Source organism: Pteronotus mesoamericanus, unplaced genomic scaffold, assembly GCF_021234165.1.
Source record: "Pteronotus mesoamericanus isolate MK-2021 breed Mesoamerican mustached bat unplaced genomic scaffold, CSHL_Meso_final scaffold_174, whole genome shotgun sequence".
Classification (NCBI taxonomy): domain Eukaryota; kingdom Metazoa; phylum Chordata; class Mammalia; order Chiroptera; family Mormoopidae; genus Pteronotus; species Pteronotus mesoamericanus.
The window spans coordinates 12,327,384-12,437,500 of NW_026555309.1; the positions used below are offsets into that span (position 1 = coordinate 12,327,384).

The 110,117-nt window shown below is 36.5% G+C and overlaps 1 protein-coding gene across 1 annotated transcript; it reads left to right on the forward strand.

Annotated features, from left to right (window-relative positions):
• The first annotated feature begins 23,517 nt into the window (after positions 1 to 23,517).
• SLC26A7 (solute carrier family 26 member 7) lies at positions 23,518 to 100,815 on the forward strand. The gene is made up of 19 exons (XM_054590052.1): positions 23,518 to 23,574; positions 23,709 to 24,012; positions 30,009 to 30,119; positions 32,459 to 32,631; positions 45,413 to 45,577; positions 50,899 to 51,051; positions 55,335 to 55,417; positions 57,726 to 57,873; positions 60,567 to 60,680; positions 63,102 to 63,179; positions 64,205 to 64,300; positions 70,822 to 70,928; positions 76,248 to 76,314; positions 79,574 to 79,711; positions 81,372 to 81,420; positions 93,451 to 93,551; positions 99,598 to 99,652; positions 99,750 to 99,853; positions 100,780 to 100,815. Exons 2-19 carry the CDS (start codon positions 23,820 to 23,822, stop codon positions 100,813 to 100,815), a joined length of 1,971 nt encoding a protein of 656 aa, XP_054446027.1. The 5' UTR covers positions 23,518 to 23,574; positions 23,709 to 23,819.
• The last annotated feature ends 9,302 nt before the right edge of the window (positions 100,816 to 110,117 follow it).

Consider the following 110,117-nt stretch of genomic DNA (forward strand, 5'->3'; position numbering starts at 1 on the left):
GCTGCTGGACACTGTTCTCTCTTCTTGTGATATAACAATGAACAAAACTGACAGGTCCCTTGCTCTTCAACAACTTACAGTTCTAAGGGGGCAAACACTAAAAAATAGACAAATAATATGCTGATAGGTACTTTGAAGAGAAATACAATATGGTTGGAGAGATAGGGAATAATGGGAATACTTTTTATATAGGGCGGTCTGAGTCTGAGAAGGTAATATTTGATCAGAAATCTGAAGACTGTGAGGAGGGGATGAGTTCTGTGCGTATAGTAAATAGAAACCAGTTGAGTATTTGAAAGAAGGAAAGCCCAGGGTAATGCGAGGAAACACCTGTGTTGCGACCTTTCAAGGCCTGACAGCTTCATGAGATTTAGGCAAAGGTAAGAACATTCATGGAGCTGTTGGGACACTTGATATGCCTTTATTTACAGATGGGCAAGCCACACACGTTGCAAGCTGCGTGCCCCCCTGCATGTCTCTGCATGTCTCTGCATGTCACTTGTCCCCCAGCATGGTACCCAGCAGGGAGTCCCTAACCCCTTAAACACTAGAACAGACAGAGCCAGCAGGGTGCCAACAGATCTTATGCAACAGAGCTTCACACTACAGCATGTGAGACACTCAAGGCTCTGGGAACAGTTTAGCAGACCCAGTCTCAAGGCTATGAGAACACTGGTTATTGGGCCCATTCTCAGGGTTATGGGAAACTGCTTACCTTAGTTGCCCATACATCTGGGTGAGGAAGCCAGACTGCCTCCGTTTACCCTACAATCTACCCCTTCTGGGTTCCTCAACACACAATCTATGCAATAACTTCCCCAAAGGTCCCTTGGTGACCTTTGGTGCAGGGCTCTGACCTCTGCACCCATAAACCACAACAGCAGTATAGGCTATAGCAACAAGCAACCAAAACATAGGTACTGCCACAGCAGCCATACAGACTACAGCAGTACAGAGCCAAAACACAGGCAATAAGAGCACACCTAGGTACATGGGCCAGTCCAATTCCCAGGCAGGTAAGGCCACCGATATGAGCCACACACCCAGAGGGCTCCAGTAGGAACAGCAGCCTACGCACCATTCCTCGCCTCCCAGCAATGTTCGAGAGTATGTCTCTGAGGCAGACGCACAAAAGTTCAGTTCCCTTGGGCTTGTCCTTGAGGCTTTTAATACAGGGAGGGGAGGGGCTGGCCCAGCCAACCCCATGGTCCCAGCTGTGAGCCAACCCCGAGCCACCCCATATGGAGTGGGGCCGGTCACAGTGCTGCTTTGTACCAGCACAGATTCCAGTCCAGGCTGCATTCCAAACTGGGTGTCCACTGTTTTCTCTATAGACAGAAGCTGGAGAGCTGTGTCATGGGAGGTATCAGATGTGCTCAGGAGGATTTCAGTACAGACCCAGCACATCGATTTGTCAGCCACTGAGGCACAGGCATGGACCCAGTCCACTACACTCCAGGGGCGAAAAGACAGACAGTTACAGGTACCAAAAATGCCAATCACTACCCTCAGGCAATATCCAGGCACATTTCTGGTCCACTGGCAAGATGGTAGCTATCAGAAAGGGCTGCCCCGGGCATGAATACTGCACTTTTCATACCTTAACTGGAAGTTCAGCATCTACTTATAACAGCAATGGAGAACTCATAATGGGCCGTAGAGAAATCACATAGGTGCCACGAATAAGCATTTCATAGTCTGCTGGCTCTGGATAAGTCACCTATAAGACTGGGGGCCAGGTCCCAAACACCCAGGGCACTATTTGCAAGTTTCTCTCCACCTCTTGTCTCCAAGGGGCAACAAGAGCCACCCAATGCATGTAGGGGGATTTTATTTCCCAAGGCCAGGTCCAAGTGGCTGTTTACCCTCACTCCAGGACCTGAAGAAAATATTTCCCTGGTTCTCCGTGCTGGTTTCAACAGAGCATCCTTAGTCTGCACCTGAATGGGAGCTTCAGTCCGGGGAGCAGGGCTTCCACTGGAGCTGCCCCCCACCGACTCCTCTCATTTAGAGTCCAGGGGACAGTCCATAAGCATTTCATCCAACCCCTCAGCGTGGGGATGGCAGCCGCAGTTCAGAGGCCCTGCTTTAAGAGACCATTTTATCGTTCAATCATTCTGGCAGCTTGGAGATGATAGGCCACATGGAATTTCCAATCAATCTGCAAGTCTCAAGCCTATTTTTGTACCAAGACCCCAGTAAAATGTGTCTCCTGATCACTTTCAGTGATTAAGGACCACCCATAAGCAGCACATAACAGCTCCAGTGCAGCATTACTTCTTTCTGATCCGGGTGCTGTGCAGTATACGCAGCTAAAAGTCCTGCCATGTCCACACCTGCAATCGCATACCTATATCCCTCTGAACTAGGTAGGGACCCAATTACATCCACCTGCCACCGGGTCAGCAGTACCCATCCCCTACCACCCGTCCAGTAGTTCCCACAGGCCTCCGGGGATGCTCCCGTGAGCAGAAAACACAGGTCTCACAAGCTTCTTGTACCTCTGTTAAGGTGGCAAGTAATCCCAAATCTTTCTAGTGGCCCACATAGTCTTTTGTCCAGCATGTGAGAGGCAGTGGTATAGCCACTGAGCTATTGCCCTTCCTGAGGGACTGGTAGGTAGCGTTTCTAGCCCCTACACCTTGGCTAGAGTGTGAGCCTCCTCATTCCCATTAGGAACAAGAGGTGCATGTCTAGTAACAGGATATGTGCCTCCTAGAGCACCGCAGGCACCTGGCTCGGCGTGCACGGACTTGACCCGCAGGCACAGCAGTGCACCTACTTGCCCGCGAGCTCCCGGCCTCTTCTCATCAGGGCTCTCAGAGCAGAGCTTTCCAGTGCCTGCGCTGCCTCTGCCGCCTGCGTGGCCAGAGCACCCAGCCTGGCCGAAGTCTTCTAGGCGTCATTTTTGGCAAGTGTGTTCCGTGTCTGTGTGGGGCGAGGGAGGGAAAGGGGACTCTGGGCCACCCAGATTCAGACTCCCCCCAGGCCTGCAGGGACCTCAGTTCTGACCTCAGTTCTGTTTCCTCCACCCTCCCTCCCCTCCCCGAACTGCCCACTATGAGTAGGGAGGGGGATTGCTGCAGCTCAGCCGCTCGGAGGCTTTTCACCAGGGCACACAGTCAAGCCTTCAAGGCTTTTTTTCAGCCTCAGTGTTTGTGGAACTTTGCCACGCTGGGAAGTGCAGTCTCCTTCAGAATTCAGGGCTTCCGCTTCCTCTCCGGGCTCTTGGAACTTCGCTGCATCGTGAAGCTCAGCCTTCATCTCAGCTCACAAAGCTGAAAGAAATACCCAGCCCACGGCCCCCTGGCCCGCACGGGCACTCGTCTTCCCTAGGGCCTTCCCCACCGCCCACAGGGCTTTCTCCACGGTGCCTGTGCACCACTGACATCGGGACAGTCCTGGGGGGGAAGGCCAAGCCGCCAGGAGCCTTGCCACGCGTCCATGCCCCTCCTCTGGAAAAACCGCTACTGGCTCCTCCATTTCATACCATACTGCAACGAATCCTGCCAACTACGTTAATTGCCTTGCGACCTTTCAAGGCCTGATAGGTTCACAAGATTTGGGCAGACAGAAGAATATTCACGGAGCCTTTGGGATGCTTGACATGCCTTTATTCCTGTGTGGGCAAGCCATGCACATTAAAAGCTGCGTGTCTGTGTCTGCATGTCACCTGTCCCCCAGTGTGGCACCCAGTGGGGTGTCCCTATCCCCTTAAATACTAGAACACAGACAACGCTGGCAGGGTGCCAACAGATCTTATGCAACAGAGCTTCATACTATGCATGCGAGCCCACTCAAGGCTATGGGAACAGTTTAGCAGACCCAGTCTCAAGGCTATGAGAACACTGGTTAGTTATCAGGCCCATTCTCAGGGTTAAGGGAAACTGCTTCCCTTAGCTACTCAGAAATCTGGGTGAGGAAGCCAGACTGCCTCCGTTTACCCTACCGCCCTGAAGAACTGAATGTGGGCTAAAATATGCCATGACTCTGACACCAAGAAACTTATTGTTGTTAGAATCATGATTATGCATCAAGCGTCACCATGGAAACTAGACTGGGGAAGGATGAATCTGCTTCTGCCCTGCGAGGCCACTCCATGTTCTGAAGCATTGGTTAACTAAACCAAAAATTTAATTTACTCCACCTATATGTGGGGGTGTGTAAGGTGCATGTAAGTAGATGGTCTCCTCCTGCCGATCTGTAATTTATCTCATATGCTATTGTTGATATCTGTAACACTGTAAAATATTTTTTTTTCTCACAATTAGAACCAACTTTATTCAGGTGAAATTGAAGCAACTGGAGCATTAACTTTTGGAAATTATTTAGATTCAATTTTTCTACTTTTTATCTCTTCTGTGAGTGTTATCCAGAATTTTTGTTGTTGTTCACTCACATTTGCCTCAGGACATAGGCAAATAAAAAAAGAAACTCAAGTCTCTTTTACTGTTTGTTATAAGCTCTTATCATCAGTGTTTTGAAGGAGTAGTTTCAAACAGAAGAAATGTGTTATTTTAGGATTATTTAATGAATACTCTTTGTCTCAGTTACTAATTTCTTCCTGGTCATTAATTATAGTAATGGTTTTCTATATGTCCCTAGTTACTATGAATAATTGAAGCATAATCTCTGATTATTTATATTTGTGTGTTTCCTTTGCACAATTCAAGATGGATTTTCTCCATTTAATTATTCTACATTTCTAACAACCTTCAGAATGGTGTTAGTTGAATCCAGTGGGTGAAGAATCAGTAGATTTTGCTAAGAGTACTGATATTTTCTATAATTAAAGCAATAAGTGATTAAGGATGTTTGTTTTCTTTTGACCTATATCATTAAAACTGCTTTCTTCACACTAACATTTATTAATGGATATTACTGAGAAGGTTTTAAGTGAAAATAGGTTTAATTTTTTTCACCTAAGGCTTCTAAAATCTTCCAAATAATATGGGGAACTCTCATTGCCTTTTCTTCATAAAATATCTCTTTGTGTGTTCCTTTTTGTCCAGGTTATTTTCCGACTGCAGTTGTGAGAAAATAATGGCTGGAAGTCACTTGCACTTGCTAAATTTGTTTTGGTTCTTGGTGCAGAGAAAGTTCCAGTGTAGCTTAATCTGCAAACCTGCTGCCAGAAATATGGGCGCCTTCTGCAGGCCACAGAGCTCCAAATCACATGAAGCCTTCTGACCTGTAGTTTGGAAGGGACCGTGAAACTCATTGACCAGCCACAGCCCACCAGGGTTAATGAGAGGACTGCTAATAATTTTGATCTTACTATAGTGAGTGTCCTGATAGGTCACAGATGTTGCCTGAGGTGAAGGAAGGTTCAGGATGTGTGTCCTGTTTCTCGGTCCAAGGTTGATGTGAGTGAAGATGGCTAATAGGGCATCACTCTAAGTAACTGGGGCAGCAGGTCCAATGGTGGGTGAGTGAGCTACAGAAGTTAGAAAAGTAAGGCGGCTTTAAAGGTGGGATGGGGAAAACAAAGGCTCTATAATCTTGAGTCAGGCTGTCCAAGGACAGCTGAGAGGTCTGGCACATTCAAGGACAAGTGCTTGGATCTTTAGAGGAAATGGGTGTGGGGTCGATGCTGACAGGGCCCTCTCACTATCCGTGACAAAGGCTGGCCAGGGGCCCCTGGCCAGAAGGAATGTGTATTGTTTTGAAAATGGATTGTAACTGCCTCCTTATCTCCTTTTAAGAGCAGTTCTTGTCTTGTGACTGCTTCTTGACCTTTTCTTTCTGCACGTACACACTGAGATAATATACGTAGTTTAGAGTCGCGCGTAGGACACGTGCCTCCTTTGTCTGGGACCCCTTAAGCCTGGGACTGGAGGAGGTGCGGTCTCTCTCGCACCGACCGCTGCCATCGGTGCACTCCCCCGTAATGTGAGTAATCAACGGCATGCCCACATCTGCTGGTCCTCTGGGTGGTTTTTCCGGATTATCACGCACACTTAAGCAGCTCCCTGGCTTGGAGCTCCTGCGTTGCAGTGGGGTTAGTAAGCATCACTGCAGACTGTAGGTGAGGGAGCTGGTCATAGTTAATTAACCTTGGACCATGGTTCGATAGCATGGGGCAGGGACTGTGTGGGGCAGGGTTTTCCCACAGGCCATCTTATGGGCAATCTCTACTTTTTATTCTAGTAAGTAAATTGATAAAAAACAGGAGAGAAGAAAAAGGTAGGTGTATTAAAGCATAGGGAAGCTGAATGCAGGGAAAGAGGATCATAGATAATCATTATTCTTCTCGTAAAATTAGAAAACACCTCTGGTCAATTGAATAACCAAGACCTTTGATTTCTTTCTGCCATAAATCAGGGGTTGTGTGTGATGCATTATTTTATGTTTCCAAATAGAAGTCAAAAGCATTTAAGATGTTTTACAACTATTTAAAATGTCTTAGTCAAGTAATATTAGCTTAAAAAAAGTAATTAAAAGTTAAAATATCCATGTTTCACTGAAAGAATCCATTTTATGTTTTTAATTGCTTTTCCAACAAATATTTCTTGATACCTCCAATAGGGAAGGCATTTTCTAAATTTAAGAATGGACAAGACCTCAGAGAGCTCCTATCTGTACCTAACACAAGCAGAGAGGAAGTCCTTTAAAATAAATCAGATCAAGATTTCCTCTCACCAATTTCACTCTCACTCCCACCCCACCCTCTTCCTGGGTCTGATTGCTCTTCCCTCAGATCCTCTTGTTGCTCATTCCCACACAGCCTGCAGGAAGTGCCTCCGTGGCCACGGTATTACAAGTTGTGAGTTCTAGCCCCAGCACTCTAAACTCCTTCCCTTCTGTGTCTCCCATCCCTTATTTCCTTCTACTTCACTCTATAATTTACTTACTAATTTTATGTATTTTCTATCCCTTCCCTCCTCCACTATAATGGGAATTCCATGAGAGTAGGACAAGAATTTTTTTCCCTAACATTTTATTGTAAAAATTCTCAAACATACAGAAATATTGGAAGAATTTTACAATGAATACCCATATGCCCATCACCTAGATTTTACAATTAGTATTTTACTGTATTTGCTTTATTACATATCTGTTCATTCCTCTATTCAGCCATTAATCGATACTGTTTTTGATATATTTTAAAGTTGCATTTCCCTTTAATATTTCAACAAGTATGTCACTAACTAGAGTTCAATACTTGTCTCTCTTTTTCTCTTCGGAGTTAAAGTTTACAAAACTTTGACAAATACATTCACAAATCTTTATCAAGATAGGGAGCTTTACCACCACCCAGAAAGTTCTCTTATATCTTTCTCACAGGGTTGCCAAATTTCACAATTAAAAATACAGAAACCCAGTTAAATTTGAATTTCAGTGAAACAATGAGTACATCTTTAGCATAATGTTTCAAATTTTGCATAGAACATACTTATACTAAAAACAACAACAAAAAACTATGTTATTAATGTAAATTGAATTTAACTGGGAATTTTGTATTTGATCTGGCAACCCTACTTTTTGGTCATTTCTTGCCCTAACTCCCCAGAGGCAACCATTGTTCTGATTTTTTTTTCCACCAGAAATATTTCTTCTTTTAGAACTTATAACGCATATATTTTTTCTGTATGGCTTTTTTTTTCACTCAGCATAATGCTTTTGAGACTTAGCCATACCATTGCATTTATCATGTGTTTGTTTCTTTTTATTTTGGAATAGTATTTTATAATATAGCTGTGGTACTGTTTGTTCATCTGTTCTCCACCTTGGGCCTTCTGTCTGTTATAAATAAGCTGCTACAAACTAAAGCATTCTTGGAACATGCATTGGCTGCCAGTTACAGTAGTCTAGACAAAGTACAAACTGTTAACAACCCTCACTGGCACCGTATAATTTAGTTTCTCTTACTTCTCCCCTGGCCTCACCTCTTGTCACTCTTCTTAAGCTCACTGCTCTCCAGCCATATTTCCCTTAATACCCTCATCTTTGCCTGTAACTCCCACTGGAGTCTTTTATATGCAGTGCCCTACAACTGAAATTCTATGTCTTCTTCTTTTTTTTTAAGATTTTATTTATTTACTCTTTTAGGGAGAGGGGAAGGGAGGGAGAAAGAGGAGGGAAGCATCAATATGGGAAAGATACTTCAATCCGTTGCCTCTCACATACCACGAACTGGGGACCAGGTCCTCAACCGAGGCATGTGCGCTGACTGGGAATCGAACCAGCGACCTTTCAGTACACAGGCAGGTGTTCAATCCACTGAGTCACACCAGCCAGAGCATAACACTATTTCTTCTTACTGGTTGCCTGGCACGTTTTGCTCCTGTTGCTCTACCTGCTACAGTGGGACTCTAGGTAAGGTTCCTAACCTCTCTGTGGCATAGAATAATAATAGTTCCTTTTTTCAGAAGGTTATTAAGAGAATTAAATGAATTAACATTTGAAAAGCACTTAACATGGCACCACAGTAAGACTGCAGTCAATGTTTGTAATTGATCTTGTAGAGAACTTTGAATTTCTAGAAGCTTATGCTTTATGTATATTGCATACCAAAGAACAGGGAAATATTGAAGGCAACAACAGCAGAGTGGGAGATGAATTTCAAGGGGAACCAAGTAAGCAAGAGGGAAGAAGACCAGATCAGAGTTTATAGTTATAATCCACACGAGTGCACTCAATGGGAGTTGAGTTACTGGCAGTAGGAATTGAAAATGAGAGATAGATTCAGAAGATCTTCATGTTAGACACAGAACCAGCTGAGTGAATGTCAACAAGCTTAGGAAAAGGCCTGACATAGCTGTCTCTGAGCTTTCTGTCTTAGGTAGCTCTAAGAACGTTGGTGCCGATTAACCAGGTGAGGAATTCAGGAAGAGGGGGTGGATTTGGTGAAAAATAAGTTTGCTTTTAGACATGATAAATTAAAGATGCTAACTGGACATTGCTAGAAATGTCTCACAGACCATTGAAAAGGAAAACACAAATAAAGGCATGGATTTTGATCAGGAGTGAATTGTATCTTATATCGTAGAGTATGTTTTCAAGGAAACAGAATGGTGACACTTTTATTGCTGTTCTGCAATCCAAGTCCTCTTTTAGACCTGTCTTACATGGGATGCTAATGAGTATACAACTCCGTGTCTTCTACATCACAGTTTTAGATAGCAAAGGCACAGGGGCATGTGAAGAAGACTTTGTTAGTGGGAGAGGGCCAAAAGCATACAGGAGGGACCTGGCTAAAACTTAGAACAAGCACTATTTGAAGGGAACCAGTTAAGGTGTGGCTGTGGCTGCAATGTCTTTCTTTTCTCTCTCTCTCTCTCTCTTTTTATTTCCTTCTCTTTTTTTCCTGAAAGATTAAAACTTTTGGGTTTGAATCACTGTGTTCAAATATGCAGTTCAGGGTAAATTATTTTAAATCTTAAAACTGTGAGGGAAAAAAATGAAGTCAGTAGGCAGCCTGCTTGTAAGGTGGGAAGAGAGTACTATATGAAGCTGGGAAGTGAGTGTGTCTGTTTGGCCTTTCTTTCTTGTTTTGATTTTTTTTTCCTCATTGTTAGGCAGGAGCTGGAGATCAGAGGAGAATTACTGTTATGGATCTTCCTTTGGTCTGATAAAATCTTTTTAGTCATAGTGCTTGGGCTTCATGTCACCTTTTCGAAAATTAGGTATATGCTAATCTTTATTAATTATTCTGCATACTTTCATTAGAGTGTAGTCTATCAAAAATCACTCAAATTAAAAAGTTCTTCTTGGGATAGAATTACTCATTAAGAAAAACAGAAACTGATATGAAGTTAGTTGTTTTCCTCTGGATGTATTTTAAAATTATAATACATGGGCAATAAATAAAATGCTATCTTCCTGATAAAAAATATTAATGAAATTCAATTCTTTCAATCTAAACATTTTCAGAGGTCTTTTATTTCTAACCAAATGAATCTGTTTACAATATATTTTTTTTGTATTTTTGTTTATAAGAAGGTCTGTACATGAACCAGAGTTATGTTTTATGAGTTTATGAGATACATTATGTTTTTAGAGTTATTTAGAGAAACTAAGAGATTCTTTCATATGGTATCTTACTACTGATTCCAAACTTTTCTTTTCATGAAACCATTTATTTATTGTTATAAGAATACTTTTCCACTATACTCTTTTTCTTACACTGTCAAAGATATTCTCTTTCATTTACTATTGATCAATTTTCTAGGGCATTGTATCCCGTAATCAGTCCTTCTGGTTGAAAATATATTGCTGAATTTTAGAAGCATTTAAAAACTCACAGTGGTGGGGCCTGAGGAACACAGAGTGCTAGAATGTTTGAGTAGGTGACAAAAAGGGGAAAATTAATGAAAATGTTGCCATGCTATATTGGCTTATTTTGTGGTGTTGATGTTCGCTAATGGAACATCCATAGGACTCTATTGTATGGGAGAATCAGGTGCTGCCTATGCCTGGGAGGCTTAAAATATGCCTCTATAAAGTTTCAGTCTAAACAAAATGTTTATTTTTATTTTTATTTATTTTTATTTTTAAATCACCTTCCCCTAGCAGTCACCACACTGTTGTCCATGCCCATGAGTTGTTTTCCCTTTTGCTCCATCCCTCCATGTCTTCACCTCTCCCCCTCCCCCCCGCTGTCAGCCTGCTCTCCATCTATGCGTCTGTCCCCATTTTCCTCATTAGTTCAGTTTGTTCATTAGATTCCACATATGAGTGAAATCATGTGATATTTTTCTTTCTCTGACTGGCTTATTTCCCTTAGCATGATGTTCTTCAAGTCTATTCATAATATTGCAAAGGGTAAAATTTTTTCCTTTTTATGGGCCAAGTAGTATTCCATTGTGTAAATGTCCCATAGCTGTTTTATCCGCTCATCTACTGATGGACACGTGGACTGCTTCCATATCTTGGCGATTGTAAATAATGTTATAATGAACGTAAGGGTGCTTATGATCTTTGAAATTAGTGTTTTGGGTTCCTTCAGATATATTCCCAGAAGTGGGATTGCTGGGTCAAAAGGCAGATCCATTTTTAATTTTCTCAGGTAGTAATGTTTGACCATTCTAGCCAAGAGTGCTGCTTAATGCTCACTGGGGAAAACTGAAGAATATTGGGAGTATTTCCAAATTGGTGGAGAATGCCCTAGAATTTCATTACATTTCCAAAGCTTTACCTGGTTGTATTTAAATTGTATGTATCTGGTATCTAATGAAGAAGGAACTGTGAAACAAAGGATGATTTATTTTAGCCTAGTGAAGTTAACCTTTGTAATAATGTAAAGCAGGGGGAGCCTAGAAGCTGAGAAGAGGAAATGTGGAAGAAAAGGAAAGAAGATGTTGGCCACTGAAGAGATAGTTTTCCCCTCAGAAAACGTGGGAGAAGGGAATGTAGCTTGATGTTGTCGTACCTTTCTGACAAATATGTTCCTGAAAGCTGAAAAGGTAAACTAACTTTTTACCTTTACCCTGTCCAAAATCACACGGTGTATCAATGGAAAGGCCTAACCTCTTAGCTCCCTGCTTAACTCAATGTGTTTTACTGCAGCTATGCCTGTGTTGCCCATAGAGTCTTCCAGAAACCCAACCAGAATTCTTACAGTATATCTTTTTAACTTCCTTGTTGCTCCACAAGTACTAGTCTTTAAACACTTAAAAACAGTTATTGCCTTCCAACCCTGTCATTCTCCTCCACTCTGTTCTTTATCTCTCTCTTCTCCAACACCCTTCAGGATAACATTCTAAGTCTGAGTTTTCAGAAACATCTGCATATTCCAGATAGATCAGATGGCAGTTGTAGAAAACTGGGACAGTAAGAAGAAATGACTCAATACTCGTTTGCTGTGAATCTGGAATTCATTTTTATATTTAACTTAATAATTTATTTTTAACTAGTATAACTCTCTTCTCTGAAAGTTTCAGTGTCTGTTTTTTTTTCTTTTCTCCTCAAAGTGCAACCACCATACCTCTGGGTGTGGAATGTTGGTCAGGAACATATTTTGAAGATCACTGGCTTTATAACTTAATCAATCGATTTTAATGAAATTGGTTGGTCATATCACAAACTGTTCTTTTAAATTCTTATTTGAAGTATTAAACCCATTATTTTTCAAACTGCATCCCTCCCAAAGCTTTGTTACTTTGTTTGTATATTAGGAAACTCTTCTAAGTCTCTTAAAAAGTACATTATGAAGTAGAATAGTTGGTTGCTATTAAGTCATTAATAAAACATATATACAACATATACAATACATATATATGTATATATAGATATGTATGTTTGTATATAGTTGACCTTTGAACAACACAGGTCTGAGCTGTGTGAGCCCACATATATGTGCATTTTTTTCAATAAATATACATAGCAGTTTAAATGTTTTCTTTCTTATTATTTTCTTAATAACATTTTATTTTTTCTAGCTTACTTCATTATAAGAATTCAGTATATAACACATACAAAGTATATGTTAATCGACTGTTTGTGTTATCAGTAAAGCTCCTTGTCAACACTTAAGTTTTGAGGGAGTCAAAAGTTAGGCATGGATTTTCAGCTGCATAGGGTGTCAGCATACCTAACCTCTGCCTTGCTCGAGGGTCAATCATATATGTACACACACATGCTATTGTTCTTTCATGGATTAACATTGGGTGGCTTCTATATTATTTATGAAAATGCTGCAGAGACTTAGCAGTGAAGGGCATGTATCTTTCTGTTCTTTCCATCTGTATAAAATACATTACTTGTTCTCAATTCTAATAAGGGAATTGAGAAATCAAATTTTGAAGTATTTGATGTTCTTAAATAGAACAGCCAAACCTGAATGAGACCCCTATATTTTTTCAAATGGTTGAAATATGATTGCAGTCTTCCATTCAGTGAATGGACATGCTATGGCCAAATAGTCTTGGTGCTGCTACTTTCTTTCTCACTGGTATTCAGGTAAGCAGTGCCCTTGAGGGAGAGCATGTCATTCTTTTCGTTAACCAACTCACATGGGTGAGTTCAAAGGGACCGTTCCCTATCTCCTGCTACTTAAAACTCACCTTTTTGTTTAATTGCAGTCATTGACGCCCTGCGCATAGACATGACGTGAAGTAGTGAGCTGGTTTCCAGGTGTGCAGAAGCTGGAGCTCTTTAGAGGATTAAATGAAATGGTCTGGATCCATGGTGATGCCTGGGGATTTCTGAAGGGTGGAACTGTCTCTAAGCTGTCTGCTTCTGGCCACTGAGGGCTTGGTCCCTAAGTCATAAAAATAAGCATTAAGAGGAGAAGGAACAACTAGGAGTGGGACAAATACTACAGGAACTATTTTCTTGCTCCTGTTTAGGACAGACTCTAGGGACTCTGGAATGTACTTTCCAACAAATTATCCACGTGCATAACCTTACTCATTCCTATCAGGAGAAAATACAAAGAAAATCAGGATTTCCACCAGTCTAGAAACATTGTAAAACAGTGTCAGCCATGAAATATTTATGAAATATTTTGGTTGAAGGAGAGTTTAGCGGGGAACAAAGAACTATCAAAGGACTGAAAGCCACAGAAATATTTTGGTAATAGAGAAGCACTGCCTGGGGATTTTAAAAAATATACCACTAAAAAGATTTGTTCTTTAAAAGGAAAGATTCCTGCCTTGGCAGAGTAGCTCAGCTGATTAGAGCATTGTCCAATACGCCAAGGTTGAGGTTTCCATCCCTAGTCAAGGCACACAAAAGAATCAACCACTGAAAGCACAAATAAATGAAACAAGTAAATGTTTCTCTCTCCCGCTTTTTCTCTCTCTCTAAAAATCAATACAAAAATTATAAAAGGAAACATTCCTTATAGATGTTTAAAATATAGATATTTTCTCACAAACTCAAGAAATATTCCTAACAGTTATTGATTAATAACTCTGGAGTCATATCTGAGTTGATATATTACCAATTTTGATGCCAAGCTTATTTAATTGAACTATTTTCTGGGCACTAGGCAATAGGATTCTGGTTTGGGGGTTCTATAACATCCTCATATAAGAAATACATTAAACGAGGTCAGAGCAAAGGCTCTGACTCCCACAGAGGCTACTTGGAATCCTTAATTTCTCTTTATATTTCTGGATATGAAGAAAATCTGCATTGTTCATTACTTTTTAAAATTTTTACTTACTTAAGTCCTTTATTTCTTTGAGAGGCCCTCAGACAGAAGCTATATAGTACATATGTGGTAGACATTGGTCCCTAATTAATACAGACATAAAATTTGTAACAGAATATTTATATTTCAGTTTGAGTTTCAAGAAGATAAATTTATTTTCCCAAAGAAAACATGGGTCTTCTGGGTTACATCAGAAAGAAAACAGAAACCTCTAACCTAGACAGAAGAAAAAAATTGAAGCTGGAAATTGAGTAAGCCTCAAGCTTTCTGTTTCCAGCTGTCTCCACCACCCCTCCCCTTCTTCCAGGGTTTTCAGGGAATAATAGAGTTCAGAGAAGCCATCAGAAGTCCAAAGCCCACTTGAGTAATTTTATAATTAAAACATTCGGTACAACAGAAATTAGTTTCTTTAACAAAGTATGTTTGACTGTCAGGTGAAGGTGGGTGAAAGCAGCAGATAACCAATGCCTTCCTGTGGTTAGAGCATGCATCGTTTTAATGAGACAAAATGAGAATTGATGTAATATATTATTGAAAATATTAATTACCGTCAATAGTCATCACGGATAGAAATTTGATACGTCCTGTGCAAATTCAAACCCTAGCAATTCATACCCAGGTGTTCTTGTTTGTTATGTACCTGATGACCACTAGGTGACAGTGTTGCCTCACAGAGTTGGTATCAGACGCTCCATGAACTATGTAAGTTACATAGGGAGCACTATTTATATTTGTTGTAAGTATATTGTTTATAGTTTAAATATGAATGTCTGATTCACCAGCCTGAAATCAAACTGATACCAATTGTCATTATTTTTAACAAATAGTTCTGATAAAACTCTTTACTATATAAAATTTACAAATGCTTAGAGTAAAGGAAAAAAAAAACAAACAAACCCTGCTGACACTCTTAGTGCCATTTGCCATCATACCAATGGCTATTATTTGTCAACCACCTACTCTGTGAGGATCTGTGCTTATTATCATAAGTAAACTATTTCATTCAGCCCTTCTGTCAACCAAACATGCTAAAGATGACAAAGCTAAGAAGTGGCAGAGCTGGAATTCGAACCCTATTTGAATGCTACTCCTGCCCCTTTGTTGGCAGATGTGGTTTCTGGTCACACAGCAAGCTAGTGGTAGAGGAAAACAGAGGAGTGGGTTTAACATAAACATAGTATGGTTTTCTTTCCATTACTTTTAAAAGGTGTTCTTGAAAATGGATCTTAGTGAAAAAACTCTATTTTATATACCTACTAATATTTTTTTTTTCACAGCAGATAACTTTAATTTAGAATTGCCAGATGAAACCCAGGATGCCCATTCAATTTTGTGTTTCAGATAAATGACGTTTTGCAAATATGTCCTATGCAACAGTCTCAATTTCTGGAAAACAACAAACACATTGATTTTTTTTTTTGTATAAATATGTTCCAAATATTGCATGGAGCATATCTATATTCAAAAATAAAAATTACTCTTTGTTTACCTGAAATTCAAATTTAACTAGGTATCTTCTGTTTTAATTTGCTGAATTTGGCAACATCACCTTCCTATTATTCCATTTCATTTGGGTCAGTTTAACAAAAATTCCATTTTCTTTCTATCCAGGACTCTTTCTCTTCTCTCTCTCTGTCTATCCCTTTGTTCCTACCTAAGGAATATGTAATAGATTTGCCCTTTCAGGGGATGGTCCTGTGATCAGTGCCTTTATCCTCTTCCTTCCTACTTATTTCTGGACTTACTCCGTCTGGCATCAGCATGCTTGTCTCATTTTCACTTTTTCTCTCTACTAATGTCTTTTCCCATCTATAAAAGTGATTAAGGATTTCTTCCTCAAAAAATATCAAGCTTCCTTTGGTTATACTTCTTGAAAGAATAGCCCCTATCTTCTTATTATCCATTGATTCTTTAAACAATTGCAATCTGTATCCATTATTTATTTTCCAAAACTCAACAACTTTCTAATTGCTAAATTCCATACTTTTCTTAGTTCTTCTCTTTCTTTTTTCCCCTCTGTGTTCAACAGCGTTCCTTCTCTAATCCCTTATTTCAGTCTCTCTGTATTATTTCCCTTCTTCTGACAGATCATCACCTTCTGCTGGTCGATTCTGAGATATTCACTCTTTATCTCCATGGTTATAATGGCATTACCATATACCCTGCCACATAAAAATGTTCCTTTTTGACATTCTCGGGCCTCCAGTTCTTTGCCATTTTATGTGGCTTTTACATTCTTGCATCTATGCATTCCTTTTTATTTTCAATCTGATTAAGTTATAAAGAAAAGTGGATTTGTCAAACAATTAAGATTAACAGGAAAGGAATTGTATGCTATCTATCTTTCCCACGTTAATCTCCTTAATTCACGATTATCTTGGAGCTGACAGAAATAAAAGGCATGTTCTTATGGTGGGGTTGCTTGATTTTTCTGGACTTGTGAATAAATTGATACACTCTCTTTTTGTCTGGCCTCTGTTGTTCCATCAGAATGAAAATACTTACACATGAGACGGATCATCAAGATTCAGAAATTGGTTTATTGATGACTGTGATACAGGCACTTTCGTTACAATCAGTTTTGAGCATTGTATGTTCGATATGTGGACTACAATGTGGGAAAGATTATACATAAGATGTGCCTTATTCTTTTTCTAAGTATATTTTATTGATTATGCTATTACAGTTGTCCCTTTTTTTTCTCCCCTTTATTCCCCTTCATCCTGCACCCCTCCTCCCACCAGCACCCCCACCCCTTAGTTCATGTCCATGGGTCGTACATATAAGTTCTTTGGCTTCTCCATTTCCTATACTATTCTTAACCTCCCCTCTCTATTTTGTACCCACTGTTTATGCTTCTTATTCCCTGTACCTTTTCCCCCATTCTCCCCCTCTCCCTCTCTCTTCCAACTGATAATCCTCCATGAGATATCCATTTCTGTGATTCTGTTCCTGTTCTAGTTGTTTGTTGACTTCTTTTTAGGTTCAGTTGTTGATAGTTGTGAGTTTGTTGTCATTTTACCCTTCATCATTTTGATCTTTTTCTTTGATAAGTCCCTTCAACATTTCATATAATAAGGGCTTGGTTATGATGAACTCCTTTAACTTTACCTTATCTGGGAAGCACTTTATCTGCCCTTCCATTCTAAATGATAGCTTTGCTGGGTAGAGTAATCTTGGATGTAGGTCCTTGTCTTTCATGACTTTGAATGCTTCTTTCCAGCCCCTTCTTGCCTGCAAGGTTTCTTTTGAGAAATCAGCTGATAGTCTTCTGGGAACTCCTTTGTAGGTAACTGCCTCCTTTTGCTACTTTTAAGATTTTCTCCTTATCTTTAATCTTTTGTAATTTAATTATGATGTATCTTGGTGTGTTCCTCCTTGGGTCTAATTTCTTTGGACTCTGAGCTTCCTGGGCTTGCAAGTCAATTTCCTTCACCAGAATGGGGAAGTTTTCCTTCATTGTTTTTTCAAATAAGTTTTAATTTCTTGTTCTTCTCTTCCTTCTGGCACCCTGTGATTTGCCTCTTGTTGGATCCTTTAAAGTTGTTCCAGAGGTTCCTAAGCCTCTCCTCATTTTCTTGAGTTCTTGTTTCTTCATTCTGTTCTGGTTGAATGTTTATTTCTTCCTTCTGTTCCAAATCATTGATTTGAGTCCCCCTTTCCTCCCCTTTCCTGTTGTTTCCCTGTATATTTTCCTTTATTTCTCTTTGTATAGACTTCATTTCTTCCTTTATTTTGCAACCATACTCAGTCATTTCTGTGAGCCTCCTGATTACCAGTGTTTTGAACTCTGCATCTCATAGGTTTTCTATCTCCTCATTGCTTAGTTCTTTTTCTGGAGTTTTGATCTGTTCTTTCATTTGAGTCATATTTCTTTGTCATGGAACACCTGTTATGTTGTAAGGGGCGGAGCCTTAGCTTTTTGTCAGGGCGGGGTAACTCATGTGGCTGCATTGTGGCACTGTATGTGGGGGAGGGGTCAGAGAGGGAACAATGCCTCTTGCTGGGCTCTCACCCCATTTTAAGTCACTTCCCCTGCTACCCACAAGCAAATTGGGCCCTTCTGGTATTGATTCCAAGGTGGGTGGACTTGTGTACATTCCAGGACCCCATGGGCCTCTCCAACAATCTCTCCTGTGAGACTGGGAGTTTTTCCTGCACCACAAGCCCCACAGATTTTTAAAGCCCGAGGTTTTGAGGCTTTAGTTTCCTGTTCTGGAATCCTGGGATGCACAGTCTGTCTTCTCCCCATTTGTTCCTCCTGGATTATCTGCATTCAAATGTGGGATCTCCCAGTCCATCAGCCACCGCCTTGCCAGCCCAGCCCACTGCCTTGCAGTACATCCTCTCCACCCCGGCTCGCTGTCTCTCACTCCTACCAGTTTGGATGAATGTTTCTTCTTTAATTCCTTGTTTGTTGGACTTCCATATAGTTCAATTTTCTGGCAGTTCTGGTTGTTTTTTGTTTTTGAATTTGTTGTTTTTCTTTTGGTTGTGTGAGGAAGTAAAGTATATTCACCTATGTCTCCATTTTTTGCTGGGAGTCCCAGGTTTGCCTTATTCTTAATTTCAGAAATCAATTCCAGAAGAGCAGGTGAGACCTTGAACTCTTAAATCTTTTGTCCTTTGTTTTACAATCCTAATTATGCTGTCTTCTAAAATATGATGCTCCCTCATTCTTGGGACTTCCTTGGGGATGGGTTACCCATGAAGATGTCTTAGAAAACAGTCTGATCATCCTGTATAATTTTTAAAAGAGTGGCTTCAGATAATAAGAATATTCATTGCCTTGGAGACTGTTTGAATATTTAATTAATTAGGTGGACATTTTCTTTTAAGTTACAGGTTGGTAGACTGCCTATCAAAAGTAATTGCTTTCCTATAGACAGCTAAAAGAATGGACAGACATAAGTATTGCGTGCTACTAAGCATATTCATCATTTCTTCCTTTATACTAGTTTTTAGTTTCTAGGTACAATAAAACCTGGTTTTTATAAATTGGATTGAGACCCATAGTCAATTTGTTAAAAGCTATTTATAGATGCAAGTCTGAGAAAATATTTCTGCTAGGTTTCATAATTGCCTTAAATATTTCTAGAGCAATAATGTTTATGCTCCTAGCAATGCCCATGGCAGATATCACTAATAGATCTATGCAAACTTGCTGAGTATGTATGCACTTCTTCAGAATTCTCAACTCCTTATTTCAGTAACTCAGCTGAAGAACTAATTCATCCGTATTGGCACAGGATATGGGCGATCTTTATACTGATCAAATTAAAAACATAGAGGATAAATACCAGAAGATAAAGTTAAATCAAGAGTTTAGAAATTTCAGGACCACATAAGGACATGCCAAGCCTTTGAGTTTGAGAAAGGAGAATGGAGTTGACAGGCAGATCTTCAAAACAAACAAGAGTACATGACCAATTTTTTAAGGATGAATAATACTGTAGTGCAAATCAGAATTTCAGGTTCAAAAAAGGGAGATGGAAATAGGTTTGGGTTGTTATTCAATGTGGAGTTTGAGTAAGAAGACCAGCTTGCAAAAAATTAAAAGCTGGTTAAGAATATCCCTCCAGGAGAAGAAGAAAACATTCCATTCAAATTGAACAATAATGGGAAATAAGACATATATCATGTTCTTCCTTTATGCTTTTAATGCACTAAGGTGTATTAAAAGCTCAATTTAAAATTGTTGCCCTGATCAATGTGGCTCATTTGGTTGCACATTGTTCTGCAGAGCTAAGGGTCACTGGTTCGAGTCCTGGTCAGGGGCACATGCCTGAGTTGCGGGTCTGGTCCCTGGCTTGGGCGTATGTGAGAGACAACCAATTGATGTTTCTCTCTCACATCTATGTTTCCCTCCCTCTCTTTGTCCCTCCCTTCCCCTCTGTCTAAAAATAAAATCTTAAAATTGTTGAAATATACACATTATTCAAATCATCTTGAAATTAATGAAAGAAATTTATAGTCACTAGCAACTAATATTTATCAGTGCTTCTCCCATATGCCAGGCATTGCCCTTGCTACCTTACTTATCTAAATCTACTCCTCAAAGACCTTGAAAAGTTGGCAGGAAATTTCAGCTTTGCTTGCCAATATGTTGGGTAGTTATCTGGCTCCATAGTACAACACTTCAAATATTTTTTATTGTTGTTGTTGTTGCTGTTGTTCTCCTTTTGACATGAATAAAAAGCAATGTTCCCTGGGGTTTAATTTATCTGCTTTAGTATATGTATATTTTACTTCCAATAATAATCATGAATATGGTGCAAAATATCATTGACATCTATGTGTAATGTAAACCTTGCAACTTCTGGGGTAAATTTTAGTTATGCCACCAATGAATGGGGAGAAAGAGAACTCTGTATTCCCTGTATGTCACTTCTTAAAGTGAAAGAAATGCTTTATGGACGGCCTAAAAAGTCTCTGAAAATTTTGAATTTTCTATAAACTAAAATTATTTGTCTACAATAAATTGTAAATCTGTAATTATTCACTGTTTATTTTTCTATTCAAGTCCACTGAATTATACTTAGCCATTCAATTTGACTTTCTAAAAGAAATCAGCTTGAGCACTGAGAATTTTTTAATATTGTTACGTGTTTTCTGGTAACAAGACATTAGTGGTAGTCCTTATTTGAATTATGTTGTCAGATATGAAATATAAACCAGCAAGTAAAAACTAGCTCCAAAGAAAATTATGTTCCATGGCTTCAAGGTCCCAGAAAATCCTAAGCATGAGTGCTCTAATTAATCCAGAAAATAGACCTCATCGAGTGTTGTGAAAGTCAACATGTGACAGGTTGAAGAATGCCCTAATGAGACTATTTAAAGGATGAATGTATTTTACATCTGAGCTGGTCTAAGATGTTAACCCAAAAATGCCTCAGTGGAGCATGGGAAAAATATACACTAATGAAAATGACACCATTAGTAATGAGTCTTGGATGGTTAGTTATACCCTATCAATTCTACTTGTAAGGAAATGGTCAGAAAACTGGTTTAAGATTTATGCCCACAGATGTTAATCCCAGTGTTATCTGTAAAACAAAACAAAACAAAAACCTGGAAGAACCAAAGTATTTACTCCTCTGAAAATGGGTATGTAAACTATGGCACATCTTTATGAAGGAATATTATGTAGTCATTTAAAAAAATAAGAATATGAAGGAATACTATGTAGGAGTGGTATGAAGTCATTTAAAAAAATGGTGTCCTCTAAGGTTTTTCATGATATGGCAAAGGCTTATGATATAATGCCCAGTAAAATTGAAAGTTATGTGTCTCAGCTATATAAAGAAAAACATGTCATAGACAAGAAAAACTAGAATATACTGTATCCAAATTTTAATCAATAATGTGGTTATAGAACATATTATTCTTTTTCTAACACTTCTTTATACTTTCTAAAATTTTCTGTTTTATAATAGTAATTTGATTATTTAATAAGCAGAAAAATGAATAGAAAATATTAGGACAAATAAATGGCTTCTGAATTTTTATCCAAGTGCAAGTGTTCTACATTTGCCCTAGTGATCCCTGACACAGAGTATGCAAAGCCAGGAAGATTGACCATGGACTGAGTGAGCATGGATTTGGAGTTGATCTCCTCCAAGATTTATGAGCCTATATTTCCAAATGTAACCTGGTTATAAATCAGTATTTTAGGTGTCCCACTTCCCACAGAGATCATGTTCAAAGAAGCATAATGCCTCAATCAAAAGTAGTATGAGAAGGTATAACAGGTAAAGGGGGTCAAATTTATGGTGATGGAAGATGATTTGACTTTGAGCGACGGGCACCTCATGCAATATCCAGATCGTATATCATAGAAATGTACCCTTGAAACTTAAATAATCTTATTAACCAATGTTACCACAATACATTTACTAAAAAATTAGGAGAATTTCAGTATTAACTAGGATCTCTCAAAAACTATTACAGGTGATCCAATTTATGACCTGAATAATATTTCTTGGGAGACTCTTTCCTCATTCGAGCCTGGCTCAATTACTTCATACTTCATAATTGTTCCAAAGGCTCCTACGTGCTAATCCTCTGAAACTCTCTAAAACACCAAACCATGAGGTTTTCTGTCTCTGTTTTGTCTTCTGCCTTTCTCTTGCATTCATCATCTAGTTTTTCCTCTTTCCCTTATACAAATTCTATAATATAAGAAAAAGGAGTTGTGTTAGAAAGAGACAGACCTTTGCCTAGATTGTAAGAGAATGGAGAGAAGGCCAGCAAGTAAAGATAAAAATCTCTCCTTATTTTCCCCATTACTATCTCTAATATTTTTTCTCCCTACTGATTTTCAGGCTAACAGCATAGCCTGAAACTAGTCTGATATTTCATTATAATTCTTGGGTAATTTCTGGAGTAGGGACATTCAATTCATGTGTTAATAATGAGTGGATTCTATGCCTGCAAAACTTTTATTAGATCCTAGGAAAGTGGCAAAACAAGTTATGTGAATAATCCCTACCCACAAGGAATTTACAATCTCATCAGCCTGACTGGATCAAATCACATGAAATAGATTTCAAGGAAGAAAACCAATAGACAATGAGAATGATTATAGCTATACACCCAAGAATAGTATAAGGGTTACCTGGGTGTTGGGTGTACAGCAATGACGGAGCAGAGGGGAAACCAGAGAACGTTTTATGGAAGAGGCAAGTACTGAGTAAATGTTTAATACAAGAGACCAGGGAACTAAGGAAATTAGAGATATGCTGAAGAGTCAATATGTAGCAGATGGTGAATATAATTATCTAGTGAAACAGAGGGTCTAGGCAAGGTGCGAAGACTTTTTTTTTTCTCAGCGAGACTACAATTGTGATTTCAGTATAGTTTTCAATTATTCTTATTTTGTCAGCATCCATTTGATTTTATGACTGAGATATGTTTTGAAAAAAATTTACTGTGAATTTTGATTATGAAAGTAATTATACTCAGTATATATACATATATAAATATCTATGTAAACTTTTGAAAGGGAGTACATAATGCAAATAATATTGCCGTTTGTGAATGAAAATCTCGTCTCCCAGGGACTAAAAAAGGTAGGACGTTTGGCAAAGCCCTCTTATGTTGCTGAATTTTGTAGAGCTGAAAATGTATACTTCCCAAAGAGGTAAAGTCCAGATTCTCTGATTTTATTTTGCAGGGCCCACCCTTCTGGCAGTTTTATGTTTTTGCATAGCTTATAGGAAGAGTCTAAATTAGAGGAACGCTTCCTGCTTCCTGTGTTCATTAGCATAACCCAGCCCACTCCCAACACACGCCAAGAGCTGTTAGCCATTGGGATCGGAGCCAAAAATTTAAGACTACAGTGAATATAAGGGAATTTACTTGGTGAGAGAGCTCTAGACCAACTTAACACTGAACCTGTTACTTTTCCAAAATTGGGAAAATATTAAAATAACAGGAACCATTTCTCCATATCATTCAGATCAGAATTCAAGGTTTTAATCTATATTTTTATCGAGAATGATTAGCTGCACCACAGTATACATACAGCCCAGCTGCATATATTTAAATTCATCTGTTAATCTCTCTCTCTCTCTCTCTCTCTTTTATTGATTTGTTTTTTGAATAGCTTTGGCGTTATAAACCACAGACGAATTGGAGCTTCACATTGAACGGAGGTGTTCTGCAACGGTTTTTTTTCCCTCCTTAAAGTTTACTTCTGCAAGAAGGAATCTGAAAAATGACAGGGACAAAGAGGAAAAAGAAGAGTGAGCTCTGGAACAGGATGAAGATCCCCCATTGTGAAGACTTTAAACAGTGGTCTAGAAGGAGGCTACCTATTTTGGAATGGGCACTACATTACAATCTGAAAGAAAACTTGCTCCCAGACACTGTGTCTGGGATAATGTTGGCAATTCAACAGGTGACGCAAGGTAATGTACTTCGTTTGTTTTTCCTGTTTTATGCAGAACAGATGTCACTTTGCTTTAATGGAAGAGTATTATGACCTCAGATCTACAATTTAGCTAATGAAATGAATATTGAATTAATTTGGGGGGAATAAACATATTGAATATTTTTATACTGAATATATGTATAAATATATAGAGAATCCTCTGTGTCCTTAGAGCTTATGTTTATTGTGTATGCTGATTAAATGTTGAGTCACATTATGCACTGTATTTATTTCTCAAAAAGAAATTTAAACTGATGAGAAGTCTCATCTTAATTTTCCCGAGGCAGATTCTAAATTATATGCTGGATTTAGATAGGTGTTTATTTTGGTGAAAGCTTTTAGTTAACTAGTGTGCACACAAGAAAGTGTGCATGTGTTTTCCTTAAAGGTACACTCATTGTATTTTTTAACCGATTTAGTTAATAGTTTCCTAACTGAAGCAAGGAAAGGAACTGACTTCTCAGCCTTGAGAATTTGGAACACTTTACTTAGCACGCACTTTGTAGATTTATATTTCCTTGCGGTTTCACTACCTCCCTGTCTCATACCATTAAATTAGATGTACTCTTTTAATTGAATTATTCTGTAGCTGAAAAAAACTTATTTGCGTATTTGTGTTTTTAATGTGATTAGAAACATCTGCACTAGTGACTTTAAGATCCATAATACTATCATATTTTGTGGGTTTAAATTTTTCTGAATAGTCTTGTATTACATTTTTAATGACTATAATGTTAACAGCAAAACAGTAATCTTTCATAAAATAATCAGATTAAATAACAGGTTAGGGCATTTTTAGCCTTGTTTTTATTTAACTTTATTCTAACAAGACTAGGTGATGAATTTACAAGGGCTTTTTCACCAGAGAGTTTGAGTATATTTCTAAAATTTATTTTGCTTTAACTTTATGTGAAATGAAAGACTAATATATATATTTAAAAACAATTTGTTTTTTCACCTTTGTAAAATATCAGGTTAATAAAGAAATTTGGGATATAATAAAATTATCTGTGATATATCATTACTGATATTTATATGTAAGTCAGTAGTTAATTGTATGGCATTCTATTTGTGTATAGATTTTGAGGAATTTTGTTTTATGATTTACGTATTTCGTTAGTTATGAAGAAAAACTGGGCAGCTCCCAACTGATGAGAAGCACAAAGCTTACCTATTCCTAGTGTCTTACAAAGTTATGGATCTTGCTACTGTTTTTCTGGAGGTCTACCAGTGATTGGACAAGACTATATCACTAGAGGAAAGACTTTAAAATTTTTGGTGGTGTATAAAAAGACTCATTCTTCTAAAAGTACCTATTCTTTTAAAAATAATTCTCTCAAACTTTCTCATGCTTACCTACTATGGAGATATAAAACGTGAAATATCATAACATTAATGTAAGGAGCATTGTGCTAAACTCCTTATATACATTATATTCCCTTACCCTGACAAAATCCCAAAAGACAGCAGCCTCTTCTCCATTTTCCACGTAAGAAAATGGAGGCTTTGGAGAGTAAGTAATTTTCCTTGGACTTCATACATAATAAGTGATAGAGTCAGGACTTGATTCCAAAGTCAACACTCTTAATATTTTATACTTTACACTCTGTACAGCCAAAATAACTAGACGTATTCATACTACTGATGTTATTAGTAATAGAAGACATTTCTTTGGAAAGGATCAAATATCCTCTCTTCAAATTACTTTTGCATTTAGCTTTCGCCAGTGCAGGTTTTGGACTCAAAGGTGAAGTTACAGGGAAAATAACTACAGTATAAGGTAGATAGAGTAAGGAAGGCATTTAGATAGTATTACCTCATGTTTGCATGAATACAATACTGGCAATCATTACAAGCTCCATTTCTTTACAAAAATTAGAAGAAAGAAGGGGTAATTGTTGCTCTTGCATCATAGCACAAAACTGGAAACAAATACCTGTTTTTACTCTACTGATCTTTGAAGCAACTATTCAGTTAACTCAGCATAGTTGAATTATATGAAATTGTTGAATTGAATGTTTTTTGACATATAAATATGGAAAATTATATGGTTCAATCCAGTAGTTCTTTTCATTCTTCTTACTCTAAAAAATACATTTAAAATTAGGAAGGATAATGGAAACTAACGTTTGAGTGTTTTATACATATCAAATACCAAGGAACCATTTTAAATTACCTGATTAAAAGTTTCGCAACTGGTAAGTATAGATGCTTGTCGGCCATCATTTGACTCCTCTAACATTTTCTGTCTTGCTAAAACCATTTATTCTCATGGGTTTCAGACAATGCACATTTGTTTTTTCTTCTACTACCTCCCAGCTTTCTCTTTTTATGGATCTGTTTAGATTTTGCCTCCTATTCCATCTGCTCATTAAACGTCAGTATCCTGAGACACAAACCTTAGCCTTCTTTCTCCAGAATGCTGCAGGCTATTTTTAATCTGCATGAATTACAGCCTCTAACCACCATCACTCAGCTAATGAAGCTTTTTCTCAACCACACATTCAACTATGCAAACCTAGAATCTTCTAAAAGAACTTTAAATGAAACATTAGTCTTCTAAAATGAACAAACTGAATGTCACCACCAACCAAACCAGGATTATAATAATTAATAATAAGAGTAGTGTTCAGACACAACCGTAAACACTGTTGTAGGAACATTTGACATTTATACAAAACTGGGGCTCAGAGAGAATAAATAACTTGCTTAAATTCACACAACAAATGACTAGAAGAATTCGGATTTGAACTCTAGGGACTATGTGCTAATTTGTATTCTGACTACCCCTCATAGAGAGCTTCAAGAGTCATTCTCAGCTCTTTCCCTCTCTCTGCCTGTTAGCCACCCATTAGCCACCAGGTTCTATTGTTTTTATTCTTAGATATCTTTCCATCCAAGTAGTTTCATTTCGTGCCCCTTCTGCAGCTGTGGTAGTTTGCTTTTGAAATCATCTTGTGGGTCATTTTCTACTTTGTCTCCTCCTAAAGGCCATATTTTGTACTGCAGCCAAAATGATCATAAAACTCTGAACATGTCACCTCTCTGTGATTGAATTACAATTGAAGAATCATAATTCTTCAATGATACCCTATTTCCTCTGGTATAAAAGTCCAATTCTTCCGAATAGCCTATTAAATCATTAATAATCTGGGACTCTTGATACAAAAGTCTACTCAGAGAGATCTCTGCTCTGAGAACCGCCTCCCCCAATCTCCTGGGAAGATATATGTTTTCTTTCTTTGTACTTTTTACATATCTTTATGGTGGACCTTAACAAAGTATAGTATGCTATAACATCAGTATTATACTTTTTTGATACAACTCTTTCCCCACTTGTCTGTAAGATCTGGAAACAAAGATAGTCTAAATCTTTGTATTGTTATCAACTTGCACATTGCCACCAACTTGCATATTGCCTGGCACATAATATCAGATTTTTAATAAATGTTTGGTGGAAGGATTAAAAACCTTTAGGTTCTTGAAGTCTCTGATTTTCTTTACAAGCATGCTACCAATTAGGAAAGACTCAAATTTAAATTAATTCTTATATTTTCCAAATAAATGTAATAAAGATATCGATAATAGAAATACATTAACATAAAAGTAATTATTTTTTTCTAATTCCTCTTACTTTTCTGAAGTTATGCACTTGTAACCTTTCAGATTAATCCGATAATAGATATGTCCCAAACAGTGTTAATTTTTTTCTTTAGCCAATTTAACAAACATAAATAGTTCATATAAAAATCCAGATGCCGGGCTTCTCTTAGAAAAAGGCACTATATAGACATATGGGGCCCCTACTCCCAAGTGACAAAAATTTGCTGTACCTTACTAGAGGCTACTTCCTTTACACAGGGTACGCACTTTGCATTTTACCACAGTTTCCACCAGTCCCTACCAACCACCCTTCCTGCTAGTATTTCCCATATCTGCCCAGCCGTCTGTCTCTGCCATCATACTTTCTTTTTTAATATTTTTTTTTATTTATTTTTAGAGAGAGGAAGAGAGGGATAAAGAGAGAGAGAGAAACATCAATGTGTGGTTGCACCTCGAGTGCTCATTGCTTGGGACCCTGCCAGCAACCCAGGCATATGCCCTACCTACATTGGGAATCCAACCAGCAACCCTTTGGTACGCAGGCCGGCGCTCAGTCCTCTGAGCCACACCAGCCAGGGCCCAACATACTTTCTAACATGTTTGGTTGAAATGCTTTGATGTCACTTGTGAATGAAACCTTTATAGAGAGATTGCATAAGATTAGTTTCTCCACTTAGATCGACAAGTTTCAGTCCTGTGAACCTACACTGATACATTCCAATACTTTTTTTTTTTTTTAAATAATCCTGTGTATTTTCTGGTCCTTAATTTTAAAAAGGGTTCTGGGGAGGAGTTCATAAACTGTGTCGGACTGATTAAAGGGTGATTGTCCCTCCCCAAAGTAAATAAATATAAACATAGATGTGCTCATTTCAAAGAAAAAAGAGAAATTTAGATTATTTTTTTCACCATACTCAAAAGTTTTATAGAAAACATTTGTATTTTTTAAAAATACCTTAAAAATGTGGGATCTCTCATTTCTAACATGAGGTAATGACCATTATAGTTAGCATCTACCACAATGTTCTTTAACTGACGTCTTCTAAGATCTCCCTACCGAATGTATTTTGAAGATAAACATTCTAGAGAATGCCATTGACTTAAGACATGTCATCAATATGGTTGGCAAGCTAAGTAGTTTAAGACTCTGGTCTGTAGAGTATTTAGTTTACATTCGAGCTTGGATGACGACTTTGGGAGAAATAGTTTCTTTGTTTCTAACTTGAAAACTCAAGCACTGAGACAGGGTGGAGACTTAAAATGCATGACTTGCCATGTAAGAACTTAATCCACTGAGGAGCAATATGAGAATGTTTTGGTTTATAATTCCCAGGGATCACCTAGAATTTTGTTCCTAAACCATGAAAATTTTATGCTGCCACAGCATTCTGGGCTGCAGAGGAAAGATGAATGTTCCTTATAATTATGCAGAATGTGTGTCCTTATTGGCACAAAAATGAACATGTGGAAGCTGAACTTCATGGCACTCGTGAGAGCAGCTTAGTGACACGTGGAACAATAGGTGGAAGCTCCTGCAGTGTACTGCATTGCGAAAATTAAAGGCTGGTCTGGTAATATTCTGCTGCATTGTCTCAGGTTTGAGAATATGAAACCCTAGCCTTAGCTACCTAGCTCTAATTTGACTCCCTGAATCATTGTCTTCCTGCCAGTACTTTTCTCCAGGACAATAGCAGCTCAATATTACTAAATAAGTCTAAGGTATACTTTCCCAGTTCCCATAAAAATATACCCAGGAGCTAGTAACACTCTGCTGGCTTTTCCCTTTGTCTCTATTTCCCCTCACCCCATGACCCATTCTCCACTATAGTTCCAGGCTTCATTCAACACTTCTGATTTCTTTTGGTGATTTGTACATTAAATGGCCATTTATATAATATATATTTCTGCACTTTGAATAATATTTCCTTCAACATGTATACCTATTCACACAGAAGAATCATGACTTTCCTTTTTAGAGCATCAGGAACTTGGTAAGATTTGCAAAAGAATAGATAGGCAATGAGCGTGAAGATAAAGTGTGTGGCGTAGATAGCAGCATACATCTGTTTCTGCTAGCTAGGACCCATCCCTGTATTTTTGTTTGTTTGTTTGCTTTGTATTGTTTTCGTAATTATGCCTTTGTAATCAAGGAAAAAAGCAGTATTCCAAAAATAATTATTTTTAATAATTGAAATATAAACCAATGAGTCAATTATCTGTTATTTAGGACCATGATGCTATTTCTCATTGAGCAGAATAATTACATTATGGTTTATTTTGTCATGAAATAAAACTACCTTCATTCTACTTTGTAATGGACTATATTTTGAGGTTATAAGATGGTCTTAATTATGCCGGTCTTCGTTGCAGGGCTGGCCTTTGCTATTCTCTCATCTGTGCACCCAGTGTTCGGTTTATATGGGTCTTTGTTTCCTGTCATCATTTACGCCATATTTGGAATGGGACGTCATGTTGCCACAGGTAAAAATTTCTGTTTCTGCTTCTCATGTTACTAATGAAAGAGACCTCAGAAGTAATCATTAGTTATTGGTTACATTTCTAACTTTACTACTGAAAACTCAGCAAATATTAGGGCCAAGACATTTAACTTTCTGTGCCTCAGTTACTCAATACATATTGTGATTCATTGCTATATCACTAGGTAACCAGGTTATTGTTAAAGACTCTGAATTTTTAGTTGTCAAAAGCCATAAAAGAAGGACAAATGTTCTGAATTTACAGTGAAATGGAGAAAATAAGCACTTTGAGGGGTAAAGAAAAGAATATATAAAATTTAGTGACTTAAATATTGAAAAATATTTTCCATGTAATTGATCTTTTAGATATCTTCTAAGCTATAATCTATAATGTTCTTTAATTAATATATCTTTTATCATGTTGAGCTCTGCATTACCAAATATAATGTGAACGGTCGCAAGTACAATTGTCTGTTAATAGAGTGGGATGGTTAAAAACATGGGTTTTGGAGTTGTCAGACTTCTTTTCAGCTAGATTTCAGGGAGTTCTGAATGAAAGTTGTTCTGTAGTTATAATTTTGATGTGGTCCTGGGAGGATTCAAGTACCAACTTTAGCAACACTGCCATCTTGACTGGAGCCTCAACATTTTAAAATAGACATTATCTGTGTATTGAGTTTAAAAAGGAAAACCCTGAAAATCAGAAAGTTTTCTGTGAGAACACAGACTAAACTCACAAGTGCATGGGTTACAACCCAGTTGTGGCCAATCTTTTATTTTTTAAAACCATTTGCTCTCAAATGGACTTTCCTTTTGTGTTACTGCAAAAGTAGAAAAGCACAATAGTGAATTAGAAGTTTTTGAAGCCTATTATTTCCAAATTATTTTGCTCTCTAATTTCCTAAAAATTATTTTTATTTTTCAAAATATTTTAAATATGTCATTAGCAAGAGAAAGCAGATTGTTTTAGAGCTGACCCCAAAGCATTTCCTCTGTTAAACAAAAAATAAAAGAAAAAGGCAAAAAGATTTTTCATAAAGTCAAAAACAATCAACTTGATACATACCTAAATGTACATTTACAAAAATCACTTTATTTCTTCAGGAATTGCTATAGACCTTTTATTGGTGGCATGGTTTTGAAATGGCCATTTATATAAGACTGTATTTAACAAAGTCTTTTAGGTAAATTATGTAAATTTCAAAATACATGTAATTTCTATAGTTCAGTAAAGAAACTATTATTCTTTTGCCTCATGGTGGTGTATTTATTTGTTTATATAAGACTGTATTTAATAAATATTAATCTTAATAATATCATTATTTTTGACTTTGCTATAATATTAAACACAGGAACCAAGTGAATCTTATTAAAATTTTTCTGCAGACATTTAATATAGATAACATATTTCTTTTTAAAAATCAATTTATTGTATTTTATTATGGTATATATATGTATGTGGGAATTTCTACTTCCACTTCATCATTAAGAGAGGCATCAGAACTTTTGTCAGGAAGAGAACACACTGGAAATGTTCCCACATTTGTGTGAGGCCAGGACAATTCTTGGGAGATAACATTGCATTTTATCTAATCACAGTAGACAGAAATGGTATAATTAATCACTTTATCGGCTATAGCATGTTGTTATACTATAATAAAGGTCTACTCTAATAAAAGTTTAATCTGCAATGAAAGCACAGAGAGTAGAAAGATTAAACCTGGCTTGTTGAATCTGGGATGGATCCTTATGAATATGGGATTAAAACCAGACCTGGAAAGACAAAAGGGTATGTATAGGGAATGGAAGAGCAAGCACATCAGGCAAAGAGCTTCAGATTCATGCAAAGAACTCATCATATTTAGCCACTGAGCCTGCTGAAGATATTATATTTATCATCTTATTTATATTTCCCAAAACTCTGAAATGTAAATACGTGACTCCCATTTTATAGCTGAGGCAATTTTGCCTGAGGGTGATATGCTTTAAGTCACATTAGGGTTCAATGGAAGAGCTGGATTTATACCCAGTCCACGATCTTAATCCCTACCTGGAGGACATTCTCTATGCAGCTTGGCAGAGAGGTGGGGGCATGAACGGCCTGGGATGGAATAGCAAATGGATGGGTGTGGTTTTATGTTGAAGGAATATGTATATATGTAGGTAATTTTCTGTTTATTCCATGGAGTGGAACAAAGGGTGGAGGAGTCAGGGTGCAGAGGAGAGTGTTTCTAATAGATCTGGGTGGGTCTATGATATGGATTCAACTCTAGTGGTGGACTTCAACAATTTTTATTGAGTCTGTTAATAACAGGAAATTCCCCACTCCATCCCCTTTTGTAGGCACTTTTGCCTTGACATCCTTAATATCAGCCAACGCAGTGGAACGTCTTGTCCCGCTGAGTAGCCAGAACCTCACGACACAGACGAACACAAGCATGCTGGGCTTATCTGACTTTGAGATGCAAAGGATTGGTGTTGCTGCAGCTGTTTCTTTCTTGGGAGGTGTGATTCAGGTAAGCAGTATTGAGATGTAGGCGGGGGGAATATTGAGACAGTAGCAAAGGCAATTGAAGCTTTATTTTTATTCATGTTCATGGGTGTGTCTGTCTAGATGGATAAGGGATGTGTTTTGTCTTCATGAAAATAGTCTGCTACATAAAATAGTTACTCCGTAAGTGCTGGTTGAGTAAGTGAGTTAGAATTAATAAATTGAAGTTACAGAGACACAGTTTTTGACTTTGTAAGAACAAGCTTTCTCAAAAGTGTTTTATGCGATGGAACGGACTTCCTCATGGGGCAGTGAGGCAGACCTTGTGCTCATGCAGTGATTAAAGTCATCCCCGTGGGAGAGCTGTAGGAGGAAGTTTTATAATGGGAAGGAGAGATGGCTGATTTCTAGGATCCTGTCCAGTTTTCACAGTTTATGACAATACTGCCTACATCAATAACAAATGGTGTTTAGTTTGTGCTGTAGACTTGCTGGCGGATGGTGTTGGGAAATTAGTCTTTTTGTACCTGTCTTCGACCCCTTCAGCATCATGCATGTGTGTTTTTGCCAGATTGGCTCTAGCATGTCTTTACAAAACATCAGACTGTATAGTTTACTATTTCTAATCAGTTGTCAAAATTAGATAACTCAGAAATGAATATAAAGTACATGTCGACAAGTATTATTAGCCATGGATTGCCTGTTTTAGAGGTGCTTTGGCTGACTCTTTCATTTTAAACTGAATTATGTGTACATAAAATTTCCTGGGTTGGTAGAGGCTCTGTTTTATAGTATAGCATTATTCACAAGGTCAAAGATGATGTGAACACCAAGGAGAGAGAAAAATTGTTGATGATTGTCTGAAATTGAATAATGGAAAGAAAAGATGTGACCTAGAGGTTAGGAACTTAAACTTCTGAGAATCATATTTGCTTCCAGCTATCTTAGAAGGACAGAAAACTGGATGTGAAATAAGTAAGAACTTAAGTCTTCACAGATCTTTAGAAAACAGACCATATGAGTGGCAGCTTTGCCTACTAGACTAGAAGGCCAAGAGGCATTCTGTAAGTCACATTAGGGTTCAATGTGATGAAAAGAACCCAAGAGGCATTTTCTATGGTTGATGTCTGTCCTTTCATGAAATATAAACTGGTTGCCTAGCTACCCTATAACCTTTGCTATAAATTTTAAACATGGGTGATGTCAGCTTATTCTGAGACTTGCACAGGCAGGAATAGTGGCCTTTTTCCCCTTGATCATCCTGTGTGAGGCCCTCTAATAGATGTGTCATCTCTAGCCATCTCAGAAATAACCACATGAACTGGTAATTCAGACATGGATATGTTGCCACAGATTTTGTATAGGTTTTCCTAATTTCTAATGTATTTAAAATAAAAATCTTTGTATTAACACAATAAAGATAGTATTGCTATGTCTTCTAGTACTATTATTTTTCATTCATATTTCTCTTTAAATTTATTATTTTTACTAGGTTTGAATTTTCTCTTATTCTATTAATATGTATTTTAAAATCTAAGAAAGTATATAATAAGCAATTAGACCCCGCAATTTTCTGCTTAGGCTCATTTTTACCATTTTCTATAAAATTAGAACAATCACTGGCTATTTTGTTATCATCTAGCATATTTGGATTAAAGTTTAAATGATAAAGTAAAAGCTAGAATTTTAACAACATAAAAAAATTAATGTCTCTTTCTGGCTCAAAAAATTAATGTCTTGGGTAGCTCAATTGATGCGTCAACCCACACTCCAGAAGGTTTTGGGTTTGATTTCCAGTCAGGGCACATACCTAGGTCGCAGGTTTGATCCCCAGTCAGGGTGCATATGGGAGGCAACCAATCAATGTTTCTCTCACACATCAATGTCTCTCTCTTTCTCTCCCTCTCTCCCTTCCTCTCTCTCTCTCAAAAAAAAAAAAAAATCAATAAGCATATGCTCCCATGAGGATTAAAAAAAATTTTATCTCATTTCCTAGAATGAAACTCTCTAGAATCACAGAGTAAAACAAGGTGTTATTGAAGATAATAAACATAATTTGGATTTCAATACATTTCATTACATTAAACTCTGATCCAGAGAGTTGCAACTTCGGACATCTCTTTTTCTTTCTTTAGTGCTGATACTGGATATGTGACCTATGTTTTAGCCAATTTTTAAACAGGTGACTGGACTTGATTTGCCTCCAAACTCACCTGTTTGTTGTTACCCAGAACCCTAGAGCTGGTCAGATCTTTTGGATCCAGCTGCCCAATTGCTTTCTCTTTTCTTTGTCAGCTGTGAAATCCACTGCATATGAGGGAAGTGCCAAGGTATCCAGTTTGTACAAGCAAAGAAAGGAGTTTGTTTATTTACCTCATTTTATTTATTTATTTTTGTTTTGTTTTGATTGTATATTATTTTCTGGTTGATATTTTTTCCCCTTTGGAAGTCTAACTAATGGAGTTATTTAGGTTAATGCAATTATATTATTAAGGTGTTTGAAGCAATCACATCTGGTCTGGTTCACAGATTGTGTATCAGTTGCAAGTACTCTTGGCTGTAAGTAACAGAGAATCCTGCTATCAAAGGTTTGCACTATATAGACATTTACCATTTCTTGTATAACAAGTGGTTATGGAAAATTCAAGGAATATGTATAAAGGACCCATGGACAAAGCCAAAGTCGGAAAGGATTGAGGGAGGGAGGGGCGGAGAGGGGGCAGGGGAAAGTGGGGGTGAGAAAATGGAGACAAAGGTATTTGAACAATAAATAAATAAACAAACAAACAACAACAAAACAGGTTCTTAAGGATGTTTGATGTCTGGCAACCCATCTGATTGATGAAATGACCTGCTTTTTAAAATTAGATAATAGAGCATCTGTAACTTACCAGTGCTTTTTTTTTTTTTTTTTTTGCCTTTTTGCCTTTTTTTCTGGTAGTTCACAAATAAGGGTTTTTTTCCCCACTTAAATTGTACCTTTTTATTTGCTTATATTTTTCCCCACACACTTCTTTCTTGAATTCTTTACATGACGTATGTTCCTTAAAAGTTTTAATGATTCTAACGTGTCTTCTCTTTAATTTTAACTTGTCTCTGTTATTGTAGAAGGAAGTATAGCATAAAATAATAAAGAAATTGAAGTTCAATTAATATTCATACAGCATATTCATAGCATAAAATTTCTGATTTTACTTTGCAAATTAGTGTTTTTTTCTTTTCTCTTTTCTTTTCTTTTTTTCTTTTCTTTTTTTGTATTTCTTCTAGCTTTCTGGACATGCAACATATTTTGGTCTTTTTTCATACACAACATTGTTTAGAGCACAGTGTTCTTCAGGTTAATTACAGTATCTTAATCCCCTTTAAAGTCTTCATTAAACTTAGCGTAGAACTCTGCACATGGCAGATTCTCAGAAAAGTTGTTGAATTAAAAAATAAACTGTTAATTAAGGAACCTGAAAACCAAGAAATAACAGACATCATGCCAAGGAATAATTTTGTGTCTTTAAAAAATTAATAGAGTCTAACATTTGTTGATTTTAATTGTTACTATATCAAGAGGGAACTATAAAAAAGGGTGCACTCAGAAAACGGCTGCTCTTCGCACCCCGTCCTCCCCAAGTCTCCCTCCTTTCCACTCTGTTTTCACTCATTTCTGGTTTATGCTTCTTGTTTTTCGCTTTGCAAAAGGAGAAGATACCTGTATATTTTCTTATTTGCTTTTTTTCTTATATGAAAGGTAGTATTCTTTTGTATCTTTCTCTCTTCACTTAACAATATATCCTGGAAATCACTCTGAGGTTCGACATATTTTCATGTAAGACCATTTTGTATCAATTTTGTGAGCTGTCTGTTCATATATCTTTCCCATTTATATATCAGAGTTTTGGTTGTTTTCCCCTCAAATTGTAAGGGTTCTTAATATATTATGGATATTACATCTTTATCTGTGACATATGTTGCAAATCTTTTCTTCTAACTTGGCAGTTTTTCTTTGGCTTTATTCTACAATGCAATTAAAAAGTTATGCACTCAAATTTATGAATTGTTTCTTTTATTGCCCTGAGTTTTGAGTCAGCATTAAAAAACATTTTCCTACACTAAATCTATAGAGGAATTTATCATATTGTTCTAGTTAAAGCTATTAAATTATTATCTATATAATTTTTTTCTTTAGTTTTCAGATCACTGTGTAGTTTATACTTGTATATGATATGAAATAGGAGTCTAGTTTTATTTTCTTCCAAATGGCTACCCAGCTGTGCCAGCAACACTTATCAAAAAGCCCATCTTTGCTTCCATGATTTTAAATGCCAGCTTTATTATTTCTATATTTATTTTCATCTGTTTCAGAACTTTCTTTTCTATTCTACTGGCCTGTAATTTTATTCTCATGGTGGTAGTACCCTACTATAATTATGGGGACTTATAGTGTGCTTTAATATCTGCTAAGACTAGTTTGTCTTTGTAGTTTTTATTTCTTAGTATGTTCCTATTTCTGCATGCTTGTTTTTTTCTTATGAACTTTAGCATCAACTTGTCTAACTTCATTTAAAAAAAGAGTTGTTGATATTTTTAATGTGATGCTGTTAAATTGAGATTTCTTATGATGTGGAGTTGTCCTGTCCAGGAAGAGGGATACCTTTCCTTTTGTTTAAATTGAATTCTATGTCTTGCAGGAATGTTTTCTCTTATAGGTTTTACACATTTTTTGTCAAGTTTATTCCTAAGAATTTAAATGTCATTGTTGTTATTATAAAAGGGGATTTATTTACTGTTATGCCCTCTAGCTGTCTATTGCTTGTGTCTTTGAAAAATATTGATTTTTGTATATGACTTACACCCCTTGATATCTTATTGGCTTCACTATTTAGTTTTACTGTTTATTGAATCACTAGTATGTTCTAGAGATATTTGTACTTTTTATGAACTGATATAGCTCATCATTTCTCTTATCCAATTACATTAGGTGGTAACACTATTGCAATATTAAATCATGGAGGAAACAGTGGGCATTCTTGCCTTTTCTTGAACTTACTGAGGCCTCCATTAAGATATTAATAATGCGTATAGGTGCCGGTCAAGGTGGAGGAGTAGGTGGATGCTGCATGCACCTCCTCACATGACCACATCAAAATTACAATTAAATTATAGCACAATGAACTTGGAGAAATATCTGAAGACTAGCTGAACAGAAGTTTTATAGTTAATGATATATAGAAAAAGCCACATTGAGACTGGTAGCAGGAGCAGAAATGTGAAACAAGCTTGCCCTGCACCTATGTGTGGTGGTTGAGAATCTAGAGGGTTATCTCCACTGACGAGGTCCCCCCTTAGAAGTGAGGGGTAGCATCCCCAGCCTGAAATACCAGTGCTGAAAAGAGGACCTACAAAGCATCTGGCTGTGAAAATCAGCGGGGATTCTGGCAGTCAGAGTGAGAGAGAAGGCTGCTGGGAACCTGGGCATGCTCTTAAAGGGCCAGTGCACAAACTCACATTCACCAGGTCCTCACCTTGGGCTTCAGCTGAGGAACAGTGGCTTGGAAAGTGTCATAAATGTACAGGGAGAAACTGAGTTGTGTGAGCTTTGAGGAGAGGGCTGGAGAGATGGCTGCCACTGTCTGTGTCGAGCCATCCACAAAGGTCCCCAGGCCCCAGGCGTGTGGCAGCGATGGGCACTATCTGTCCTGTGTTGAGCCCATCCCCCACACTGCCAAATCTGAATCAGCACTAGCCTGGTGAACTTCACTAGCTCCACTCTGAGGACTCCCTGAGACCCTGCCCTACCTAACTCCTCCATGTCCCAAGGCTCTCTCAGTGGCCGCCAACCTCAGCCTGCATTCAGCCTTTATTAAAAAGAAACTCTCAAGAAATTCTGGTGAAGCTTGGGGGTTGCCAGAGACATATAGGGAGCAACTGAGTTGTGTGGCTTTAAGGCTAGAGAGACAGCTGCCATTGTCCCTAGGTTGAGCACCCTTCACAAACAACAAAAAATGAATCTACACTGGCCTGGTGAACTTCAATAGCTCCACCCCAAAAAGTCCCTTAGTCCCCTGCGCCACCACAAGGGTTCCCACACCAGTAGTGGCTGGTCTGTGTGTACCCTGAAACTTTCGCTGAGTATTTTCAAGCCCAGCACTGGAGCCAAACTGAAATCTGTGTCAACTTGGTCAACACACCTTGCCCCAACCTGGTGTCTGCCTGAGGCACACAATATACGAACACTTTATACATCAAGCAAATATTGAAGGACATAAAGGGAGAGATCGATAGTAATACAGTCAACAAAGAAACAGTAGCCTCGAATGCCACATAAGACCAGATGGATTTAATTGATATTTCTAGAGCATTTCACCCCAAAGCAACACAATACACATTCTTTTCAAGTGCACAAATGTTAGGCAACAAAACAAGTCTCCATAAATTTGAGAAGATTGAAATTATATCCAGCATCTTCTCTGACCACAATAATTTGAAATTATAAATCAAAAGAAAAAATGGAAAAACACATGAAGTCTGAATAACATGTAACTAAACAATGAATGTGTTAACAATGAGATCAAGGAAGAAATTACAAGATACCTTAAGACAAATGAAAATGTAAACATAAAAACCCAAAATCTATGGGACACAGTGAAAGCATTCCTAAGAAAGAAATTCATAGCAATACAGTACTACTGCAAGAAACAAGAAAAATATCAAATATACTATTTAACTTATACCTAAAGAAGTTAAAAAGTACAACAAACTAAGCTTAAAATGAGTAGAAGAAAGGAAATAATAAAGATCAGAATGAAAATAAGTAAAATATAATATAAAAAAAGAGTTAAAGATAAGTGAAACCAAGAGCTGGTTCTCTGAAAAGATAAACATTGTTGATAAACCTTTAACTAGACTCATCAAAGAAAGAAATATACCCAAATAAACAAAATCAGAATTCAATGAAGACAAGAGACAACTGACACTACAGAAATATAAATGATTATAAGAAAATATTATAAACAACTATATAAAAAATGGACACTCAGGAAGAAGTGAATAAAATTTTAGAAACGTACAATCTTCCAAGATTGGATGAAGAAGAAACAGGTAATCTGAACAGACCCATCACTGTCAACAATATCAAATCAATAATAAAAAACTCATAGCAAAAATTATCTTAGATTGGATATCTTCACAGGTGAATTTTCCCAAACATTCAAAGAAGAATTAACAAAAAATAAAATAAAATAATATATATAAAAAAGAATGAACTGTTCTTTTCAAGCTATTCCAAAAAATTCAAGAAGAGAGAAGGCTCCCAACACATTTTCCAACACCACTCTTACCCTGATTGCAAAATCAGACAAACACACTACTTAAAAGAAAAATTATAGGCCAATATCCCTGATGAACATATATGCAAAAATCCTCACCAAATATTAACCCCACTTCTCAATATCATCATTTCACCTTTCTTTATACAATCTTTTAAACCATAAACCGTACCTTTATTTCTGTACATATCAACAATGCTATGCTTAGCCCCTAGCAGGTATTGTATTTAATAAAAATTCATTAAATGAATAAATAAATAATTTGGTACATTGTAACAGCCATATTGCAAACAAACTGACAAAACCTGAAATGAATGCTATATTCCATTCACTTGGGTATTATAGTTGTTCGCTATGCACACTTTTCTTTATTCACTATTTGAAGTCCACTTATAAAAGCTGGACTGAAATCTGTGATATATTTAATTTATACAGAACACATAGTATTTATAGAGCATTATCAAATAGTATGCTAATGAACCTTCATAATGTGTACCAGGTTTTCAACGTTAGCTCAGAACATCAGCATTGCTGCAAACAGCTAGAGTATATTACATGAAATTTATTTTCTCATAAAATGTTGCATGGCCAAATTTTCAGAGTTGGCTAGCCAGATTAGAGTTATTATCATCTATATCATTAGTAAGAGGAACTAATAACATGAATGTGATTGTTTATTAAATCATTAACTTAAAAAAATCCTTAACATTGGTATACAACAACTTGGGTTCTTTAGTTTCTCCTCCTCCTCTTCACTCTTCTCGTTCTCCTCTTTTTTCTCCTCCTATTTCTCTTTCTTTTTCTCAAAATATCTACATTGTCTTGGGTTATGGAGAGCATTGTCATCTTGAGGAGAGAAATTTCACTTCAGTTAAATCTCACATGTTCACAATCATCTTTCATGTACCCAACAGTTTGTGTCAGAAATGAGGTCTTAGGAAGCTTCTTGGCCTTTCAGAGGTAAGATTTCTCCATTTGTTATGGAGAAATCCCTCCATAAATCAGGGATTTATCCCTTGCTGGGAAGATTTTTTGTAAGTACCAAAACGTGTACAAGTAGAATATTACAAAAATATTTAAGTCTTGGGTAAGTTTTATAGGAGGGCACTTTATCTTGTCTGGCTTCTGTTATAATATAGATACCCATATTTTCAACATTTGAAATGGTTGAAATCCTATTATATCCTGTATTTTTTCTGAATCCTTCCATTCACAACGTTTAGGTTGTGGAAATGAAAAAAGAAGCTCCTACTAGAAGATAGTGGTTAGATGGAAGTGGCTAGTGAATTACTTTAGGGTAGGTGACCTTTGTTTCTTAAGCTTCACAGATCATTAACCCCTGTAAGTAAGTGATGGAATTTTGGAAACAAGTAGGGACAGAAGGTAAAGTGGTGGTCATCTATACAAGGACTCCCAAAAGTTTGCTTCTCAGAATAAAGGAAGGTAAGATTTCTTGGTATGCAGATAAATCTTTCCAAAATTCTAGGTATGCATAAAATTACATATAAGCGAACAGGTTTCACAATTCCAAAGATTTGGATTGTTTGTATGCCATATCAGCTGAAATGAAAAACCCAGCTCTCCGGTGTTCATCTTACTCCAGTAATATTCAAATTTAATCCTCATGGCCTCTGAGAGTTAATGTCATAAATTGGAACTAATTTACTAGCAGAGACAAGCTTAGGAAAAAAAAATTGTTCAAAGTTTTTCTTAACTGGTTTTGCCCTCAAGGTGAAAATCACCAGGCTATGAATCCAGAGTTGCCAAAGGACCAGTGTTTCATTTATTGATCAGGTATTTCCCTCAGGAAATTTCTACTTTGACAAACAAACACAGTTTCAGAAAAAAAGTGTTAGTAATAGAAGCTTTTGCTTTGGCTTTGGCTTCCTATGTTGGTAGGAACAGATTGCCTGATTTCTACATTGGCAATCCATATTATTTTCTTTATTACATATTGAATTAAAGGGGCTGTTACACTGCAAACTATTCAAATACAATTCTCTCTACACTAATAAATTCTTTCAAGTTTTCCAGAGTTGAAAAATGTGGTATGACCCTTGCTACAAGTTCAAAGGTTGTGGCTGTTTTGTTTTTTTTCCTTACAGGGTAAATATTCCTGACTTCTCATGATGTTACTAGTGCATCACATCCAGATTTCAAAACTCTTTCATGTATTACTTCACATTCAATTTACAACAGTTCTGCAAGATAGCACAGACATCACTCTAATGACATAAATGATGAGGGTCAGAAAATTTTGATAGGTTTTCTAGCGCCACAAAGCTAAGACATAGTGGGACCAGGATCAGAACTTAAGTTTTCAGGTTTGAACCCAGAAAACTCCATTCTGATAGGAGTTCAAAGCATTGTTATTTTTGGCCAAGGCACAATGAGTATGATAGAAATGTTATTTTTGCAATTTAGGCTTTTGTGGTACCAGATAGCACTTTATATTTTCATTTTCATCCCTGTGACCTCTTGGTAGAAGATCTCATTGCTCTTCTTTCCTCTGGTTTCCTTAATAATTAATTTTATTTTCTAACAAGGATTTTAAGACTTTGCCTAAAGGTTATAATTAACACACTGAGAGGATATAGCAACATAACCCACTTTGTGTCCTGTTTCCGGTGTGGATGCTCATGGAGGTAATTTAATGTTAATTTCAAAAACAGTAAATTTTATTTTATTTTATTGTTTTGCAGTTTCTATAACTGAGTTTGCACAGTTACATTCAGTCAAAGAGCAGGCCGTCTCCTCAAAGCTTTCTTTCTGCCAAAAGTACTCATCATTGCTGTGTTAATAGTGAGATTCTTCCTGTCATCTTGTGCCTAGCAGAGCTCAATGCTCAGCGTCTACTCAGATTTGATGATTTTGTCTGGTTATGAAATGGTGTTGCCATGAAGTATGATGCTAAGTGTAGCAAGGAAAGATATAAGGAAAATGATTTTTCTATTAATTCTTGGGTTTCTTATGAGATGTCCCTTTAACCCATCTTTGTCTTTTGCTCTTCTCCATATGCAGATAAGTCCAGTATCTTCTTATTAATATTGGCCCTCTAGAGCTACTTGACAGAGTCTCCAGTGAAAACAATATTTTTCTATTTCTTAAAACTTGGGAGAAGCTCAAGAAATGGCCTTTGTCTTTCATGTTTTTTAGGTTTTAAGCCTACTAGGGGTAAAGTAGTCAGTCATGTCCTTTTGATTTTTGTCAATATGTTTCCTTTTATTTTGAAACTGAAACAGTGAAATTAAGTGGTTTGTGGCTGAAACTGTAGTGCTCGTCCAGCAAAAGAACAGTCCCGAAATCTGAGCCAGCTGCCCTCCACCCCCAGATAAAGTCAAGGCCAGGTTAAAGAGTGGAAGAGAGGATACAGCCAAACCTGGTGGTGATAGCTGGCAGATTTTCAGCAAAGTACAGTGTTCAAGGTGGCCGCATTTCACAATCACAAATACATGTCCCTCTCTTCCTCTGCCCTCACTGTGATTCGCCATTCATAATGGAATATTTTTCACTTTCCTGAGTAAGAGACATCTCTTTCATTCCCACTCACTTTGCCTCAGGGGAGGGTTCTCTTTTGACTTATTCTGGTTCTGGGGCCAGGCTCAAGATGCTGGAGACGCAAGAATTCTAATTGTGGTAGATGTTTATTTGTGATGGTAACTCATTATTTGCTGAAATTCATCTTGAACACTTTTCCACTGCAGTGGGTTACATAAAATTTATACAGAAGTGTTACAAGTTGCTCCCCAGCCCTCACAGGGGAAAATAGTGAGTCAAGACTAGAATATCCCAGCCTGGCTGGTGTGGCTCGAGTGTCTTGAGTGCCAGCCTGAGAACCAAAGGGTTGCCAGTTCAATTCCCAGTCAGGGCACGTGCCTGGGTTTTGGTCCAGGTCCCCAGGATGGGGCATGTGAAAGGCAACCACACATTGACGTTTCTCTCCCTCTCTTTCCCCTCTCTCTAAAAATAAAAATCTTTAAAAAAAAAAGACTTAAATACCCCAACCCAAGCCTTGGCTCTTGGTGGGGATGATGAAAGTCACCTGGTTCGGGGAAGGGGGTGGCAACAGGCGAGAAGCAGGGCTCAGGGGCAGAAATGAGTTAGAGGGGATGGGGTAGAAGAGCAGGGGCAAGCCAAAGCCAACTGAAATCTCTACTTGTTAAGAGTAGCACACTATCTTAAATGAAATAGGAGTGAAACATTTATGGGAAAGAAACTTATTTATGGGAAAAAAATTTAGGGAATTAAAATAATACAATAGTATTTTCTGTTCCTTTGGAAAAAGAAATCCATCCCCCAGCAAGTGGAGTTGCTATTACCTAATTTATTTCTATTATCTTGCTAAGAGGTAGATAAGACAAAAGTGAAATGGGGCTTCTAGGAGTAGGTCCATTAGAAGGTGGGACTTGGACAATGGACCAGGGGAGCCCCGGATTACACAAAGACACCTGAGTCACCAGAGGACCTGGCCCTCAGATTCTCAGGACAAAGGATCCTGCTCCACCTTTTCTTCTTCTAGAGCCAACTGTCCCCATGGAGACTGAGATACAGTGGAGGTAGAGCATCTCAAAGAAACCCTGTTGAAGTGGTCTTAGCTCTGGCTTCCCCAAGCTTTCTGGCTTTGGGGCTGAGGGGTGGGTTCCAGGCCAAACCCCAGGTTTCACCTCTGGCCACCCTCTGGTAGAAGAGGAGCCAATTCCTCTCTTTACTCTCTGGTCCAACAAAAATATAGCGGGTGAGAGGGGCAGCTGGAGGGAAAGGGGTGAAACATGGGACCCCAGGACAAGAAAGGCAGAAAAGGGAGAACTAATGGCAAGCCCTTCAGCCCAAATGATATGAACAGGGGATCCTAGCAGGCATGCCTGTCCTACAAGGTCAAACTTTTTGAGGCACAAGTCTCAACTCACTCTTCCTGGCTGGGATTCCTACCCTATGCATGAGTCCCTGCCCTTGGTTCCAATCTTACTGTAAAGATTGAAGGAGTTAATTCATTTAACTACTGTGGTTACTCCAAATACATGTTCCCAAGGAACTGCCTGGTATTTCATTTAAGAAAAAAATTCTTTTCTTTTGTCTTGTCTGTCCAGATTCAACCATATTAAAAAGCACAAGTAATGATGCTGGTTTTGTTTTTTTTTTTTTAATACAGATATGGTAATACAAACTTGATATTTCTCCACAGAACCCCATATATGAACTGATTTGAGTATATTTTAGTAACATGTATGATTTAAAAAACAGAAAACAAGGAAAGTAAATATTCAGGAAAAAAACATGTTAATTTTAATTAAAACACTGTCATTTTTTTTTCTAATAACATTTACAGTGTTTGATCTTGATAATGTTCTCAAGAAAACTCAAGATATTGAATATATAAAGTTGTAGAAACCCATTTTACATCACTCCTTTATGTCTGTGTGAAATGAAAATGTGTTGGATATTAATCTGCGTTGCAACCTGGGAGAATTTTATTTTTTCTTTGGCTCCTAGGTGGCCATGTATGTGCTACAACTGGGCAGCGCAACATTCCTGTTCACGGAGCCTGTGATCAGCGCTATGACAACTGGGGCTGCCACACATGTAGTGACTTCACAAGTAAAGTATTTCTTGGGAATGAAAATACCCTATATATCTGGACCACTTGGATTCTTTTATGTAAGTTTTCCACATTCTTTGTTCATATATTTTGGGTGTATATTTCACAAAGTAGAACTTGATTACTTATAATATTGAGATATTTCTATATTAAAGCAACTTGGGTTTAAATATAATCTTGCAGGATATTTTAAATGTGATTTAGGACAGTAAATTGTTCAGCGAGTAATATTTATTAATTTTGGAAACAACTCTTTATAATAACAATTGAATATGATATAATTTGGGAAGCTGATTAGAAAAGAAATAACAAAAATTTTTTGTGAGTCAGATATGTTGCCAACTTCTAATGGAGGCCATCTACTGGGATTGTGGCCAGGTTTAACAATAATACACTCTACCACATTCTTTCAGAATTGTGAACCCTGGTATGGATCAAATCACAGGCCTGGTCAAAATTGGTGGCTGGAACCCCAATGGCAGACAATCAGTTATTAAAAGCCTCTTGAACCTGGCAGAGGAATGTGTGGCCAGCTTCAACATATGCTCATAATAGTCTATTGTTCTTGGCCTATTGGAAGTCGGCCTAAAATCTATGACTTTTCAAGAAGTCATTTTATTGGAGCTTTAAATGAAAATTAATGTCTTGTTAATAAACTTGAAGGCTACCAAGTTTCATATTATTTAATTTTATGTTGTAAAGGAAGAAAGATATTTTCCTTCCACTCTTCTAGGTTCTCAGCTATGGCCACTCTAGCAGATAAGAGATTAAGAGGAGAAAAACCTAAGTTTATTAACATGTACATCTGATACATACATGGGAGAAACTCAGTGATGAAAAACTCAATAGATATGGCTAGAAATTGGGCTTAAATACTCTTCACCTAAAGCAAAGAAGGGTATGGGGTAGGCTAGTTACTGGAAGGTGACCAGGAAAAGTACAGTCAACAAGGTTAAGGTTGTTGTGCAGATGTATGTTGGTGCCTTCCCTATTGATCAGAGTGTCTTGTGACTTTGAGTCATCTTACTCTTTCTGGTTCAGAGAGGAAAACACCCCACAAATGGAAATTTCTTTTATAAATATAAATATCCCTTAAAATCCTTTTAAAAAGGGTAATTTATACTCTGTTTTCAAAAGTTACTGTCTGCTGTTTTTCAAAATAATGATCTTAAAATAATCCTTTACATCAAAGAGGTGTATTTTAAGGGTGACTTATTCTGATCTTCTACAATGTAATGTTATAGATTGCATTGTATACATATACATTTACAAGTACATACAATGTATATACATACATTAATGTTTCATGATAAAGACAATCCTATTTTTAATTTTTTTATTTCAATGGTTGAAAAGTAGCTTAATATATGGAGGTACAATAATATACTTATTTAATAAAACAAGAACACTGGAACTGGTCCTGGAAGCAACATAATTTCAAGTTCTAGATCAAACAAAAGCAGACCAGATTAAGACTTTTGGTGATGCCACGCCTGCAAAAGAGAACCAAATGAGCACCAGATTGTGCCTTGGCCTTCTAGCTGGTAAGGTGTGCTCACCTGTGCATGTGCAGTATAAGGAAAGATGAGTGGGTTACAAATTGTCCTCTGCAGATATACTCACATGTATGATAACCACACAAAAATGCTCACCCCTCCTTTCACAAGCTGTGCTAAAAGAAGCTGAATAGCCTGATATGGGTCTGACATTTAGTCTTTCAGTTTGTTTTTCTGGTGCATAAAATGCTACATTAAAGTGTTTTGTGTAGGAATTTAAAAAATTTTGGTTATCTTGTGAGGTGAACTGCAAGCTACTTTATGTTTGCCTTGTAGGTCAAACACTGTGTGGTTTTGGGGATCTTTTGTAATTTTTTATTATGAAATGGAATCAGGTTTAAAAATATGTTTAGATAGCTGACTTTAAATTCACGTTATCTAGCTAGTGGAAGTTGCTATGTTTTGTGTTGATGGAAAATGAAGAAGAGTTGCTCTTACTCCTCAGTGTCACAGAACCATTTACTATTAGTTTGGAGTGACAAAGTTTCAAAATAAAGGCTGATATTTCATGGTCAAGAATTGTGATGGTCCTACCATTAGATTTAAGAAATACATTTTGCATTGTGCATAGGCTACACTGGGACATTTGGAATGTGAGCTTTGGCATAGAATCTGGTGATGATCATGTAAACGTGAACTTGCTCTTAAATCATTTGTGAAGAATGTGAATTGGCAGAGCTGACCTCAGCACAAAGGTGTAGAACAGAAGACAGAACAGAGGCTGTGGTCCTGAGTTCAAAGAACCTAAGGGAGAGTGAATTAATACCTTGCGATTTCACACTTTGTGCTTCCTGCTTCTGAGTTTTCACAACTATTACACTTTTTTTTGAAAGCTATTCAGACAAATGAGAAAAAAATAATATTACATAAATTTCTTGGAACATAAATTAATATCGAGAACACGAGACTCTTGCATAATGAGCCAGTCACCACTCCTAATTGTCTCAGCGGGAACACTCATTTTTCTTAAAATAATTCAGATTTGTCCAATCAAAATGTCCATTAATTAATTCCAGTACAAGCAATCTTTGCTATCAACTTTAAGAGAAAACACAGCCTCCTACCTTTATTCTGTTCTTAAGTTACTACAGTTTGGGCTCCCTATCTTCTGTTACTATGATGGTTTCTACAGTGTCTTCTTTCTGGGAGATGCCTGATTCTGTGTTACCAAAATAATCTAATTCTCTAGTTCAAATGGCTAAAATATCCATGTCTTTGGTTGCTCTGAAAAGGCAGGTGTTCTTGCCTCAATGGAACATTTTTAGGGAGCAATCTGAATCAGACACAGGTAGTGGTAAGTTCTCATTTCTGCCTGGTCAGATTATGGAACAGACCTTCCACAGGTCTTAAGAAGTAGATATGGCCAGGTAGTTTCTTTTCTGTTTGTGGCATGAAGACAAGCACCTGCCACCAAAGCCAACTAAGCTTGGATGGTTAGGCCACTTTTTTGCTTCTAACTGAAAATTGTTAACCAGTGTCCTAGGGTGAGGAAGTTCTCTGAGAAGTGTTAAATCCAATTAAAGCTTTTGCTGGTCCTTAGAGTGTTTATCCTAGAATTTCTGGGGTTTTGATGTGCAAAGAAAGCCTATATCCCCAAGAAAAGTAGATATGATCCGGCCTGATTCATTTTTTATAGGGCCTTTCTAAATGTCCTCACATATAATGTTTTATGTTTTCTCTAGTTCTTCACAGGTCACCTCTGAATTTATGTACTTCTAATGAAATAATCTTTCTCTTGAAATTATTTTTCTTAATAAACTTTGAAGTGTTGCATATTCTTTTTCACTTATATATTGGATCAGATAGTGGCTTTTTTTTAATAAGACATACTATATCAAAGATCGATTACTTGAAATTTCCTGCAAAAACAGCTTTCATATTTAGCTTAATGCATTGCACATAACAGAACCTACATAAACATGTTAAGCATATGAATGAATGATAACTACAAATCCCCTTAATATGATATAGCCCATGTATTGATAGAGAGAAAAGAAGAATCTGGTCCTTCCCTTCCTTGTTGTTCTGTGTATTCAGGATGAAATCTACTTCTACTTACAAATGTATTGTTACTATTACTATGTTAGACCAAAGTATTTGTTCATTCAACAATACTTACAGAATACCTACTATTTGCTCAACACTATTTTAGGAGTTGAAAATCTGTCAGTGAAAAAAGTCAAATAAAAACACATTATATAAATAGATTGTATGTATGTATGTGTACATGTGTATATATTCATTAAGTGCTTCAAGAAAGTCTCCTCTCTAAAGAAATTAATAACAATCTATATATATATATATTCATTCTTTGAAATATCTCAAAATGTATTTGTTTATACATATCAAATTTTTCATTTTATGTCATTACAATAAATGGTCAATTTAAAGAACTAGTGTTATAGTCTCAAATTGAGCTAAACTTTAATTTCATTAAACAGATTGGTCATTTCTGATGAAATAGCTTACTAATTGATCCATATGTATATAAACCATCTTTGCTTCTCCGGGATATGGGAAGTGAATGATGATCCTCAACAGAAATTTTTCTCTACTGGAGCTTAGTGTCTGATAGCATGCTCAGATGACTGGATTTATACTAGAAATGAGAAATTTAATGTGTGCTTAGGATTACTAGACCTATATTATAGGAGTGTGTGTGTGTGGGGGGGTATTTTCTTCCCCATCTCTATTTCCAGATGCCACCATCTCCTATTAACCGTGACTCCTCTATGTTAGCCCACTTGACAGTCATGAGGATAACACTCTTTATTAGCTTACTTTTTTCTTGTACCCTTCATGCTGACTGTAACACACTTTGGCCACACCCATATTCTTCTGTAGCATCTCGTACTTTGCTTTACAAATTGTACTTTAATCCTGAAAACCCCTAGGGTTTTTTCACATTTCTTTTCATTCTGGGGTACTTATTTTTATTACTGCAAACATATGTTCTCAAAATGCACATAATAGCCAATTTGGTATGGCTTGGGAGTTTTGCCTATTTATGGAATACTTTTAATGCCATGGATAAAATGAAAGGAATAATCCTCAATTCTTTAAAACATATGAATTTTTGTATGTTTCCTGACAAATCATTTGAACGATACTGTCAACTTTATCTTTGGATCATGATAAACCATCAGAAAACTATTCATTTGAACAGAATTTTCTTGACATCTCTCTAATCCCATCCCACATAGAATATATTTCACTTTTGAATTTTTGTCCTGGGCCTTGATTAAGGAGTAAATATGAGAAATGGAACCTTTCCCTTCACTTTCTATAGGAATTTTGTGAAAAATTTTCACCTACCACACAGAAGAAAAATATTGCCTGCATCTCAAATAACTATAACATCATAGTAATATTTATCTTAGATCAAATATCTTGCATCAGTTAAATATTCAGTACTTAACTTCTTTATGTGTTACTTGTACATGTGTTTGTTCGATTTGAGTTTGGGGAAGAGTGGTGGGGTTCAAGGGAGTCTATGAAATCTCCTCACTGTACTTGACAATAAATCTACATGTAACTGAATTTTAGCATCTCTCCTCACTGAAGTGGCTGGGAAGGAGGAATCATACATAGTGCTCTTACATAGAAAGAGGCACCCTTGGGTTTGATGGAAGCATCAAGGACAAAGCAATTTCGTACATGTAAATGCATTAACGCTTTGCATTGACCACCCATCTCTACCCCACATTTCCATCCTATAACCATTGAGATGTTTTTGTAAAAGGTCACTCAGTTCATTTTGGGACAGATGTTGTGATATTGTGGGTGACCTTAAATTTTCTTTGTATTATTTCTTATCATCATAGATCTACATATATGTCTTTGAAAACATCAAGTCTGTTCGACTGGAAGCACTGCTCTTATCCTTGCTGAGCACTGCAGTGCTTGTTCTGGTTAAAGAGTTGAATGAAAGGTTTAAAAGGAAAATTAAAGTTGTTCTTCCTGTCGATTTAGTTTTGGTAAGTATGAGATCAACATTTAGCTTTCTGCCCTATAAGGTTTGCCCTCTGTTGGGGTAACCTGCAGAGGTCCTGTATATTGTCTACAGTAACCCATAGTTATTCCTGTCTCTCATTAAAATATGTCTAATTTGCATAGTTGTACATTAATGTAAGAACAGGTAAATTTTTGAGTCAGTAATTTGAGGAGACATATTGTCAATTAATAGAGCATTTTCTTTCATTTTTTACATAAATAGAATAAAGTACAGCCTAAGATTTTGAATAAGGAGATATTTCTGAGGGTGAGACACAAAAGATCTCTGTCATGATTCTTCCTAAAGCAAAAAGTGATGCCACATTCTATTGATGTGGCATTTATATATTATACATAGAAATATTATCAATTGACAAATGTCCATTAATGATTGGTAGACTTATTAAAACATTTTTTAACTAACCTAACTTTGCTTTAATGAAAGGCTCCTTATGATTTTCACTGGTAAGGGCTGTTCTCTAAGATATTAGTTGTTGTTGTACCTGGCAAAACAAAATATTAAACTTTGCTTCTAAGGTTTATGACACTAGAAAAAATACACTTTGAAATCTTAAGAGCCTCTACTGGGAACTTTTAACTAATAGCATCAAGTTGAGGAAGAAATAGTAACACAGCCAGAGTTTTGGTTTTAGTTTTTTTTTTACTGGTCTTTGGGTTGGTTATATATGTATTTGACAAGTGGTGTCTATACAATTTCATTTATTGAAATATCCCTTCATACTATTGAAATGGTCTAAGTTTATGTAAATATTAAAGTTAGCATATTAAAAACTGTTTCAAAAGGATATGAAACATTTCTGTAGAACTAAGATGGATGGCCCCTTTCCATAGCTAGACCTTGTCTGATGCTATACTTGGATAATTTGTGGAGATGCATGTAACAGATGTTATCTATATAATGTGTGTGTATGTGTCTATATCAAATAAGCCATAAAAGTGGATGGTACTATGATTATTGGTAGTATTCACAGCAATAACTGTGAAATATTTTATTTTATCCCAAAGTCCTGTGGGTATTAAGAAATACTTATTATATCTTGGGAAGCATTATTACATAAGTTTTATGAATCTAAAAATGGAAATTAACCTTATGTAAGAAGGATCTTGAGATAGTAATAAAACTGTTGTTCCTTCAAAGCAAAGACAGTAAGAATTATCCCTATTAAAAAATAAAAGGAAATCCTCATGCACTCTTGCCCCCAATATTTCCAAGAGCCAAGGCAAATGCGGGCCCAAATACTTAAAAGTTATAGTTCAAAATGTTAAATAAAGCAGGCTCTGCTCTCCTATATTGACTAAAATACTTACGTGATTACCTTGAAAGGCAGGTTAGAATTGAGGATTCTGCTCCTTTGAGTTCTGGCAGAATATGTCACCATGGGGAGAGCTAGGCTCTTGGCCTACCCCTTTCTACTCCAGCTCTATCTCACCTACAAGGGGATACAGCTGGAGATTATAGATAGATAGATAGATAGATAGATAGATAGATAGATAGATAGATGTAGATATAGAGATATATAGCTATAGATATATATATATATAGATAGGTATATAGATATATAAAGAGAGCTTGAAATAAGGGGATCTCTATATCTATTGATAGATATATTTTGATATAGCTATAGATCTCTATAGATAGATAGATGGATAGATAGATAGATAGAAAGACAGATAGATGGTAGACAGATACATATCCCCAAAAGTCCAGCCATTGTTAATATAATGAGAATGGTTTACGCGATATCGATGTAACCTGGCAGCCAAGAAGAGTGGACTAGAGTGCACATGTGTGAACAATGGTGATTTCACTGTAGTAATCAGTGGAGGTGGTAGACGCTGTTGAGTGGGCATGTGTGCTGTGTGGCCAGCACATTCAAAATGACTGAGCGAGTAGAGCAATAAATCTGCGTCAGATTTTGTGTTAAGGTTGAGCATTCCTCTGTGGGAACTATTCAGGTGATTCAGAAGGCTGCAGCTGTGGGCAACTGGTGATTGGCAACCCCATCACAGCAATGTGCCAGCTCACCCCTCACGTCTTGTGTAGAGGTTTTTGGTGAAACATCAAATCACCCAGGTGATTCAGTCCTCCTACAGCTCAGATTTGGTGTCCTGTGATTTTGGGCTTTTCCCAAAATTCAAATCACCTTTGAAAGGGAAGAGATTTTTAGACCGTCAATGAGATTCAGGAAAATATGTTGGGGCAGCTGATGGCAATTGGGAGAACTGTGTAAGGTCCCAAGGTGCCTACTTTGAAGGGGACTGAGATGTCATTATTCTATGTACAATGTTTCTTGTATCTTCTATAAATATCTTTATTTTTCATAGTACATGACTGGATATTTTCTGGACATACCTTCTATATGTATAATTACATGTAATATGTGCTTATATATATATGTATATATATATATATATGCTTCAGTGAATATCCTTGTAACAAAGTATTATCACATGAGTTTAATTATGTTATAGCTTATTTTCCTTGAAGTGGGCTGTTGAGGCAAAAGTAGTACTGTTTGAAAGGCTTTTGATACATTTTATCAGAGCACCAAAAGATTGTATCAAATTTAATCATATATATCCATATGGATTTTCTGTATTCTATATTCCATATTCCATATACTATATTCCATGTGTATCTATATGATTAAATTAGATACAATCAAATTGACACAAGGTCTAAGGACAGTTCTAGCCTTGTACACACATATAATATTGAAATAATATTAAAGACAGACCAGTGAATTGATTGATACGGGGAAGTTTAATTACATTTAAAAATATAGTAAGGAAATAAGACACTGCCTAAAAGTGGTTTATGTTCCTTAATTTTAATATTAACTATGTGTACTGAACATCATCTATGCTTCCATTTTCTTTTTTTTATTTATTGTTTGAAATTTTTCTCCATTTTCCCACCATGATTACATTTTCAATCTTCAATATCTTGTGACTGTAGTATATTTCTTTTACAGCTCACAATATTTTTGGACCTGATGTAAATATTTTGTGATAATTATTAGCAATTAAATTTATTAATTGACTTAGGAATTCTTTATATGTCAATTTTTTAATATATTAATATAATACTAATCTAATAACCTACATTTTTAATAACTACTATTTCATTAGAAAATACTATTATATCACAATATTTATAAATTTTAACAGTATAACCTATAAAGTTTTGTTAGCTTTTAAAAAATTTTCAAAAGTATTTTGGTTTTTAAATCTATTTGATGTTTTAAAAGCCTCTGCAAATTCAGTTAAATATTACCACAGAGAACAGAAAAACAGAAATGATAAAAAACTACATAACAACATTATTGAGCATTAATTATTATATATTCCTTATTTTGTTAATGTCATGTTATTACTATTTTTCTCACCATGAATACAGAAAATTTTTACTTTAAATAATTTAGATAATGTTGCGTTTCTTTTTAATAAAAAGAAGTGGTATATAAACAATTCTAAACTGTTACCAAAGTGATGCCATAACCATGAGAAATTTCTAGTGCCTATTAAAATTATCAGATGGTTGAAAGGTAATTGTGAAAATAGATGCAAAACTTTAGGGTGGCAGGGCTAGTAAAACAAAGGCCAGGCTGGGTTCTGATTATGTATTTAGAGATGATTATAGATACAGGCAGAGAACATGTGAACTCTCTCATCATATCCTATCTCATCTGTCGTATTTCATAAAACAGGGTGTAGACCACCAGAGACTCCAGGAAGCATGTTTTACTTCAAGAAATAGTAAAAACTCACAATCTAAAAATACTCAAAGATATTAGAAATAATTATTGATTATTAATCTATATTAGGAATATCATGCAATATTTCAAACCATGCTATTTTATAAAGGATCCTTTCATGTCTCAAGAGACAAATGTTAACATTGGATTGTTGTATCTGGACACACACACACACACACACACACACATTGCTAGATCCTGTGTTTTGCTCCCCTTACAAATTGTAATTTTTGGGTTGACATGGGGTAGAATATTTAAAAAATATATTGTAATGCCGTTTAATTTTTGAGACTGCAAATTAAGTGCTCTCAAATCTCAGAAGGATTTTTTTAATTTCAAAATTTCCTAATTTTAAAAAGTCTGAAAACTGCTACATTCCTCTTGACAGTTGTGGGACACATGAAAAATGTTTAGTTTTAAAAACAGTTTCCAAAATGTGTTTGAAAGGTTACTAATAATTTTCTTTTTTTTCCAAATGAACCACACAGATTATTGCTGCATCATTTGCTTGTTATTATACCAATATGGAAAACACATATGGATTTGGAGTAGTTGGTCATATTCCAAAAGGGTAAGGTAGTCTCTTTTCTTACTTTTTTGTTTTTATGTTTCTTTGTTTTTGTGGGAGGAAGGGACTGGAGCTAGGTAGTATGGATTTTACTTCTTTCAAAGGACCTGTAAGGGACAGATTTTTAATTAATTTCTATATTTAAGTGATTAAAACAAACAATGTACATATAGAGAAAGTCTAAATTCTTAGACTGTTTACATATAACTAGGAAAGTTGACTCTATTATATAGCATTGCTTCAGGTAAAAGATTTTGAAATCATTTACAAAGATATTATTTTAAAAAATGGAGGGCATTGAATTTCCAAATTAGGGTCATGCTCTGGGATTTGGTCTTCCCCATTCCAATTACATATTCTTATCACTATTTTTATTTCACTTAAAACACAGTAGAAGAACACAAGCATTATCTGAAATAGCAAACCCATAGGCCTGGATGGCGTATAATGGTGAGGGAAAGGGTAGAGTGGAGAAGCAGGCATGGTTTTCTTACTGTCTTAAAGCTTTCCTCTGAACTAGGAGGAAGGTTAACATCAAAAAGTGTTCACCCTAAATGGGCAAAATGTTCTTCCAAATGTCGAGTGAAAAAAACAAAGCCATCTTCAGAAATAAGAATGCATCTTAGGGGTTATTTCTTTTTAATGGGCCATATACACACCAATATTTATAATTTGAGGGCAAAAATAGTTGTTGAGTCCTCTATATTTTTATCTTCCTGTCCCAAATTTTAGTTGCTAAATACATTAAATGGAAGGACAAAAAGAAATATTTCAGAGATTAAAAAGATAATTTTTAAAAATTCTGTCGTTAGCCTTTATGCAGTTACAGGTTAATGTGATTATCTGAGTCAATTTGGTTTTTCTAAAAAGTTATCTACTTTTCCACCTTGAGAAGTCACTTTATTATTTCTTTCTAGGTCAGTTTACTGTTATTAATAATTAGGCAGTCTCAATTTTCACGAAACAGTTCTTATACTTTGAAATGGTAAGACTTTGTGTAGCACATATTTTAGGGCCTGCAATGCTCCAAGTCAATTTATTTTGGGGGCAAACTTTAACAAGGGGGTAAAAAAAATTATCCCTCTTCTTCATCCACTCCAATTCTCCCTTATTCTGAGTGAACTTTCCAGATCCAGCCTTTAAAAGAAATCAGTGAAAGAATGTGGCATTGAAATTAGATGAAACTGAGATCGAATCTCAGCTGTACAGTCACTGTGATTTAGACACATTCCTTAACCTTTCTCAAATGGTTTCTTCTCCATCCAGTTATTATGGAAGGGCTGAGCATGCTACTTACATACTAGATATTAAATCAACATGTGTTCCCTTCCCTTTTTCTTCTTTTGTCCCAGAGGATTTTTTTTAAGGGGAGATAAGTCTCCCAAAGAATCATTGGGAATAAATAAATGATGACGATACTTCACTTGGTGCAAGTGGTTTTCAAAAGACAGTAAGACAATAGTCAGGTATTAGTTGAAGAAATATTCAAATAGTTCTTCAAAACTGAGAGAAAGTTAACTGTGGTCCTGTATTTTGCAACAGTGTCAATGGAACCTTTATACATATTTTTGCTAGCATATGTGATGCATAGTTAAGTGTGTTGTGAAAGGAGCAAGTTAAAAATATAATTAAGACTATGAACACAGTCCTGGCTGGTGTGTCTCAGTGGACTGAGTGCTGGCCTGCCAACCAAAGGGCTGCTGGTTCGATTCCTAGATAGGGCACATGAATTGTGGGCCAGGTCTCCAGTGACGGGTGCATAAGAGGCAACCACACATTGATGTTTCTCTCCATCTTGTTCTCCTCTTTCCCTCTTTCTAAAAATAAATAAATAAAATCTTTTTAGAAAAAAGTATAAAATACGTACAAAGAAAAAGAAGATGAACTCAATGGCAAATTTAAGGACTGACTCAAGAATTGTAGCTTACAGCAGACTAGTGTTCTCATACAGCACTATAGTGTTCAAAGAAGGGAATGCAGTCTCTAATGCCAGTCAAAGAAATATTTGGAAAGGTTCATATGAAAGAATGATCCAGATGTGCTTCTGTTCTGATACAGAACATTTTTGTTGAGTCAGTTCCTGTGGTCAACCTGGGTGCAAACAACAGATGCATGGAGTTGTTCATTGATGTTTCTTGCAATTTTGCTTCTCTGTTAAATAATGTTAAACTTCTAAGGTCAAGGATGCTTGGTTTTCTCATGGTAATTTTACTTATTCTATATAAACTTCAGGGTCATTACCACAGTTGAGTTCATTGCAAGTTGTTACAGAAATTACATGAAGTTGTCACCATCGTGTTTCTTTCCATAGCATTCCTTCACCTCGGGCTCCCTCAATGAGCGTCCTCTCTGCAGTAGTCACCGAAGCGTTCGGAGTGGCACTCGTAGGCTATGCAGCCTCTCTGGCTCTTGCTCAAGGATCTGCCAAAAAGTTCAAATATTCAGTTGACGACAACCAGGTGGAGTATGCCCTGGTCCCTCTCCACAACTATTGTATCATTGTACTGTATGCTCCCAGATCTTGAACATGTTGAACTTATAAAAAATGTAAGTTTCATAAGTGTATGACAAGAATAGGTAAGACAAAAGAAAAAAAATCTCTAAATCATTCATACAGAGATGAAAATCTGTCCATGGGTTGGTTTCTAATTTTATTTTCCTTTTAGAAAGAGGGACATCTTGATTTTCTTTTAAATTTGCTTTTAGGAGAGAATCTAAATGTATTATCATTGAGTGCTTACTTTTAAAAATTATGGATCTTAAAATACAAATAATACTAGTAGTACTCTTCTTAGTAAAAAACTAAAATATGTGAGCCTGTATTTTATGAATGCTGAAGGATGAAGATAATGTTGATCGTACTTTCATATTAGTGAATCTCCTTCTCCAAAGTCTTGTTTTAGCCCCATGGCCCTACATTCTTGCAGGGTGTACAGAGGCAGCTGTGGAATACTGGTTAGAAACGCTAAATTACCTATGTATTACCTATGTCTCATCTCACTCTGACACTATGTAGCCTTAATTATTTCTGAGTCCCAGTTTTGTCATTGGTATAGAAGCATATATGTTCATTCAACAGATGTGTGGACTCCTACTGCTGAACCAGGCACTGGGCTAAGAAGGAGAGGATAACCTGGTGCACAGTACAGACCATGCATTTTCTCATTTCCGAACCTCCCAGGGGCACACCCTCGTACTCAGATTAAAACTCTGTTTACCAGTGTTTACGAGGTGCTGCGTGGCCTGCCACCATCCCTTTTTTCCTCCGATCTCTATCCCTTTTTGCTCTGTTCTAGTCACACTTGGTGGCTTGCTTTTTCTTAGACCCACTAATTATGATTCTGGCTCAGGACCTTTGCACTTGCTCTTCCCTTTTCCAGAAACTGTTCCCCCAGATATCCACGCTACCCTTATTTAAAAGTTCCCTTCTCAGGGAAGCCTTTACTGGTAAGCTAAAACCCTAAACTCCAGATTTTTCCACTCCCCCCTTCTGCTTTACTTGACATATTCATCTTGTTTACTGTCAGCATTCCCTCACTAGGATGTCAGTTCTGTGAGGGCAGGGATATTTGTCTCTGCTGTTTACTGGTAACAGGAAAGGCAGAAAAACATTAGGAGATTTTCACAAAAACCCGGGTGAAATGTGAGGACTTGTACCCGGATGTAGCAATGGAGGAGAAGGGAGGTGGAGAGGTTCTGCATTGATATAGATGCCACCTGGGAAAAAGGAAAGACGTCAAAAATAATGTCATGTGCTACTTAATGATGGGGATGTGTATTGAGAAAGGTGTTGTTAGGCTATTTTGTCATTTTTCAAACATCACAGAGTTCTATGAAACAAACCTAAATGGCATAGCCTACTACACACCTGTAGTATAAGGCGTAGCCCATGGCTCCAATACCACAAATCTGTGCAGCACGTTATTGTACAAAATGACATGAGATTAAATAAAGCACAAGAAGAAATAATGTGATCAAGAGATGCAGTAAACACGAGATATATGAGGCTGCTGCCAGTCTAACAGGGCATGCTGTTTTACAGCAAAATCTTGTTTTTATTAAATGAAAAGAGTATAGTTTAAAATAACAGTAAAAGGTATAATATAGTAAATATATAAACCAGGAACATAGTAATTTATTATTATTCTCAAGTATTACATACCATACATAATTACATGTGTATACTTTATACAGCTGACAGTGCCTTAGGTTTGTTTATACCAGCAACACCACAGACATGTGAGTAATATGTGGCTCTATAATATAATGGCTACAGATGTCACTATGTGATAAGCATTTTTCATCTCTGTTACAATCTTATGGAATCACTATTTATATGTGGCCTGTCATTGACTGGTCTGTCATCATTATGAGGCACGTGACTATATCTGTAAAGCTTTTGGCCCAAGCATTTGCTACTTGAGCTGAAGAAGAACTTGGGGGTCCAGGTTGGGGGAGGTAGAGAGCAATTGCCCGATTACGTTTGGGATACCTGCTAGCCATCCAAGTGGAGATGACCGAGGAACAGGTTGGCTGTAGGAGTCTGAAGTTTAGAAGTGTGATATAAATTTGGGAGATACAAATTTGGGAATTGTAATATGTATTCAGGTAGCTAAGGCTTAGATAGGGAAGTGGTCAAATATTTTTGATTGGCTAGAAGAGAAGGAATCACAAAGGAAATTGAGAGGTAGTAGCCTGGGAAGTAGGAGGAAATCAGGAAGGTGTGAGGTCCTAGAAGGACCTACCATGAGCCTTTAAGGAGAAGAAAGTAAGCAATTGCATTAAATGCTGCTTTTAGGTCAAGTAAGGTAGGAATTACCCATTGGATTTAGCATTGGGAAGGGCATGAAGTGGTGAAAACAAAAGCCTTGTTTACAGTGACTTAAAAGGGGAGAAATTGTCAACAGAGACAAAAATTATCTTATACTTTCCTATAAGGTTGTTATGAGGATTAAATGAGTAAGGCACTTAGAACCGTTTCTGGCTCATCTAATCACTCAGTAATTTTTTTTTCCTACTATGGTTAAATCACAACCAGCGAAGAGAACAGAAAATGAATATAAATAAGACTCGTTTGACAGGTTGTACCAGTGATCTGTAAAAGCTGATTGGTATTAAGAAATGATATATTCTCATATTATTGATCTTATAGGAACTTTTGGCTCATGGCCTCAGCAACGTGATTTCTTCATTTTTCTTCTGCATACCGAGCGCTGCCGCCATGGGACGGACCGCCGGCCTCTACAGCACAGGAGCAAAGACACAGGTAACCTTCCCGTCTTGCAGGGAGAAGGGAACTGCTGGCCTCCCCTCTCCTGGGACAGAGTGATAAAACTGAGCTTCTCTCTAAAGTCCAGAAAATGCTTTTACTTCTTTGATTTTTTTCCTAACTAGTTTCGAGGAATTCTGTCTCCCTTCTCTTTCTTGTTCCAAGCTTTACTGCTGGCAACCTTTGAACTCTTGCGAGTGGAGCTTCTGATTTTGTTTTTTTTCTAAGCTAACCAATTTGAAATTTTTCCACTTTTGTCCCACTCCCTTTAAATAAAATGACATCAATTATATGCAGAATTAGTCACTGACATTGAAACTTCTTTATGAATAGACGGAGAAGTGTATAAATAAGTAAGAAGATGCTTATGCATATTTGAAGTTAAAGAAGCAATATAGATTTTTAGGAACTCAAGTCAACTTGACATTTGAGTGTCTCCTGTATACCAAGTATTTTGCTGGGTGCTGGTTAGACAACAATGATGACAATGTAGATAATCTTTGATGATGATCAATGTGCCAGTGTTGCTGGATTGCATGTATGTATATTGACTTATGGGCCAGGCATTGCAGGCCATTGTTTCTATGTAAAAAAACTCATTTAACCCTTTAGACAACTCTGAACAAAGTATAATTATTATTCTCCATTTCCAAATGAAGAAGTTGAAGAAAAGAAGTTCAAAGTAAATTACGCAGATCACAGAATTAATGATTGGCATGGCTGGGATTTTAACCCTGCTAGATTTACTCCAAATCTTGCACTGTTAACCACTGTTCCAAACAAAATTCATGTATGTGTTAATATGGAAATTAAAGTTATTGGCTAACCTTTATTAAAACAATTCACATTTATTTCAAATTGGAATTGCCTAAGATTTATAAAATATTTTATGTGATACTTCAAAGATTTTTAGGAGACTGCCTTATAGTAAGTATTTTTGGGGGGGAAGGTTAAAAGAATAAGTTTGAAAAAGATATTGTTCTTGATCTTGGAAAGCAAGTGGCAGGAGAAAGGAGGAGAAAGGATATTAAAATATAGCATAAAACTAATAAAATAATTGATGAATAATAATTAATGGAGCAGAGAGGAACCAGCAAAAACATCTGAATGTATAATAATTTGAAAAATAACAGTCACAACTCATCAGCTAAGATGTGAAATCCTTATTCACATTCATTTTACATGATAATTTGATTTTTATGCAGTTAATGATTTCAGGCATAGGTTCATCATATATATTGGCATAAACATTTTTTGAAAACTATATTCTCTAAAATGTTTGTTATCTAAATTTGAATGTTTAATATGCAATGTATTTATTTACTTATTTTTAAAGAATTTATTGTGGTAACATAGTTTAATAGAATTATGTAGGTTTTAGGTACACACTTCTATAATACATCATCTTTATATTGTATCATGAGCATACAATATCTGTCTTAAATAGTCCTGGGATATATGGTAAGTGTATATATAGTTGCATAAGGAACTGCAAAGTGTTTTTTCAGCAGTGTCTGAGAACACTAGTTATTCTGAATCTTTGCCAGCCCTTAATATTGATTGATTACTTGCTTATTTATATATTATTTTTAATGTTAGCCATTCTAATAGGACCTGATTCCCTTTGATTTCTCCATAATGATAGTCTAGGCATCTTAGTGGTCCTGTGAAAGCCCTCTTTTCTCCTGATAGGCGGACAGTTTTGCCAAATGTTTCTATTAAGTCATGAACATTTGTTTATGTGAAATCAGGTTCTTCATTAAGGGCAGCATAGCTAAGAGTCAGGTTATTTGGATTTTCTTTTGTCAGCAGGTTGAGCTAGTTAGAAGATTATACTAATCACTTTTTAGGATTAATAAAGTTAGTCTCTTTCACTGCAGAGACTTCTCCCATAATTCTATGTAACTGCTTCATTCTAGAGCCCTAACAATTCCAAAGAGGAGAGTAAATATTTCAGTGAATATTTATCACCAACTTAGAAAAACCTTAAGCTGCATATATAATTATTACCCAAATATCTCCCTGGGAAGTGAGGAGGGGAGTCAAGCCAAACAACTATAGGCTAACGGGTTTTTAACTGAAATGTTGCTTTCATTATTAAACAGCAACAAAAAAAAGAAGTCATTGCTGTGATGTGCAATAAAAGTTGAAGAGTGTCCCGTTTTTAAATTTTTTTCATGAAATTGCTTTTCTGTCATCACTGACTTAACTATATTACACCAGCTTGTCAGGAGTCACATTTTATTTCTTTCAGCTGCAAAATACAGATAATGATGGTCTATGTAATTTAATAATCATGTGCCAACATATTGTTTTTTTTTCTAATCAAGATGAGCCAAGCATTATACCCCACCCCATACCTTTGGAATAATAAGAAAATTCAAGGTTTTCTTTTTTTATCTCTCTTGTGTTTTACAGGTGGCTTGTCTAATATCTTGCATTTTTGTCCTGATTGTCATTTATGCTCTAGGACCTTTGCTTTACTGGCTGCCAATGGTATAGTAGTGCTTTTTCATGATCTACTTTTTAAGTTTACTTTTGATGATAATAACTGTATATTAAAATTTCTTAAGAGTAATTTCAGGATTCATGAATGATCCATATGCTATTGATGTGATATAAGTAATGGTTGAATGGAGGAGAGGTGGAAAAAGGCCACAGTTGATGGAGGGGGAATAGAAGTTTTCTAATTCTTAGGCTCTTGTATAAAAATGGCATAGTGGAATTAGAATTATTCTGTGTTCATTTGGAGGGTGAAACTAGGTAATCTCTGTTATAAGAAATAGACTTTGGAAGAATTTTATTATAACTTGTACTATTAGACAATGCGTTCTAGGCAAGAAAGTAGGGAACAAGATACATCTTGCCACTTTTGACACATTCTTATAAAAAGTGACTCGGAACACTAGAACCTGTGGTTCACCTTGTCTTTCATAAGCCAGAGGCACCAAAGTTAATGCAAGTAAGATTCTGGTTTTCAGAGAACCAGAGACAGCCTCAGTCCTTTCTTGTTCTAATTCTTCATTCATATAGTGAGATTATGTCATTTCTACTAGAGGATTTTTCAATAATCAAATATTTCAAGAGACTTATATCATTAAGGTGAAGCTGGGTAATTGATACTCAAGTCAATTATAAAGAAATACATGATAGAAATGTAAGTATTTAATTTTGCAACAAACAAATTTCAAACAAATGGTGGTTAATAATTATAAAGTTAAAAGGACAATCAGCATTATAACATCCACCCTTATCATTCATTACTTTTCTTTTTCCTTCTTTCTAATTTTTTAGAGTGTCATAATTTTTACCTCATGATCTTCTAGAATTGATATTATATCTTTGAAGTGCAATAATAAGTTAGTTCTAAACAAAATAAATATTACATTATTCTTCTAAATGGTGATTGCTTTTTCCTAATAAGTACTTTAAAAACAAAGAAGTAAAAATGCTCTTGGTTCCTTTAAATTGTGATTAAAATATTATCTTGCTTTTTTCATCAACCTATTTCTTATTTGTAGTGTGTTCTTGCAAGTATTATTGTTGTAGGACTAAAGGGAATGCTCATACAGTTTCGGGATTTAAAAAAATATTGGAATGTGGATAAAATTGATTGGGTAAGTAGAAATTTAACCTAAATTTTTCTTCTTTGGCTTAACCATATGTAACAAAATACATTTTAACACTTTCATTTGCAGAAAGTAGTTTTAGAATTTGAGACTTGTACACTTTACTAACTATCATTAAGTTTTTCAAAATCTTAATAAATGCATTAAAATGTAAAATGTCTTTATAAGAAACAAGACATGGAATTTTATCAAATTTTGATTGCTGTGTTGTTTGAGAACTTTTAAAGAAATGCTAACTAACTTGAGTGGGCCCTAATTTCTGTAATTAATTAATTTTGGCAGTAAATTCATCAAGGAAGTGCACATTAAGAGAAATATGACCATTTGTAACATGTGTGAAAAAATCAGCATTAATTGCTAAGACATGTATGTCACAGTATCATAAGGTAAAAATCTTAATAGTGGCCATTTTCATGCTAAATATAAAAAGTCTCATGAATTGCGTTCTAAATGGGTTACATTGAGGGGATCATTGATAATAGGGTTTTGCCAGGAACAGATTAAATTATACTAAACAATGATAAAGTGTCGCTTCTACTAACAGAAATATTTAACATACTTATTCCAGAGAAATGTGCTTATGCAAGAGAATCCAGAATTCTTTTTCTCTGCAATATGGGTGAAGTATTTCATGAGTACCCACTATTTACCTCTATTATAACATTCGCCATATTGAACTGCAATTATCTGTGTATTCCGCCTCCTTCAGATTCTTTGAGAGACTTTGGGGATTCTTTATGTTGGTGCCTACTTTCATAAAACTCCTCCTATGGCTCAATATTACTGAGCTTCTACCAAAGTATAATGTTGAGGGCCATTGGTAATGCAATTACTTGTGCAGGAAACAGATACGGAAACACTGACTTCCATAGGGCATACTACAACATGTCCTAGAAGCAAAAGTACAAGCTTAGTGCCAGCGGAAAATAGAGGCTGGGGCATTTAATTTGGACTGGGTTAATCTGAAAGTCTCAGAGCAGAGCTGAAATGTGAACTGAGACTTGAATGAACAGTATTTTGTAGGCAAACCAATAGGCCAAAATTAGCCAGGCTATTGGAGGATTGTGACTTTTTAAAGGTGATAGTATGTGAGGTAGCACAAGGAAATAGAGAAATGAGAAGATACAAACTTAATTATCAAGTGCTTTCATAGTCCTATGATAAAGGTTATTTCTAAGGAACACATTAATCTCTTAAAAGGGAGCACATTACCATATCTGAAGGGGAGAGGAATCAGAAGAGGTTCCTTCCAGGAAATTATGGGTCGAATGTACAGTGAGGGTGGGAGTAAAAACAGATGGAGCTGGAAAATTTATGAATGGGTTGGACTGGGAAAGGCTGCTCATGTCCTACAAAGTAGGCTAAGCTTCATCCTAAAGATAGCGAGTCATCACTGAAAAGGGACATAGAGATAAGATTTATGTATTATAAAGATAACATGAGGAAGATGGATCAGACTGAGGAAGTATGCATCAATTGCAGCATTGTTTTAGTAATTCACGCAAACAAATGCGGAAGGCTTGAACCACAACTGAGACCATGAGGTTCAAGAGGAGGAAACAGATTGGAAAAATGTTAAAAATATTACATTAGTTAGCTCTCACCACCAATTCATCATATAAAGTGCAGCATTTTAGAATGACTTCTAAGTTTCCAGTTAGTAACATCACTGGAGAAAGATGATTTCTTGAGTTATAGAATATAGAATATTGTTTAAGTGCATTTAGTTGATACTGTTAGTCTTTTTTTTTTTTTTTTAAATATGGGTTCTCAACCCTGACTTATTTATTTCCATTCATCTCTTTGTTTTCTGCATGTCATCACTCCGTAGCTTTCCAAGAAGACTCATGTGGTTCACATTCCCTGAGCTATTGCCTGGTGAAAATATTTACCAGTTTGGCTTTTTTTTGTACTGGAAGAAAAAGAGTCTTTTTTAGACTCTTTTGCTGAGTCTAAAATGCTTTCTCTCAGGACTTTTTAGATTTGGTACTATCTTCAGGCCTTAAAAGACAAGGCAGATAAATCACATATCAATATGATTTTTATTTTTTTTGTATTTTATGTTTGTTTTTCTAAAGGGATGCAAAATGAGGTTCTTTCTTGCTCATGAAGTTTGGTCATATTATCAGAATATTTCTTTAAGCTGAATACCCATTATTAAATTTCTATCAAAGTGACACATTCTTTTGATCTCAGAATCAAGATTATATACACACTTTTATCTAATATATCTTTTAATATTTTTGCAAATCTACATGTTCTTTTTTCTTAATAAATTATATATTTTTCAAATTTATTTTGCCCTTCATCATCCATGTACATTTTTCCATGATTATTTTGAGTGTGTGTGTGTGTGCACACATGTGCATGTGGTTTCTTTGGACTGTCATTGTGTCTCTGATTATGTATTTCTAGTTGTGACTATCCTATTTTTTTTAGCTTCAAATGATGCTTTTATCTCCATAATGGTTTTATTTCTATTTAATTTCTTCCCAAAATTCTTCCAGTCTCCTTTTTCATCTCCTGTATATTTTTCCTTCTTTGACTCTTCACATCTATTTCTGAGGGTTTTCTCCCTCAAAATTACATTGCCTATTATGTCTAAACCTACTATACTGTCTCTGTTTTATTATTTTTTCTTTATTTCCCCCATTTCTATGAATAAGTCCTTTTCTGATTCCTTTATGATTATAATGTATTTTTAGTGGACTTAGCTCATTGCTGAAAAATAATGTGGGGAGGACAGGAGGGGAAGTGAGGTGGAGCAGCCCACAGCTCTGATTTAGGTACATAATCTGAAGATTTGTTCCTAGTTATAGCAAAGCCTCCCAAATCACAGGCTCTGTGGTGATCTGACATTGCTGTCTCCTCTCAGTTCTTTACTTTGCTATACTTCCATCAACCTCATTTGGTTAGGATGAGAGGTTGTAAATGATGCCAAGGACATTTTATCTTATTGCTGTTCTTTCTGGGGTATCAAATAGATAACATATGAGTACCTTTCCTTCTTTTCTGATGGCCCACCATCACATAAATCCCTTATCAGAAGATTTATATAGATTTTTCAAAACTGTGACTTTCATGGAAAAATCTAGAATTAATTGAACTTTGATGATAAATTTGTTGGCTTCCAGTGACCTCCTTAATATCTTACAAATTTCATAGTATTTGGCAAGTCTAAAACATATTTGTAGTTAGGGGTTATGACCATATTCTTGTTCCACTGAAGCTGGATTTTCTTCTCTAGGTATTCATTTTTTAAAAAACTGTTTTTGGTGGATTTTTAATAGAGGAGAGTGGAGTAAAAGTGCCTTTAATATACCATCTAAATCTGATACTTAAATCTATACCTTAGAAAGGTAATTTTGTCAGTGGTCTGGCAAATGGCTTATAATGCTGATAATAAAAGCAGATAGTTAAGTAGGGGGCTCTCAGAATAGTCTAGAAAGCAAAGTGCAAAATAGAGTAGCATCAGTGATTTGAGGAGAGGCTGAGGCTGCAGATTTTTTAAATTAAAAATTGATAGAATGTGGGAAATGATGGACAAGTAGATGAAAAATGAGAAATAGTAAGATACGATTGCAAGATTTCTTATTGCAGTATCTTGAAGAATACTTGTGTTATAACTGAAAGAGAACAGTGGAGAAAGGGTAGAATCAGTGCCCAAGTTAATGAGTTTGCATTTGGACATGTTAAGGTTGAAAGTATTTGGTAGACAGTTTGAAAAAATGATTTAATAGCTTGCAAATGTAGTCTCCTATATAGAGGTTAATAGTTGCAAATTTGAAGTAGGCAGTGTGGTTTGGACAAAAAGTAAGATTAAAAAGGTGACATGAATATGTAGCAGATGCACAGATGCATTATGATTAAATGTTACATTGAGTTAAGCTTGACAAGGGTCTCCAATAATTGAAGTGGACAGGTATCTTCTAAGTAATAAGGAACTCAACAGTGAGAACCTGTGGGTTACTGGCATATGATCTGGGTGTAGCTTTTGTAATGAAAACATTGCAGAGACTTTTGTGGATATAGGATATTATTCAGATGTCAGAATATGTCTAGATTCCTCAAATAATAAAATAAATCCAAAGTATGGAAGTAAAATTACCAAAGATATGTGTGTTTGTGTGAAAACTGAAAGTTAAATGTTTAAAAAATCAGGTAAGCAGTTATAACATGAAAAATCAGATATTTTTATATCTTTGATTTTTTTACAGTTTAATAATGATTATACTTTAAGTTATAGATCAAAACTCTTTGAGTTAATGAAAAAATAGGGATCCAAAGTAGAGGCCTGACTCAGGGCACAGAACTGAGTTTGAGTAACTGTACAGCGGGGATAAAGGTCAGACCTTCAGGAATTTAACAGTAATGAGTCAGTCATCAAAACAGATAGGCTAAAGAATGGCTCAGGGAGGGGTGAAGTGATTGAGTAGCTGCTATATTGTGCTTTACACTGATGCATTTTCTTTAAGGAGGAAGGGTTTACGCGTTCCCAATTTGAGGTCAGCTTTGGGGTTAGCTTGTGTTTAGGGCCTGTGAGTAAAAAATAGGAAAAGGATCAAGTATAGAACACATAATGAAAAGAATAAGTGCCCAGGAGCTAACCAATTCCTTATGACTGTGACGACCAGCATTTGGGTCTCTATTAAGAATTGTTACGGAATAGTGCTGGCACTTGTTCTAACCAAATTACTGGTCTATGTTATTAATTTCCATTTGATATTTTTTCAAAGTTATAAATGTAGCCCTGGGAAATAACTAAGCATTATAAGCCTGGCTAACAACAAATGATGTTGTGGGAAAGTACGTATGCTTTAAAAATAGAACCAGATGGTATCAAAATTGTTGGTACTCTGAAGAATCCTGGTCTCCAGGCTCTGTGGTTTTTAGAATGGCAGAGCCCGGGGTCCTCAGTTTCCTGTGCCCTATGAAATTATACAGGTTGGCCAGGAGAGCTTGGACTGATAAAGATCCTGCCACACCCAGGCAGATTAAGTCAGCATTAAGGGATGAGTGAGAAACAGAACAATCATGGCAAGTTGAAAATCAAAAACTTGCAACTTTATTTTGTATGTTACAGATAATGTAATATATTAGGAATGAAAAAACATACTGTGCACACGTAAAAGATTCAAATGACTGTCTATTCACCTGAACAGAGGAAAAACATCTCAGTGTCTAACCTATTATATGACCGGCTAAGACTGATGTAATAATAAGTGCTAATTTAATATTGTAATTCAGGTGATGGATCTTAACATGAGAACACTTAATACATATTTTTTCTTTTACTCCAGAATGTTTGCTTCTTTTATCTCAAAATGAATTTTACAGATAAAAATCTGCTTCCAATGGCTTAGCTGTTTGAAATAGGCCATTATTAAGAAACTGCTCAAGCTCAGTGTGGATACACAACAAAAGAAAAGCATTTCAAGTAAAAAACAGAATGCCTTTTAGAAACATTTGTTTCAAATTTATGTGAAAAAACTTATCCCCTGCCCTGAAAAAAACATTTTCCTATTTTCAGATTAGAGATAAATTTCTAATTCTTTCATTTTCATATGAAACTGAATTATATTTTGGGAGATAATTTGAAGTGATGATACAACTATTGGGATAGAAAGATATCAACCCAGAATTGTATGCATAGGTAAAGTGATGCAGCTAATTTCGGGGAAGAGAGAGATTTTGGAGATTTTGTTGGTTTACTATTTGATAAATGCAGGATTTTGTGTGTAGAAAACATAACCTTGTGGATTCCACAGATTGTTTTGCTTTTAAAAATATTTACCAGAAATAAACTTAGAAATGTCAACTATAATGCGATATATTTTTGCAAATTTTAATTTTAGATGTTGGACAAGACTACAATAATTTTGGAATTCCAACTTAAGGAGAAATAGAATTTTATTGCTATCTTTTGAAATATTCCCAAGAACTAAGTTGGCCCTGATGTTTTAGCTTTCACAATTTCAAAAGAAGTGGCCCCTTGCCAATAAAGTAACAACGCTCTTTGGAGTAGTTGATCTAAAAATGGCTTTGGTCATGTTGTTAGATTTCAGTCTTGTGCAGCAATAAACTACATTAGTTCTTTTTATAGCAATCATAGAAAACAGATTGTTGTTGGGAATGACCAAAAAACTGCACACAATTACTTATAATATTATTGCATTCAATGAGAAAACAATGGGAAATTATGGCATGCTTTTAACCATACACATCAACTAACTATTTACAGATCTTAAATAAAGTGTTGGGGATTGAACTAAGTATTGGCAGTATCTAGAAATAAAAGAATGTGCCTTTTCCTTTCCTTCGCTCCTGAGAGTCTGATGGGGCCAAGATTTGCCTGGGCTTCTGTTTATCACATCTTAAGTAATATTTTTTTTTTTACTGAGAAATTTGGTTATTAGAATGTTGTAGAATAAAATTGTGAGGAATTTAGCGCTCATGAGAATGATGAGAATACCAAAGGACCCATATTTTTTTCTTTGTTTCTCTTTCAGGGCATATGGGTCAGTACCTATGTATTTACAATATGTTTTGCTGCCAATGTGGGACTGCTGTTTGGTGTTGTCTGTACCATAGCTATTGTGATTGGCCGCTTCTCAAGGTAAAATCTTATTTAAATGTTCTGTTTACTATGACATAGCAGCAAAGTATATGCTGTTACCAGTTACTTTTATTTCTGTGGATTATTTGGTACTACAATCACATGTTTTATTTCGTATAAGAGAATTGGAGAAAAAAAGGTTTTATCTACATATGGTATATAATAATGTTACTCTTAATTAAGAGAATTATTTTGTTAGCATTATAAAAGAGAGTGTATAAAATCTATTAAAGTAAAAAGAAATAATCCCATTGCCATACACTACATCACAGATATATTTTTAATTAAGTAAAGAGATATAGTATACAATGAGACACAAACCATACAACAATTTAATCATTGAGAAAATTAAAACATCAGCAAATTTAATTTTCAGAAGCCATATCTGTATACTTTTATCTAATTTACTAAAGAAAACATTCTTTTTTTATCTTTCTACTGAACATCTGTGAGCAGTTTTATTTGTTTTCCAATAACAGTTTTATTCACTCTTTACTCTGCCCTTGAAATTCTTGTGAAATAATATATTTTTTCTAATTTTTTTTGGTTACATCTTTTATTTAATAATATTTGATTTAGTTTCAGGTGTACAGAAGAGTGGTTAGACAATTATATACTTTACAAAGTGCTCCCTCCCAATATTTTCAGTACCCACCTGGCACCATACATAGTCATAATATTATTAATTATATTCCCTATATTGTACTTTATATCTCCATGATTCTTTTTTTAACTTATATTGATTATGCTATTACAGTTATCCCAGTTTTCACCGCTTTTCCCACCTTCACCCGGCACCCCTACTCCCTCAGGCAATCCCCACACCTTTGTTCATGTCCATGGGTCATGCGTATAAGTTCTTTGGCTACTCCATTTCTTATACTGCACTGTACATCCCCATGGCTATTCTGTAACTACTAATTTGTACTTCCTAATCCCCTCAACTCTTCACCTATCCCCCCAAACCATCCTGCCATTTCACAATCATCAAAACACTCTATATCCACAATTCTGTCTCTGTTCCTGTTTGCCTAGTTTGTTTTTTAGGTTGCATTGTTATACACTTATTGCCATTTTATTGTTCATAGTTTTGATCTTCTTTTTATTAAATAAGTCCCTTTAACAGTTCATATAATGGTTTGGTGATGATGAACTTCTTTAGTATTTTTTTTTCTGAAAAGCTCCTTATCTGCCCTTCGATCTAAATGATAGCTTTGCTGGGTAGAGCAATCTTGGCTGTATGTTTCCACTTTTCATGACTTTGAATATTTCTTGCCAGTTCCATCTAGCTTGCAAAGTTTCTTTTGAGAAATCAGCTTACAGTTTAATGGGAATTCTCCTGTAGGTAAACTAACTGCTTTTCTCTTGTTGCTTTTAAGATTCTCTCTTTATCTGTAACCTTTGGCATTTTAATTATGATGCATCTTGGAGTGGGCCTCTTCGCATCCATCTTGTGTGGGACTCTCTGTGCTTCCTGGACTTTCATGTTTATTTCCTTCACCAAATTAGGAAAGTTTTCTTTCACTATTATTTCAAAGAGATTTCTAATTTCTTACTCTTTTTCTTCTCCCTGTGGCACTATTCTGATGCGAATGTTGGAACAGTTGAAGTTGTCCCAGAGGCTCCTTACACTATCCTCACTATCCTCTTCTTTTTGGATTCTTTTTTCTTCTTGTTCTGATTGGTTGTTTTTTGCTTCCTTATGTTCCATATCATTTACTTGATTCTCAGATTCATCCACTTTATTGTTGTTTCACTATAAATTATTCTTTATTCAGTTACTGTATCCTTCATTTCTGAATGGATCTTTTTTATGCTGTTGACATCCACACCAATTTCCTTGAGCCTCCTTTTAACCAGTGTTTTGAACTCAGTATCTGATAAATTGCTTATTTCCATTTGTTTAGTTTTTTTCTGGAGTTGTGATCTGTTCTTTCATTTTTGCCATGTTTCTTTGCCTCCTCATTTTGGCAGCTTCTCTGTGTTTGTTTCTGTATATTAGGTAGAGTTGCTATGACTCCATGTCTTGGTAGTATGGCCTACTGTAGTAGGCATCTTATAGGGTCCGGTAGCACAGCCTGCCCTACCACCCAAGCTGGGTACTTGAGGTGTGCCCTCAGTACTCACTTCTCTTATAGTTGAGACTTGATTGCTGTTGGCAGGTCAATGGGAAAGATTTACCCAGGCCAGTCAGCTACAAGGACTGACTTTGACCACTGACAACCAATCTTTGTTCTCCATGGAGGATCAGCTATGCAGGGGCAGAGTGGTGGTGCTCCGAGGTGGTCTGTAGCTATCCAGTGGGTGGACAGGTGCTGGGGTTTCCCAGGTGGTGCAGGTAAAAATTAGCCCCCAACTATGTTCCGCCTGGAGCCACCCTGCATGAGCTACAAAGCAATATGCAGATGGTTGCTACTTGTGTTGGGCTTGGAGGTTCCTAAGCAAAGCCAAGCTGTGAACCTAAATGGCTATGACTAGCTGGGCCTGGGGCCACTTAGCTAGAATTATGAGGGCTAGGGGCTCACTGAAGCCAGCTGGTGCTTATTTGAGAGGATTTAGGAAGTTATGACACTTGAGCCAAGACAAGTGATTCATATGGAAAAGTTGCTGTTTACAGTTTGGGTGGTCCCATAAGTTGGGTGGTGTGGAGCTGCAGGGGATCTCCAGGGTGGGGCAAACAGTGTTAGCCAGGTTATTGAAGTCTCGGATACGGCACCCACCTGCCAGCTCTGTGGCTATGGTCGGAAGATTCATAAAAGAAACCATGACCTCTTCCCGCCTTTCTTTCTGAGAGAAAGCTCTCCCCCAGCTCTCACCTTGATGCCAGATACTTCAGTTCCTCCCTGTATGCCACTGGTGCTTTTCAAGCTGCTATCTTGGTGCTGGAGCTCAGAGGGAGTGAGTCTGAGCAAGTCCATGTGCAGATTCTTTAAGACTGCTTGGGAATCCAAGTTTTTCCACTGACTTAATCCTCACTAGTTTTTGCAGCCAGAAGTTATGGGGACTTACTTCTCTTTCTGGCATTGGAACCCTGGGCTGGGGAGCCTAGTGTGGAGCTGGAACTCCTCACTCCTGAGATATCCCTGCATGATTTTTATCCACCACACGTGGACCAGCCCATTCAACATTTTCGCATCTCTGCCCCTCCTATCAGTCTGGATGGATATAGTTTCTTTAATTCTGTAGATGTCAGACTTCCATTCAACTCAATTTCTGATGGTTCTATGGGATTGCTTTTCTATAGTTTAGTTGTAATTTTGATATGGTTGTACAAGGAGGCGAGTCATATTTACCTATACCTCCATCTTGACTGGAAGTCCCCATGATTCTTTTTTACTCACAATCTGTCCTTTTTAATCCCTTCACCTTTTTCAGTCAGTCCCCTAGCCTTCCTTCTGGCAACCATTAGTCTGTTCTTTGTATATCACTGCTTATATAATTATGAGCCTGTTTCTTTTTTTTGCTTGCTTATTTTGTTCTTTAGATTACACATGTAAGTGAATAATACAGTGCTTGTCTTTCTTACTGATGTATTTAACTCAGCAGAATACCCTCTAGTGAACATTCTTGTATTGTTCTTGATCTTAAAGAGAATGCTTTTAGTTGTACTCCAATAAGTGTAATGGTAGCTGTGGTGTGCCTTATATGGCCTTCATTATGTTGAGGCATGTTCCCTCTAATCCCACTATGCTGAGAATTTTCATATGTGGGTGTTGGATTTTGCAAATGCTTTTTTCTGCATCTGTTGATATGACCATGATTTTTATCCTTCATTTTTTTAAATGTAGCCTATCACATTGATTTGTGAATCTTGAACCATCCTGGCATTCAGAAAATAAATCACACTTGAACATAGTATATAATCTTTTTAATGCTTTGCTGAATTCAGTTTGCTAATGCTTTTGTTGAAGAGTTTTTGTATCTATGTTTATCAGGCATATTGGCATATATTTTACTTTCTTTGTAGTGTCTTTATCTGATTTTGGAATTAGGATAATGCTGACCTCATAGATGACTTCAGTAGTTTCCCCTAAGTAGAGATGTGATCTGGTCGCAGCCTGGGAGAAGAATCCAGCACAGGAACAATGGCAGCTGTCCCTGTAGCTCTTTCCCCAGAGACAAACCACTCAGCCTTTTCTAGTACAACTCCAGTCCACTGTGAGTTGCCCCTCCTCTGCTGGAGCCCAGAGTGAGTGGCTGAAAAGATTTTTTGTACTGGCCTTTAATAGGGTGCCTGGTTTTCTAGAGGACTCTCATCTCTCCCTGTTGATTTCCGCAGCCAGGTGTTATGTGGCTTTTTCTTCCTGGTTCTGGTGCTCTGGGCTGGGGATTTCGGCATTAGGTTAACACATGACACTCCTAAGGAGGAGCCTTTATAGCTGCGATATCCCTGTGGATTCTCAACCACCACATGTGGTGTGGGACCACTCTTTTCACATCTCCTCCCTCTACCCACCAGTCTCGATGTGGCTTCTGCAAATCCTTGGGTATAATTCTTCTGTTCACCTAGTCTTCAGTTGGTTATTCAGGTTGACTCTTTCTATAATTGATTGGTAACTCCAGTTTGGTCTTAGGAGGAGGTGAGTGTGATTTTCACCTACTCCATCTTCATCTTGGAACCCTGAAATAATATATTCTTTTTATTAATTGTATTTATTTACTTTTAGAGAGAGGAAAGGAGGAAGATAAGGAGAGAAACATCAGTGTGTGAGAGAAATATTGATCAATTGGTTACCCCGCACACATCCCCAACTGGTGACATGGCCTGCAGTCCAGGCATGTGCCCTGACTGGGAACAAAACCAGCAACATTTAGGTTTACAGTACAATGCCCAACCCACTGAGCCATGCCAGTCAGGGATGAAATAATATATGCTTGAATATTTTTAGGTTATATCTCTACAAATTTTATCTTTATAGACTGCATCTATGTAGATTCATCATTGTCTGGTCCTATCTTGCTGTTGATTGCCTCTTTCTTCCTTCTAAAATAAGATTTTTCTCAAATTCTATATACTCTTTAACCTTTCTTACAATTCTTATTTGTCAATTCACCTCTTGTAGCTTGGATACACGGTAGCTAGGAGCCCAGATTAGGTAAATTGCATTTATAAATAACTACTTAGATGTCTCTGTTGTTACCCTTTACTCCTGGTGATCCCAGAGATATACAAATTTATCACTGTTTTCTTAACAAATGTGATACGGGATCTAAACCATTTTAGATATGTTCCTATTGTTAAGACATCATTATTACTTCTTCCTGGTTAATGCAGTAATTATAAAATCATATTTTATTTTCCACTTGTCTTAATTCTAGAGCAAAGACACTGAGTATAAAAAACATGAAAGAAATGGAATTTAAAGTGAAGACAGAAATGGATGGCGTAAGTTTAGTTTCCTTCTCCTTGGTGCAATTATTACCAACTTTTGTGATTCTGAAATCTTAAAGGTAATTTAAGATTTTAGAAGCAGATAAATTATGACATTTAAAAGATTATAAATGTATTTATAATTAGTTTTAGCTTTTCATTGTATATATGTGGCATATATAAGTATATATATATACGCACACAGGGTCTGACAGAAATAAGGCTTGAGTGTGGTTGGTAATGATATGGATGTAATAATTTATAGTTTTAATTTGAACATTTCACCTCAAATGTCATATGGTGTGCTTGAGTGTGATATGTTATAGAATTACATGTTTATGATTTTGTAATAAAAGATTTTGTAATAAAAAGGGACATTATTTGTGCTAGACCCTGTATGTATGTGTGTGTATGTGCATATGCACACACACATATACACATGGCAGTTGACATACAACAAATCAATAGAACAAAACTTATATTAGCATTCAGATAAGACAGTAACACAGTTCATAGAACTACAATCCACATTATAGTCCAGAATCATAGTCCAGATTAATTCAGGCATTTGGAAACTTCTTTTTCATCACTAAGTTCTGTAAAAGAGCCAAACTAAACTAAAGACTATTCCAAAGTATATGATGAAGGAATGAAGAAAGATAGGGAATAGAAAAAGGAATAAGGCAAAGTCAGATCATTTTTTTTTTTTTTTTGGTACACATGGAGACTGTATTATTAGGAGATTCAATTCTATTGGTTATGGAATGACAATGGAACCAGTTTCTTGCACACTGCATACCTTTCCCTTTTAAGAAAACAACTTACTTGTCTTGCCCTGTTCAGTATTACCAGGCCAGTTGTGTCTGTGTTCTCATTTTTTATTCCAAGGGACAGATGGCCAAAACAAGTTTAAAGTAAGAAAAAAATATTGCCTTGGATGGATTTTTTTGCCAACTGCCCTCACTTTGAACTTGTTTTGTAAATGTTTGGCTAACGGTTTTCTTTATTTTTTACATTTCCTCGTTCCAGTACCTCATGATTACCCTCAGAACAGAGAACTGGCCTTCCACCAGCAGGACCAGTGTCAGGGCATTTCTGAGTAGACCCAGACTAAGAAGTAGCACCAACAGTCCTTCTAGGACACCAGAAGCTTGTTTGAATACGTGTGAAAAGATTCGCTTCACAGAGAGTTACTTCCACCAGTGTTGCCTTTCTTACCTTTCCTCTTCGTTTAAATTTTCTTTCTTTAAATTTTATGTGGCAATCTAGTGCTTTTTCGAAGTCCCAGACTGACTCTTGGTGCCCCAAATTCCTTTATGTATCTACCCCACGCATACAGCTATATATCAGTACATTAGCCTTGGCATTCTTAGCTTTGAAACAGAATTGGAGTTTGATCATTTTTCACCTTAGAGGTCACTGGTTAATAAATTCTTTAAAATTTTTACCTTCTCAGACTAAATACCTGGGGAAGTGAACGAAGGTGTTTGTAGGAAGATGACAATTTTTTCATGTCTTTAAACTTCAGTTGGTTACAGTCCAGTTGCACACCTGAGTAACAACTGTCACACAAAAATCTTAATTTTATTAGAATATTATATCTCACTAGTTATTTAATGTTTAAATAAAAAATAAGAGAGAATCAACCTAAGAGAGTGTGATTTAAATACGAATGGTTGGGTCAAACTTAAATTTAGCTTGGTGGCAATCTGTCGTTCCTCTCTTCCATACATGCATTCTTGCACACCTTTTTCATATGCAACAGTCATTCTCAATTTGGGATAGTTCTTCCCACTTGATGAATTCAACTCCATCGAGAATTTATTTTCTGGTGCAATTTGAATCTTTTTCTTTAATAAATACGTATCTTTTTTAAAATTATAGTTTATTGATTATGCTATTACAGTTGTCCCAACGTTTCCCTTTGCCCCACCCCACCCAGCACCCCCCACTCCCTCAGGCAATCCCTTCACCACTGTTCATGGCCATGTGTCATGCATATAAGTTCCTTGGCTACTCCATTTCCTATACTGTATTTTACATCCCCACGGCTCTTCTGTAAAAAAAATGTAATATTAACAGAAAACAATGTATTGGCACAATCATAGTATGATTAGTGGGTAGATATAAGATGGGGAACTTTGTAATAACTAAATATGACAGGCCCAAGAATTGTGGGTTTTTGTTTTTTTTTTGGTTTGTAAGAGATTTACTCTTGATTAGAAATTGGTTTGGTAATTTAAGGCTTTTTATTTTCTTGAGCTATTTGTAGCAAATCTCTTCACTTTCTACTGTGTAATCAGTTGGGTAGCTATAGGAACTTCATGAGATAATCTAGTTTAAATAATTACCTAATTTTAAATATGAGAAAACTGAGAAAGTTTCAATGAATAGTCTAGATTCACATACTTAATATTTCTTTGATCTTTTTTTCCTCTGCTTGGATGCTGCACTGTTTTCTGTGTCTCTTTTATGTAAATACTAAAGCCTGAAAGAGTAATGCTTTGCGTAGTTGGTTTGGAGTTGTCATATCATAGAACATACCCTCCTCTCAATTGCTAGGTCAGACTCCTGCCCGAAAGATCACAGTTTCAGTTGCATACCATCAATTGCTGCCAGGGAGACCTGGGCAAATGGCCAAAGTAGATACTTTTCAAATTGAAACTTTTCCTTCTCTCTTTTGTGTGCCTTACCTACATCCTGGCAATGCAGGGCCAAGGCCAGCCCAAAGTGAAATGAAATTCCTGAAACAACTGCAAGGTTTCTTTCTCTCATTAGGCCTATCACACTTGTAAAGTAAAACACCAGCCAAGGGAAAACTATGTCATCGTGAAGTTAATGATTGCCAGTTTGAACCCTTAGGACATCCTTTTGTTTTTTTTAAATATTCATGGTTAATTAAATAAATTTTTAAATTTTATTTTGAGTGGGAGAGGTAGTTTTGGAAGGATAAAATTTCCCTGTACTCTTTGGGTATTCTTGGCTATTGCATCCCCAAAACCTAGTAAGTTCATATAAGAGCCACTTTCTGAAAAACTTTAGACTTATCTCATGGTTGTTAATGTTTCTTAGTGAAGAGAAAGTACATATTTTCCCTAAGAACATGATAGTGTATTAAGTTCTCCAAATATATTTTAGTAATAAAAATGTTAGCTAAGAGATTGCTTCCATGACTGAACAACATTTGGACTTGTAAGATTGAGATTTATTGGATAGAGTTATCCTTTTTTATTTTATTCAGTTCTCTGAATCTAATATTTTTCTCCTCCTGAAGGAAACCCTGCAACAGGCAAAAATTATCTCAATAAACAAACCACTTGTTTTTCTGAATGCAAAGAAGTTTTATGCTGATCTAATGAATGCAATGCAAAAGGAAAATGCCAGCAATCAGCCACTTGATGATATGAGCAAGGTAGGACCAACACTTTCATGATTACGATGTCATGATACAGGTAACCCTATATCATGATACTAAAATATATCAATTAATTAAAGTTCATGCTTCATTCAGTTTCCTTAGTTTTACCTAATGTCCTCTTTCTGTTTCCGGATTCCATCTAGAATATCACATCACATTTAGTTGTCTTTTCTTAGGTTCCTCTTTGCTGCGACTGTTTCTCAGACTTACTTTTTTTGATGACTTTGACAGTTTTGAGTAGGTCTGGTTAGGTATTTTGTAAAATTTCCCTCTATTGGATTTATCTGGTGTTCTTCTCACTGTAAGACTGGGGATATAAATTTTAGAAGGAAAATTAGGCATGTGAAGTGTCATTTTCATCACATTATATCAAGGGTACATACTACCAACATGATTTATCACTGTTGATATTGACTCACTTTGTCACCTGGATAAGGTAGCATTTGTCAGGCTTCTTCACTGTGCAGTTATACACTACTTCCCCCTTTCCCTACTGTACCCTTTGGAAGCAAGTCTCTTAAGTGCAGCCTGTACTTCAAGAGTGTGCAGTCATTTCGCACCTCCTTATGGTTGGAGTATTTACATAAATTATTCAGAATTCTTCAGCATGGAAGGTTTCAGACCAGCACTTTTAAAACTAGTAAAAGGAAACTCACATTTGTTGACTCTCTTTCAGGAAGTAGTCCCTTTTTGGGGTAACTTAATCATCACCAGCCCCATGATGTAAAATAACCTAGTGGGAATTACTTGGTAACTGTCAGAACCACGCTTAAAATATATAATCTGCACCATCAGGTATGTAGAAAGGAAAGTAGTTGTATGTTCTGTAGTCAGCCTCCAAGATGAAAATTGATTTCAAATAGTGTGACTGAGCAGTTTGGAGCATGAGGCTTGCAAAGTAAATGTATGATCTCAGGTGTTAATCCAGGTTCTTACTAGCTTTGTGACTTTGGTCAAGTTATTTAACCTTTCCAAAATTTAGAAATTTTTAAATTTTCTTCAAAAATGAGATTTGTACCTTCATAGAATTGTTCTGAGGATTAAATGATTAATGTGAATTCCTCAGAATACAGTAAATACTGCAGAAATCAATTGTCATAATTAACAATAATAATAATTAACAATAATACTTTTTTTTGAGAAATGGGTAGCATACTCCATTCAATTTTAAGAAGTTCAATTTTAAGAAGTTTATAGGATATGGAGTCATTTTTATTCTTCAGCATTTCCATAAATCAGGAATGTTTCTCAGACATTTTCATGGATCTTCAGATAAACAGTTAACTTTTGTAGTGATTCTCTATCAAAGAATGCTGTGTTAATCAAGTTAATTTCTGATTGGATATGCTATGTGAAAACACATGAAAAATTTTAATTCTTGATCAAAAATCAAAACAGTTGTGCATAAAATATTTTAAAGGAGATAGTCTGACTTGATAACATACTGTCTTACTGAGAAAATTTATACTTAGAGCTAATGACCATTTTATTCTTTCAGCTTGTTATATTTACCATTCTGAAAAAATAGGCTGTGGAAAATAATTATTGGAGAGTAGTTATTTTTGTTATCTAAGGAGAAAAGAATGTGCTTCTTTTCAGGGACAGAGATGAATTTTTATAATGTTATGATTCTTTATATTTCTTTTTATTTCAGTGTGAACAAAATACATTGCTCAGTTCTCAATCTAATGGCAATTGCAATGGTGAGTCAGTTTTTTTTTTTTTAAATAAAGTGTTCTGACTTGAACATATACCAGAGAAGGATATCTTCTCCTTCTTCTCTGCCTCCTTCCTCTGTCCTTTTTCTCTCTTCCTGACTTTTCTCCTCCCTCTACTCCCTCCCTCTCCTTCCTCCCATTTTTTCCTCCTGTCCGTCTCCGTCTCGTCTCCTCCCTTCCCTGCTCTCGGTCCTTCTTTTCTCCCCTCCTCCCTCTTCTCTTCTCTTTTTTCTCTTTTTCTTCTTTATCTCCCTCCTCCTACTCTTGCCTCCTGCTCTCTTTTAGAAGTAAATCTATGTAAAGATGTACAAACCTACACAGGATGAAGATATAAAACTCAAGGCATTAAAAATAGTCAAAACACTTAAATATATGGTATTTATAAATAAAGGAAGGGGAATATCCATTGTTTAGTATACACAATATAAAAAATATATCAGTTCTTAAATGAATTTATAGGTATAAATTTAATCCCAATAAAATATTTTAATGGCAATTGATAAGCTCATTCTAAATTGTTAATAGAAACTCAAATGGCCAAGAATAGGCAAGAGTCTTAAAATATATGAACAAGAGGGACAATGTGCTTTCTTAGTGGTCAGGATGTGTTATGAAGTTCTAATAATCAGTGCAGTATGGTATTGGTTCATAGATAAATGAACAGATCAACAGGAGAGTAGAACTCAAAGGGGCAAAAAGACAAACAAACAAACTTCCTCACATACATTGGTGTTGATTTGTGACGAAAGTGGCACTGCACAGCAATGGGAAAAAGACAGAGTTGCTAGTACACAATGATGAGACAATCACGCACCCATAATAAATGAAATTACACCTTTCTCTCATACTGTACACCCAAATTAATACCAAGAGAAACAAAGGCCTAAGAGTGGTAGACAGAAATTTAAATTTAGAAGAGAATATATACAAAAACTGTAAAGCATTAAGCATAAAGGCAATGGTCACTAAACTTCGCTAGATTATTTATCAAGAGCACCAAATAAAGCATGAAAGGTAAGCCAGAGTAAAAGAAGATAGATATAACAAAAAAGAATTGCACTCCCCAACAAACCAACAGGTAAAAAGTAGGTGGTCCAATAGAAAAGTAGGCAAAAGGCATGAACAAGCTTTTCTCAAAAGGAGACACTTTCAGTTTTTCTAATAAATATATGAGAATATGCTTCACAATTATTATTCATAATTATTGGAGAAATCTAAATCAAATGCACAATAAATAACACTATATATAACTGGTAAAATCTGACAACATTAAGGGTTGGTGGAGATAGAGGGCAGCAAGAAAACTCTAAATGCTGATAGGAGCGTAAACTGGTACAACCACCTTGGGGAGGAGTTTGGCGATATCATGAAAAGTTGAAGACACACATACCACATGGCCAGCAATTCCACTTCTAGTTATACATTCTAAATAAATGAGAGCTTATGTGCAGCAAGTTACTCAAATAAGACTGTTCACACAGTGCTGTTTGTAACTATCCAAATCTGAAAAGAGCTCTCAGTTCACACAAAAATTAGAAGGTATATATCAACTGCATATATTTATATACTTGAGTTTTTATTTGATATATTTATTATATGGTATAGATATAAAAATGAAAATTGGATAAATCTTATAAACATGATTGGGGAAAAAAACAAGGCAAGAGAAAATATTTTAAAATTCCAATTCCATTTATACAAACTTAAAAAAATGAAAAAGCTGAGCTATATTAACTTTTTTCACTCCTAAAGACAATAAAAAAGGAATCTTTTAATATATGTACCTAGAAATATATAAAGATTGTTCATAGTAACTTTTAAAAATAATTTTCCCAAATCTGGAAACAACTAAAGTATCTAATAACAGTATAAGAATGTATAGAATGTTGGTATGAGAACAAAATACACACTATAATATTTATTACATTACTGTATATATTTTAAACAAATATATGACATGGGATAAAACAATAAAATAAATATTGTATAAGTACATGAATCATTTGCATGACCCTTATCAACATGGGTGTGCTCAGACGTTAGCTTCTCTGGTCTTTTCTGACTTCCTATGGCAAATTTTCTGTTTCTTGCCTTGTGCTATAAAATAATGCTTATATAATACTGTAAGCATTATGTAATATCTAGAAGGTATTCAGCCATGTAATATAAAAATAGAGACATTTATTGAATAAGATACAAGATAAAAGAAACATTGTCCATAGACCATGATGCCTCAGTCCCCTTCAAAGTAGGCACCTTGGGAACTCACACAGTTCTCCCAATCACTGTCAGGTACCCGACGTATTTTCCTGAATCTCATCAACAATCTGAAATCTCTTCTCTTTCAAAGGTGATTTTAGTTTTGGGAAAAACTGCAAGTCTCAAGGCACCAAATATGAGCTATAGGGGGGCTGAGTCACCTGGGAGATTTGATGTTTTGCCAAAAACTCTGCATGAGACGTGATGCATGAGTAGGCACATTGTCCATGAAGCTACCCATCACCAGTTGCCCGTAGCTGTGGCCTTCTGAATCATTGGAATAGTTTTGGTGGAGTCATGTTCAAGCTTAATGCAAAATTTGATGCAGATTGGTTGCTCTACCCATTCAGTCATTTTGAATGTGACAGCCACAGAGTACACGTGCTCACTCAATGGCGTCTACCTTCCCCACGGAATAGCACACTGAAGTCATCACTGTTGATGCATGCTCATTCCAGTCCACCCTCCTTGGCTGCCAGGTTACAATGACATTGCAAACTGTTCTTGTTATATTAACAATGGTTGGACTTTTTCTGGACAAACTATTATATATTATATATAGTATGTATGTGTATACTATATGTAACATAGTACTTATTTAATGTTTTCTTGAGTGTTACACATTTTTTAGAGCATTTTTTACCTCTGCATTTCTAGACCAGGCCCACTTTGCACAAGAAGAGTAGCTGATGGGCACGGTCACTTTGCTGTATTCTTATGAAACCTTAGGTGTCAGCAGCCCTTTTATAGGAGTCAGAACTGGTTGGCCAGAATTTTTCTGGCATCCTCCTTCTCTCCCTTCCTCTGACACTCCAAAGTGTCTGGGGCTTCGCATCTCTCCTTTTTCAGGAACACCACCTTGCTTCCATCTCCCTGTGCTTTAAATGCTAAGGTTACATTTCCTGCTCTTTATTTCCTTTCTCAATTTAACTCCAATTACAATATAATTACCCATAATTTTTGGTTTTACTACCTTCACTTTTTCACTTCTGTTAGTCTTATTCTGTCTTTAACCATTTTCAAAATGAATCTGTATGATTTTCATATTTTTTTTCCTGCTGAGACACTCTTGGTTTTATTCCATGAATATAAAATGCCCAGTGTCTTGCACTTACATTAGACCTAACTAATGGATCAAGGCACTTCCTCCTATGAGACAAAGTAGCCCGAGAATCTTCTAAACAATGAGCTACAAGAAGCCACCACCAATGGTTGATACTGACATACAAGCTGAGATGTAACTGCCATTTCGGCTTTATTCTGTTTTGTGATGTAATGAGATTGATTTTTAAATCATCTTTACTTAAAATTTCTCTTATGCTTAGAAAAATGACAAAGGTTCCCTTCTGAGAATCAAGTGCTCATTCTTGAGCATGGCACCTAAAACTCTTCTTTATCTTCACAAAGTGCTTCCCCTTCTACTAGCGAGTGCACGAGCCCTCCCTCAAGTTAGATCAGTTAATGACCCCTACATCTAAATTATCCCTGGCTCTGAGTTTTTATTTGGATTCTCTCAAGTATAACCATGTCCCTTCTGTGCCAATCTAAATCTTATATTTTTTTCAAGATGTAATAGAGAAGTAAAGTAAATTGAAGGACAGAATCCTTGGCAATCCCATTAAGTACAAAAATAAGTCAAAAAGACCCATGCAGGGAAATGTACAGTGAAGTACAGCCTGGAATCCAGTGTCTTCAGCTATAAAATGGAGATCATAAAAAATAGTGAACCAGAGACTTCCACACACTTCACTCAAATGTATAGCGTTATATAGTTATAGAGTTGTTTTATTTGTGCATATTTTCCTTTTAACTAGATTTTAAGGCAAACGGTGCTTTTATCATTTCCATTGCATTATCTTTTATACTTGGCCAGTAAGTGAAAATTATAATATTTGTATAGCACTTTACAGTTTTCAACAGACATTCTTCTTTTTAACAGTGCTTAAATAGGTAATGAGGAAATACTATGCTTTCATTTTCAATTAAGTAATAGTATACTATTCATTTTACTGATGAAGAAGTTGAGGCCTGTAAGGGATAATGGCTTACTCTGGATCATGCAGTTGGTTAGGAACAGAGGCAGAACTAGAGCTCCCGTCAGAGGCAGACATGCATACAGACAAGAAAGGGCACTTAAAGCTGGGAATCATGAGTATTGATCTTAATGTGGTCTGCAAGGATGCATACAAGAAGGGTGGGCTGGTTGTAATCCAGAGAAGAGAAGGTAATGGCAACATCTTCTGGTTTGGCCACAGGGTTATGAAATTGGAGGAAAAAAAGGATGCACTTCAAAGAGATTTCAGCATGTAATGAACACAGCTCACATTGTTTGGTTGTAGAGAAAGGAAGAGGGCAATACAAGTGATGATTTTGAAGCTTTTAAACTCTTATACTGGGGTAACAGGGAACCTTGGAGGGTAGCTAGGAGAGAAGATATGTTTATATTGGAGCATGGTGAACTTAAGATATGGGAGGTGCCCTGGATGGGTGGCTTAGTTGGTTGGAGCATCATCCCATACACCAAAAGGCTGTGAGTTCAATTCCCTGTCAGGGCTCATACCTAGGTTGCAGGTTCAATCTCCGTTTGGGGCAGGTACTAGAGGCAACTGACTGATGTTTCTCTCTCTCTCTCTCTCTCTCTCTCTCTCTCTCCACTCCTCTTTCTTTAAAATCAATGAACATATCCTTGGGTGAAGATTAAAAAGAAACAAAGATACTGAGAGGTCACACGGGAGACAACCAGTGGGTTTTTGGGACCATCTAATCAACCTGAAAGTAACTAAAGCAAAGGGAGACATTAGCTGAGCAAGGGAGTGGGAAAGAGAAGAGTAAAAATAACTCCTCTTCAACAAACTTTACAGAAGGGGAAGGTTTGTAGTTGAACATATAAATGAATACTCAAAATACATAAAATAAGCTATGTAAATAATAAGATGGAAGCCATCATATTTCTCTGAATGAAAAAAATAAAAAGTGCTCAAATGTGGAGAAATCTTACGTTACCATGTTTAGTAGATTATGTCCCAAAACACATTACTGAAGTTGTGCCATTACCAAGAGGCCCCCTGTCAATGTCTCTCTTAGTGTGATTTTCCAGATTCACTTCTGCCACCTTGTCACCTGTGTAACTTCAAATTCTCTTCCAGGTCTCAGCCCACACATCACCTGTCTTTTAATTTCTGCATTAATTAATGCAAGTCTTGGTTCACTTAGCAAATATTTCTTCTAAGTATTGAACATCTCTTAAGTCCTGGGCACAATGGTCAGTGCTGCATGTTTAAAGCTGAAAAAGGCAGGCATAATTTTTGACATAATGAATGCTGAGGTCAAACATAAGCTCCCTACCCTCACTTACCACCCTGTTACCAAATGCTGGGCTCATTTTCAGGGACCCAGATGCTATTACCGAAACAATGCCCTCTTCCCCAGGGTCCCTCTGTTCTCGGTTCTTTGCCCACTGCCGTTAGAAATTGTTTCTCTCAATGGTAGAGTTTGATGAAAAGGAGCTATTTATTCAAAAGTTATACAGGTTTTGAGTAATGGCTAAATGTCACTGTTAAATCTCAAAATCCCTTTAAAACACCCACCAACACACACAGTCCTGCCTTTTACCTCTTTGCCTGGTCAGGCCAGTCAGGGGTACCGCCCTTCAGAAGAAAAAGAAGTCCAGGCTCAGCTGTGCAGGCCTCTCCCGGTTCCCAGCACCATCACCTGTGTCGCCGCGATCTCCAGTTCTTAATCCAAAACCACATGGCACCTTCTCAAGGCCCACTAAGAATGCTTTCTTCCTTTTCCTTCCTGCATGGTCTTCCCATGGTTCCCTCACGGCGTGGAGCCAACCATCTCCAAGCTCTCATATACTCGTGCTATAACGGGGGGAGCTGCTCTGCATGGTTGCTACATCTTGCTCTCCTGCTTCCTAAGCCACGTGGTCACAAGAGCCCCCACTCTGCTCCCAAAACTGCATGGTCAGAAGCCTGTAGTATGGCTGCTGCACCTGCGTTTAAATCTTGGCACGAATCTTTCCCTGTAACCCCATTTCCAACTCCCTCAGCAGGCACTATAACCCGGACCTGCCCCCAGTTACATCCTGGGTTTAAGTTAGCAAACCATCCTTGTTATCCTTGTTGATATGCAAAATAACCGTATTTGCATATGAGATTTGAAGCTATCCTCCTGTTATTGACATGCAAAATGACTCACAATGGCCCAGCTCCAGGTCTCCATTCTCCCACAGCAGCATGCCTTGGGGGTAGGGGTGGGAGAATGTCCTGTATTTTGCTCTAGGGCACCCCAAATTCTGGACCCTGTTACAAATCTCCCTTTGTGGGACCTGTTGTACCTCGTTACAACCCACCACTCCCCCAAGCTAGCCATCTAGCTGTATTGGTTTCCTATTATTTTTATAACAAGTTTTCATAAACTTGGTAGTTTAAAATGACAAAAATGTATTGTCTTATAGTTTTAGAGGACAGAGGCTGAAATGAATCTTACAGGAGAAAAATCAAGGTGTAACAGGGCTGTTTTTTTTCTGGAGATTTTTTTTCTGAAGGCAAATCTATTTATTTTCTTGCCCTTTACAATTTGTAGAGACCACCTACATTTCTCATCACCCTTCCTTCCTCTTCAAACCTGCAGTTAAACCTCTCTCTGGCCTCTTCTTCCATCACCGCATCTCCTCTGACTGTGACCACCTGCCTCTCTCTCAGAAAGACCTTGTAATTACATTGAACTCTCCTAAATAATACAGGATAATCTCCCCATTTTAATGCCAAATCAAAGCCTTACTTTAATGAAATTGCAAGTCTCTTTCCCATACAAGGCAACTTATACACAGTTTCTGGGGATTCAGATATGGGCATTTTTGAGGGCCTTTGTCTACTACATCAAGTCACACCTGTACCACCTTAGCACGTTCTGCCTAGTTTTTCCAGAGTTCTTATACTTCAAATTATTAATTTAGTTGACTAACTTGGTTATGAGTCTACTGAGGCAGGGACCATCATCTCTCTTGTTCACCAGTCTACTTGCATTTCTTAGGACAGTGCTTATTATAAGCACCCAAAACATCTATATTGATTAAGTGCTTGAGTGAATGAATGAATGATTAAATGAAATGCTCAATAATACATATATTATGTTTTCAAAAGATGGTGTTGTCGTTTGTCCTAAATAGTTTTTATCTTTTTGTTTTCTTGGCAAATTAAAGATGCAAATCTGCTTCTCATTAGTTAATCGATATCAACAGAAAAATGCCTTTTTAAAAAAAATTATGTGTCTTCACAGACTGTCAAGAACTTACTGAAGTTTATGGAACGCACTCCTAAATTATTCAACCATGAACATTTTTTAATTAAAGGTGTTAATGAATATTCAACAGGAAAGAGCTAACTTCTACAGTCTGGAATTAATTGCCCGCCCACAACTGATTGTTTATTTTTTTTCTAAAATGTTGTTTTCTGTAGATAAAGCCCATCATTTACCACATCCTACATGGATATAGATTAGTTGTTTCCTGTGCACATGCTCCAAGCTTACCTCATTTTGCTTAATGCAGGATATTAGCTGTGAACTCACTTTACTCTTTTCTAGGACAATGTGATTTTTATTGTACTGTTTGATTTACTTAAAAGCTTAGAGCACATAGTTATAGCCATAAAATCAGTACAATGGTAGGACTGAGAGGATATTGTATAAAAGAAAATGTCATCTATTTTTGGAATGATTTCAGAAATCTCCATTGTATTTAAAGTTTCATTTGAGTGAAATGGTAACTTTCCCATTAAATGTCTTTTTTTACTTACTGAAGACATCGTGAATTACTTCTGTTAAAATAACTTACTTAAATTATTATCTATAACTACATGGCACAGCTCTTTTACTTTATTTTTTTTGTTTTGGATGGTCTAAAAATATGCACATATTAATTAAAGAAACAGAAAAGAAGAAATTCAGATGTAAAAATGTAATACAAAATAAGTCCACAATGAGACAATGAAAGGGAAATTTTTGGATCACTATTGATAAAACCCAAATATTCTAATAAATTATCAACAAATCAATTATGAAATGATTACACAAAATATAAATGGCAAGTATAAATTACAAGTGAAATAAATGTGATAGGATAAAAAAGGAAACTTGTTTTTTAAAGAATTTTCTGTACCTTTTTTAGCACCATTTTCTAGTCATTTAGATCCAGTAATTAATCTTTCTCTACAATATATACATAGATTAATTTTTCACTGTAGTATTAAGTTCAGATTGACAAATAACTTTCTTATGAACTCACAGTGGCTTCCTAAAGCACTGAGTTGATAGATAAAAATTCTCAGGTCCTCTTTGACCTCAATGGAAAAGGTACTATGATTGATTAGCCATGACTGTCCAGCTAACAAATGGGAATGTTAGAGCTCATGCCATATAGTTATCGTTATGAATGATAATTTATGTAGCTTCTTTTAGGAAAGTAATGCATTGACATCTTCTAAACAAACTAGCTGCTAGTATTTTTTCAGATGATAGTTTATTTTTACTAAGCTTCTCTTGCAGCTAATACAAATGACAATTATGTTTTCTAATAAATAACGAATAAGGTTTAAAGATCTCAGAAAAATTGCCCTGACTGGTGTGGCTCAGTTTGTTGAGCATCATCCCAAAGACCAAAAAGGTTGCCAGTTCGATTCTCGGTGGGTTGTAGTTTGGCTTCCATTCGGGGCACATTGCAGGTTTAGTCCCCAGTTGGGACATATATAAAAGGCAACCAATTGGTGTTTCTCTCTCATACCAATGTTTCTCTCCCTCTCCTGCTCCCTCCATTCCCCCCTTTTAAAAATAAAAAAAAACTCAGAAAAATATATAATTTCTTTAATTTTTAATTTTTGAGGATTAAATATTAATAACTTTATATAAAGTTTTGGGCTATGAATTTTAGATTGTAGCTTATTTTGAAATGTATGCTGTATTATAAAAGACATGTATTTTGTTAAAAACAGAACTGTATAAGTAGATAAAAAAAGGAATTGACTAATTTTGATATCAAATTATGTCATCACTGTCATTTTAAGAACTATTATTAGCGGTGGTAGTATTTTAAGTCATTTATTTAATCAAAGCCATTTGATTGTTAAAAACTACTGACTATTTGCTTTATACTTAACTAGAATATCCACATGATACCAGTAATGTGCTGGTAAATCTTTAAAAAACAACTCTTGGAGTAGAGGATATGGTGTGGAATGGTGGAGAAGCACTGATTTGTAGCATTTGCCGATTTCCATGGTGTAAATATTCTATTATGACTAATTTCAAGTTACCCACATGCCGTAATTAAATATGGAATTGAGAGATATGGACACAATTGACATATTGAAAAGATGTCAGAAAAGCTGGTATGAGTTCACTTTAATTCACTACAACCTTTAAAGGAATAATATACATTTTATTTTCTAAAACAGGTATACTAAAAAGTATGTATATAGGAACCTTTAAATATTGAACTCCATGGTACAATGTCAATATGATTATTAAAACTATTTTTATATCTAACTTGGTAAGAAAACATCTAACCCATTATATATTTTTATATAGGTATATCATGTAAATATTAAACTTTTTAAAGAAAGCCTACTTAATGTTTAATTTTTAGAGATTTTTATGCTCTGAAAATTCAATCAAATATTTCCAAATTATATAAAAATGTACTTATAAATAAAAAAATATGCAAAGAAATGCATGTCACCGATTAAATAATGTGCAACTTATTTAGTATTAATCTAGTAATTCTTTTTCTTTAACTCTAAACAAAGTGCAATAAAGTATTTATAAACCAATTAATGTAGCACCGACCTGTGCGCGAGTGTTATGAGACTAGACGATAAAATTAATAAACATCAGTCAACAGTCCACTGTTTATTCTTTGCTTGGGATACTTATTTTTCTGTTTCCTGTGATCAGAATTCCCTAATATCGCTGATAATAAGCAGGGACACATTATATCTGAGGATTTAAATAAGAGCCCTTGCATAGTAGAAGTAGGTCCTATGTTTAATTAGGCACATAGTGCATGATAATGGTTACTACTGAGTGGTCAGTAAATGAGCTAAATTGTGGTTACTTCCCATTTTGACTGAGGTTCTAATTTGCTATTTTAGGCAAATGATAGCTCAGCCTGAATTTATACTCACTGCTTACCCCTCCTTCCCATGGGGGAAATAGGGAAACAGAAAGCGCACCCGAAGTGCCCGGCACGCGGTAGGTCCTCACTAAGTGTCGGTCGCATGGCGGGAGCAGAAGGAGTTTTACGTCTCCAGCTACCCTCAGTGTTCAGTTACAGCTCTTTCCATGGTGGGAGTCCTCACATCTCCATATCATTTCTACTTTTTGAACGTATGTATATCCTTCAAGTCTAATTTTACGTGTAGCTTTCTTAATCACTTTGAAGACACCCCCCCCTTCTTGTAAATTCCCTTTCTTTTTTTTGTTTTAAATCATCTTATTTACCAATCCTATCTTTGCCACTCCTGGATAAGCTCCTGGAAGACATAGGACCTTCCTCACAGTGGTTCCATTCACTACATTTGAAAAAAATTTTTGAACACAGTATATGTTCTACTTATTTTTCAGTTAATAACTACTCATACAGACCTAAAGGTGAAACTTAGAGGCAAATCCTATACCTGGATAGCAAATTTCAAATACATTAAAATTACTTTGTAGCATTTCTCCTTTTCCTGTTACTATTACACATAAATGTTCAGTATTTATTCTATATTTTCTACTCACCTGTTTTTCTCCTCTAAGTTGTTAAAAATACACAAGTTCCCTTATACTGGCTGTCAGTGCTAATTGAGAAACTACCATATTCCCACTTTGTAATAATACCATAAGAGAAAATCATGGTTATTTTAAGTGGCAAAGTTGTTTCAACTAAGAATTTATTTTTTAGAGAACTTCATAGGAATTAATTGGAATTTATTTGATGGACTTTGTCTTCTGACGGTGACAAAATCTTAGCCTACTAAGTCTGCCCTGACAGCCTCATTTCTCCTTAGAGGGACCTCAGATGTGGCCTGTCATTGCTTCAGAAACACGTCATTTCACATGAGAAAAGTGTGGCCTTTAGAACATCACTGAAAAAGAGGTCATGAACTTCTAAGTAAAAAAATTTATTTTTCCCAATAGGTGTTTTCAGAGGCAGATTTACCATGAACATAATGAAACTTAAATTTCAGGGCCCCTCCCTCAGACCCCTTCCAAGGCCAAGAGACAAGGTTCAGCAATGAGTATTTTCTTTAAAAGTATGACTTCAAAATTGTATAAGCTCCAGGCACCTCAAAACAGGGCCCTACCTCTGGACATACCTGTGAAGGAACCCGTGTGCTATAACTGTGGGAGGAGTACTATGCAGAATGTCATGAGGCCTTGGTTTTCATCTGTTGAGCACTAACTGCCAGGTATTTCTTTCAAAATTATGTAAGCTTGCTGGGGTTCAGTTTGTGCATGTACGAAATGATACTGGTAATCAACCCAGGCCATCTTCATCTCTGAGTTATATAATAATTACCCGAAATGACATCCAAATAATGAAAAATCAGAGTTTAGAAATAATTAGCAATTAATTGAAAATGTAAAGATTCAAAAGTGTACAGAATTAGTCTTGTTAAACGTAAGGCCGCCGTTATAGTTTCACTTTTCAACAACATCAGCAGCAGAACTAAGAATTCTCCTTAACTCAAGTCTGTGTTCCTCCTGCAGAAGAGGCGTCACAGCCCTGCCCAAACGAGAAATGTCCTTTGATCCTGGATTGCAGTGGGGTGACCTTTTTCGACTCTTCTGGAGTCTCCGTGCTTGTTGAGGTATTGACACAGCTTGTGTTTGGACCGATGCCTTCTCTTCTCTTCAGTAGAAGGGCTTTCACCATCTCTCTCAGCTCTGGGATCTTGGCCCTTCTTGTTCCAACACTCATCATACCCATTCTCCCTGAAGGATGTGGGACTTTACGCCTTCCACTACTGTACATTTCTTTTTTTCAGGAGATCCCATCAAGCCTCTAGGTATGTGTATGTGTTGGGACGTTAGGGGGAGATATTCACATGAGATAGAGAGAAATGAAGATAGACTTAGGATGTAGTGGGCATCGCATATGCCAGCCAACTCTGCTCAAAGGGGAGATTGCCGCTTTGCTGCGAAAACTCTGCTGCTAACCGTGGAGCTTCATCCCCCGGGCCCCTCTGAAACCCTGTCTCAGACAGAAAGTCAAGCCACATGGGATCTCCCTGCAATCGCAGGGGAGGGATGGTTCAGGGGTGTTTCAGGAGTGGGGTTGAAACACTCTCAGAGGAGACGAGCAGCGCACAGTGGTCCTTAGACAATATCTCCCCGCCAAGACCCAGGCCAAGGAGGGTACAACTGAAAGCACTTCAGAAAGACGGTGGTTTTTCTCCTCTCACCAGCGTTTGTCCTGATGCCACTGAGCAGCTCCTAAAGTTAGGCGTCACCTGTCACCTGGAGAGGAGATGGCCCGGGGCAAAGGACAACAAATCTCCCTCTTTACCTGGGGAGAGACCCATTGGCCTCCTTCTACATCAAAAAAGGGGGCTGCTGCTGTAGATTGTCCAGGGAGCAGCATTTGGCTTGAGAAACGTTCCAATGAAAGGTGCTAAGATTTATCTACTGAGCTCGCCCCGGGCACATCTGTCGAAGAACCTCACTCACATATCCCACCATCCCAGCCAATTGCCTTCTCATATGCTTTTCTTTCTTTTTCACATTTAGTTTTTAACATACTTGCTCATTAGCAAAGATATTTGGCTTGGAGGAAAGCTGTGCCCCTTTACAGCTCATCTTGTCCTCCTCTTGAGTCCTGCAGTCCCGCGTTTGAATTTGTGATACATATGACCATCATTTCCATAGCAATGGGAACAGCAGCCTTGTAAAAACAGGATTTTCAATTCAATAAAAGAATTGAAAAGAACCTCAGAGAACAGCTGGTCCAGCCTCTGCCACAGACGGGTACACAGCCAAGCAGACCACGGACTGCTTTCAGTCAGCACACCCTAGTAGTAAGAACAGCACACCTCTCCTCACTGTTCTGTAACTAGATGTCTGATCATGTCTCTCCTGTGCAAACTAGTCAAGAGCTTCAGATGGCAAGGACTGCATTTTGTTCATCATTTTCCCTCTAGCATTTTACCCAGTGTCAGAGAATTGTGGATATTCCAAGGACTTTGTTGAATGATGGAGATGCTGTATATTGAGCCTATAATCAGCTTACAGCAAGACTTGTTCTTGATGTGTCTAAGTAAGGTATCTTCTGTTGTAATTTAAAGCTATTGAAACTGAGTTATTTATGTGAAAGCAGTAAATTGTTCAAGGGTAATCATGAAAAAATAATTCATTCTAATGCCCAAGGCAAGTTATTGATTCACCACCTCATTTTGTTTATTGTCCTGCTTGAGAGTCACCATCTTCATCTTTATAACAATTCCTTTTCTGCTAGAACATTTCTGATGGACTGTACTTTTTTCTCTTTTAAGTTTTAAATTCCAGTTGTAACTCAAAGTAGTGAGTGAGGATTCTGAAAGCCTTAATTCTAGTCCTGCTGTCCCTCGCCCCACCTTGGCGAGGGTTATATCAGTTATCCTAAAGCTTCTAGAAAGAAGACGAGAAGTCCTTTTGATGATAAGCAAGTAGCCTTGGCGGTGACAAGATGTTTTCTCGCACGTCATTCCTTGATATAATTTGACCCAATTCCCTTTGTGGTCCCTGAAATAGTGTCCACTGCAGGGTTTTTCTCTGTCCTCTTGGACGATGGTGCTTCCTTCTCTATCCCGTCATCTCCATGGAGCGTCCACACATCCTGGTATGCAAAAAATAAGTTTTATTTCACTAAAATTGACAAAGCTCACAAGCCCCCATTTCTACAGATGAAAGAACACCTAATTTTGCCAATTCAAGGAAAACTCCAGACACTTCTGGATTTTTATTTTCTTTTCTCCTTTGAGTAAATACTAAGTCAACAAGAAATATACCCCTTTTCTTATTCCCATTGGTTCCCTACTTTAATACCTGCATTTAGGGGGAGGGTCTTGAGGAGGAGGCACCACTTGTCTCCCAGCTGTTCTCCGTTCTCCACCAGCTTCAGCTCAGCTCACCTCACCTTCCGGCATTCGCTCCTGCGGGGTCTCTTACCCTGGCCTCAGGCAGTACCCCCTAAGTGCAGATTTGCCTTGAGTCAAAAAGTTAAAACCTGTAAGCATTTCTGGAGCTTGTTCTCTGCACGTCTTCTTCCTTCCCTTTACCCTCATAAATGACACCCACCGATTCTTCCCGAACGCCCGTTCTGTCTGTTTGGCTTAGCGCAGCAGCTTTGTTTTGCTTGGGTCCCCTTTCCCAGCTGCCGTGGCCCCAGAACTGCTTGGCCACAGGAAGCCACGGTGATCCGAGAGCTCACCTCGTTTGTTTTCTCTGTTTTGGGGAACGCAGTCCTGTGCTGCCTGTTCCCACTGTTTGAAAACCTTTGTTTGTATGTTTTTGTCCCACTGTTTCCCTATTTATGGAGGATAGAATAGTCGTGTATGATTTACTTATCATGGTCAGAGTTGGATTTGGACGCGGACTTTTAAACAGTGAAGATCAGTAATCTTTAAAAGTCCTCATGTTGTAGATTTTGACGTTCTTGGGGGGGTTTCATAACCGTGTCTCTGTTATTCGTATTTTAACTTTAAAATGTCCAACCTTCCAAACTCAGGATAGTGCAAAGGTCAACTTTAATATGGCTTTTCTATGAAGACAAGTTGTATTATGTGCAGAGGAAGTTGCTTAGCATGTGACAGTCTGAGAGTGTAGTCTCCACAACATCACACTGGCTGTGAGACGTTGGGGAGATCAGCTAGCCTGTCTGGATCTCAAGTTATTCATTTTGTAAAATGAATATTTTGTTTCAGTGTTAGCAGATATTCAGAAAATAAATTATGCAATACAATATAATTTTAATGGCCCTAGGCTTTAAATCTAGTAGCTATCTTTGGTAAGCTACCCTTTCCCCCTTTATTTTCTTGTTCACTATAAAATCTCTACAATTTGGCATAGGGTTCCACATGAATACCTTTCTTGCATCTAAATTTAGGCTGTAAATAGATAGTCCCTCTTCGCTGGAGGGCTTCTTGTACTCAGAATTTTTATTTTCTCCCTATAGTCAAGATCTAGAGCAGTGTTGTTAAATTTCTGTGCATAAGGATCATATGAAGTGCTCATTTGAAATGCAGTTTTCTGGTTCCTAGTTCTGGCCCAAGAACCTGTATTTTAAACAATCATAGCTAATTTAAGGCATGTGGTCCAAGGATCATATTTTGGGAAACACTAGACTACTATTGTTTTTCTAAAAAAATCCTCACCCAAGGATATGTTTATTGATTTTAGAGAGAGAGGAAGGGAGAGAGAGAGGTAAAAAAAAAGAAATCCACGTGAGAAAGAAACATTAATCAGTTGCCTCCCATATACACCCTACTAGGTGTGGAATCCACAACCTAGGTATGTGCCCTGACCAGGAATTGAACCTGCAACCTTTTGGTGTATGGAACCATGCTCTAACAAGCTGAGCCACCTGGCCAGGGCTAGGATTGTTCTTTTACTGGAAAAAAGCAACTATGTATATTCTTTCTTATATTATAAATTTGTTTCTGAATATGCTCTAATATTTATTAGCTGTCCTCCCTAAGTATTACAGATCACAACAGAATTAGTAAAGAGGAGAAAATGGTTACCTATTCCTACTGAGTTTATGATCTAAGGTTGAAAATTTAAAGGAATTCAAATAATCTATGTATTGGGCATGTTGAAAAAAAGCTTTTTTAAAAATCATCTTCCTGGTTAAAATACTACCCAATGAAATGATGGAATAAATTGACAGATGCATTTTATTTTTAAATTGGAAGAAAATTACATTTGCCCTTGGCCTAGTGTTTTTGTCTGTATTTATAAAACCAGGAGTTTTGTATCAGTTTGCCCTTTTTAATTTCCTTATTATTATTTTATGTATTTCATCATGGTTATAGTATATTATGATGGATATTAAAAACATAGGTTTTAAAGACAGTCAAACCCTGGGTCCAGATGTTAGCTATATAACTAGTTATAAGCTGTGGGCTTATGTGTTCATTTTTCTATAAACTTGAAGTAGAAATACCTACTTCATTAAGCTTTAGTGAAGCTGAACTTAGAAATGATGCGTTCCATACAAAGAACATAAAGTTTGTAGAATTTAGTAAATACTCAATAATGCTACCTTCTATTCTTTGTTCTTATTGTGCAAGTCATTTCTTAAAATGCAAACAATATCATTGCAACTAACATCATAGCTTCGTTGCAACCATCCTGATAGAGGGTCCAGAGTAAAGAGCCACAGACTCTCCTCAGCCGTGCGTGTCTTCCTTTTTAATAACACTGCCTGGATTATTTTCTTAGTCGCTTTAGTATAAGGAACATTCTGCTAGCAATGAGAGGTTGAAGGAAATGGAGTGACTTTTGTTTATTTTTGTACTTAGGACACCGGAGGGGTCAGGGAACTGGAGATTATGTTTATCAGCATCCACAAACTGCCTGTAGCGATGTGTTTGTGCTTTACTGAGCTGAAGAAAAAGTCAAACACTGACAGGTCACCTTGAATCAATCATTGTAACTTACAAAAACAGGAGCCGTTTATTCAAAGGCCAGGTCTCAGCTCATGTATTATTTATTTGTTTGCTTGTTTATTCATTCTCAGAGAGATACATCTCCTGCTCTACAATTCTTCTAACATAGAACTGGCTAATGCTAGAAGGATACAAGGCAAAATTTTAGATGTATTATGCATAATATTAGAATGTGTTTAAATACAGCGTTCTCCATTTCAATGGTAAAATACATCACTATTTTATAACAAAATCTATCTTACAGTTACTGAAACTTCTACATTTACTTTCACCATGTTTTATGGGCTGACTTTGCTCTGGGTTAAGATGAGAACCTTTGATAAATGGTTCTTATTTGAGATTTTCTTGGGCTTAAATGAGGCAAGACCTTACAGTATGGCAAACAAATTATTTAGGATCCCTTGATGGACCTTTAAAAATGGAAGTTGGGTGATCAAACTTGGTTTCAAGTATTGTGAGTTTCTCAAATTACCATTCATGAATGGGATTTCGAGAGTCCATGAATATGCACAAACTGTAAAAATATTGAAGTCAACTGTTTTCATCACTTTCACAAATTGATCCTTGACTTCAAATAAAAGAAAAATTTTATATATTTCTGAGAGGGAAGGAGAGGTAATTCTTTTATTTTTATTAAATGAAGTGGAAAATGTAAGCAGCCAAATAGCAACTAACAAGCAAAATAGTGACAGACTCATAGAGAGCAGGCTGACAGCTGCTGGTGTTGTGTGAGGGGGAGGGTAGAGACTGAGTGAAAATGAAAATCAAACTCCTAGACGCGGACAACCGTGTGCTGATTGCTGGGGGAAGGGGAGGGGGCTGGTGGAGGAGGGTATGGGGGATAAATGATAATGGATGGAGACTTGGCGTGGTGAACCCACAATACAAGTACAGGGTACAGATGACGTGTGCTAGATTGTGTACCGGAAACCTGTATGATTTTGTTAATCAGTTTCTGCCCAATAAATTCAGTAAAAAAGAAAAATCTTATTTGTACAAAAGATAAAATGCCCTGCTGCATTCATCTTTGCAAAGGCACTTCGGAAGCGTGCCCGGATATGCCTGACTATGTAGCAATGCCGCCCTCTGGTGGTCTGATATCATAGACATTGGCAGTTTTTCCTAGAAATTCTTGATTCTGAAGCCCGTTTTATCTTTTCATGTTGGCTATCCTACATTAATTGTGAGTATACTATTTTAATTCTTCCAGGTTTACATGGACTGTAAGAGCAAGAATGTGGATGTTTCGTTATCCCATTGCACAGGTAAGAAAGGAAATGTCCTTGGCTAACGATCCTTGAGTAACTGAACATAGTTTTTCTGCTGCAATGTAGTCCTTATATCACTTGTGCTTTCTTGTAGCTTCCTTGATAAAAGCAATGAAGTACTGTGGAAATCTAGACTCAGAGACACCATTATTTTTTAAATCGGTACCCGCTGCATTAAATAACATCCATTCAAATAAAGTGAGACAAGTAAGTTGGTATGCAACAATTACAAGAAAAATTAGGATGTAAAATTAAGGGCTTTTTAAATATTAACTTATTACCCAACTGGTATCTAAAAATCTATTAAAATGCACCCCCCACCGAGAGTCCTCTACTACATCGTTTAATAATTTGGGTCTTCCAACAGTATCATGGCATAGAGGATTTGGTGACCACCCATTAAGTATAAACTGCTTGCTTATGAAATAAATGCTTCTTCCAGGATTCACTACCCTGGGAAATTGAACCCACCTTTGTCAAATACAAAAACTCTGACTATAGCATTATAGCTTTTTTTCTACTCTAATACCTTTGACTTATGTTGCTATCTTTGGAAATAGTATTTACAAAGCCCAGCAGTCCCACGATCTGAAGTGTCAAAGTTATCTTCCGCATACTGGGCTCTATGATTAGTTTTAGAACTGTTCCCAGGGCCTTGACGTCCTGCAATTTTTCTTTGACTTTAAATTATGTTGCCTTTCCTCATACCCTCATAGAACAGCAGCCTCTCAGAGTTGTCCTATTATATTCGATCAGAACTATATGTATTTACAAAATATTAACACGAATACTATTATTATTATTACATCTTAACATTTATTGAGTGTTTGTTATGTTCTAGGAATATACAAAGAGCTTTACCCATATTAATTCCTAAATGTTGTAGATGCTATTATTTAACCCAGTTTTAGAAATGAGGAAACTGGGGCCCAGAGAAGTTAAATACCATTTGTAAGTGGTAGAGCTGATTTCAAAGTCAGCGCCCTGACCTTGGCCTGGGAGCTTGAAACTGCTCTCCTTGGATGCCTCATAGACTATTTCCTTAGCCTGGCTGGACAGCTTGCTTCAATTACTGCTGCTCTTTGGTCAGCAGCATGTGCTTATTTCTTCTTCTTCTATTTCAGAATTCAAGCAAACTCAGTGACCAGAGTGAAGTCTGAGACCCGTCTTACTGCAGCACAGCTCTAGTCTTTAGCAATTGCCCTGAATAGGCCTTATTCTATTCTGCACAACCTTTTGTGGTTGTTGTTGTTTAGATCCTACATATGACCTCTCCTACAAGTATGATGTGACTTCTTAACCACAGAGTCCTTGGTCAAGAATTGCCAGCAATTTTTGTTAGTAAGCAGATTCACTGAGTAGATTATTTTATAAAAATTGGTATGCATTTAGTTTTAGCGTGCTGAAAGGTAAACATGGATTTATTTCTTTTTCCATAGTACTTTGTGTTATTTTATTTCTTTTTTGTTGTAAGTTAATTTGTAAAACTGAGAAACACTTCGTTGTAAGAAATTTAGAACATTTGCAAACCATTTGTAAAAACCCAGGATCATCTATAACTAATATAAAAAACAACTTAGCAAATTGCCATTTTCATTTATGCAAAAAAAAGCATTAAATATCGATAAGGTTAAACGTTATTTTATGTGCTATGATATGAAATTCACAGAAAATAAGCCAAACAAAAACAAATGACAAACCAGAAACCATTGTTCTCCATACGGTTCGAAGCACGTCAGTCTTCAGGAGTATTTTGAATACAACTGGTATCTTAATGAAAACAAGTTCTTTATATTAGTCTCTTGCTGTGAGTATTGGAAATGCTTAGGAGACCTCAAGACCTGATACTCCTCATTTCCACACCTCCACCTCATAACAGTCTCTGTTTTCAGCTTAATTTTATTGGAGCCCAAGAATGTGGAAGTTGTACAGTTTATATTTTTCACAAATATGAGTTTTAGATGAGAAACACCACCAGTAAATAGGATAGCTTTGTGCTATTCTGATATGATTACAGTTGTTTGAGACTTTCCTATTTCAGAGAAACAGTCAGTATAACATAATACACTTATCTCTGTATATTCATTTATGTATGTTATTCTTTTTCTTTTGTTGGAGGAGAGCTTGGATATGTGATTATTTGTAAACCCACAAAACCAACAGAGTAATTGACAAACACCATAGGCCAGGCTGACCTATACAAGTTATCATTTTCATTCTTGTACATATATTTTTATTTACATGCAATTACATTTGTTCATATTTTTATCTATCAATATAATTTACCTATTAAGAAATCTCATTGTCAAAGATTGGTGTAGCTACATAATTATGCTTAAGTCGTAAGGCATTTTGATGGTTTTAGAAGTTACCAGTATAATAAAAAGCGAAATACTTAAAAGTGAGTTTGAGAAATGAGTTGAAAACAAAATTAAAAGACTGGTAATTTAGGAGTTTTTGTGGACATCTGTAAGAGTAAATTCTAGTGTCTGCAAGTATTTGGTTAACATTCATATGGCCCTTAGTTTTAACATTAAGTCCTAGGTAGGACAAGGCAATAAAATGAAAGGGAAATAATAAACATTTCAAAGTCTCATAACTCATCCAGCCATTTCATCTTCAGATGACGTGAACTATAAAGAATGCTCTCTCTCCCACAGGAATCCCCAATCCCTTTATCAGTAATTTGAATTGGAATGAGTGAGGCCAGCTTTCATTCCCATCAAATAATGTACCAAGAAAATGGGGAGGCAATAATTGAAGGTCAAATTACCTCAGAGAAAGAAATTTTACTCTGTCCAATTAAATTATTCTAGTGGGGGATGGTGGGAACATTCACTCTCACTAATCCATTGGTTATTGGTACATAAATATGAGTCAGGGACAGTTAAAAAATTAAAATATGTATTAATTGATATTTTTCTATGCTACTTTGGTCTATAATTAAATTCCTACTCTGCAGGCATTTTCTAATTTGTTAGAGATTATGGCATTAAAATCATTATATTTAATCAATAGATGGATTTTTCTATTTTATTGTTGAAGCTAACACAGGATTGTTGGAGCAGATATATTTGAATGCATTTCAGTGTTTATAGAAGTTTAATGGATAAAACTTAAATCCAGTAACTTTGGTATCAAATATTAATATAATTTTCAAAGTAAAGAAACAACAAAACATGCACAGTATGTATGTAGAACCTTTGTTCTAAGACCTGTTCTGCACACCAAGGTAATGATGAATGCTGACCTTGAGAAACTCGTTGGAAATGAGTTCCAAGAGCCCAGTAGCTGAATATGTTTTAGGCACACAAGATCCTAAACCATAAATATTTACTCCAAAGCAGGCATTAACAACACAGTATGGACTGGATGCTAGAATGTTTCTAGTCACACTGAATGATTTTTATGAAATCACCTTATGTTTTTTACATGATTGAATACTTTCATAATATTTATTATGGCAAAATAAATTGCAAAATTAAAACTAACCTATAAGAATGTTAAGGACCTAATAAACTGACATATATAAATTAACAATAAAATATGTAACCAAGAAATGACTGTTAACATTACATTTATGCAAAATAAATGCCTTTTTAATTTTACCATTTGTCTTTCATTTTAAAGGATACTTGCCCTCAGTTATGATGCAAGTATTATGAGGTCTAGCTTGAACTACTTTTAGTAATTTCATTTGACAGATCTCTATTCTATAAATGCATAATATAATGAAGAAAAGGATCTTTTAAATAAAAACATAAATGTGTTAATATCCACATATGTTTGACATTCAGTGGTTTCTAAAATATATAGTATGTTATTGAACATATGTATGCCTTAGAGATGTAAGTTCTGTATTCTCTGGGATGATGATCTAATTCAATGTGGAATATGCTCAAACCAGCATTGCAAAATATGCTAAAGGGACTGCTTTAAGAAGATGAAGTAAAAGAGTCTACGAATACCCAGTTCCTTTCACAGTCACCAATACTTAATATTACCAATATTTTTAATATTGATTAATCTGATTTTGACAATGATGTGTTATTTTAAGTGTTACTTCATTGTTGAAACTAAACCTGTTCTTGTATATTTCTTGCCTATTTCAATTATTTTTAGAAAGCTTTAAATGTCTTTTTGGTATTCTTTATCCATTTTTTGACTAAACTTTGTAGAATTTTTCCATAAAAGAAACTATTAACCCTTTTTTTAGATGTGTTGCAAATACTTTCCTATTCTATTACTTCTCCTTTAACTTTTTAAATGTGTATGTTACTATATAATTTTAAATGTTTAATATAGTCATATTGTCAATGTTTTACTTTATAGCTTCTGGGTTTGAATATTTTACTTCAGGGTAAGAAAAATACTATTTTGTATTTTCTCCTCAAACTCCTTAGATTTTACATACTGATTTTTAACTCACCTGAATATTTTTTGTATAATGCGTGAAATAAGGCTTTATTTTTGTTTTATTTCAAGTCATAGTGGCCCATAAACCTTATTTGTTGAGTAAGCCTTATTTTCTCCATTGACTTGAAATACAAATTTAATCATATATTACATTGTTAGACAAATATATATATTTGTTTCTAGAATGCTCATTTTATTTCATTCATCTACTTGATTTTTTCTGTGCTGGTGTCATGTTGTTTTAATTGCTGAGACTCTATAATGGATTTAATTTTTTAATATTTTATAATGGATTTGGACATTTAAAAAAATGAACAAAATCAATCTGCATTTTAAAAAAAGAAAGAAAGAAGGAACTCCTACCTTTTGCGACAGTATGGATGGAACTGGAGAATATTAGGCGAAGTGAAATAAGCCAGTTGGCGAAAGACAAATACCATGTAATCTCACCTATAAGTGGAATCTATTCAACAAAATAAATTACATGGCAACATGGAGCAGACTGAAAGTGGCCAGAGGGGATGGGGAAGGAGGACAATAGTGGACAGAAGGAGAAGGGACTAGACAAAGAGCATGTAGGAATGACCCACGGACCTGGACCACAGAGTGGGAACTGACTGTGGTGGAGTGGGATGGTGGAGGAGGGCAAAGGGGGAAAAATGGAGACAACTGTAATAGAATAAACATTATTTAAAAATAAAAATAAAAAGTAAAAATAAAAAATAATAATTTTTTTAAAAAGAAATACAAATTAAACAAATGACCAAAAAAATGTGGAATATGTTTTTTGCAATGAGTTTGTTGCCAGATTTTCAATAATGAGTTAAATGTTGCTTTCAGAGACTTCAGGCCAAGATGGAGGTATAGATAGATACACTTTGCCTCCTCGCACAATCAAAGAAGAATTACAACAAATTTAAAAACAAAAAATAACCAGAACTGCTAGAAAATCCAACTATATGGAAGTCTGACAACCATGGAGTTAAAGAAGAAATATTCATTCTGACCAGTAGGAAGGGCAGAGACAGGCAGCCGGGGCAGAGAGGATGTGGGGCAAGGCGGCAGCTGGAGGACCAGGTGGGTGAGGCAGGTGGGTGAGGCAGCGGCTGGCAGACCAGGTGGTCCCAAGTGTCCATATAGATAAACCAGAGAAATAGCAAGGGAGTGAGACAGACTGTGCAATCCAGGCTTCCAGTGCAGGAAAAGAAAGCCTCAAAACCTCTGGAGGTAAAAACCAGCAGGGGTTGCAATGGCAGGAGAAACTCCCAGCCCCATAGGAGAGTCTGTTGGAGAGACCTACAGGGTCGCAGAACGTACACAAACCCACCCATGTGGGAATCACCACCATAAGGGCCCTATTTGCTTGAGGGTAGAGGGGGAAGTGACTGAAAGCTGGTCGATAGCCAAGCAAGCAGCATTGTTTCCTCTTGGACCCCTCCCCCACAGACAGGGTCACAATTCAGTGACCTGGGTAATACCTAAGGCTCCGCTCCTCCTAATGCAATAGGCATGCTAAGACAAAGAAATATGGCCCAAATGAAAGAAGAGATCAAAGCTCTCAAAACAGAACTAAACGATGAACAGATAGCCAACCTATCAGATGCACACTTCAAAACACTGGTAATCTGGATGCTCACTGAATTGGTTGAGTATGGTCACAAACTGGAGGAAAAAGTGAGGGCTATTCAAAGTGAAATAAAGAAAAATATACAGGGAACCAATAGTAAAGAGGAAACCAGGGCTCAAATCAACGATTGGGAGCAGAAGGAAGAGATAAATATTCTACCAGAGCTGGATGAAGAAACAAGAATTCAAAAAAATGAGGAGAGGCTCAGGAACCTCTGGGACAACTTTAAACAATCCAGCATCTGAACCATTGGGGTGCCAGAAGGAGAAGAAGAAGACCAAGAAACTGAAAACTTATTTGGAAAAATAATGGAGAACTTCCCCAATCTGGCCAAGGAAATAGACTTCCATGAGATCCAGGAATCTCAGAGCATCCCAAAGACGTTGGACCCAAGTAAGCAAACACCAAGGCACATCATAATTAAGTTACCCAAGATTAAAGATAAGGAGAAAATCTTAAAAGCAGCAAGAGAAAAGGAGAGAGTTACCTACAAAAGAGTTCCCATAAGACTATCAGCTGATTTCTCAAAGGAAACCTTGCAGGCAAGGAGGGGCTGGCAAGAAAGGGCTGGCAAGAAGTTTTCAAAGTCATGAAGAGCAAGGACATACATCCAAGATTACTCTATTCAGCAGAGCTATCATTTAGAATGGAAGGACAGATAAAGTGCTTCCCAGACAAGGTAAAGATAAAGGAGTTCATCCTCACCAAGTCTGTATTATATGAAATGTTAAAGGGGCTTATCTAAGAAAAAGAGAAAAAACTATGAACCATAAAACAGAGGGGAGGGGAGGGGAAAGAATGGAGGAAAAGGTACAGGGAATAAGCAGCATAAATAGTAGATACACATAGGCAGGGGGAGTTTAACGATAGTATAGGAAATGGAGAAGCCAAAGAACTTAAATGTACAACCCATGGACATGAACTAAGGTGGGAGAGGGAGGGAATGTTGGGGGGTAGGGCAGTGTAGGGTGGAGGGAAATAAAGGGGAGGAAAAAAAGGACAACTGTAATAGCATAATCAATAAAATATATTAAAAAAAGAAAAAAATGTTGCTTTCACAATACAAAGATTTTTAGTGAAAATCATGTAGTCTAATATGCTATACTTACTATTTTATATTTTTCAATGAATTTAATTATCATTCTTAAAATACTAACTCAGCATGTAATAACCAATTCACATGGAAATAAGTTGAAATTTAATAACAATTGTGCTGAAGTATATTTGTGTCCATCATTTCAAAGTATTTACTCTCCTGTAAAGCAAATAATATATATTGATTTCCTTTTAGACTGACCACAAAGTATTATGTGTTGAACATTCCTGGATGTATTCATTATTCCTGTAACTTGGTCTTACAGAATGCCATCCTAGGTGTGTGGGGTATTGTGCCTTAATTTATGGAAGAATGATAAGGGTGCCTTTGGCTGTATGACTACTTTACATAATTCTTTTTCACCAAGTTTACATCCTTTTGTTCTAATTTTAACTAATATATATATTTTAATTGTTTGGGTTTTTCTTGCTGCTGTTCATTTTTTTCCCTGAGTTTCTAAGCTGATTTAATTATTTTTCAGCATTTTCCAGACTATTGCTCCAAGGACATGCAGATAAGACACTCTTCTAGGTTTTATCAATACAGCAGTCAATGAAATAGAAAAAAAAAAAATTCCTGTCCTCATGGAACTTACATTCTAACAAGGGAAGCCAGAAAATAAATGGGATAAATTCAAAATACATTTATTATAATTTAAATGATACTATGTGCTAAGAATAAGAAAAGATAAAGGTAAAAGGATATAACTATGACAGAAAGTGCACTTCATCCCTAGATACAGTGGCAGGAACCGTGACTAATGGGAAAGGTTTAGTCAGCTCGGGCTGCTAGAGCAGAATACCACAGACTGGGGGGCTTAGACAATAGACTTTTATGTCTCAAAGTTCTTTATGCTGGGAAGTCAAATATCAAGGTGCCAGCCAAACAGTCAGTTTATGGTGAGAACTCCCTTTCTGGCCTGCAGACATCCAACTTCTTGCTGTGTCCTCATGTGGTGGAGAGAGACAGAGTTCTCCCTGGTGTCTCTTCTCTAAGGACACTAATCGTATGAGCTGAGGGCCTCACTCTTATGACCTTATTTAACCTTAATTACTTACCTCCCTATATGTTCTATCTCCAAATACAGTCACTGGAGGGGTTTAGGGCTTCTGACTGTGAATTTGGGGGAACATAATTCAGTGCAGGGATTATAAATTTCCTATACTTTTAAAAATGTTTCTGTTTTATGTCTGAAAAACAGGATTACTAGAATTTTATTTATGTTTAACATAAAGTGATTTTTTTTTTTCATGAAAAACATAAGTAGTCACGAACTGTCTGATTAAAGCATTCTGGTGCTAGATACAGTAGGTCAGACATTACTAGCCATACCTGACTACTCAGATGAGAGTCTGACCGTGAAACAGAGTGAGGTGGTCAGGAATGGTTGGCAATATACCAATGGCTGTTCAGAAGCTGAGGCATATTATATTCTGATGGTGGTTCCTACTGATTAACCAGCTCATTAGAGAAGACAGAATTTAGTTTTTTTAAATATTGTTTTAAAAAATATAACAACAGAAACATGCTTAATTCAACAAGTTGTCACGGACTCAGGGACAGAACAGGGTCCTGATACTAACTGCAGCGACTGTTTCCCATTTTGTTTGATGTTGTTGCGTCTTTTTTATTTTGTTTTGTTTTCTTTGTTTTTTTAAGAAGGAAAGAATACTAGGTTACTCCAAATTAGCTCAATGCTCTGTAACGATTTCTTTCAGAGTACTCATTATATAAAATTCCTCATTTATTTTCTATTGACTCAGCAACAGGAAAGAAGGTTACTTTGGTCAAACTTATCTCCTTTCTGTCATAAACAATAAAAAAACAATCTCTCCAGTCAGTGTAGAAAGCCTTTTAGTATTTTTCCTTTTTGTGGCCTCTTTTTATGGTCACATTTAGAAATTCGCTAATTAATAAGTCCAGGAAGAAACGAAACAAGAACAATTGTTACTTTGAAAAAATGCTTCAAGAATAAAATAAGTAAAAATAAACTAGCATTCTCTCTTTACTTCCTTTGCTTCCAGAGCTGCCTTTCTCTCCCCACTTCTCGGTTTAAAGCAATTGCTGGCCTTGTGAGGCTAGAAAAGTTAGGAAAGTCAGTCTCTTTTAGCCTGTAATTGGCTTTCCTAACCAACTTCCCTGTTTAACACTCATTTCTACACTTGCGTGACACTTCACTATATATCTTGCAGGGCTCCCAAGTATCCATGCTCCCTATTTCCTTAAAATTTTAGTAAGTTCTCTATATTTTAAATAAAGACCCTTTTCCTTAGACTAATGAAGCCTGAGAGAGTGCAGGGAAGCGAGGGCAGTGAGCACAATGCCTGGGCACTAACTGGTTTGTGGAGAAGAAAGAGAGACTGAGAATAAAGGCAGGAGTATAGGGGCTACCGAGTTTATGAGGAGAAGGTAGGTTGGCATGGTTAAGCCTCTGATGGTATGATTACTGCAGGATATAGATGTCTCCTGAGTCCAGATGTTTGCTTCACCAGTCTTACAAGGGGCGTGCAGTGCTCATGATCACCACTTAGGCAGGAGTAAATATTATAAGAAAGAAAGAAACACGAGTAAGCCATGACCATGCATTGCGTTAGCCTCAGGAAGCATTAGTTCATCCAATGAGCTTACAAAACTGCCACCAAGGACTCAAGAAACCAAAGCACAGGATAACCTTTAATGAGGAAGGCCAGGTTAGAAATGTTTTGTGGTGCTCAGGAAGTTACTGAGGGTAAGGATGAGAGTGGTGGTATAGGGTCGGGAGGCAGGCTGGCAAGGCGGGAGGGGGCAAGGGGTGATTCGGAGGTGCAGGCTTGGGGATAAGCCTCAGGCATTCTTGGTGACTAGTGTTCTCCTTGCCCCTCACCCTGAAAACACAGATGTGGTGGAAATGGGGTTCGTGAAGCTGAGCACAATTCTTCCCACATGGCATTTTTTCCCTTTCCTGGGGCTTGGACCCATGACTTTTACTTTGGATCTGGAATTAAAATTTGACAACAGCAGTGTGACCGCCAAAGTACGGTATTGACATGTAATTTTTGTCTTGTGTAAACCTTTTTTTTTTCTTTTTTCACTTGCCCCTCTCCACACTGCCGATGAAAATATTGAAGTAGTGAGGGTCTCGCTTAACAGAGTGGAGGCTTAATCAATTAAAACATGATACCAGCTTTCTCCTAAATCTTAGTAAAAATGTTATCCTTATACTATTGACACCAGAATCACTGTGGGTATTTGCTAAATAGTCAGACTCAAACACACTACCCAAGACCTAGTGGATCAGAATTTCATTGGGTTAGTTTTGGGAATAAGGATTTTTAAATGACTAT

Coding starts and splice junctions, on each gene's coding strand:
- SLC26A7 (XM_054590052.1), top strand. CDS start 23,820: ATGACAGGGACAAAGAGGAAAAAGAAGAGTGAGCTCTGGAACAGGATG. Junction 79,712..81,371: donor CACTTGATGATATGAGCAAG/GTAGGACCAACA, acceptor TTTTTATTTCAG/TGTGAACAAAATACATTGCT. Junction 99,653..99,749: donor TTCGTTATCCCATTGCACAG/GTAAGAAAGGAA, acceptor GCTTTCTTGTAG/CTTCCTTGATAAAAGCAATG.